This window comes from Sorex araneus, chromosome 1 (genome assembly GCF_027595985.1).
Source record: "Sorex araneus isolate mSorAra2 chromosome 1, mSorAra2.pri, whole genome shotgun sequence".
NCBI classification, from domain to species: domain Eukaryota; kingdom Metazoa; phylum Chordata; class Mammalia; order Eulipotyphla; family Soricidae; genus Sorex; species Sorex araneus.
In genome coordinates, this window is record NC_073302.1 from 81,173,503 (window position 1) to 81,296,678 (window position 123,176).

At 40.2% G+C, this 123,176-nt stretch overlaps 1 protein-coding gene across 3 annotated transcripts; it reads left to right on the forward strand.

The window, feature by feature from the left end:
* Nucleotides 1-15,427: 15,427 nt before the first annotated feature.
* GKAP1 (G kinase anchoring protein 1) lies at nucleotides 15,428-97,468 on the forward strand. Of its 3 annotated transcripts, none has more exons than XM_055122670.1 (12): nucleotides 15,428-15,587; nucleotides 23,307-23,557; nucleotides 36,027-36,170; nucleotides 44,567-44,644; nucleotides 46,222-46,345; nucleotides 52,177-52,199; nucleotides 75,464-75,620; nucleotides 85,002-85,099; nucleotides 89,674-89,737; nucleotides 92,713-92,783; nucleotides 94,028-94,105; nucleotides 97,152-97,468. In XM_055122670.1, the coding sequence occupies exons 2-12, from the start codon at nucleotides 23,348-23,350 to the stop codon at nucleotides 97,197-97,199; spliced, it is 1,095 nt and encodes a 364-aa protein (XP_054978645.1). In that variant the 5' UTR covers nucleotides 15,428-15,587; nucleotides 23,307-23,347; the 3' UTR covers nucleotides 97,200-97,468. The 3 variants fall into 3 exon arrangements, with proteins under 3 accessions (XP_054978645.1, XP_054978656.1, XP_054978649.1); XM_055122674.1 differs by lacking the exon at nucleotides 15,428-15,587 and adding an exon at nucleotides 16,203-16,329; XM_055122681.1 differs by lacking the exon at nucleotides 75,464-75,620 and having other exon boundaries at nucleotides 84,998-85,099.
* Nucleotides 97,469-123,176: the final 25,708 nt, after the last annotated feature.

Sequence of the window (123,176 nt, forward strand, 5' to 3'; positions counted from 1 at the left end):
AGAGTGCTAGTAAAATCTTGAATTTACATAGGAAGATATCCTAGTTTTTCTTTTTCTTTTTGGGTCACATCCAGTGATCAAGGGTTACTCCTGCCTCTGCAATGAGGAATTACTCCTGGCAATGCTCGGGGGCCCATGTGGGATGCTGGGGATCTAACCTCGGTCAGGCACGTGCAAGGCAAATGCCCTATCATGATAGTTTTTCATCCTTGTTCTTTTCCTATGGTTATGGATTCAGAATTATATGGGGAAAAATCAAAAGTCACTTGACAGAATTTAAATGAAAATTGTGAAGCCATTCAATATAGAAAAGATAGATGGTTTCAAACCATTCAGTATAGAATAAAATGTAGTTTTGAATGATTTTTAACATTGAAGAACCAAGAAGATACTTGCCAAAAGCCAAAACAAACTTTTGACGATAGGCAGAATTAACAGGATCTGGGGCTGAGGAAGATAGCTCAGAGGTTTCAAGCTCAGGCTTGCTTGTGAGGGCTGTACTAGAAGTGTCACAGAGCACTACTAGTAGTTCCCCAAGACTGCCAAAGTGTGACCCACCAGAAAAAAATTCACAAGATGTTTATAAAGCAATACTTAACCATTCTCCATGTGTTTTGTTATGCTAAAATTTCCCTAAATTTTTCTACTACAAAATCTAGATTAACACATTTATTCATGGTTATAAATAAGCAGTGAATGAGATGAATGAAAGGAGCAGAGCGAAGGGCACTTGGGTTCATGCCCATCGCTGGGTGGGTGCCAGGCCCAGCCCCTCAGGGCTGTTTGGCGTGGCGCCCCCCCTTCTCCTTTTTCAGGGAGCTGCACTGGGAGGAATCTGGGGGTCGGGGGAGGTCCCCACCTCCTCACAGACACCCTTCTGTGTCCAGCACAGGGTGTCCTGGGGGACCTGACCTGGACGCTGCCTGGGAGAGCTGCATGTTCATGCACCAAGGCACGCGTCAGTGGGAAGTGACATGCTAACGAGCCTCCCTGCAGGCCCACCTCAGGACGCAAGACGGGTGATTCTCCAAGTCCAAAACAGTCTCACTAGTGAAGCAGCGCTAGAGGGAAGTTCTATGAGGGTGGTCACCTGCACACACAGCGGTCTCTCTGGGTTCAGCTCACTGTCCTTAGACTTGTGACACCGTGCCTCTCTTCACGGAGCGACAGACGCTCAGCTCGTCCCCTGCCCAACTCTGGAAGCAGGGCGACCGGCCCACGAGCACAGACGCACTTCCTTGGTTCAACAGCTCCACTCGGAAGTGCCAAGTCTGGTTCAGCAAACGGGTTAACATTTTAGGAAAAGAAAATCACACCAAGAAACAATCAGTTCTGGCCGGCAGAGAAACGGCCCGCGTCACCTCTGCAGAGCATTGGAAATGTTCAATGTCCCTTTTATTTTTTTGCTTTTTGGGGTCACACCTGGCGAAGCACAGGGGTTAGTCCTGGCTCTGCACTCAGGAAACACCCTTGGCGGTGCTCAGGGGACCATATGGGATGCTGGGAATCGAGCCCGGGTCGGTCGTGTGCAAGGCAAACTCCCTACCCGCTGTGCTGTTGCTCCAGCCTCTCAACGTCCCATTTTGAATTTACATTCACTGGAACTACACTTGGTCTTAGCCGGAAGGCCGAGAAGTGATCACTGGGAACTTAAAATCCGCCCCTAGCCTGGAGCTGTGCCCGAGGGCGAGGAGAGCCGGAAGGGAAGGGAACGGCCCGTTCTTGCCCGGACCCGGCGCCCTCCGCAGAGGAGCTGGCGTTTGCTGGGACAGGCTCGCCAAAGCCGAGAGATGAAAACAGTGATCGGGACATCCTGGACTTGAAACTCGAATTACAGCAGTCTCCGTACTGAGAGGTCTGGATTTAGCATCTTTAACAAATCCCGGCGAGCGTGAGCGCCGCGGGCACAGCACCCAGACCGGCCCGAGGCTCAGAGCGTCTCGGCGCGCTTTCCACAACGCCCTGCTGCCTCCTTGCCGTTCTGTAGGCGAGTGATGGCTTCTTGTCACATTGTAACAGCTCGCACAGATAATGTTGATGCTGTTCCAAAAAATCAATATATTGCGGTTTCTAAATGAGGTCTTCTAGGTGGAGTTTACTTGGGTTTTTAATGATCTCTACTAGTCACCTTAAACTTTTGAAAATCAGTGAAGAAAATGCCACCGACGGGGAGCCCCAGGGTGATGCGGAGACTGAGAGGAAGAGGCCACAGAAGCCGAGGCTTCCTCAGCGGCCGGGCGGCCCGCAGTGCTCTGTGCCCGGGGGAGCCGCAGCTACTGTCCCAGATGGGCCCTCGGGTGCCGGGGCCAGCCCTGCCCAGGAGTACCGGGTGGTGACTCGGTGGCGTTTGGCCTGGCCTCTGCCTGTGTTGCCGAAGCTGCGGGGAGCCACGAGCCGGGGCCAGAGGAGGGACACGGTTCCTGCGTGCTGAGCTGGCAGCACCCTTGGGCCGTGCTCGCCCTGTGCCCTCGGGCTGTGCGTCTGTCGTGAGGCCCCCCTGTCAGTGCTCAGCCAGCCACGTCCCCGGCCTCCCCTGAGACCTGCCGGTGGCATCCTGCTTGTGCCCGCTGTGGCCACCAACTCTGTGCCTGGGTGGCAGGCGTCCAGAAGCACGGCTGGCGCACGTGGACCCGCTTGGCTGCGGTTTCCTTCCAGGCCCTCCGGCCCCGACTGCAGGGGGCCTGTTACTTTCCCGTGGGTTGTTGGATATGCCATTGACCTGAGGTTTGTGCATGAGATTACTCTGAGTTGTAATAGCAGGGATAAACATGAAAAGGCCATAAAGTTAGAAATTTTTGTCAAAAGGAGGCAACTGAATTTGTCTTGAGGTATTTAAGGGCTAAAACGATAGCACAGCGGTTGGGCGTTTGCCTTTCACGTGGCCGACCCGAGGTCGATTCCTCCAGTCGATTCCTCCGCCCCTCTCGGAGAGCCCCGCAAGCTACCGAGAGTATAGAGCCCACGCGGCAGAGCCTGGCAAGCTACCCGCGCATATTGGATATGTCAAAAGCAGTAACAATAAGTCTCTCAATGACAGACGTTACTGGTGCCCGCTCGAACAAATCGATGAGCAATGGGATAAATAAACAGCTATTGGTCTGTCTTGAGAGGGTGAATTGTTAGTTTTGTTTGTGACCTGCAGTGGAATTTCACTATCCGCCAAGGAAAAAAAGGAGTGAACAGTCTGAATTCAGTTATTTTATAATTTTGATAATTTGTAAATATTAAAAGTTTCTTATTTCAAGTATCTTTTTGAACTTTTTTTTCTTGATAGATTAGAAACAAGGAATTTTTTTCTAACTTTATTTAACCACCATGGTTTATGAAGTTGTTCTCAATACAGTTGGTTTGCGAATTCACTGTTCTAATACCACCCACCACCATTGTGATCATATGGCCACCATTGTCCCGTTTCCCACCCCCCACCAAAAGCTGTCCCCTTAGCAGGCACAAAATAATTTATTTTGTACTGCTTGTTAGAACAAAATGGTAAGCAGAGTTATTAAAGAATAGTTCAGTAAAAGAAAATTTGTGAAAATTGTTGAATGTCACAATGTTGTTACTGAAATCATGTAGGATTTCCTGGGCTGTTTGCCAGTTGAGCCGTGTGTGTACGTGTTTCTGCTTGTTGAGCTTGGGGGGCTTCTAAGCTACTTTCTCATCTAATTTGCTGTGCTCCGACGTGGGCTGTCAGTATTGTGGATTTGGAGGTGTTGCAGAGCCATATCTGCAGCTGCACACTCCAAGAAGCTCCAGGATCTGTAGAACAGGACTGTTCTTGCCCGCCCCCCCCGCCCCCCACCTTGCATGGAGGTCACAGAGTCTTCAGTCCAAACACTGGCATGCCTGTGAGTTTCACTGACTTGGCATATCTTCTGAAATTAGCTGTGAACCTGGGCTGTTTTTAATGGCAGGGGTTGTGGGCTGTGGGTTTGACTGCTGGGGCTTCTGGTACTATAGGTGGTGGGGGAGGCTGCCCACCCCCACTCCAAGAAGGCCCCAGGTAGCTTGCCAGTTTCAGCCTGAACACTGTTGTGCCTGGAAGTTCGGTTCCAAGATTATGGAGGAGGGAAGCAGGACATTTATGTGGAGGAGACTGGGTTATGGACATGGCTACTGGGACATTAGTAGGATGTGGTCTCAGCCTGAAGAATGAGGTGTTTTTATACTGAAGGACCAGCCTCCTTTGAAATTCTCATCATCTGGGGAATAGGCAGCATCTGAATTCTTCATTTGAACCATTCAACTAATCATTTTCCACTAGACTTTTTCCCCAGCTTGCACCCCATGTCACTGGTGATAAGACATGAATGGACTAGCTCAGGTTATAATCTTTTTTTCAACCATACATGGGGATGCTCTGGAATTATTCCTGGTTCTGCACTCTTGTGCAGAGGAACTATCTGTGATGCTGATGTAGGCCTTGGGAACTGTCTGTGATGCTGATGTGTGGCTCCTAACAAGCCCCAGAGGCACATGTGTGGTACCCTAGCTCATCTTCACTACAGTGAAGGAAAGGCAGGGAGGATATTTTTAAAATCACAGACTGATTTTAAAAAGCAAAATTTTATTATTCAAATGTAACTCAAAATGGTTCATTAAAGTGGGAATGCTGCTATTTTCACCACATGGTAAACAGCCTGTTGCTTTATCAAATACATGAAAATATTTTGGTCTTTTGTTTGGATTTTGGGTTTTGAGCTACACCCATCTGTGCTCAGGACTTAGTCCTGACTCTGTGTTCAGGAATCAGTCCTGGAGGGGTTCAGTGTGTTGGGTCCATCCTGAACCCCAAAAGACCTAAAAGCCCTCTAACTCCTAGTGATAAAACCATGAGGAAAACAAAGCAGGGTAAGGGAATAGAGAACTGAGGATATTTCCTTTGATGGCAATGAGCTGACCACATTTTTTTTTTTAGGAAGTGAACTCTTTTTAAAAATTTTTTAAAATTTTATTGAATCACCGTGAGATGGTTACAAGCTTTCATGTTTGGGTTACAATCTCACAATGATCAAACACCCATCCCTCCACCAGTGCACATTCCCTGCCACCAATATCCTTTCCCACCCTCCCCCTGCCTCTAAGGCAGACAATATTCCCCATACTCTCTCTCTCTACTTTTGGGCATTATAGCTTGCAACACAAACACTGAGAGGGCTGACCACATTTAAAATCAAATTCCCCATGTAACCTCACTGATATAATATATTAACATGTTCATCACATACTGCAATGTGAGCCACTTGTGGTCCACGCTGGCATACCTGTGTTAATGCATTTGGGGCTAGAGAGACAATATAAGGGTTAAGGCTTTTACCTTGCATTCTGCCAATGCCAGTTTGATCCCCGGCACAGCATATTGTCCCACTGGGTGTGGTGTAGCCCAATGTCCAACACCCCCACCGCCCAGTTGCTTTTTTACAAGCTCAAAAGGGAAATATATCAGAAACTGTATCTCAACACTGAAAATCATTTCCAGTTTTTATGAAGGGATGATCACTGATTTTGCTGAGCCATTTTTTATACCATACACTTTTTTATAACTTTATTTTATAAAGTAGTTCACACCATTTCATTACATTTAATATTCAAACACCAATTCCACCACCATGACACCTTCCCACCACCATATTTTGGGTATTTCCATCCTGAACCCCAATCTCTGCCCCAAAGCAGAACCAAATAATATATTTTGTATTGTTTGTAATGAAAAACCGCTGAAAATGCTACAAAAAAGTATTCTTAGAGGAAAGAGGTGAGGATTGTTGTATTCCACCCAGGGGTCATTAAGCCCTTCTATAAGGGATCAGTATCGTTTTCTTACAGGTTGAGCTTTGTGTGCTTTTATATGTATCTGTAAAAAAAGTACTTCCAAGATTGGTTGCTTCCTACTTTGAACCCCATCAAATGTGGTGTGGTACTCTTGGAGTATGGGTGTGTGGTATGAAGTATCCAGGAATAGATTCACTCATGGGTGAAGCTCAGCCCGAGGATGTGGAGAGTAGCCATGAACATGGCAGCAATGGAGTTCTGGAGGTTTTCGGCTGCTCGGGCTCAGTCCCTTGGGGTGGGGAGGTCTCTCACCTGCCCCTGTCTGGGTGCCCCAAGTGAAACAGCCTGACACGGGGTATAGGGGCATGGTTATGGCGAGTGTCATGTTATGCTCCCTTCCAGGACGTGCAATTTGGATGGTGATGATGAGATTATCTGGCACCAGCCAGAGTGGCTTATGGGCGTGACTGCTGAGTCACCAGAGAAGGGAGGATATGGGCAGAGGTTCTCCATTCCAGGTCCCATTTAAGCCAGAGTTCTGTCACAAACTCCTGCATACCTGAGTTTTCCAAGGATTCCTTCGTAGGTGAGGCTCGGCCCAACCATGTGGAGAGTGGCCTTAAGTGTAGTGGTGGTTGAGTTCTGGAGGTTTTTGGCTGCCAGGGCTGGGTCTCTTGGGGTGGGGAGGGCTCTCACCCGCCCCCCCCGGGGTGCCCCAAGTTAAACAGCCTGGCGTGGGGTCCGGGGATATGGTTATAGCGAGTGTCATGTTATACCATACACTTTAAATTGTTCTAGAACTGCTTTGATTTGTAAAATTAAGATTTAGTCTAGTTGGAATTACATTGAAAAGTTATAATTTGAGCTATAATTTACAATCTTCAGTGTACACTTTTGTAGTGTTTAGTGTCTGTTCACTGTTGTGCAACTGCTCTAATTTGAACCTTCTTATCATTTCCAAAAGAAACTCTTAGCAATCAGTCCCAATTTCCCCCTTCTCCTATGCCCTAGTAAACGCTATTCTACCCTGCTTTGATGGAACTGCTTATTAATTAATTTATTATTTGATTTTGGAGCTGTGCTCAGAACTTACTGCTGTTCTGTGCTTAAGGGTCACTCCTGGCAGTGCTTGGGGGTGCCAGAGGTCTACCCGGTGTCAGCTGCATGCAAGGCACTTGCCTTGCAAGCACCCTACCAGTTGTACTCTCTGGCCCCCAAAATTGCTTGTTCTTGACATTTTACCCTTAACACAAGTTACATCCTTGAAAGTGGCTGGCTGATTTTTCTTATAACAATTTTTTAAGGTTCACATTAAACTGTTTTATTTTCTCCATCTGAGTAATAGTCCATTATAACAATATGCCATATTTTGTTTACTCATTCATGGAGTGGGTGGATATTTGGGTTATTTCTGCTTTTTTGGCCTCTGTGAATAACCACACTATGGACTGGTATGAATATCTATGTACAAGTTTTTGTTTGGGTATGTTTTTGGTTCTGTTAGGCACAAGAGTGAAATTTCTGGGGGCTGGAGAGATAGGACAGCAGGTAGGATATTTGCCTTGCACAAAGCCAACCTGGATTTCAACCTCAGCATTCTAAATGGTCCTGAGCCACAGCCAGGAGTAATTCCTGAATGCAGAGCAAGAAGCTACCCCTGAACATCAATGGGTGTGGCCCCTAAACAAAAAGAAAACTTTTTTTTTGGCTTTTTGGGTCATACCCAGCGATGAGCAGGGGTCACTCCTGGCTCATGCACTCAGGAATTACTCCTGGCGTTGCTCAGTGAACCATATAGGATGCTGGTAATCAAACTCAGGTTGGCTGAGTGCAAGGCAAACGCCCTATTTGCTGTACTATCGCTCCAGGCCCTGCAAAAAAATTTTTTAAGTAAAATTTCTGGTTAATAAAGTTATTCAATGTTTAATTCATAGCCTGCCAAACTTTCCCATTGTGGCTGCATCATTTTACATTTCCACCAACCGTCTCTCAGAGTTCTAACTTTCCACAATTAACCAATACCAATTGCTATTGCCTCTCTGTCATTATAGAGAGGCAATACTATATATACTATATTTATATAGTATATATATTTATATATACATATACTATTTCTTAGTAGATGTGGAGTGATATGTCATAGTAGCTCAGAATTAAGAACCCTTACTGAATACCTTACTGCCTTTTAAAGGACTGATCTGATAAGCTTTTGATTCAGATTTTATGTGCTAAATGCTAAAAGAAACTGTTTAATAAATTACTGACATCTACCAAAGTGTAGTCTGTTAAGGACAGATAGATAATAACATTTTTCCAAATTTGAATGCATACAATAAGCCTGGTATTGTGAACAGTGCTAGGTTTCTGGTTTATTTAGTGATTTATTTCATCTGGTTTATGCACAAAATATAGGAGACTATAGTATAGGTTCCGGTAGAAATAAGGAGACCACTGATGTAGGTCAGTATGAGAGTACTTTGCGTGTATCAAATCTGGAGTTTGATCCATGATATCAGAAAAATTAGTAACAATTCTCATCACATTTGCCTTGGTTACCAGGGATGTGGCTCAAATGGCAGAGCTTCGGTTCCAACCCCAGGACCATATTGTCCCCTAGTATTGTTGGGTGTGGCTCTGTGGTCACTTGAGTATGTTGGAGTAGCTCTTATAACTAACAAAAGCATATAACACTATATAGGAGTACGGAGGAAGAACATTTAATTTTAGGAAGTAAGAAATGGCTTCTCCGAGAAAGTTCCCCTTGTGTCATAATGGATGTGGACTTTAGAATGGTATAGGGATGAAACAAACATTTTAGTCCAGGAAACCTCACTGCAAAGGCTAAAAGTGAGAGATAATGTAAAATTCTCGAGGAACTGCAAGCAGTTCAGTAATAGGACTAGGACATTGGAGACTCCAAAGAACTACTTCCTGAATGACTGAATTAGCACTACCAGGTGCTTAAGGGGATTACTGAAGAAGAGGACAGGCAGAAGGCTTAGATCACAGCAGCCATATCAAGAAATCTGAAAGGTCTGGAGAACTTACTGCAGTTATTCTGCACAATTGATACAGCAATTGGGCTGGTTTACCTTTTCTGTCACAAAATCATTTTCTTAGAGATAGTACAAATGATGTGCAAAATACCAGAAGAGTGAAAAAATCTACAAAGTACAACTAATTGCCAGTAACTTATGTGATATCTAAATGTATATGTATTAAGTTTTTCAGTTTTGACTATTCTATAACATCTAGTTTCCTCATATTTTTATATTTTATGTATATATTTATATTTTTGTCTAGTGTGAGATTTGGTGGTGGAAAGTTTGGGCTGTACTCAGTAGTACCTGGACTTACTCCTGGTTCTGTGCTTATTATTGGTTTTGTGTTCAGGAATCACACTTGTTTAGGCTGATGGGACTATATGAGATGTCAGGGATTGAAACTGGGTTGGTGGCATGCAAGGCAAGTGCATGCATCTTTCTCTCTGCTCTCTAATTTGTCTTAACAATTTGGGAGCAGATACTCATCACTGCTTGAGAGATGAGGAAATGGAAAGATAAAGTAGGTTGGGTTCAGTGGTGCTTGGAGACCTTGTGCAGCGCCAGGGATAGAACTTGGGTCAGCTGTGTACAAGGCAAGTGCCTTAAACCAATACTCTCTCTGACCCTCGAGTGAGAATTTTTAAAAATAATTTTGTGGGCCAGAGAGAGTCCTATGGGCTGGACCACATGATTTTCACGCAGGAAGCCTGGGTTTAGGGGTCCTTGAGCACCAAATGGGGTAGTTCCAGAGTGCTGCCAGTGTGGCCCCCCAAAACTAAATAATAAAACAAAAAATTGTGTGTGTTCAAAATGTGTGTGTGGTTGTGCACACCATGAGTTCATTGGTCGGGAACCACTTCCCCACTCTGGCCAGCTGCCGCCGATGTGACACATGAAGGAGAGAACAGGGCGGCCAAGCTGGTGGTCAGTCGCCATTTATTCCAATCTCCATCCCACCATTTACCCCATTCTCCCCATGCGCCTATTCCAGTCTCACTGTGTGCTCCCTTTCAGTCTCACACTGCCCATCATTCCCGTCTCCTACTTTCCCTCAGGCTAGTCTCACTCTGTCTCCCGTTTCCCTCTCTCCTGCACCCCACTCATAGTCTTAGTTACGAGCCCAACCTCCAAGGTTGGGGGTAACAACTACACATAAGTCACACAATGCAATCACATACATAAAGCCCTTCCTTCCAGGGAAGCTCTACTAAGACAAAGATCTCATACTGCTAGGAGATTCACTGAAGGGCAGAATTTCACCTAAGGGTGTATTTGTCCTTTCCTTGGTTTATATCCATATAAATAGTCATCTTAAGTTTACTTCTTAATTAGTTATTTTGTATGGACAAAATAAGATATATATTAATCTTATAGGGTGGCTCTCCTGGGGACAACTCGCTATATATCCCAGACCATAGTCCTTAGGCCAGATTAGTTCTTCCTAACCCCAGGGTCCTTATCCAGTTGCTTCTCTTTGGGTCACAACAAAATTTGTCCATGATCAAGAGAATCTTAACTTATAAGTTTTATGGTGCTTGGCCTGCTCTGTTTCCACTCCAGGTTAGCTTACAGCTTGCCCCGGGTCCATTCAAGTCCCTTGGTCGGGACTCTGCTTTGGGGTACTAGGAACTAAGAGCAACTGAAGCTTAAGACAGATGCTCAGGAGTAAACATTATATGGAGTCAGTCAACTCCCAAGGTACAAAAGCATAGCATTAACTGTCTTCCTGTGTCTATACAAAAAGGGCAGTAAACTATGAAAAGGACATAAGGGGAAAAGAAAAGCAATATTTCACTTACAAATACAAAATCCAGAGTCCTTAGAAGGATCTGATCTTACAAGTCACAGGGTCTGATTTGGGAATATCAGTGATTAACGGGGGAAGCAGAGCACAGAGAAGTTATAATCATAGAGGAATGAGAGTGCCTCGGGAGCACTGTGATGGGTGTAACCCAATAAATCTAAGCTCCCTGCAGCAAGAGAGAAAGGATGGAGGAGAAAGGATGAAACAATGTTATTCTACATAAAAAAAAATTTGAGTGATTTTATATTCTTATCGGTTTGTCACTGTCCTGTGGTGACTGGGTAACTGGGAGCAATGACGGACCATCTGAACCCAGTGTAAAGCTGATGGTTCATAGACACAGAAGGTGCGCCATTGACTGGGAACGAATAGATGCAGCCAATGACTGGTCAACTGACAAGTTTACTCAGGGCAGTGATTAGAGGCAAAAGCAACACATGAGCACGAGGTAAAGGGTAAGGGGAAGCTCAAAGGTTGTATGGCAACACAGTTTCTGGGGGACACACCCAGTGGTATCCAGGGCTAGTACTCCTGGCTCTGTGCTCAGGGATCACTCCTGGCATGAGCCAAGGGATCATATGATTTGCGGATCAAACATGGGTCAACAGCATGCAAGGCATGAAACTATCTGGCCCTGGTCCAATTTAACTTCACATTTTAACATATTTCTATTGTCATGTCTTAGTTTTTCAGTTTTGGCCATACTATAACACCTAGTTTCCATATGTTTTAATACCACTGTTCATATTTATTTTCATATTTTACTGTTTGGGGGCTACAATTAGTGGTGCTCTGGGTCACTCCCAGTGATGCTCAGAGGACCAGATAGTTTAGGGATCTAACATGAGCCTCCTGCATGCAATTATTTGATTTGCCCATAGAACTATCTTTCTGGCCTCAGGCTTCTTCCAGACACTTTTATATTAGACATTTTGTCTTTGTATTGTGTTCTTCACTGCATGTTTTAATGCTGTGTGAGGTATTTGTAAATATTTGCCACAGCATTCCATGTGCTATCAGTTAGAAAAGGTTAATCATACCCCATTAACAAATGACCACAAAAACCTCCGTAAATGCAGAGCGGTCATTCATGCTGCACGTCCAGTGGAGAAAAAATGTTACATTTTATCCTTTTAGAGAATTATATTTCCCTGTTTCATTGATGTCAGAAATTATGGTAGGAGCAAAGACAAGGCCCTTAAAGCTTCTACCTGAAAGTGACATACTGTGCCCATTTCAATGGCCACCATAATTTAGACAGCCAGATTGACATCTGGGATGGAAGTAAAATTCTCCAAGAAGGTAAAATGTAACATTCTTTTCTCCACCTCTTCTGTTGTTGCTGTGATGACTGGGAGTCACTGTGTTTGGTTATTGTGCTTCTCTGGAGCTGCACATCAGCCTGAGGTGATCACTAACAATTGACTGTTGTGGGCTGGAGAATGCAGAGTACTGCAATGCCAGGGGGCCAGACAACAGAGCCTCTGGGCCAATGCTTGACAAATGTGGGTAAAAGTCACATGCATTGTAACACTTTCAAGTATGCATCATTGAAAATCTGTTTGTGTACAGGGTTCAAGAGATGGCTCAGTGGGGCCGAGTGCATTCAAAGTAGTGTTTGCATGCAGCAGGTCTTTGAGATCCCTGGCACCATGTGGTCCTTAGGGCACCATCCAGAGCCAGAGAGTAGCCCTCAAGCTCCACTGGCTCTGGCCCCCAAAGCAAAGCTGATCTTAAGCACAAAAACTACATTAAGTAGTCCCCCAGCCACCAAATAATTTTTTAAAATCTATTTGTTTTACCATGTGCGTAGTGTTGCCGACCTGGCTCCACTTCCATTGCTTACTTCTTACTGTGTGGGGTTACAAGGCCTCATTTGCTTCTACCAGAAACTTTGTTGTACCATCTCCCCCATTACACTTGCCTGTCAAGTCTCAGTTATGGCTAATCCAAAAGTGCCTTAGGCACTGCCCATACAGGAACAACTGAATAGGGCTGGGGTCCCACCAGAAAGGTACGACCACTCAGGTGGGCCTTTGGAATGCCCTGGAGCCCTGTGTTTTCCTACTTAAATTGTTCCCCACCATAGTCTTAGATTATTGTTTCACTCACCCTCTTCTCTCCCAAATCCCCCACTCACAACTTTTGGCAAATGACTATGTTAGGTAAACTACACTGCTGTAATAGACCCCAAAAGTTGTGGCTCCAACTCAACAGAAATTTAAATAAATTAAATTTAATTTAAAATTTATACACAATTTATATAAAATAATACATATTATTACATAATGATAATAAAATTCATAATGGATTTTCCAGGGCCTTGGGTAGCTCTGCTTTATCCAGCCAGTGACTTTATGTGGCTCTAATCAACCCCGGAGACTAATCAGCCCTGGAGGCTCTAATCATAGTCTCCTGTATAATCTTGTTGACAGAAATAAAAGGGACCAAGAGTGCATGTGATATGGCAGTGGCCATTAGCAATAACTGGTAGGCATACCATGACTAGCCAAAAGTGATTGAGACAAACTGTATGTCTATGAAGGTGGTAAAGTGTGATGGCAACTAGCAAGCTGCCAAGGTAATCTTATTTCTCTGAGAAAGTAGAAACAAATAGAAAGGAACTTTGTCCCACTTAGATCGACAAAAATACTTTTATATGCTCCACATAACATGTGGAAAATGAGATGTCCCAATCATGGGCATTTTCCAAGCTTCAATTAGAGCAATGTCCTCATCCCAGTAGCAACTCAAAAAATGCAAACACACCTTCTTTCTATATGTATTTCAATCTCTTGTTTTGCTGACTGATCAGTTCTTCCTATACCTTCCTCTCTGAAATTCCAATTTTCCCTGCTTTGGGGGTTCTGATTCTACTCCCACTTCATTACTATTTTTTGCTGGCTTTTATTACCTTTGTAGTCTTCTCTCATCTAAATTAGAGGTTCTTAATTTTTATTTATTTTGATTTTGGGGCTACATCTGGTAATGCTCAGGAGTTACTCCTGGCTCTTCACTCAGGAACCATTCCTCATGGTGCTCAGGAATCATACAGATGCAGGAAATTGAACATGGGTCAGTCAATTGCAAGGCAAAAGCATCTCACCTGCCATACTCTCCAGACCCAGGATCTCTAATGTGATTAAAAAGCCTGAGGCTCTTATTAAGTTGAAGGCGCTGATTAAGCAGGATGTGTGTGCAGATCTTACATCTTTTTTACAACCTGCCTGATGATGCCAATAGTGATGAAACCCTCTGATGAAGGGTACTAAAGAGGATGTTCTCCCTTCTATTCTATTTCTATTCTAAAAATGATCTCTATTTTTTTTCTCTCACAATGATATATCTAGGCTAGGCTGATGATTTCCTAGCCTATTCTCTGGTTAAGTCATCTCCCCCCTCACCCCTCCGCAAAAATCTTGATGTCTAACTACTTAGTGTCTACCTTCAATTGTTTGTCTTAATTTTCAAACCCTTAAAATGGTCCAAGTATAAACTGGTCTTTCAAAAAGCAGTTCCTACCATTTCTTCTAATGTAATGTTCTCTCTTCTACTGCAATTACCTATAAACTCAACATCCACTATCTTTGATTCTTCTCTTCCTACTTCATAAAAATTTCATTTATGTTTTCATGCTATCCCCTTGTGGTAAAAGCAACTGACCATTTGCAAAATTTTGTAGATTTTGCCATCACATCGTTTTTCAACCATATCGCAGAAATTCTAAATTCCTACATTTTAAATTTAAATTCTTTCCGACCAACCTTGAGTTGATTGTTTCGTTTCACCTGGCCATTTGCAGGTCTATCTGGCAGTTTCCCTGTTTTTCCGTCTCTGCTCACAGAAGAGGTCTGGAAAAGCTGCCCCCTCAAAAACAATGAAAATTTAAATTTAAGTGATACACTCCCAGGCTCTATTCTCCGATTTTGCCATTTACCGACACTGCCAAGAGTTTATGTTGGGGGACCACACCGGGTGGCTCAGAGCTCACTCCCGGCTCGAGCTCTCGGGAATCACTCCCGGTGGCTCTGGATGCCGGGGACGGGCCCCACTGCAGCATCGCTCGGGCCGCATTTCCAAGCGTCTCACCCTTCACTCTTCCCCGGGAAGGGCCTTCGCTGGTTCACCTTCACGCGTGTCCCCGGGCCGCCTTCCTGCTGAAAACCTTCTCCCCTCACTCTGTCCCCAGTGCTTCCTCCGTGCGTCCTCCCCGGGTCCCGGACAGGCAGGCGAGGCGTTTTCCTGGTCTCTGCGGGGCTCTTGCATCCGCGGGAGCCCCTTACCATTACCCGGTCTTCGCCTTGAAACTTTTGTTCCGCCGCCGCCTGGACACAGGCTGACTCCGGCCGCTGTCCCACTCCGGGCATCGCGCGCGGCGGGGGGGATGCCGCGGGGGCTGGGGAGCGCGGGGCGAGGAGCGCCGGGCCGAGACTCACCGCTCGAACCCCGTACCGGCCGGGAGGGAGCCCGCGGGGCAGGTGAAGCTCGGGCCGGGTCCCGCGGCGGCCCCGTCTCCCCGCTGACCGCGAGGCCCGCGGCGCTGCCGCCTCCGGAGCCGTTGGACCCTGCCCGGCCCCCGTAGCTCCCTGCGCGGCCCGGCGGTTCCGCGCGTCTCCCCGAGCCCGGGTGCCCGGCAGCGGCGACGCTCCCCACGGCCAGGCCGCGCCGCCCAGACAAACAGCCCGAGCGCGCGGCGCGGCCCCGCAGGCCCCGCAGGCCCCGCCCCGCGCCCCGCCGCCCGCCGGCCGCCCCGGCCCGCCCGCCCCGCGCTCCCCGCCCGCCCGCCGCCTCCCCCCGGCCGCCCCGCCCGCCGCCCGCAGCCGCCGTCCGCGCCGCTCGGCACGGCCCGGGCCCGTTAGTGCCGGCGCCCGCTGACGAGCCCGCGCGCCCCGCGTGCCCCGTGCCTGACCCGGCGGCTCCCAACGCCCAGCGCGGCCGGCCCGGGAGCCGCGGCGGCGGGAGGCCCGGTGAGTACGGGAGGGCGGCCCGGCGGGGAGGCCGCCCGGCCGCGCACTTGGCGGGGCCCCGGCCTCGGCCTGACGCCGGCGCCCGGCCCGGAGGCCGCTCTCGCAGGCCGCGCCACCCCCGCGGCCGCCCGGCCTCGCCGCGCCGGGGCCCCGGGCCCCCGAGTGACAGGTGCGGTCCCGGCCGGCCCGCGGGCCGTTCCCCGCTGCGGGCTCCGCGGCGCGTCCGTGCCCAGCCCGGCGTCGTCCCCGCCCGGGCCCCGGGTGCGAGTAAGTTTGCAGCCGCGGGGAAAGTTGCCCGTGCCCGCGCGGCGGCCGGAGGGGCGTGGGCGCGGGTCCGGGCCGCGGCGGGACTGGCCGGGCCCTCCGCTCGCCGCGTCGCCCCGGCCGGGCTCGGGTCGAGGGGCCCGGGCAGAGCGAGGGAACCGGCCGCGCCTCGCGCCCCCCGTGCGAGCCGCGCCGCCCGGGAAGGGGCGTCCGGGCCCCCCGGGTGCTGCGGTCTCGGCGGGGTCTGGACTCGCGTCCCCCCGCGAGTTCCCAGTGTCGGAGACTCGTTGCGATGACCAGAGAGGGCTGCGAGTAACGATGCGAAACCGTTGCACAGCCCTGCCCTGGGCGGGCCGGTCCCCGGGGCGCAGAGCCCGAGCCTGAGCGAACGAAGCCGGGGACAGACACTCCGGGCGCCGCGGCCGCCGCGGCCCGGCCTTCTCGGCGCACCTGCTGCCGGTTGCTGCTTAGAGCTGGAGTGAGCGGCCGTACGACTGGGAAGAAAATAAAAAGTTTGTGTGGCGTGCACGATAGGCGCGTTGCGAATAAAGTTCAGGCATGCTCTTGACAACTCGCCGGCAGGGAACCTTAATCTGTAAGAAGCCAGAGTGAACGATGCTGTTGTTTGAGGAACGGACATAAAATAACATTTTTCAAAATGTTAGGGGTCTTAAATCCCTCATATGCAGTGCTGTTTCAGTGTAAGCGCGAGTGGGTTTGTTCTCTTAGATCTAAGTTATGTCTCAGGGAGACCCAGGTGATTGGCATCTACTACTTTATGTGGCTTTTTTTTTTTTAATCAGGCCAACTTGTTGAGAATGTTAACGAAACATGGCTGTCAACCTGAAATTTGTGTACTGTCACGGTGCAGTGTCACTTCAATTATAGAAAGTCTCTTTCTCTCAAAAAAGAAAGAAACATGCCTGTCATTTTTTAAAAAGGGGATAATGATGTGGTTGTTCTTGATTGAGAATTATATATATGTGACAGCTCTGATGTGCCCTGTTTGTCGTTCCCCTTATTGAGATCTGGCTACCACTGTACCACTACCACCTTTCTTTCCTTCCTTCCTTCCTTCTTTCTTTTCTTTCTTTCTTTCTTTCTTTCTTTCTTTCTTTCTTTCTTTCTTTCTTTCTTTCTTTCTTTCTTTCTTTCTTTCTCTCTCTCCCCCTCCCTCCCTTTCTTTCTTTCTTTCTTTCTTTCTTTCTTTCTTTCTTTCTTTCTTTCTTTCTTTCTTTCTTTCTTTCTTTCTTTCTTTCTTTCCCCCTCCCTTTCTTTCTTTCTTTCTTTCTTTCTTTCTTTCTTTCTTTCTTTCTTTCTTTCTTTCTTTCTTTCTTTCTTTCTTTCTTTCTTTCGTTCTTTCTTTCTCCCTTTCTTTCTCTCCCCAACTTTCCTTTCCTCACACTCTACCCTGTTTGTTTAATTTTATTGTAGGAACTATGATTTACAATATTAATAATGGCAGGTTTTATGCAAAACTACATTCTGACACCGCACCCTCTATGAGAGTGTCAGCTTTCCTCCACCATGTCCCAGTGCCCCCTGCCCCATCCAGTCCTCCATCTGGTCTTTAATATCACCATATAGGGTAAGTACCCCCTGTTCAGATCTCGTTCCTGCCCTTCTTTCTCTCTCCCCTATTCCTCCAGAACTACAAGTCTTCCAGCGTCCAGGTGTAGCTCAGACCCTTCCTTCCTTAAGAAGCCTTCCATGGGAGTGATGTTTCTCCCCTGGTGCTTCGTGCCTAAATGTCCCTCCTGAAGCAAATTCCATTTTTATAATATTGTTATTCTCTTGGCTTTTTTAGTTGAAATCATGTCTTATTCACTACTCATGCATTCACATATGCCACTCAAGTGACCTTAAAGAGCTAGAAGAGAAGTTTTCTAATATTGGTTCAATGACTGAATCTTTCTACTCTAGGACATCTGCCTTTCAGAACATTTCCTCTTCATGGTAGCAGCTGCGAGATGTTGAGAAACGTTATGAAAGGGAAGAAAAATAAACGTATAGAACTTTATAGAAGTCAGAATATGCAGATGATGGGATTGGTAATATATTCTCTGAACAGTGTTTCTCAGCCCTGCCTACAGTGAGGGGGTAAGGGGTCGAGTGGGAAGTCTATAAAAAAAAAGACCACAACTCTTCTTGATGACTGCCACCTTTCTTGATCCTGGATGGCTCAAGGGATCAGGGATGAGATCCAGTGGCAGTGGACCCCAGATCTCGAGTAGAGGAGTTCAGTGCACAAATCAGAAATCCTGCTGCTTGCTGTTTTGGGCTGTTCATTTTAGAATTCATTTACTTAAACATGATATATACATGAATTCTTTTAAGCAACACTTTGTGGCTAATTATGTTTCCCATTTAAAATTAGTTGTGGTGAGAAATAAATAAAATAGCATTTGTAGTGAAACAACTTTGAACTTATTCATGATTCTTGTTAATTCATATTTGAATTATCAGAATTGGAGATTCTCTGAAGGACACACTGGATTTTCACTTCCCCTTCCTTTCTCTTCAGTACACCGATAGCTAGTCATGTACTTGGAGAATTAAAAGAAAAACAAATCCAGGAAACTTATCTTTTGTGTTCCAGGTCTTGTGTTAGTTTTTAGGGATAGAAAGAATTCCTGCCTGTATGGGGTGCCAGTCAAGACTGTAGAGGCTAGACACAACAGTAAACCGTTTTCTCCAGATTATTTACTAATTACCATGTTTCTACATGGTGCACCCTAATTGGACTGGAGCCATAGTGTAGGTCGTTTGCCTTGCACGTGGCTGACCTGGGTTTGATTCATCCCGTCCCTCTCGGAGAGCCCGGGAAGCTACCGCGAGTATCCCGCCCACACAGCTGAGCCTGACAAGCTACCCGTGGAGTATTTGATATGCCAGAAAAGTAACAAGTCTCACCATGGAGATGTTACTGGTGCCCCTCAAGCAAATCAATGAGCAATGAGATGACAGTGATACAGTGATACAGTACCCTAATTAAGATCATATTGTTGTGTTTATAAATGGGAGGTTTTAAGTAGAGTGCACGGGAGTGGAGGAAACTAATAGGAGGGAGGTGAACACTATGCATTCTTTCATAACGGCTCTCAGTTATGACTATAGAAGTAAGTGCAGAAAGTTAGGGTACTAATCTGAAGGATTTCTAGCCCTACTTACATGCTTTAAAAAAGTGTCTTTACACAGCCTAATGCTGTCATGGTCTGGTCATTTATCCTGTTTCCAGAGTTTAAAAGGAAAGAGTTACTTATGAATTCCTGGATTTTGTAATTTGCAAATTAAAAAAATTGCCTAATGAAGGTAAATATCTGTTAAAATCATGCAATATATCTAGTCTTTCACAGTCTATCGCTGTCACTCATCTTCTGCCTAGTAACATGAACAAAAGGCGTCTTGTCATTTATGACCTATATTAGCCCTTTCTTGATTTTCTCACAGAAAAATTAATACTGAATTGACCATATTATGCTTAACTTCATGAATTTGGATATAGGTAGTCATTTTCCTTCCTGTTTTATTTTGGTTTGGGGTCCACACCCAGTGTGCTTAGAGCTTACTCTTGCCTCTACTCTCTATTATCTTCTCCTGGTGGGACTTAGGGTACTATATTTAGGCCAGAGATTAAACTTGATTCACTGTATACAAGGCAAGTGTCTTACTTGCTATAACCACCTCTCTAGCCCCACCATTTCCTTTTTAAAAACACCTTTTACCTTTAGAAGAAATATGTGGAGTATATTTATTCTTCATTAATGGAATATTTAAGGAAAATGGTGAAAACTGTAAAAGAGGAAAAGGCATAATAAGTAGCCCCATTCATTTCCTTCTTTTTTGTGCAATGTATAACAATACAGACATTTATAGGTTAGGGCTTATTTTTATATGTAATGATGACATTCACCCCGTTCTACTTATGAGATTCTGATTAATGCATCTTTGACATAGTATATATTTTCTGTAGTTGATGTGTCATTAGTCAGGTGCATGTGGCATAGATAGTTGGGCCTTCTAGCCATTACCTCCTTACCCACTGAAATGCAAATTAGAGCAATTGTTTTACTTTAATATATACAATAAAAGTATAGAGGAAATCACTGCCACTCTCCTGTTCTCCCTTTTTGGTTCTTACCATGACCAAATAGCACAGTGGGTAGTGCATTTGCCTTGCATGCGCTGACCCGGGTTCGATTCCTCTAGTCCTCTCAGAGAACCAGGCAAGCTACCGAGAGTATCCCGCCCGCACGGCAGAGTCTGGCAAGCTCCCTGTGGTGTGTTCGATATGCCAAAAACAGTAACAAGTGTCACAATGGAGACATTACTGGTGCCTACTCGAGCAGATCTATGAACAACAGGAGGACAGTGCTACAGTGCTACCCTTACCAAATAAGGGATCACTGTCCTTGAGCATATTCCTCTTTCAGTTCTACCTTTTCATAAAGTCATAGATCCTGAATCTACTTAAACTTAATGTTCTTATGTTATTCCATCACTTAACTGTGTTGAAACTTAACTGTATAGGCTTTCTTTCCACTTTGTCTTATTATCTTTCATTTTTCATTTATTCCAGAACACTTGTGTACTGTGTATCTACTGTTCAAGATACTCTGTGATTTTGGGAGTTACAGATAGTTTTGCGTCTAAGGATGTTAAATATTTTTTGGTGTCTTCCTGCTCAACTATTCTCAGTGCCTAAAAATTTTTCTGTTCATTTCAAAGAGTAAATCTTACTTTTTTGAAGGGCCAGTTGTTGTTTTAAATTCCAAAGCAATTTTTGCAATGTCAAATATGCTTAGCTATATTTTTAAACTGCTTGTGACAGGGGACTGAGAGAGATAGTACAGTTGGTAAGATGCTTGTTGTGCACATGGCTGACCTGGATGTGATCTCCAGCATACGCTGTGGTCCTCTGAGCACCACCAGGAGTGACTTCTGCATGTAGAGCCATGAGTAACCCCTGGGCATTGCTGGTTGTGGCCCCCAAACAAACAAAAACAAAATAAACAGCTTGTGACAGTTCTGTGCCTCATATGATCAAGACATTTTTTAGATAATCATTAAGAAAACTGATAGACTTTTATATTTGGGTGCTTCTGCTATCATGGCTACTGTTTTATGCTAGTAAATAATATATGAACTTATTTATCTTTTCATTTATTTTTTGCCACACAGCAGTTTTCAGAACTTACTCCCTGCTCCGCACTCAGGGATCACTCCTGGTCTATAACCTCCAACCTTTTGTTTTAATTATTTTCATTATTATTTTGGTTTTTATACCACATCAGGCTTATAACTTATTCTACACTCAAGGATCACTCTTGGCAGTGCTGAGGGAGCCTGTGCGGTGCCAGGGATTGAACCCAGGTTGGCTGCATGCACGGCAAAGTCCTGTCCTGTATTATTGTCACTATGGGCACAAGAGATATATAAATTTGAAAAATATTATGGGTAATCTTGTTCTAATATATTTTAGAATTTGCCTAAATAGGTATATTCTAGAAATATAAGTTTTAGTAAGAATGGAAAATGGAAAATGTAAAGGAGAAAATCTGATTGGGCCTATAAAAGTACTGTTTTATTCTAAGAAAGGAAAGATTGACTTTATATTAGAAAATGTAGTGTTTGCATCAATAAGTAAAAGACTGATATAAAAATCCCTGTGGATGTGAAAAAGCCTAATGGAACATTCAGTATAAATGAAAAATTAATTCATTATTGGAAATCTATAAAATTCTTTAGTGAGCTAGGAGGAAGCATACCTTCCTTAATCTAGTAGTGGACAACCATTAGTGCCTTGAGCGAGTGTCATACTCAGTGCAATATATTTGGAAGTTTGTTCTGTCCTTTAGAGAAGCTCCTGTAATGCTTTTTCTGCAAAACTGGTTTCAAGGCTAGGAATTCCCTAAGCCTGTCCATGAAGCTCTTACATTCCTTCAAATATGAATGATAATTCTTGGTGTGGTGTTCATTTTACTGGTCTTTGTACCATATCTCTCCATTCTCTTCTGCTTAATAGAGTATTGTATGATCTGCTGTGAATCTGATGTGCTTTCTTTGTACGTAAATTCCTCTTTTGATCTTTCTGCTTTCAGTATTTGTCTGTATCTCTTTGGTTTTGTCATTCTGAGCTTGGAGTATGTCTTGGCGTTTTTCTAGTTGAGTCTATTTTTGTTTGGATCCTTCACTGGGCCTTTTGTATTTGGTGATCTTTATTCCTTAACTCTGGGAAGTTCTTAACTATGATTTCTTTATTATTCATCAAATTTGTTTTCCTGGTACTCAAGGACTTGAGCGATTCTTACATTGTTCCTCTGATAGTTTCCTGGTGTACTGTTTACTTATTTTCAGACTATTTTCCATCTTCTGTTGTTTTCTAGATTCATCTTGGAGATTCTTGGTCTTTTCCTCCGTAGTTGTTACTCAGCTGCTCGGAACTTCTAATGAGTTTATTAAGATCACCTACCATAGTCTTTTTTTTTTTAACCATAGCCTTAATTTCTGTCATTTCTACTTGTAGTTTTCTCATTTTGGCTCTCATACTTTCTTGTGCTTTGCTGATTTCCTGTGCCATTGTTTTCTTGAGCTCACTAAACATCCTCACTATTGTGTCACTAAAGTCATTTTTTGAGGTTTTTCAGTGCTATTATGGTATTTGTTGTGTTTTCTGTGTTATTGTTGTTGCTCATGGAACTTGGTGGTCTTTTTGGGTGGAGGGACACATGTTGGGGACCATGTGGAATGATGGGGCTCGAACCCAGGGTCACGTGCAAGACAAGACAAGTACCCTACCAGCTATGTTGTCACTCTGGCCCCTTGATGGGCTTCTGTGTGTCTTTCTCAGTGGTTTTCTAGTGTTCCTGCTGTGCTGAGGGTGTCTTTATAGTTAGACCGGGGAGATTGAAGGAGTAGGCCGAGGGTTGCTCTTTGACTTCTCTGCTTCACCTGTGATAGGAAATATAACCATAAGTACGGTGGAATTTGCAGGAGTAGTAGTTTGGGCCTGTTACTATCATTGAGGTAGAGTTTGGAGGCTGCCGGATCTAGCCTAGAGGGAAAGGGAGTGTCCCCCCTATTCCAAGTAGGACCAGTGACCTCAGCAGGAGATTAATCTCATCTAAAAGGCTGGAGCACCAAGTGGAAGCTAAGTAGCTGTGGTGGTGCAGGCCGTTGGGGTGGTGGAGGCTGCTGGGACCTGGCCAAAAGGGAGGAAAATTGTGTGTCTTAAAAAAGACACTGCCCCCTCTCAAGGTGCTGAAATGACACAGGAGGGCATCGGTAAGCCCTCGGTGTGATTGGGAGCACTTTTTATTTGCTCAGCTATGAAGGTAGATTTCCAGGGGGTTGCTGACTAATTTTTTTCTGTAAAAGTCAAATAGCTTGGGGAACTTCTGATCTGGAAAAATGTTTACTGCATATTTATATGTTTCCCTCCTCTTCCTCTCACAGGAGTGTTTCTTGACAAGAATTGTAAAAGAAAAATCTTGACAATGGCTTCAGCAGTACTTAGTTCTGTTCCCACTACTGCTTCTCGTTTTGCTCTGTTGCAAGTGGATAGTGGTAGTGGTTCTGATTCTGAACCTGGAAAGGGCAAAGGTCGGAATACTGGGAAGTCTCAAACAAGCAAATCAAATACAAATGAGAAAAAGAGAGAAAAAAGAAGAAAAAAGAAAGAACAGCAACAGAGTGAAGCTAATGAGGTAAGAAGCATAATATTTCATGTCTGCCTTCCCAATAGGCTGTAAACATCTCGAATATGGTATTTTTGTGATTAATGGGTACTTGGTAAATATAACTTTCATGAATAGATCCTGTGTGTGGACGTAAAGTAAAATGTGAAGAACTTTCTGTTATTTTTCATTTTTTAATTTTTTGGCCATGGATTGAAGTGATAGCATGGCGGGTAGGGCATTTGCCTTACACATGGCCGACCCAGGTTTGATTCCTCTGTCCTTCTCAGAGAGCCCGAGAGTATCCTGCCCGCAGATAGCAGAGCCTGGCTAGCTCCCCATGGCGTATTTGATATGCCAGAAACAGTAACAAGTCTCACAATGGAGATGTTACTGGTGTCTGCTTAAGCAAATTGATGAACAATGGGACTACAGTGCTACAGTGCTAATTTTTGGCCATACCCAGTGATGGTTGGGGTTACTCCTGGCTCTGCACTCAGGGATCACTCCTGGCACTGCTTTGAGGACCATATGGGATCATATGGGATGTCAGATATTGAACCTAGGTTGGCGATGTGCACAGCAGGTGCCTTACTTGCTATACTATCTATACTATCTCTCTGTTCTTTTCCTTTTTTTTTTTTTTTTTTTTTAGTTGTGGGGGAATTTAACACAGGCAACATGCCGTCTGCTCCTCAGACAGATCTTTGGTCCTGGTTTATTTCGTGCATTCATCTTTGTTGCTTCTTTATTTTTCATCTCTTCTGACTTTTTAAAACATGGTGTGTGTGTGTGTGTGTGTGTGTGTGTGTGTGTGTGTGTGTGTTTACTTAATTATTTGGGGGTCACCTGCACCAGTGCTGCGCCCAGGGGCCACTCCTGGGGCTGTGTAGTTCTAGGAATCAAAACCAGGTCTCATGCACCCGAGCAGGCACTCCATTATGTGCCACATCCCTGACCCTATAATGAATTATTTTTTTCCTTTTTAAATTTAGGCACCATATTTATAGTACTACTGTTAATAGTTTGAGGCTTACTGTGTTCCAACTCCAATCACCGAACTAATGTCAGCATCCCTCCACCAGTGTCTCAAGCTCTCCTTCCATTCCTTACTTCAGCAAAACTCATTAGAAACATTGTGCTTATGTAGTGTCTGAGACCCTTGATCAGTCTGTGTTTCTGGTAGTTCATCTTACCACCTCCCCCCACTCCACTCTGTCTTGGCATTCTCAATTCTGTAACCCCGGGTGAACGTTTTAGCATGATTTGCTTCCTTCCATTCCCTTGTCTTCTTGCTCTGTGTGCCACAGAGGAGTGAAATCATTTGGCCTTTGCCTTTCTTCCTCTGATTTGACTCAACATTCTACCCTCCAGTAGAAGGAGAAGTGACCCTGCACCTCCCAGGCACCATGGGTATGTCTTCTAATATATAATAAAAAGATACTTAATTTTTAAAACAAATTTTTGTTAATTTATTCTCCTTCTCTTTCCCTTTGTTGTAGTTGTTTAAAAGCCAAACATTCCATATACTGGATTAAGGCACTTGTGCACTTATAGTGTTTGCTGGAAATCACACAACTTTAGCTGCATGCTTGCACACATTGGGTTGTTGTGCAATAGAAAGCAAACACTTTGTTTTTTAATAACATTTTTTAAAAAACCAGGGCTGGAGCAATTGTACAGTGGATAGTGTTTGCCTTGCACACGACTGACCTGGGTTCGATTCCCAGCATCCCATATGATCCTCCGGGTACCGCCAGGAGTAATTCCTGAGTGCAGAGCCAGGAGTAGCCCCTGTGCATCGGCAGGTGTGATGCAAGAAGCAAAAAAAAATTAAAATTTATATAAAGTTGTCACAATATTTGATTGCATTTAATATCCAAACACCAGTCCCACCACCATTACACCTTCCCACCACCATATGTCAGATGTTTCCATTCCAACACCCAAATCCTGTCCCCAAAGCAGAACCAAAGAGCTATTCCTGGACTCTAGACATTCTCTTCTCTTTCCCCCTCACCCCGCATTTATTTACTTTTTACTAAATTTTTTTAATTGAATCACTGTGAGATAGATCATTACAAAGCTATTCATAATTTGGTTTCAGTCATACAGTGTTCCAACCCTCATCCCTTCATTTCCCACTACCTGTGCCTGCAGTTTCCCTCCCATCACCCTCTCTTCCTCTTGCCTGTCTCTATAGCAGGCACCTTTCTTTCTTCTTTCTCTGTCTGTGCATTATGATATGCAGTACAGGCACTAAAAGGTCATTGTGTTTGTTCAGGGTGTTCAGTATTTTTTATCAGAAAGGTACAACTGATAAATATATTTTAATATTTTAATTTAATATATTTTAATTTTAATTTTTTTATTTTTTGGTTTTTGGGTCATACCCGGCGATGCACAGGGGTTACTCCTGGCTCTGCACTCAGGAGTCACCCCTGGCGGTGCTCAGGGGACCATATGGAATGCTGGGAATTGAACCCGGGTCGGCCGCATACAAGGCAAACGCCCTACCCGCTGTGCTATTGCTCCAGCACCAACTGGAGTATATATATATATATATATATATATATATATATATATATATATATATATATATTTTGCTTTTGGAGTATATTTTTTTTAACTGGGTGGAGCCTTTTTGGTGTGGACGTGACTGCCAGGACTTCTGGAAGTACAAGAAGGTGGGAGGGAGGTAGCCCATCCTGACTCCGAAAAAGCCTGGAGATTTCAGTCACAATACCCGCACACCTGAATTGTCAGCAGATTATCTTGGTGAAGCCCATCCTGAGATGGTAGAGTCTGACTGGGGGCATGGGGATGATTTTGGACTGTGAGACCAAGCATCTGCCAGGGCATCGGCACTGGGCTAACCCACCCCACCCCACCCCACCTTCGTCCCCAATGTGTCCTGGGTTGTTCAGTCTTATGTGGGTCTAAGATTAATTGCAGCTTTTGATCTTTTATAAGATCTATTTATGAGGCTCTGAAGCAAGACTGATAAATGAGCTTGCATGGTTGAGCTGGGGGAGGTTCATGGGCATGGCTTCCACATTACTTCTTTTTGCCAGTTTAATTTCTTTTTTTTTTATTTTTTGAATTACACCCAGCGATGCACAGGAATACTCCTGGCTCTGCACTCAGGAATTACTCTTGGCAGTGCTTGGGGGACCATATAGGATGCTGGGAATTGAACCCAGGTTGGCTGTGTGCAAGGCAAGAGCTCTACCCACTGTACTATAACTCCACCCTTGGCAGTTTAATTTTTCAGGAAACTTGGTCCCGAGTTGTTGGAGTCTGGCCAGAAGCATAGCAGCAACATCAGGGTGTCAGGAAGCCCGAGGGCACCATCAGGCTGCTGATACTCTCTCCCCGTGGTTCCAGGTTGCCTGTAGATGCACTGCACGCCCTGGACCGCAGCAGTGATGGCAGCAGTGACCCCAACAGGGACAAGGACTGGGGCCAGGGCTGCTGCCTTTTGCTGCCTGGGCAATCTGCAGCTACCATCCATTCTCTCTAGCTCATAGAGTCTCATTTGATAGATTTGCTGTAAATCTTATGGGCTTTCATTGTATGTAAGTTCCATGTTTGATCTTGCTGCTTTCAGTTTTCTGTCTCTGTCTTTGGCTTTCATCATTTTGAGTACAGTGTGTGTTGGAATTTTCTTAGCTGAATCTATTTTTGCTGTGACTCTTCAGGCCTATTGGGTCTCAATGCCTGTATTCTTTAACTGTGGAAAACTCATTGGTGATTTCAATTTTTATTGTTTATTCATCAAATTTGCTTTCTGATATTTTCGCTCATTGAACTTGGTGATTTTCTGCATGAGTGAATTAGATTCAATCCCCAACATCCCATGAGCACCACTAAAGTAATTCCCGAGTGCAGAGCTAGTAGTAAGCCTTGGGCACTACCAGGTGTGGCCCAGAAAACAAAACAAAACAAAATTAAAAGTTGCCTTCATGTTCTTCAGGGATTCTGATGATTCTTAAATTAGTCTTTCTTTCTTTCTTTCTTTCTTTCTTTCTTTCTTTCTTTCTTTCTTTCTTTCTTTCTTTCTTTCTTTCTTTCTTTCTTTCTTTCTTCCTTTCCTTCTTTCCTTCCTTCTTTCTCTCTCTCTTTCTTTCTTTCTTTCTTTCTTCTTTCTTTCTTTCTTTCTTTCTTTCTTTCTTTCTTTCTTTCTTTCTTTCTTTCTTTCTTTCTTTCTTTCTTTCTTTCTTTCTTTCTTTCTTTCTTCCTTTCCTTCTTTCCTTCCTTCTTTCTCTCTCTCTTTCTTTCTTTCTTTCTTTCTTTCTTTCTTTCTTTCTTTCTTTCTTTCTTTCTTTCTTTCTTTCTTTCTTTCTTTCTTTCCTTCCTTCTTTCTTTCTTTCCTTCTTTCTTTCTTTCTCTTTCTCCCTCCCTCCCTCCCTCCCTCCCTCCCTCCCTCCCTCCCTCCCTTCCTTCCTTCCTTCCTTCCTTCCTTCCTTCCTTCCTTCCTTCCTTCCTTCCTTCCTTCCTTCCTTCCTTCCTTCCTTCCTTCAATTTTCGGGTCACACTGGTTATGCTCAGGGTTTACTCTCAGCTCTATACTCAGGAATTACTCTTGGCAGTGCATGGGGGACCATGTGGGATGCTGGGAATCAAACCCAGGTCGACTGCATGCAAGGCAAACACCCTATTGCTCCAGCCCCTTAAATTGTTTTTCTTGAACTCATCCCATAGTTCTCTGGTATTCTGTTCATTTATTTTCAGACTTTTCCCCACCTTTTTGTTGTTCCTAGCAATTTCCTCCTCATCTTGGAACTCCTTGATCTTTTGCTCAGCTGCTGTTATTCTGTGTTCAGGGTTTCTATTGGGGTTTTCTCATTTCAGCTCATATTTTATTGTGCTTTACTGACAACCTATGACATTGTCTGTGTAATTTTTATTTTTTCTTTTGGGCCACACCTGTATGGTCTGGCTCTACACTCAGGAATTATTCCTGGTGGTACTGTGGGGGCGGTGGGGACCACATGGAATGCTGGGAATGGAAGTCAGGTCAGTTGCTTTCCAGGCAAGTACCCTAACCACTGTACTGTCTCTCCAGCCCTCCCTCTTGCCCCCCCATTTCTTTGAGTTTATTAAATATTCTCATCATGGTGTCACTGAATCATTGTCAGAGGATTTATCGAGCTAGTTGCTGGTATTTATATCTCTGGTGATACTGTTTTCTTTTATTGCACTTGGTCTTCTACATAGTTTCCGCATTGTTTTTCTGCTATTCTTACTCTGTTGGGAGTGAGTCTTTGTAGTTAGAACCCCTGGTAGATATTGAGCGATTAGGATGGGAGTTGTTCTCTTCTTCTCTGCCTGTCCACTGAATGACAGGAAGTATAACTGTGAACAGCATGTAATTTGTTGAGTAGATCTGTCACAGAACAGCATATATGGTCATGTCCTTCAGGATCTGTGGCGTGGGCCAGGTAATATAGTACAGGTTGGTGTGGCGGCTGCTATGACAGAACTGGAGAGGATGGACTCTGCCTCCTGTTCTGGAGTATGCAAAGTGCTGTCATCCAGACACTTGCCTGACCGAGAATGGCAGAGCAGCAAGCAGAAGCTCAAGAGCTATGGCATGTGCTGGGTTCATCTAATTGGCATGCATTATTGAGCCATCCTTGCATTCCTGGAATCAAATCCACCTGATATGGTGTTTGGTTCTTCTGATGTATTCATGTCTTTGGTCACTACTACTTTGTTGAGGATCTTTGTGTGTATGTCCATCAGGACTACTAGTGTGTAAATTTCTTTTCAGTGAAGTCTGTGCTATAGTATTAGGGTAATGTTGGTATAATAGAAACTGCTCAAGAAAATTCCTATTTCTGACATTTAGAAGAGCTTGGAAGGTAGGTTGTTTTTGAATATCTAGAACAAAATAGTGAGCTGTTATGAACCTAGGCTTTTTTTTTGAATATTTGTACTGTTTTAATTTCTGTTCCAGTAGTTGGTCTGTTCGGATGTTCGATTTTCTCTTGACTCAGTTATTATTTATTTTTTTTTAATTTTCTGGGACTCTCCCCTACAGTCTTAGAGCCCAGTCTCAGTCCCTACAAACAGGGACAGTCAGTCATCCCACTGGCTCAAGCAGACCTCAGGTTTTCCTTTCTTCTTCTTCTTATTTTTTTTTTGTGGGACAGTGCTTTTGGATCACACCCAGTAAAGCTCAGGGGTTTCTCCCGGATTTGCACTTAGGAATTACTCCTGGTGGTGCTCAGGGCACCATATTGGACGCTAGTGATCAAACCCAGGTCATCTATGTGCAAAGCAAATGCGCTCTCTGCTGTACTCTCAGGCCCCAATCTTGATTCCTTTTTTTTTTTTTTTTGGATCACATATGGCAATGCAAAGGGGTTATTCCTGGTCTTGCACTCAGGAATTACTCCTGGCGGTGCTCAGGGGACCATATGGGATGCTGGGAATTGAACCCTTGTCGGCCGCATGCAAAGCAAATGCCCTACCAGCTGTACTATCGCTATAGCCTTTTGATTCAGTCTTAAGAGGCTTAATGATTATAAAAATTTCTTTCAGATTCTCTATTTTTTTCAGCATAAAATTGTTCGGTTGGGGGCCAGAGCAATAGTACAGTCGGTGGGGTGTTTGCCTTGCATGTAGCCAACCTGGGTTCAATCCTCAGCATCTCATATGGTCCCCCAAGCACCACCAGGAATAATTCCTGAGTGGAGAGCCAGGAGTAGCACCTGAGCATCACCAGGTGTGACACATCCCCCAAAATAAAAGGGGAAAAATTGCTCTTTTATTCTTGTATGTCTTGTATTTCTGTGGTAGTGTAGCTTCTCTTTTCTCTCTCTTTTTTTTTTTTTGGTGTTGATGCATTTATTTTTAGTGTAGGAGTACTGCTATTTATTCAGTCATTGATTAAGCTAGTTGAATTGAGCATGAACTCCACATTACATTTTTAAAATTTTTTTAAATTTTGGTCACTGTTTCTTTTGAGGTGCAGAGGCTTCTTAGTTTGAGATAGTCCCATTTATTTATCTCTGTTTTCACTTGCTTGGCCAGTGGCATGTCATCTTTGAAGATACCGTTGGCTTCAATGTCATGGAGGGTTTTGCCGGCCTTGTATTCAATGTACCTTAGGGATTCTGGTCTGATGTTGAGGTCTTTAATCCATTTTGATCTGATTTTTGTACATGGTGATAGGTGGAGATCTGAGCCCACTTTTTTGCATGTAGCTGTCCAGTTTTGCCATCACAATTTGTTGAACATGCTTTCCTTGCTCTACTTCACATTTCTTGCTCCCTTATCAAAGATTGGATGATCATATATTTGGGGTGTGTGTCAGAGCATTCAACCCTGTTCCATTGGTCTGCAGCTCTGCCTTTGTTCCAGTACCACGCTGTTTTAATTACTACTGCTTTGTAGTAGAGTTTGAAGTTGGGGAGGTTGATTCCTCCCCTTTTCTTTTTCTCAAGAATTGCTTTAGCTATTCGTGGGGGCAGTACCCATCCAATAAAGGGTTGATATCAAGGATATACAATGCACTGGTTGAACTCCACAAGAAGAAAACTGCCGACCTTATAAAAAAAATGGGGTGATGAAATGAAAAGAAACTTTCCCAAAAAAGAAATCCGAATGGCTGAGAGGCACATAAGAAAATGTTCAACATCACTAATCATCAGGGAGATGCAGATCAGAACAGCAATGAGATATCATCTCACACCACAGAGACTGGCCCACATCCCAAAAAACAAAAGCAACCGCTGTTGGCATGGATGTGGGGAGAAAGGGACTCTCCTTCACCGCTGGTGGGAATGCCGACTGGTTCAGCCCTTTTGGAAAACAATATGGACAATTCTCAAAAAGTTAGAAATTGAGCTTCCATTTGACCCAGCAATACCACTCCTGGGAATATATCCCGGAAAGACAAAAAGGTATAGTAGAAATGACATATGCATTTCTATGTTCATTGCAGCACTGTTTACAGTAGCCACAATCTGGAAAAAAACAGAGTGCCCCGAAACAGATGACTGGTTAAAGAAACTCTAGTACATCTACACAATGGAATACTATGCAGTTGTTAGAAAACATGAAGTCATGAAATTTGCATATAAGTGGATCAACATGGAAAGTATCATGTTGAGTGAAATGAGTCAGAAAGAGAGACAGACATAGAAAGATTGCATGTAGCTGTCCAGTTTTGCCAGCACAATTTGTTGAACATGCTTTCCTTGCTCCATTTCACATTTCTTGCTCCCTTATCAAAGATTGGATGATCATATATTTGGGGTGTGTGTCAGAGTATGAATACCCTGTTGATATGTTGATATGTGGAATATAAAGTAGCTGAGAGTTACAAACTTGCAATGATGCAATTTCTGGCAGATATTTCTCTGGACTTAGTTACTAAAATACTTAAATACAGAAATCCAAAACTGTGCAGCCGCTAGTGCAGCCGCTCCACCTCATATCTCTTCATTCTCAGCAATGGAAAACAAATTATCAAATGCTTTCTTTTCAGCAGATCCGACTTTGGGGGAGAAACTCCAAACAATAATAGTGAGTTTTTTGTTGAAATATTGCATGTAATCAAAGTAAAGTGAAACTTATCAGTTACACAGGCAGGGTGAGGAGGTGGGGAGGGTGAGGGGGAGGAATACTGTGATTCTTGGTGGTGGACTACGTGCACTGGTGAAGGGATGGGTGTTCGAGCATTGTATAACTGAGACTTAAACTTGAAAGCTTTGTAACTTTCCACATGGTGATCCAATAAAACAATAAATTTAAAAAAAATTTAATTGAATATCTGTGAGATAGACCATTACAAAGCTAGTCATAATTTGGCTTCAGTCATACAGTGATCCAGAACCCATCCCCCCACCAGTGTACATTTCCTTCCACCAGTGTCCCCTGTTTCCTTTCCACCATCCCCCAATACCCCACTCCCTCACCTCAGCCTCCCTCTGTGGGAGGCACTTTCCTTTTTGCGCTCTCTCTTGTTTTCCTTTTGTGTGTTATGGTTTGCAATACAGGTGCTAAGAGGTCATGGTGCTTGTTCAGGGCATTCAGTATTTTTATCAGGACAGTAAGGCTGGAGTAGCTTTTTAATAGGGTGGCAGCTTTGGGGTGTGAATGTGACTCCCGAAGTTTCTGAAAATACAGGGAGTTGGGGGGGGAGGTAGCCCATCCCAACCCAAGAAAGCCTGGTGATTTCAGTCACACAACCCACATGCTAGAATTTCCAGCAGATTATGTCTTGGTGAGTTCTGTCCTTAGACAGTGTGGTCAGCCCGGAGGTATGGCGGCTATTTTGGACTGTGGGAGCAAGCAGCTGACGGGTCTCTGCTTGGGCGGGAGCCAGGCTGACCCGCCCCCTCCAGTTTACTCAGGTCTGTTCAGCCATGTGCAGGTCTGAGATTAGTTGTGGCTTTTGGTCTCTTTTTAGATTTATTTATGGGTCTCTGAAATAAGGCCAGTAAATGAACTTGTTTAGCTGTGCTGGAGGTAGTTTCTGGGTGTGGCTCCCACATACCTAACTTTTGACTATTTCATTTCTTGCTAAATTTGATCCCAAGTTGTTGGGGTCTGGCCAAAGGCACAGTGGTAATTTTGGGGTATCAGGAAGCCTGAAGGTACCATCAGGCTACTGATGCAATGATGCACTTTTAAAAATGCATTATATTAGGACATTATGATTTACAAAGTTTTTCATGGCATGCACTGTTCCAGCACCAGTCCCACCACGAGTGTGCCCTTCCTCCAGTGTTTCTAGGTTTCCTCCTGACGCTCAACCTGCCCTCTTGACAGGTACATAGCAGCTTTATTTTACCTTGCTTGCTCCAACAAAGCTTAGGGGAATGGCAAATGGAATTACCACAAACTAAATAAATAAAAGTCAATTTCTGATGATTGCTGGACGATTTTGACCTTTATTAATCTTACTAGAAGGCACCATGAGTGAGTACCATACTCAATGCTATGTGCTGTTTATCCTATTCTTTTAAAAGAAGCTCTTTTTGGTGTTTTTCTTTTTTGGGGGTTAGGGGGTCACACCCAGCGATGCTCAGGGTTTTCTCCTGTCTTGCACTCAGGAATTACTCCTGGAAGTGCTTGGGGGACCATATGGGATGCCAGGGATTGAACCTGGGCCAGCCGCATGCAAGGCAAATGCCCTCCCTGCTATACTGTTGCTCTGGCCCCAAGAAACTCTTTTAATGCTTCTTGCAAGACACTTCTCTTTCATTTCTAACCTGGATTATTAGTTTGTTTTGGTGGGTCTCATTTGAGTTTTGTTAAATCATGTGTATTCTTATTTTCATTGATCCTTTGTATTTTTTTTCGGGGTTGGGTGGAGATTCCTGTCTATAATTTCTGTCCTTTCCTGCTTTCTACTTTCTTTGAGCTCCTTTTGTTCTATACACTTTTTGTTACCAAGAAATGGTGAAAAATAACTCTTGCCTTTTAATAGTAAAGTGTATAAGACTTTCCCAGTACAATTTAATGAGAGAAATAGTAAAAATGCATTTTCTTTATGTTTTTATTCCAAAGTCTTAAGATTTAGAAAAAGCATTTTCGGTGTAAGCTTAAGTCTATTAAGCTTTCTAAATATTTCATCAGAATGCTGCCACTTTGGAGATAACTTTAAGAGAGATTGTACCACCAGATAACTATTAGTAGATAGAACCTTTGTCTACTGTTTTGTCTATTTTTTTTGTAATTGATGGTTTTGTGGGAACAGGAAATAAGGTAATAGTGAAGTTTCTGTTAGAATAAGAAAATGTATTATTGAGAAAATGTCCACATTCACCACTATAATTCTATCATTAAAGAATAATGTACTTGTCAGTGCTTGATCTCTGTCAAGTACTCTCTATAACCTTTCCAAGCAGAAGCCACTATTTAAAACCTGTTGTTTGTATCTCATCACTCTCTTTTGCAGAACTAGCCTATTTATTAATGTTTAAAACTGATGATCTCAGAGCCAGAGAGATAGTAAAAGGGTTAAGGCATTTATTGCATGCAGCCAGTCATGGTTCAATCCCTGGCATGGCATATGCTAACACTAGCTCCTGAGTAAGCCCAAAGCACAGACATGTGTGGCCCCAAAATAAAACAGTTGTTTATCCTTGATTTCAAGCCTCTTTGTCAGTTTCCTTGGACTTAACTAGCAAAGGACCACAAAATTGGTGACTTAAAATAATGGAAAATGTATTATTTCACAGTTCCCGGGAATAAAAATTGAAACCAAACTTGTGAAAAATGGCATGTTGTCTCAGACTTGTTTTAGCTTCTTCTATTGGCTCAACCTTTGGCAAATCTTAACTTCAGGCTGCATCAGTCCAAGTTTTGCCTTTATGGTTATGTGGTGTTTCTTTTTGTGTGTATATCTTTGTTTTTATCTCCTACAGGGATTCCAATCTTTGGGAATAGGGTTCACCTCATTTTATTATTTATTTATTTATTTATTTATTTATTAGCTTTTTGAGTCACACCCAGCGGTGCACAGGGGTTACTACTGGCTCTGCACTCAGGAATTACTCCTGGCAGTGCTGGGGGACCATATGGGATGCTGGGACTCGAACCTGGGTCGGCCACGTGCAAGGCAAACACCCTACCCGCTCTGCTATTGCTCCAGCCCCACGTATGACCTCATTTTAATTTGGTTGAATCTCCAGAGACCCTGTTTCCAAATAATGTCACATTTACAGGCATGGCAGTATTAGGAATACAGCATTCTTTGTGTGTGTGGGGGGGGCGTCAGATTGAATCCACAATCTCCCCTCAGTATTTTTCTCTCCTCTTTCTACTGCTCTGTCTCGGGTAATTTTTAAGGTAGTGGAGTGACTTGGTTAGTACAGTTTCAGTTCATTGTGATGCATTATAGACCATACTTTTCAGGACTAGCAAAGTACTTGCTGTTGGTTTAACTATTTGCTTCTATATCAGAACATCAGAATTTCCAAGCAACATCAAAATTTCCACAAAGTTTATATTAAACTTTAAGGGTTTTTTTTTAAACCCAACTATATATTTTTAAAATTTGGGGCAGGGTTTTAGGCCACACCTGGCTCTGTGCTCAGGGATTACTCCAGTCAGAGCTTGGTGGTTGGTTATATGTGGTGCTGGGGCTCAACACCCGAAAGATCAAGTGTCTTACTTGCTGTGCTGTCTTTCCAGAGTCCCTATGCTTTTGTATTTTAAAAACATACTTGTTATCCTCTAGGGACTTTAATATACCTTTTAACTTTCATAAAACCAAATCATTAAAATAGTGTAATATTTTCTAACCATTTTCACTTATTAATCATTTCACGTATGAATCTACTGATACTAACTTAAATGCATGAGTTTGATAGTATTTTACAAAGTATAAAAAAAGATATTTTGTATTTTGTGAGAACACATGGGAGTTTGGGAGAGTACTTAGAAGTATGAAAATATTTTCTTAGTTTCCAAAAGTCATTAGTATCTCAGAATTTGTAAATTTACTATAATATATTTTTTTTTACTTTTCTCATAGCTCAGGAATCTTGCTTTTAAGAAAATTCCCCAGAAATCCTCCCATGCAATTTGTAACACTCAGCATGAACTTATGTTGTCAAATCCAGTACAGAAGGATTCTCGAGAAGAAAATTGGCAAGAGTGGAGACAAAAAGATGAACAGGTACAGTAAAGTACATGGAATTATTTTGCTTTGTTTTTCCCGGTGAAATCATGCATTTTTGAGGTGACAGTGCACAGGAATTTATTGGATCACTCAGAATAACTTCTAAGAAGCATGTTGAATTAATTCACATGTGCATACTGCCCCTAGTAAGTTTAAATTCCTTATTACTGTATTGTTGTTTTTGTTGATTTTGGCAATTCAGAGCAATAGTTTATTAAGTTTTAAATTATCTGCCTTTTTATAACCAAGGGATAGAGAAAGAGAAATAACTTGGCTAAATTATTCCAAGTACAAATATACATAAGGTAGAGATCAGGTGCTAAGCTACAGTTTTGCTCAGGGGGCAGGTCGGGGACAGGCCTGTGGCGTAGAGTCGGCAGGCTGCGGGGGGAGGGCATGGCCAGTGGGCATGACACTTGCCTTGCTTGCAGCCCACTTGGAATCAATCCCTGGCACCCCTATATGTTCCCCTGAGCCCAGAAACAGAGTTAAACCCTGATAATAATTTACACTCACATTTAATGTAAGTTATTTTATAGCTTTCATTTATTTCTTTCACCTTCCTACGTGATTGTGTATTTGAGTAGTTCTGTTAATTAAATAGATCATTAATTTAGATGTGTTCTTTATTCTGTGTGTGCTGTGTGGGATAAACTCTTTGAGATGATACATGTATAGGAATAGTAGCTGTTTGTTAAACTGACATTTGATTTTTTTTCTAGTAAACAGTTGGTTCAGTAGAGTGCCAGTCATTAGACTGTACTAAATTACTTTCTTAATACTGTAACTATTACATTTTTCCATAAGATTTTTTCATGACAGAAACGCATCATGAAGAGTGTCAAATTTTACGATAGGGCTGTGTGAAAATGCTGTTCAAAAAAATATTTCCAGAGGCCAGAGCATTAGAACAGTGGGCAGACACTCGCCTTGCTTGCAGCCTGGAATTGATCCCTGGCACCCCCATATGTTCCCTTGAGCCCAGAAATAGAATTAAACCCTGAGCATCACCAGGTATGGCTCCAAAGCCAAAATAAAAAATAAATAAATAAAACAAGTCCAAGTTCTGATGTACTGGATAAATTATCTTGTGTTATTTTCATAAAAGTTCATTTGATTCCTTTTTTATTTGTAACCCTACTGTAATTTATGTTTTAAAAAATTTCTGGTCTCTAAGTAGCAGTGGCATCTTCAGATAGTAAAATAATTTATTAATATTTTCATAAGAGTTTTTTTATAGGCCTTATGGGCACAGGGAAATTAATAAGGAATAATACTTAAGTTTCTACCAAAATTCTGTATCATATTGAGAAACTTGAGTTCAGGTTTAATTGCCACTTTTCCTAATACCACTTGTTGCTGCCAAAATGACTGAGTGAAAAAAAAATAGTTTGCTTTGCCCTGATCCTGTATAATAATGTTACACAATGCTTAGGAACTTCAAGGATTAGTGTTGATGAGTAATTTAGGAAAATCTGATATCTTATTTGGAAGTTTCAGAGTTGCAGAAAAATTAAGTCATGGGCTGGTTAAAGAAACTCTGGTACATATACACAATGGAATACTATGTAGCTGTCAGAAAACATAAAGTCATGAAATTTGCATATAAGTGGATCAACATGGAAAGTATCATGCTGAGTGAAATGAGTCAGAAAAAAAGAGACAGACATAGAAAGATTGCACTCATATGTGGAATATAAAGTAGCTGAGAGGTACAAGCTTACAATGATGCAATTTCTGGCAGATATTTCTCTGGACTTAGTTACTAAAATACTTAAATACAGAAATCCAAAACTGTGTGGCCGCTAGTGTGGCCACTCGACCTCATATCTCTTGATTCTCAGCAATGGAAAACAAATTATCAAATGCTTCCTTTTCAGCAGGTCCGACTTTAGGGGGGAGAAACTCCAAACAATAATAGTGAGGTTTTTTTTGAAATATTGCATGTAATCAAAGTAAAGTGAAAGTAAAGTGAAATTTACCAGTTACACAGGTGGGGTGGGGGACTGGGGAGGTGGAGGGAGGTGAGGGGGAGGAATACTGTGATTCTTGGTGGTGGACTATGTGCACTGGTGAAGGGATGGGTGTTCAAGCATTGTATAACTGAGACTTAAACCTGAAAACGTAACTTTCCACATGGTGATTCAATAAAAGAATAAATTAAAAAATAAATAAATAAATAAATAAAAAAGAAAAATTTAGTCATAGGAAGAAGAATAAATCCTGATGAAATTATACTGTTGAGTGAAGAAGAGATAAGAACCTAGAACAGATAGTGTACTTCTTAAAATCTATTTCACTGTGCGGGTCACATATTGGCAAATTAAGGACTATAAAGCGACTTTGTTAGGCAGAAAGTATTGAATTATAGTTCTACTTGACTTACCAGGGAATCCGCACTGTGAGCAATTCTAGTTATTTAGAATTGAGGCATGCAAATTGAGGCATGCAAAAGTCTTTCCTACTATATGGCTTCTTATTTCAAGCAAAAGAAACGTTAGGGTAAAACAGAAATTCCTTTATTCTTAAAATGCCAAGTAGGTATTGTTAATTTTCAGCAGTCAACTTTTAGCATCAAATCGGAGTGCTGCCATCAAAGAGCAAGCACGGGGACAGTAACAGACCATCTGCTTATCCCATTGTGAGTTTGTGAGTAACTTATACAGGCAATCACTGGATTCCTAGTGGATCATGATCAACTGAAGAAAAATTTCTGCCACAAGTAAGGAACGGAACATTGTACTTCTTGTCCAAAGTGACAGTTTGCAACAGGGAGATAAGTACATTTCGGGGAGCAGATTTTTCCTTTTAATAATTGACAAGGGACTGCTCCATCTTTCAAATTAAGAGGATAGTAATGTTATGTAATAAGCTGAGATAGTAGGTCAGACTGGAGCGATAGCACAGCGGGCAGGGCATTTGCTTTGCATGTAGCCAACCCAGGTTCGATTCCGCCATCCCTCTCGGAGAGCCCTGCAAGCTACTGAAAGTATTCCACCCACACAGCAGAACCTGGCAAGCTCCCCATGGCGTACTCGATATACCAAAAACAGTCACAACAAGTCTCACAATGGAGATGTTACTGGTGCCCGCTTGAGCAAATCGATGAACAATGGGATGACAGTGCTACAGTAGGTTGTGATGAAAGAGACTTTGAATGGAAAAGGGGCAAAAAGGAAAAATGTATATGCAAAATCATAGTAAAGTAATAGCTTTGGATTCCAAGCTTGAAAGAGTGTTCTGGGAAGCCTGATGATGTGAGTATGAGGCTGCAGGTACCTGCTCAAATCTAGGACTTGACCCAGGACTTCCCAGGAGACCAAGACGGACCTGGAGCTCAGATCTTCTCCCTGGAACACTTCCAAGAGAGGAAGACTGGAGGAAACTTTTATTTTTTTTTTTTTTTTTTTTTTTTTTAATTTAATTTATTTATTTTTAATTAGAGAATCACCGTGAGGGTACAGTTACAGATTTATACACTTCTGTGCTCACACTTCCCTCATACAAAGTTTGGGAACCCATCCCTTCACCAGTGCCCATTCTCCACCACCCGTAAACCCAGTGTCCCTCCCACCCTCCCCAATCCCATCTCCCCCCCACCCCACCCTGCCACTGTGGCAAGGCATTCCCTTCTGCTTTCTCTCTCTAATTAGCTGTTGTGGTTTGCAACAAAGGTGTTGAGTGGCCGCTGTGCTCAGTTGGAGGAAACTTTTAAAAAGCAGTGGTTATAGGAACCTTGTGCCAGAGGCAGCTAGGGCTGAGACTGTTAACCCCAAAGAGGAAATTGCTGGAGGAGCTTAGTTTTGATATGGAAACAGTAGTGTTGATTGCAGCAAATAAGACAGATAGCCCTTTTATATTTCTCCACCATTACAACTATATGTGTATATTTGTGGAAAAGTTTCTTGGGCAAAAAAAGGGGTCATAATAGGAAAGAATTTAGGAAGTTTTGCATCAGAAATCCAGAGATCTTCCCTGAACCTGCAGGCAACAGAAGCCTACGTGCCACCCCATCAGATAGACTGTAGGCAGGTGGGGTCCAGAGAGGTGGTACAGCAGCTAGAGTGCTTGTCTTGCACGTACACAAAACCCGCTTTGATTCCAGGCATCCTATATGGTCCACCAAGCCCTCTAGGAGTGATTCCTGAATGCAGAGCCAGGAGTTACCCCTGAGAATTTCTGAGCATGACCCTCCAAAAAACCAAAAAGGCTGCAGAATGGTAGACTGTATCCTGAGAAGGAGCCGTAGATGAGATAGACAGATGCCCCAGACCTTGAGATGCCAATGGCCTGAATGCCACCATGCTCTGACTGTTGACTTTAGTCCCTGACATGAGGAACAATGAAGAAACAAAGAAATTCTGCCACATAAACAGATGGTGACAGAAGTTCAAAGAGATCCTGCATAAGTTCTATTTAAACTGTCCAAAGTAGTCTTTAGAAGAACAATCCTCTTGGTGTTAAATTATCTGAAAGAATTGCTTGAACAGAGAATCAGTAGGCATTTGAAGAGTGATAGGAGAAATGAACTGAGGAGCCAAAAAGAACAGTATCAAGTGTCAGAAACAGAGTAGATGATACTGAAAATCTCAGTGACCTCAGAGACAAGCTGTATGCGTCCATTTAACAAGAAAAGATAATGGAAAAGATAATGAGGAAAGATGAAGAGAATCTAAGAGATGGCTATTGATAATATCGGGAGAATAATCTCAGTGTCCTAGGAACTGATTTAGGAGGAGAAAGAGGGAAAGGGTAACAATGACTGTTGAAGAAATAATAAATCAGAACTTCCCCACCTGAAGAGGGAAACTGATACACTTAACATGGACAGCTTAGAGTACAAAGCAAAGCAAACCCAGATAGAACAACACAGAGATACTGTCAGAATGACAAGAACAGGGGCTGGAGCAATAGCACAGCGGGTAGGGCGTTTGCCTTGCACGCGGCCGACCCGGGTTCTAATCCCAGCATCCCATATGGTCCCCTGAGCACCGCCAGGGGTAATTCCTGAGTGAAGAGCCAGGAGTAACTCCTGTGCATCGCCAGGTGTGACCCAAAAACCAAAAAAAAAAAAAAAAAGAATGACAAGAACAAAAGATAGAGATAGGTTCCAGGTTCCATAATGTAGTAGGAGATAAGGGGGAGAAGCATCAGTCTTAAATGAAATGCAGTAAGCAAGAATGGAAGGGAATAATAAAGTACTGAATGAAAAGAATCGCCAACCAAGAATCTTTTACCATGAAAGATTACCAAGTAAAATGAAGGAATGAAAAAAAAATTCTTAGACAAGAGTTGAAGTCATTTGTAACATCTAAACCAGTTCTGCTAGACATGCTTCATAAGCTCATATCTTTTAAAAAAATAAAATGAAAAAAAATTTTCAAGAGAAATGGTAAAATAGACCTTTATATTAATTTTTCTAAATGTCATACTGAACTCTCCCACTCAAAAGTGCAGCATGGTTAAATGGTAAGGAAAATAAATCCAACATGCTTATAAGATACACACTTGAATTCCCATAGTAAACACAGGTATAGAATGTATGGTTGCAAAACAATCATATAGGATAATGAAAACAGGAACAACTGCACTGTGTCAGACCACATTGCTTTCAAGCAAAAAAAGTAGTAAGGGATAGGAATGATCATTATATATTGGACAGGGGAAAAATAAAAGAGAGCTTAACTATTTACTCTATGTGCACTAAGCTTATGGGCAGCAAAGTTCATAAAGCAATGAACCTGAGGAGATGTACATGGGTATCAGCACAGTTAGTAATGGGAGGCATCAGCACCACACTATCATAATTGCACTGGTATACTTACTGAACATCGACAAGTAAACAACATCCTTGTATGAGGAACTGGGAGAAGTGGGATTAATAGACATTTATGGTACCCTTACTCCCCAAGTACTGAATACAAATTCAGCACAATTTAAGTGTCCATGAAGTCATAAAAATACAAATCATATCCTATATCTCTTTAGACAAAAATGCCTATAGGTAAAAATAAAGGTAAGAATTAACAATAAAAGAAAATCAGGAAAAACTGTATTTGGAAATTGACCAGTTTACTGTTAAACAATTATTGGGGTCAAGGAGGAGAATCAAAGAAGAAATAAAATAATTTCTTAAAAAGGACAAGAATGAACACTGGACACTGTTAAAGCAGAACTAAGGGTGAAATTGATAGCAATACAGCTCTGCATCAGGAAATGAGAAAAATGTCAAATAATCTAACCTCACACTTCAGATACCAGAGAAAGGACTACAAATGAATCCCAAGGTAAGTAGAAATAAGAAAATTATAAAAAGATTAAAGTAGGAATCAGTGATACGTGGTGGAGAGAGGAAATCACAGCAATGATTCAGAGTCAGTAAAAGTAGGATCAGGTTTTTCAGAAGATTAAACAAGATTACTAATACCCTTACCTATATTCATGAGAAAAAGAGAGAAACTAAATAAATGGACTCATAGAACCTGGAAGAAATGGATGCAAATGTAATTTTAGTATCATACAACCTCTTGTGATTTAATGAGGAGGAAGTAGAAAACCTGAACAGACCAACTAAACGTAGTAGAAAAAGTAATTAAAAATCTCCCAAGAACAAAACCCCAGATTTAGATGGGTTTTATCAGTGAATTCTACAAATTTTAGATAAATTTTGCCAACAAAATGGACATGATTGATTATCAGACTGTAAACCATGACCTCAGATTTTAAAAAATGATATGTTTTTTAAAGGAGGGAGTCAGGGAGATGACACAAAGGGGCAGGGCATTTTTCTTGCATGCACCCAATCTGGATTTGGTCCCTGGCACCCCTGATGATCATGTCCAGCACTGATCCCTGAACACAGAGCCCTGATCTCTGTATAAGCCCTGATCACTGCCAGGTTTGTCCCAGAATTTAAAAAGGGGCAGGGCGGGGCTGGAGTGATAGCACATTGGGTAGGGCATTTGCCTTGCACGTGGCCGACCCGGGTTCGATTCCCAGCATCCCATATGGTCCCCCGAGCATCGCCAGGGGTAATTCCTGAGTGCAGAGCCAGGAGTGACCCCTGAGCATCGCTGGGTGTGACCCAAAAAAAGCAAAAATAAATAAAAAGGGGCTGGGGGAAAGCAAATGATAAAGATCACAAACTAATCATTATATAAAATAATACTAGAAGACTTTAAATATAGAACAACTATAAAAAGTAAAAGAATGTTTTCTGTAACATCAGTCATATATGGGCACATTCAGTTCACCTTAAAGATTCTGTACCTGAGAATTAGTGTATCACTGTATCACTGTCATCCCGTTGCTCATCGATTTGCTCAAGCGGGCACCAGTAACATCTCCAGTGTAAGACTTGTTACTGTTTTTGGCATATTGAATATGCCACGGGTAGCTTGCCAGGCTCTGCCATGCGGGAGAATTAATGTATATTAAGGAAATGTTGCATGTTTTATAATGCTTACTAGGCTATATTTTAGCATTCTTATATTTTTGTTATTTCTATTATTTTGAGGATCACTCCATCCATGATTGAGTCACGTTCAGCAGTGCTGGAGGTGGGGCAGTTGTGGTGCTAGCGATTGGACTTAGGGATTCCAATGTGCAAGGCTTGTGCTCTGTTACTTGAGTGACATCCCAACCCTCTTTTATTCTTATATTTTTGGATATCCAGTTGTAGTTTCTTTCTTAAAATGAATGTTTGATATATTAAAACATACTTTTATTTGCCTATAAATGGATGGACATGGAGAGTATCATGCTGAGTGAAATGAGTCAGAGGGAGAGGAAATATATAGAATGAACTACATTCATTTGTGTTATATAAATATATATATATATATATATAGTAGAAGAATAATATCCATAACCAGGGAAAACAGGGGCTAGGAGGACTGGTTGGAACTAACCATTAGTTTGTGTGGGGGTGAAGGTAGGTATGATAGAGAAGAAACCAGTATGACAATAATAGCTGGGAATGAACCACAATGCTCAGAAGGGGGAGGTGAGAAGGGGGAAATGAGGGAGGGGAAGAAAGAGGAGAAAAAGAAAGAGAGAGAAAGAGAATGAAAGGAAGGAAGGGATGGAGGGAGGGAGTTGAGGGAGGTTTGAACCTGGAGACAGTGAAGCCGGGAAATGTGCTCTGGTGGAGGGATGGGTGTTGTTATACTGTATGACTGAACTCCAATCATGGACAGCTTTGTAAGGGTCAATAAAACATACTTTTTTTTTTTGCAGTGCCAGGTGTTGAGTCTCTGACTTTACACATGCAAAGACTATGCCCCACGACTGATTGCTCAGATACTTTTTAACTGTTTCTTTTCTTGTCATGAATATTTTGCTAATGTGGTATAATGCTATGATCTGTTTATTTTGAAATGTTTCTTTTTTAGCTTACATCTGAAATGTTTGAAGCAGATCTTGAGAAGGCATTATTGCTAAGTAAATTAGAATATGAAGAACACAAAAAGGTATTTACTGATTTATTGATATAGATATTTTGGAAATTTGAATTGATCAAAAGCTAAGACTACCTTTTCATTCATCATTACCTCTTTTTAGAGTAACCTGAAAATCCTGTTTCTGTGTTTTCTGTCATCTTTGTTTCTAAATGGATAAGTAACAATAAAGATAAGTTATTCGGAATTATTCAGGGATTTGGAAAGTAAAAGTAGCAAATTTGGAATCAAGTTCACTTTACTAAGTTTCATCTTTCTCTTCAAGTAGCAAAAACATTTCTTACAAACTCTTTGTTTTGCTTTGGTTTTAGACCATACCAGTGGTGCCCAGGATTACTGCTGGGCTGTGCTCAGGGATCACACGTGGTGGTTTCCCAAGACTGTATGTGGCACATGTGGTTCTGGGGATTGAGTCCAGGTTGGCCGCATGTAAGGCAAGAGCCTGATCTGCCCTACTGTCTCTCCAATAGAGAGTCTTTGAAGGGTGCCCATGCACCCATACTTATGTAAATTTTGAAGTTTATAGTTTGTGTTTATTTAAATTATATAATAAGAGCTTTTTCCTCTCTTCAACTTGGAAAAAAAATTTTTACCCACCATACTATTTTTATTTTTAAAGTTTAAATTTTTTTTTCATTTTGTTAAAAGAGAATAACAGTGAGATACACAGTTACAAAGTTGCTCATGATTGGGTTTCAGTCATAGAATTATCAACACTGTCCCTTCACCAGTGTATATTTCCCACCACCAATGTACCCAATTTTCCTCCCATGCCCCACAACCTCCCAGCTGCCTCTGTGGCAGACACTTTTCTCTGCGCATGTGCTCTCTGAAAAATTTCTTAAAACATCAAATCATCAACTTTTAGTTCACATATTCTACTGTCTCTCAAAACCTGAAGTGTTAATATAAAATATTCATGATAATAGCAAAAACTTCTTTAAAACTAATGTTAATTTTCATTATTAGTGAATTTTAGAAAAGGCAAAAATTCAGAAATACAAAAAGGTAAGTTCTTATTGAAAAAAAAAATTTTTTTCTTTTTGGGTCACACTTAGCGATGCTTCAGGGGTTACTCCTGATTCTGCACTCAGGTATTACTCCTGGCGGTGCTTGGGGGACTATAATGGGATGCATAATAGTTTTAATATTAAAAACTAATATTAAGCATTTTTTTAAAGAAGAGAATTGGGAAAAGAGAAAGCACTGAAGGAGACAAGAGTAATCAGAAGTATATTGAGACATCCAAAAATGTTTGAAAAACTAATGGCTGTTGGATTTGGTTTTTAAGAGGAGTTTGATCTTAATTTTAAAGAACAGATGCAAGGGGAAAGAACTTGGCTATGGACTGTTGTACTAACTTTGGTCTTGAAATTAATGCGGAAGGGGGAGAGACAGACCCAGGTATAGTTATTGTCATTAAATGTTTTGTTTGAGATAAGAAATTGGATATATAAATAAATAGGCATCCTTTAATATAATTTACATAACTTTAGTTTTGAGTTTTATGTCCTTGTCTTTAAAAAATAACTGAGAAGTTTATCAATCAAGCAATTGGTTGTACTCATCTTAATTATTATTCTTTTTAGGAGTATGAAAATCCTGAAACTACTTCAGCTCAGTCAAAAGTTATGAATAAGAAAGATAAAAGAAAGAATCAACAGGGGAAAGACAAACCTCTCACAGTACCTCTAAAAGATTTTCAATCTGAAGGTAATTTTAAAAATCTAATATGCTAGAAAAGTTTTGTTTTGTTTTGTTTTTTGTTTTGTGGCCAGATCCGGCAGTGCTCAGGGCTTCTTCCTCTTCTGTGCTCAGGGATCACTCCAGGCATGGTTCCTAGGGTTGTAACTAGAGTTGTCTGCATGGAAGACAAGCTTAACTCCTACTCTATCTCTCTGACCCTAGGAAAATATTTTAATTCTTTGTATACTTAAATTGTAAGTACCTTTCTAATTTTTAAGTAAATACAAATTAGTTTGTGTGTATGTTACTTAAAGCACTGTAGCACTGTGGTCACCAGTAACGTCTCCATTTTGTGAGACTTGTTACTGTGTCTGGCATATCGAATACGCCACAGGGAGCTTGCCAGGCTCTGCCATGCGGGCAGGATACTCTTGGTAGCTTGCGGGCTCTCTGAGAGGGATGGAGGAAGCAAACCCGGGTCAGCTGCGTGCAAGGCAGACGCCCTACCCGCTGTGCTATTGCTCCAGTCCACATTACTTAAAATATTTAAAAAATTTAGAATTAAGTCTATTTAGAAAAAATTGTTTGTGTTAAAGTAATTTTAAATTAGCCATTAAAATTTCAGTAAGAGGGGCCGGAACAATAGTACAGTGGGTACTATTGCTTGCACATGCCCAACCCAGGTTCAATCCCCAGCATCTCATTATGGTCCCCCCATGCACCTACAGAAGTAGTTCCTGAGTGCAGAACCAGAAGGAACCCCTGAGCATCGGTGGGTATGACCCAAAAAGCAAAAAAAAAAAAAAATTTCCAGTAGAAACTTACCTTTTTGTATTTCTGAATTTGTGCCTTTTCTAAAACGCACTAATAATGAAAATTAACATTAGTTTTTTAATTATTTTTTATTGAATCACTGTGAGATACAGTTACAGACTTTTCATATTTGGTCCATCACCGAAAACCCCCGCATACCCCCCTCCCACTCCCCCTCTCCCTGTGTGGCAGACAATTTTCACTTTACTCTTTCCTTACTTGGATTACATTCAATTTTCAACAGGAGTTCACTATCATTATTTGGAGGCTTTCCTCCAACAGTCAGACATGTTGGATGGCATCAATAGATCATATGCAAAAAATTAACATTAGTTTTAAAACTTTTTATACATATGATTGTCCTCAGCTTATACTAGGTCAGAAATAGTCTTCAGATTTTTATGTATTATTGGTCAACTTTGACATAGTTGATACTAGATAGTACAATATGTATTTTAATAAATCAGAGGATACACATAGAAATTTTACCACCAAACTTTGAAGGCATATCACAAGCACATTATTTTTGATGTGGAAGGTGGTATAAATTATAAATCTGCGCTGCATACTATGACAGCCACTATTCATGTGAAGCAACTTTAAATACTTGAAAATGAGCTAAAATAAAAATTGCTCTGTTATATTAGCCATATTTTAAATGCACAGTGTCCACAGGTGGCTAGGTAGACAGCACAGGTCTAGAATATTACTATACCACAATAGTCCATTGTATTTGTATACCATAATGATGTATTATGTTTAAGTAACATTCTTTTGCCATACTTGTAGGTTGATTCATATAGACAGTTTTATCTAATAGCATCGTTACTGGCAATATATCTGGTTCCTATTTAAGATGCCCTCCAAAAATTAAAAAATTTAGAAAATTTTAGAGAACAGTTTTGTCTCTGAAATTAGGAATATATTTGGAATTAAGTTTCTTCCCATTCAAAATTAGGAGGGACTGGGATGTGAGTCAAATGGTAGAGCAGGTGACTTCCACCTTCTAGGCTCTGAGTTGGATCACTGGTACTACCTGGCTCCCCCTGTGTACTCAACACCAGGTGGGTTGGGGCACCCAAATGCCCCTAGACAGTGATCTTAGGTTCCTGAGCACTGCTGGATATGACTACATAACAATTAGAATATATTTTAGAATAGGAAAGTTTTTCCTTTAAACTGTGTCTCTGATTTGCATGATTTGGGAGTTTAAAAACACTGATGTTTACTAAAACAAAATTTCTGGTGTTAGAAATCTTTATTTCTAACACCAAAATTAAAAATATGCATCAAACTGGGGCTGGAGGTAAGGCACTTGCCTGACCCAGGTTCAAGCCCCAGCATCCCATATGGCACACAATTACTGCCAGGAGTAATTCCTGAGTACAGAGCCAGGAGTGACCCTTGAGCATCACTGAGTGTGACCCAAAAACTTAAAAAATGTGTATGTATAAACACAAGATAATGCTTTAAAAATTCATTTATTTTCCATATTTTTATTAAGTATTGTGCAAAATTATTAGATAAACTGAGAAAGACCTCAGTAGGAAACTGTTAAAGAGAAGCTACACAATCATTACAGACTGTCATTAATATGTTGTGATTCTTTCTTTTTTTTTTTTTTTTTTTTTTTTTTTACTTTTTGGGTCACACCCGGCAATGCTCAGAGGTTACTCCCTGGCTCTGCACTCAGGAATCACCCCTGGCGGTGCTCAGGGGACCATATGGGATGCTGGGAATTGAACCCGGGTTGGCCGCATGCAAGGCAAACGCCCTACCCGCTGTGCTATCGCGCCAGTCCCTGTGATTCTTTCTTGATTTCTGGCATTGATAATGCATTCTCAGTATAAACTTGATAGAAGGATGACTCTAACCTACCAAAATTTTATCTGAAATAATGATTTTAACATTTACTATGTTTATGGGTTCTGTCCTAATCAATGGATATGTTAGATAGTTTTTCAGCTATTAAAAAGTTAGTCTGTTAAATTAATTTTAGTATTTGAAAATGGAAGATTTCTGCTGTGCACAAGGAAATATTCTTAAATGTTAGAGAAGATGTTAGATATTCTGATGATTAGTTTATTGTTGAAATTTTTTTGAAGGTAACAGTTTACAACAGTATTTATGTTTTGATGTTTATGTTTAACTAGAGCATCCCATCGCCATCTAGTTGCTAAAACCCACCATTAGTGCCTTTACATCACTCTAGCCCACCTCATTCTTCCCACACCACCCTCACCACCCTATTTGTTAGCCTCAGTTCTGTTGTCAGTCTAAGGGTTGGTTTTCATTGAACATTTTATATTGCATTGTTTATTTGCACCCCACATATGAGTGGAATCATCTGGCATGTGTCTTCCTCTGACATTTCGCTTAACATGATATCCTCCAGTTCCATTCAGGTTGTAGCAAAACATAAGGTTTGATCTTAAATTGGGTTTTTATACCACAGTTTCGTTATCTGCTCATCTATCATTTGTTTTTTTTTCTGTATTTTAGCTATTGTAATAGCACTCTAATGAATATAGGTATACACATACCTTTTCAGATTCATGTTCTTGTGTTCTTGGAATGGATGTCAAGGACTGGAATTGCTGGATCAAATGGTATTTGTTTTTAAGTTTTTGAGAGATACCCACAGTATTTCCATAGAGGCTGAAGCAGACGACAAAGCCACCAACATTGACTAAGGTGTTCCTTTTTCACTACATCCCCATCAACACTGGTTGTTTCTGGACTCTTTGAAGTGGGCCATTCTTACTGGTGTGAGGTGATGTGTTGCTTTGATTTGCGTTCCCTAACAGTGATGATGAATACTTTTTCATATGTCTTGGCCATCTGTATGTCCTCTATGAGGAAGTATCTATTCAACTTCCTAACCCATTTCTGTGTTGTTACTGAGTTTTGTGAGTACTTTATATGTCTTAAATATTAGCCCTTGTCAGATGTAGGGTGTGTGTGTTTTCTCCCATTTGAGTGTTCCTGTCTTAACCATAGTTTCTTTTCTACTGCAGACTTTTTAGTTTAAAGTAGTTCCATTTGTTTGTGTTTGCTTTTGTTTTCGTTGCCCGTGGAGTCAAATCATTGAAGATCCCTCAAAGTGTCATGGAGAATTCTCCCTGTGGTTTCTTCAGTTTATTTTATGGGTTCGGATTTAATATGGTCTTTAACTATTTTGAATTAACTTTCTGATATTCAAAAATCTAGGCGTCTGGTTCCCACCTTCCTCCCTCCCTCCCTGCACCCTCCCGCCCTTCTTCCCTTCCTTTCTTCTGCAGTTGATCAGTTTCTCTAGCACCACTTGTTGAATAGGCTTTCCTTTATTTAATGCACTTAACTCCTAAATTCTCCATAAATATAAAGGTTTACTTTTAGACTCTTGATTTTATTCCATTGGTTCAAAAGTTTGATTTAATTTTGATTGTTGTAGTTTATAAAAAATCAGAAAAGCACAATGATTGTATTTTTTTTCTCAGAATTTCTTTGACTCTGGAGAGTTTTTTTGTTTGTTTGTTTTATAAAAATTTTGGCCATTTGTTCTATATCTTTGAAGAATGCTTTTGGGATTTTTGTTTGTTTGTTTTGGGAGGCCACACCCATCAATGCTGAGGGCTTACTCCTGGCTCTCTGCTCAAGGAATGACTTTGCTGGGGTTCTGGGGACATAGTGGATACTTGGGATCAAACCCGGATCAGCTTCTTACCCACGTTATCTCTCTGGCCCTGCCATTCGGATTTTGATAGGGATTGCATTACATTGGATTATAAGGCTTTGGGTAAGTTAATTTTCATAGTGCCAGTTCTCCCAATCCTTAAACATGGACTGTTTTTCCATTTCCTTGTGCTTTTTAATACTCATTTCTTTTAATAGTCACATAGTTTTTGATGTATCAGGAGACTTTCACCTCCTTTGTTAAGTTGATTCCTTTGTTCTTGATGTTTTCTTGATGATGGAGGTGAGATTATTTTTTTGGTGTTGGCTTTGGTTTGGGGGCCACATCCAGCTATTTTCAGGGGCTACTCTGGTGTAGTGCTCCACTGTCACTCCAGGAGGTGTTATTTGGGGGGACCAGGCAGTGTTGGATATTAAATCCTGGCCACTGGTTTGCAAAGCATGTACTTAAGCCCTTCAAGCTATTTCTTTCTCTAGTTTGGGATTGCCCTTCTGACTTCTTTCTCTTCTAGTTTGTTGTTTTCACATAGAAATGTAGCATACTTTTATCTATTGATTATGTGGCCTTCAGCTTTACAATATTGGCTTGTTGTTTTTAAAAGTGTTTGCTAGTGTCTTTAGGATTTACTATGTATATTATCATGAAGTCTGGAAAAAGTGATAGGTTAGCTTTTTTTTTAGTTCAAATGCTTTTTCTTGCTTACTTGCTGTAGCTAGTTTGTATTTCAATATTATGTTGAATAATAATAGTGAGATTAGATATTCCTACCTTGTTCCTCTGATAATCAATTTAAATATGAATACAGTCTCTATTTGTACTTTAAACCTAATGTCTCTCTGGATTCCCTTTGTCTTTCTCCCATTCCATAATCCCTTTTCAGAAATGATAATGTTAATTTAATTTATATTTAATTTTTCTTTTTTTTAAGTCACTTTATAAGTCCACAGTAATTTTTAGGGTTTTTATACCTCTTACTTTATTCTACAAAGGCAGTGGGTTGTACATATTTTATAGTACCCTCTCATAATAAAAATTTCATATTTATTTCCTTCCCCACCATATTATATAAAATTAAAAAGATCTCTTGTGCAATCCAAGTGTTTAAAATTTAATAATACTCTTTGGTCTGAGTGAAATTTACTAAACTATAAGATCTAGTTCTCTAAACTGAGAAAATGGATAATTGTATTATAAATTCTAGCATTTTAGCCATAGAAAACTAAATTTTAGGAGTCCTAAAGAACCCACAAATGGTTTTTATAATTCTTATTATAATTTAAAAATATTTTCAATTACTTTGTTCAAATATTTTACATATTTAAATGTTCATTTCCTCCAATGAAGTTCACTTTCTTTTTTTCATTCACAGATCACATTAGTAAAAAGAATGAGGTAAGTGGTTTTGTAACCATTTTATTCTGGAAATGATTTTTAAAATAATATTTTCATGCTTAGCAATAAACAATTTTTGAAACCGTAGCCATTTAAGGGGGATAACCCATGGGCTTACCATGAATGTACTTGATCACGACTCCGACAATAAAAGGGTGGCAGTACAGTGAAATGTTTTGTGCATGAAGTGCACTGTCATTTGGCTTTAACATCCTAATTTGTTTGTGTATGAGTTAGAAGGTTACAGTATATAAATTTAAATCTTTAAGGGAAAGGGATATAACACTCCACGTGCATACTTTATTAAAAATGTCACGAAACCATGACTTAAATATTTAGGAATTTTGATTGAACTACCATGTTACCCAGCAACACCAAACTATGTCCATCACCTTACTCAGTATAGTACCCTAGATATGGAAACAACCCAACTGCCCAAATACAGATGAATGGGTTTAGAAGTTGTGGATATGTACACAATGGAATACTATGCAATTCTAAGAAGGAACAAAATCATGCCCTTTGCAGCAACATGGATGGAATTAGAGTATAATGTGCTGAATGAAGTCAGGCAGAAAGGGATAGATGCAGAATGATCTCATATTTGTGGCTTTAAGATACACAGTGAGGTAGCAAGAAAGGGCTGAAGGGAACACAGTAGGAAAGCTGATCTACACAGTTGAGTTGGGGGTTTGAAAGTGAGGAACACTGGGGTCCTTGGGGGAGGAAGGTAGTACCCTTGTATTGGTTATAGTATTTGAATCATGTGCATGAGAAACCATTATTAACAGCACTGAAAAGACACAGAATCTGAATTTAAACAAATTTTAAAGATACTTAGGAATTTTAGAAATACTATGAAAAAAGCTGTAATATATATCTATGCATATTATTGACCTTATCATTATATTCCTCAAGCCATTAATTAGAAGATAGTGTAACCTACATATAATTTCCTAGAATTATCTGTATCACTGTATCACTGTCATCCCATTGCTCATTGATTTGCTCCAGTGGGCACCAGTAATGTCTCCATTGTAAGACGTTGTTACTGTTTTTGGCATATCGAATATGCCACGGGCAGCTTGCCAGGCTCTGCTGTGTGGGCGAGATACTCCCAGTAGCTTGCCAGGCTCTCCGAGAGGGACAGAGGAATTGAACCTGGGTCGGCCACGTGCAAGGCAAACGCCCTACCCACTGTGCTATCTATTCTTCTTTCTGCCTAGAATTATTTTTTTTTCTTTTTGGGTCACACCCAGTGATGCACAGGGGTTACTCCTGGCTCTGCACTCAGGAATTACTTCTGACGGTGCTCAGGGGACCATATGGGATGCTGGGATTCGAACCCGGGTCAGCCGCGTGCAAGGCAAACACCCTACCCGCTGTGCTATCACTCCAGCCCTGTTTTTTTTTGTTTTAAGACTAGTACAGCCTCTAAAATCTTTAGATGATGATTCTGCTGTGGAATTTCTATAACTATTGAGTATAACACTAATAAAAATGTTGAGTTCCTTTGATTTTTCAGGTAATCTGGAAAATTTATAACTTTCTATTTTGCATATATCATAATCATTCCTTTTATTAATTTAATATTTTTAACAGTAATGTTCCTGATTTCACTTCAGTGCAGGTACAGGGTTGATATTTTCCTTTCTTAGAGGCCACATCCTGCAGTGCTTTGGTAGCCCAGAGCCACTCCAAGAATGATTAGCCCTACTTTGCAGGCCTGACCCTGTGCTCTTTGGCCTGGTGGCTCTTAGGGGTCACCAAGATTGCTCCTGATGGGGTGGTACATGGAGAATTACATGGTTTAAGGTTGAATTAGTGTCTTTCATTTCACCATTTGCCAATTATCACGTTTTTTCTGTTGTCCAACACTATTGTTGTAGGGGTCATACTGAGTAAGTGGTCAGGGATCAAGACAACCAGTATCTGGTAAAGAACGAGACATAATTTTTACAAAATTTTTTTGTTTTTTCCTCATTTCAAATTTCGAAGAAGGACTCAAACCAGATCACATCTGTCTGTTTTACCTGAATTGTATGTAAACAAGCATAGAAATATGATGTCACATGTGTTTTATCTTTCATTTCATTCAAGTTGTGCTCCTTATCTTCTATTAAATAATTTGATGTGTATCAAAATTGGAATAATTCTAATGATTAGTGCATGTTTGCACTTTTTGGTTTTGAGGGCCACACCCGGCTGTGCTCATGGCTTATTCCTGGCTCTGTGCTCAGGAATCCCTTCTGAAAGGCTCAGGGGACAAAATGAGGTGCCATGGATCAAACCCAGGTTTGCCCATGGCATACAAGCAATTGCCTTACCCATTGTACTATCTCTGCAGCCCCAGAAATCTTCGAATTTTATTTATCTATCTATCTATCTATCTATCTATCTATCTATCTATCTATCTATCTATCTATCTATCTATTTATTTATTTTGCCTTTTGGGTCACACCCCAGCAATGTACAGTGGTCACTCCTGGCTCTGCACTCAGGAATTCCCCCGGTGGTGCTCAAGGGACCATATGGGATGCTGGGAATCAAACGTGGGTTGGCCTCGTGCAAGGCAAATGCCCTACCCACTGTGCTATCGCTCCAGCCCCAAATCTTCACATTTTAAACCTAATCTAATTATATTTTCTGCATAACTATTTTAAGAAATTGATCAGAGATGTCAACTGGCTGAGCCTAAGCTTTGCATGCCCAAGATCCAGGCTTGATCTCCAGGTCTGGGTGTTCCTCTGAGCACCACTGGGTGTGCCTGTCCCCCAGCCCCCAAATAATCAGTGAAAAGAGTTTGTAATTAACATTATCCTTTGATACTTGATAGCTGTATATAAAGTTGCATTACTTTGTGGAACTTGAATATTTGCATGCTGCAGTAGTTACGTTGATTCTTGCTTTAGGAATTCAGAAAAAAATTTAGAGAGTTCAGAGCAGTCTGAAAAAAGTAAAGAGCTCAATCACTGATCCAATACTTTTTATCTTCAATATAGTATGTATATTAAAGATCACTTGGATTATGCCAAGTAATTTTCTTCTTGGTTCTCTAAAATTCTGACACCCATTGTGAACAATATGCTTCATAGCCATCCTCTCAAATGTTATCACGTCAGATATTTACAGATAAGAGTTTAAGAAGCTTTTTATTGTTGGGTCATGAAGATTATATGAAAGCTTTTATATTCTGCTAGTTAACTTCATTCTCAGCTTAATTGTATTGTTCTCCTTTTTTTTCTTTCCATATGTCTTGATTATAGGTAGATGATTTCATTATTTCAGTAATCTTAATAATGAAAAATCTCATTTATTTTTTCTAATTTGTTGTAGTTCCTTTCACTTGGAAGCAATTAGAATACAAATTAGAGGATGGAAGCAATGAAATACCTAGTACTACAGTACCAGTTCCCAGTGTTGTCCCTAACCTAATAGCATAGTCAAGGGTATTCCAAGACAAGACAGAATGAATAGTAGAGTTGAGGCTTCAAACATGTCTTTTTCCCTTCTTTTTTTTTTCCTTTTTTTGTGTTTGAGTGTACATGCATTCATGCCAGGATTGGATCTCATACATACAAGATGTGAGGAATGCATTTTTCCTACTGCTCTATATACCTGGCCCACCTAACATAACCTTTGAAAACCTCAGTTCAGGGACTTATGTCCAAAAGTGGAACTGCTGGGTTATATGGCAATTCAAGTCCAAATTTACTGAGAACTCTCCATACTGTTTTCCATGGGGATTGTACCAGACAATATTCCCACCACAGTGGGTGAGAGTTCCTTTTCACCACACTTTTACAGCCAAGTAGTATTCCGTTACATATATGTACTGTAGTTTCTTTATCAACTCAGTTGTTCTTGGACGCTTGGATTGTTTTCAGATTTTGGCTATTGTGAATAGTGCTACAATGAACAGAAATGCAAATGGCTTTTTATGAATCAAGATTTAGGACCTTACTGGGGTATGGTGCCGCCATCAGGTCATCCTGTACCTGCAGGGCGAGTGCATAAGCAGCCTGATGGTGCCTTCAAGCTTCCTGATAGCCCAAAATTGCAGTTGTGCCTTTGGCTGGACCCCAACAACTTGGGGCCAGGTTTACCAAGAAATTAAACGGCCAGGATATGTGGGAGCCATGCCCACAACCAACCTCCAGCTCAGCTATACAAGCTCATTTATTAGCCTTATTTCAGAGACCCATAAGTAAATCTCAAAAGAGATTAAAAGCCACAATTAATCTCAGACCTGTGCATGGCTGAACAGATGGGGGAAAAGCAGAGCAAGCAGAGGCCCCCAGCAGTCACTTGCTCCCACAATCCAAAATAGCTGCCATACCCCCGGCCTGACTCCAGTGTCTAACGACGGATCTCACCGAGACATAATCTGCTGAAAATTCTAGCATGCAGGCTTGTGAGAGATTTTCTCGGGGTTGAGATGGGCTACCGCCCCTCACCCCCCTTCCGGAAACCTCAGGAGTCACATCCACACCCCAAAGCTGCCACCCAATTTAAAAGTTAAAATACTGAATGCCCCGAACAAGCACCATGACCTCTTAGCACCTGTATTGCAAACCATACTGCATAAAAGGAAGAGGAGAGAGAGAGCAAGAAGGAAAGTGCTTCCCTTAGAGGGAGGCTGCGGGTGGGGTGTTGGGGGGATGGTGGGAGGAAAACAGGGGACATTGGTGGTGAGAAATGTACACTGGTGGAGGCATCAGTGGTGCTAGATCATTGTATGACTGAAACCCAATTATGAACAGTTTTGTAATCTATCTCATGGGTATTCAATTAAAAAACTTTTTAAAAAGAGTAGTGTGGAGTTCATGCCCAATTCAATCAGCTTAATTAATAACTGAATAAATAGCAGTACTCCCACATTAAAAAAAAAAGATTTGGGGCTTTGGAGTAGATGACAAAAAGCTGGATTCTTATGGAAGCTTTAATTTCCTGTTTTTTGAGAAGAATTCATATAGTTTTCCCCAATGGCTAGACCAGTCCGGTTGACATTCCCACTAGCAGTGAAAGAGAAGGATTGAGTGTTGGAACATTGTATGACTGAAGCCCAATCACGATCAACCTTTTTTCTCCATACCCATTCAATCATTGGTTATTTTTGTTCTTTATTTGTGTCAGTCTCACTGGTTTGGGGCTTATTTGAAAAATAAGATATTATTTGCAGATATAAACTACAAACCCATTTGTTGGATTTGTTGTTTTTATGTGCATTTCCCTGATGCAAATGTATACAAAACATTTTTTTGTATACTGTTGGCCATCTGTATGTCTTCTTTGAGGAAGTTTCTGTTCATCTCAGCTTTTTCCTGGGGTTGTTTTTTTACTCTTGTAAAGCTTTACCAATCTTGAATATCAATCTTTATCAGAAAAGTAATGGAAAATTATTTTCCATCGTCTTTGTATTATCTTTGTATTCTGTCATCTGTTCTTCAAGCTTTGGAGTGCAGAAGCTTCTTAGTGTGATGTAGTACCTTTTGTTTATCTTCTCTTCAGTTTACTTAGTGCCTTTGAATCATGAAGATATCTCTAGATTCATTGTCATTATGTGTTCTACTTGTTTTCTTCAGAATACTCTAGGGATTCAATCTCATACTGAGATTTTTAACTGATTTTGATTTGACTTTTGAGCATGGTGTTAGGAAGGGGTATGAATTCTTTTTTTTTTCTTTGCATGTGACCACGTAGTTTTCCCCACACCATTTGTTGAAGAGGTTTTTTTCTTGCTCCACTTCACATCTTTTCTTCAGCTTTTATGAAACAAACTTTTGTTCCTTTATCAAAGACAAATTGTCCATGTATATGAGGATTTGTCTCTAGACTTTGAATTCTGTAGACTTTGAATTCTATTTCAGTGATCTCAAGTCTGTTCTTACTCTACTACCACACTGTTTTCATTACCACAGCTTCATAGTGTAGTTTCAAATTAGGGAAAGAGAAGCCTCCCATCTTTTCCCTTAGGATTGCTTTGGCTATATGAGGGGAGGGAGCATTGTATGACCCCATATAAATTTTAACAGTGTTTAATCTGTCTTTTTAAAATGTCATGAGTTTGTTTGTTTGTTTTTTTTTTAAAATAGAGACTGCATTGAATCTGTATAATGCTTTGGGAAAAATTTCCATTTCCATAATATTAAGATTTCCAACCCATGAACAGGGGATGTTTTTCCATTTCCTTATGCTCTCTTTTTTTTCCTTTAGTAGTGATTTATGATTTTCTTTGAATAAGTCTTTTACCACTTTTGTTAGCCAATTCTCAGGTCCTTGATTTTCTGAAGCACAATTGTCAATGAAATTTTTTTTTAAGTTTTTATTTTATTGAATCACCGTGGAAAAAATACAAAGCTTTCAGGTTTAAGTCTCAGTTATATAATGATTAACCCCCCATCCCTTCACCAGTGCACATGTTCCACCACCAAGAACCCCAATATACCCCCTCCCACCCACCCCCACCTAAGTAGCTAATGATCTTCACTTTATTCTCTCTATACTTTGAATACATTCAATATTTCAATAGAGAACTCACTATTATTGTTTGGAATTTTCCCCCAACAATCAGGCCTGCTGAAAAGGCATCAGCTCATTAGAAAAACTGTCGCGGCTGCGCGGTTTTGGATTTCTGATATTTTAGCTCAGTTCACAGTCTAGTGTAAAAAACTAAAGCACACCGAACGGGTGTGTGCACCCGCGGGCTCTTCGGGTGGCTCTGTCTCACCGCCTGCGTTCGGTGCCCTGGAACCACTGTGTGTGCTGTCGGTCAAGGGCAGGTGACGGAAGGAAGAAGTCCAAACTGGTTGCTCCATCAGTTTATTTTGTTCTCTCTCTCTGCTTCTCTCCTGGCTCTGGATCTCTCTCTGGATCTCTGGATCTGGCCCCCAACCCACTCTTACAGCCTAGTTAAATCCCCCCAGCATGAGGGGGTTGGGGCGTACACATAGGTGTGGTCACAATCAATAGGGTAAGGTTCCTTTCCCTCAGGGGATGCTTCTCCTAGGACTTAATTCTCTTTCAGCAGGAGGATCGACCCAAGGGCGGAGTCCCATGAGTGTGTTTCTCCTCTCCTCATCCAGCAAACATATAAGCATTCATAATATTAATCATTTTGTATGGACACAATAAGAGATGCATTAAAGCTTATAGAATTGCTCTCCTGGGGCCATCGCAATCTCAGACTACAGTGCTCAGGCCAGATCAGTCTTTCCTATCCCTAGCAGGGTCCTAGTCTCGTCATTACTTTTGGATCATGACAGCATTTGTCTATGATCAAGCTCTTAACTTAGTTAAGAATTAGAACTTTGGCCAGGCCCATCTTGATGTCAGGGTAGTACATACATAACTCACCGCTTGCCCTGGATCCTTCCCGTCCCACGTTGGGGACCCTACTTTGGGGTGTTAGGAACTGAGGGCAACTGAGGCTTAAGTCAAGAAAGCAGATGCCCGGGAGGGAATAATATTCGAGGCCAATTAAATCTCAAGTTACAAAAGCATAAAATTGTCTTCTTGTGTCTATACAAAAAGGACATAGCTTTGAATAAACTATCCAAAGGACTCAAGGAGAAGAGAAAAACAATATATATATAAGTCAACTGAACATTAAGAAAAAAAGCACAGAGGAATGGGAGCACTGTGGTGGGAGTAACCCAATAAACCTAAACTACCAGAGGCTATATTATCCTACAGTCTAGATGCATTTCTGTAAGAAGCCGCTCTGGGTGCCAAAATGAAGACCTCGCAGATCATTGTCTTTAGGAGCAGAGGGTCCGTTTCACGTGTGGCAGCTCCGGATCTTATCTGGGCGGAGTGTCAATGAAATTTTTAAAAAATTCTTTCTTTACATTTTATCATTTGTATATGAAAACCGTATGTATTTCTACACATTAATTTTGTAGCCTGCCATTTTACAATTCTGTTTCTTCTAGAAGCTTCTTTGTGGGGTCTTTTGGATTGTGTAAGTATAATATCTTGTTACCTGCAAACAGTGAGAATTTGACTATTTCTTTTCCAATCTGGATGCCCTTATTATCTCATTCTTGCCTAATTTCTATGGCAGAGGATTTGATATTATATTTATAGAAATGGTGAGAGTGGGCAATCTTGTCTTGTGCCTCATCCTAGAGGGAGGCTTTCAGTTTTTAACCATTGAATATGATATTTGCTTTGGGCTTGTGATAAATGATTTTAATTCTATTGAATAAAGTTCCTTCAACCCCCATTTTATTGAGCTTTTATTTATTTATTTTTATGAGTCACACCCAGCGATGCACAGAGGTTACTCATGGCTCTGCACTCAGGAATTACCCCTGGCGGTGCTCAGGGGACCATATGGGATGCTGGGAATTGAACCCGGGTCAGCAACGTGCAAGGCAAACGCCCTACCTGCTGTGCTATTGTTCCAGCCCCTGAGCATTTTTTTTATCATGAATCGGTGATGCATCTTGTCGGATGTTTTCTCTAGATGAATAAAATCATATAATTAAATTTTTTCCTTATATTAATGTGGTATGTTATATTTCTTGCATATATTAAATCATTCTTGCATCCCACGGACTAATTTTACTTGGTTATGGTTTATGATCTTTTTAATACATTGTTATATTTGGTTGCCTAATATTTTGTGAAGGATATTCTCATCTATCTTAATCAAGAATATAGGTCTGTAGTTCCTCTTTTTATGCTGTTTCTCTCTGCTATTGATCTCAGGGCAATATTGGCCTTATAAAAGCTGTTTGGGAGGATTCCAATTTCTTCAGTTTTCTAGAAAAGCCTGGAAAGAACTGAGAATAGGTCTTCTTTAAATGGTTTGAAGAACTTTAACCCATCTGGGCCTGGGCTTTTATTTTGGGGAGACTTTTAAGTTCCATTTCTATTTCCTGAGTAGTAATTGACCTGCTCAGTGCAAAATGTGTGTGTGTGTGTGTGTGTGTGTGTTTGTGTGTAATCCATTTCTTTTTGATTCTCCAGTTGTGTGGTATAAAGATTTTTTAAAATAATCCCTGATGATCCTTCAAATTAATGTAGCATTTTTTCTGATGTCTCCTCTTTTGTTTGATTTGATTTACTGGGGTTTTCTTTACTTATTAATTATCCCTGCTAATGGTTTGTCAATCTTTTTTTTTAAGAGAACCAGATCCTTATTTTGTTGGTTTTTGAAAGTTTTTTTAGTTTCTTTCTTTTTTTTCTTTTTGGGTCACACCTGGCGATGCACAGGGGTTACTCCTGGCTCTGCACTCAGGAATTACCCCTGCTGGTGCTCAGAGGACCATATGGGATGCTGGGAATTGAACCCAGGTCGGCCGCGTGCAAGGCAAACGCCCTACCCGCTGTGCTATTGCTCCAGTCCCCAGTTTTTTTAGTTTCTATTTTAGTTAGTTTCAGTTTTATTTTTTTCTTTTTGCTTTGGATTCTTGTCTTTTTGTAGTTTCTTAAGCTGTGTAATTTGGTTATTTTTGTGAATCGTTTCTTCTTTCCTAATGAGCCTTTTCACTGCTGTGAATTTTCCTCTCCACACCACTTATGCTGTGTCCCATGTGTTTTGGTAGCTCATATCTTCACTCCATTTGTTTCCAGTAATATTTTGTTTTCCTCTTTGACCCACTGTTGTTTACTAGTGAGTTATTTAATTTTCAAGTGTTTGCTTTTCCCCCCCTCATTCCTGTTAATGATCAACTTTAATTTTCAATGGATCATTGTGTGAGAGGATAGTTAATATAATTTCTATATTCTTGATTTTATGAAGGTATGTCTTGTGACCCAGCATCTTAATCTGTCTTCTAGACCGTCCCATGTCCACTGGAGTAGAATGTGTATTCGACATTTTGTGGATATAGAGTACTGTATATGTCTGTTTAGCCCACTGCTTCCATTTCTTCAAAAAGTTTTATTGTTTTGGTTCTTTCTTTAAAGTCTAGATAATCTTCCTGATGACTAGGGATGTGGAGCATTTTTTCATGTACCTTTTGGCCATTTGTATTTCTTTTTTGAGGAAACTTCTGTTCATTTCTTCTCCCCATTTTTTGATGGGGTTGGCGGTTTTTTCCTTATACAATTCTACAAGTGTCTTGTATATCCTGGATATTAATCCCTTATCAGATGGGTATTGGGTAAATATTCTTTCCCATTCTATGGGCTCTTTCTATATTTTGGTCACTGATTCTTTTGAAGTGCAGAAGATTCTTAGTTTGATGTAGTCCCATTTGTTTATGTTTGCTTCCACTTGCATGGTCAGTGCTGTTTCATCCTTAAAGATGTTTTTAGCTTCAGTGTCATGGACAGTTCTGCCTACATTTTCTTCTATGTGCCTTATAGATTCATGTCTGATATTGAGGTCTTTAATCCACTTTGATCTGACTTTTGTGCCTGGCATTAGACAGGGGTCAGAGTTCATTTTTTTGCAGGTAGCTATCCAGTTTTCCCAGCACCACTTGTTGAAGAGGCTTTCCTTGTTCCATTTTGCATTTCTTGCTCCTTTGTCAGAGATTAAGTGGCCATATATTTGGACACCACCTCATTTTTTGATGGGATTGGATATTTTCTACTTGTTGAATTCAGCCAGTGCCTTGTATATCCTTGATAACCCCTTATCAGAGGGGTATTTGGTGAATATCCTTTCCCATTATATAGATTGTCTTTGTGTCCTGGTCACTGTTTCCTTTGAGGTTCAGAAGCTTCTTAGTTTAAGATAGTCCCATTTGTTTACCTCTGCTTCCACTCGCTTAGTTACTGGGTATTTCATCTTTGAAAATACCTTTAGCTTCAGCATCCTGGAGAGTTTTGCTAACCTTTTCTTCAATGCACCTTATGGATTCTGGGGTAATATTGAGGTCTTAAATCCATTTTGATCTGACATTTTTTTTCAGTATCTAGTATTTTTTTAAATAAGTTTTATTGGATCACCGTGAGGTACAGTTACAAACTTGCATGATTACATTTCAGTCATACAGTGCTCGAGCAGCCATCCCTTCACCAGTGCACATTTTCCACCACCATTGATCCCAGTGTCTCTCCCGTAACCCCCACCCCATCCCACTCCCTGCCTCCTTCTTACTGTCTCTCTCATTTTGGGTGTTATGATTTGCAATACAGATACTAAGAGACTATCATGTTTGGTCCTTGGCCTATTTTCAGTACATATCTCCCATCACGGGCAATCCCTTCAATCATCATTTACTTAGCGGTTCCTTCTCTATCCCAACTGACTTTTCCCCCAGCACATGGGGTCAGTTTCCAAACTGGCATGGTCCTCGTGACCCTTATCTCTACTGTATTACTGATAAAGAGTTAGTCTCATATTATGCTACTTTATATTCCACAAATGAGTGCAAGCATTCTATATCTGTCCCTCTCTTTCTGACTCATTTCACTTAGCATGATACTCTCTATGTCCATCCACTTACATACAAATTTCATGACAAATCTTTTCTAACAGCTGCATAATATCCATTGTGTAGATATACCAGAGTTTCTCTAACCAGCCATCTGTTCTCAGGCACTCGAGTTTCTTCCAGATTCTGGCTATTGTAAACAGGGCTGCAGTAAACATACAAGTGCAGATGTCATTTCTACTGTGTTTCTTTGTGTCTCTGGGATATATTCCCAGGAGTAGTATTGCTGGATCATATGGAAGCTTTATTTCTAGTTTTTGGAATAATGTCCAGATTGTTTTCCAAAAAGGCTGGACCAGTTTACATTCCCACCAACAGTGAATGAGAGTTCCTTTCTCCTTGCATCTGCGCCAGCACTGGTTGTTCTTGTTCTTATTGATGTGTGCTAGTTTCTGTGGTGTAAGATGATACCTCATGGTTGTTTTGATTTGCATCTCCCTGATGGTTAGCAATGTAGTACATTGCTAACCATCAGGGAGCATTTTTTCATGTGCCTTTTGGCCATTTAAATTTCTTTTTTGAGGGAGTTTCTCTTCATTTATTCTCCCCATTTTTTGATAGGGTTAGAGGTTTTTTTCTTGTGAAGTTCTACCAGTGTCATATATATTCTGGTTGTTAAGCCCCTCTCTGATGGGTATTGGATAAATATTTTTCCCATTTCATGGGCTCTTTCTGTATTGTAGTCACTGTTTCTTTTGAGGTGCAGAAGCTTCTTAATTTAGTTTAATGTAATTCCATTTCTTTATATTTGTTTCTACTTGCTTGATCAGTGGTGTTTCATGCTTGTAGATGCTTTCAGCTACATTGGCATGGAGGGTTCTGCCTACTTTTTCCTCTATGTACCTTATGGATTCAGGTCTGATATTGAGGTCTTTAACCCATTTTGATGTGACTTTTGTGCTTGGCATTAGACAGAGGTCTGAGTTCATTCTTTTGCATGTAGCGGTCTGGTTTTCCCAGCACCACTTGTTGAAGAGGCTTTCCTTGCTCCACTTCACATTACTTCCTCCTGTATCAAAGACTAAGTGATTATATACTTGAGAAGCTGTGTCAGAACATTCAACTCGGTTATATTGGTCTGCAGGTCTGTTACTATTCCAGTATCATGCTGTTTTAGTTACTACTGCTTTGTAGTACAGTTTGAGATTGGAGATGGTGATTCCCACCCATCATCTTTTTCCCAAGGATTTCTTTGACTATTCATGGGGCTTATGACTCCATATGAATTTCAGGAGTATTTTGTCTATTTCTTTGAAAAATGTCATGGGTATCCTTACAGGGACTGTATTGAATTTGTACAAAGCTTTGGGGAGTATTATCAGTTTGATGATGTTACTCCTCCCAGTCCACTAGCAGGGGATGTGTCTTCATTTCCTAGTGTCCTATTTTATTTCTTTAAGTAGCGTTTTGTAGTTTTCTTTGTATAGGTCCTTCACCTCTTTAGTTAAGCTGATTCCAAGGTACTTAATTTTCTGAGGCATTATTGTGAAAGGGATTTTTAAAAACTATCTCTTTCTTCTTTTTCATTATTTGTGTACAGGAGGGCCATGGACTTTTGGGTATTGATTTTGTAACCTGCCACTATGCTATACAAAACTTATTTCTAGGAGCTTTTCTGTAGAGCCTTTAGGGTTCTCTAAGTATGGTAACATGTCATCATGTCATCTGCGAATAGTGATTGCTTGACTTCTTCCTTTGCTATCTGGATGCCTTTGATATCCGTTTCTTGCATAAGTGCTATGGCAAGTACTTCCAATATTATATTGAATAGAAGTAGTGAGCGTGGGAAACCTTGTCTTCTTCCTGATCTTAGAGTGAAGGCTCTCAGCTTTTCCCCATTGAGAATAATGCTTGCTGTGGCTTGTGGTAGTTAGCTTTGACTATATTGAGGAAGGTTCCTTTGACTCCCATTTTGCTGAGAGTTTTTCTCATAAATGGGTGCCGCATCTTATCAAATGTCTTCTCTGCATCTATTGATATGATGATATGGTTATTATCTTTCTTTTTATTTATATGATATATTATATTGATTGATTTGCAAATGCTAAACCAGCCTTGCATCCCTGGGATGACTCCTACTTGGTCATGGTGTATGATCTTTTTGATGAGTCGTTGGATTCTATTTGCTAGTATTTTGTTGAGAATCTTTGCATCTGTATTCATCAGGGGTATTTACCTGTAATTCTCTTTTTTTGTGGTGTCTCTGTCTGCTTTGGGTATGAGGGTGTTATTTGCTTCATAGAAATGGTTTGGAAGTGTTTCTATTCAATTTCTTGTAAAAGCTTGAACAGGATTGGGAGCAGATCCTCTTTGAAGGTTTGGATGAATTCAGTAGTGAATCCATCTGAGCCAGGCTTTTGTTTTTCAGGACACTTTTGATCACTATTTCAATTTCCTTCATAGTGATAGGCCTGTTCAGGGATTCCAAGTCTTCTTGGGTCGGCTTTGAGAAATTATAGGAGTCCAAGACTTTATCCAGGTCTTTGAGGTTGTCTGGTTTCGTAGCATAAAGCTTTTCAATGTAGTCTCTCATTATCCTTTGAATTTCTGTTGCTTCTGTTGTGATGTCTCCCTTTTCGTTTCTCATACTATTTATTAGGGGTCTTTCTCATTACTTGTGAGTCTTGCTGGTGGTTTATCGATCTTGTTTATTTTCTCAAAGAACCAGCTCTTGGTTTCACTGATCTTCTGGATTGTTTTTTGGGTTTCCATGTCATTAATTTCGCTCTAAGTTCTATTATTTCTTCCCTCAAAAAGGTTTGGGCTCCTTTTGTTGACCATTCTCCAAGATTTTAAGCTCTGAGGCTAAGTTACTTATGTGGCTGGCTCTTCCTTACTGAGGAATATTTAAAGAGCTATAAACTTTCCTCTTAACACTGCTTTTGCTCCTTCCCATAAGTTCTGGTGACTCGTGTCTTCATTATCATTCATTTCCAGGTATCTTTTGATTTCCTCTTTGATTTTATTGAGTTTGTTCACTATATCCCACCACTGTCTTCGGGCTCTTAGGGTTTCATCAGATAGGTCTGCTGTGAATCTTAAGGATGCTCCTTTATAAGCATTTTTTTCTTTGATCTTGCTGTTTTCAGAATTTTATCTCTATGGATTTTGTCATTCTGATCAGGATGTGTTTTGGAGTATTTTTATTTGGATTTCTTTTAGCTGGTACCCTTCAGGACTCCTGAATCTAATCACATGTGCTCTTCAGCTCTGGAAATGTCTTAGCAATGATGTCTTTGACATCATTGATGTCTTTTTCGTCAAGTTTTCTTCCTGTCCCTCTGGGACTCCAGTGATTCTTATGTTATTCCTCTTGGCTTCATCCCAATTTTTTCTTGACATCTGTTGGTTTATTTTGAGGCTCTTTTCCATTTTTTGCTGTTGTCTGGAGATTCTCCGCACCTCATCTTGGAGCTCACTGGTTCTGTCCTCAGCAGTTGTTACTCTGTTGCTGAGCCTTCCACTGAGTTTTTCATTTCACCTACCAAGTTTTTTAGGTCTGTCATTTCTGCTTGTATTTTTGTTTGCATTTTCCTCACCTCCGCTTTTGTGTCCTCTTCTATTTTATCAGCATTGTGTTTCATTGTTATTATTTGATTCATCTGAGCTAGTAACTTCAGTGGTCAGGCTTGGTCCTCAGGCTTGGTAAGTTTCTGCATTGTTTTGCCATAGTGACCTTTGCATTTTGGAGTTTTTTCTCGTTTTGTTGTGTTTTGGTCCTGCGATTGGGCTATGTTTGTGTGTTTCTGTGATAGGTATGTGTGATACTTGGGTTAACTAGTACCGCAAATATGTGGTGCAGAGAAAATAAGTTCTTTGCATGGACATGCTAGCATCTGCACGGTTTTGTGATTTTTTTTTTAATTGAATCACCTTGAGAACAGTTACAAAGCTTTCAGGTTTAAGTTTCAGTCATACAATGATCAAACACCCATCCCTTCATGAGTGCCCATGTTCCACCTCCAAGAGCCCCATTATACTCCCCATCCCACCCCCACCCTGCCTGTGTGACAGATGATTTTCATACTCTCTCTTTACTTTGATCACATTCAATTTTTTGACAGAAGACCCACCATTATTATTTGGAATTTCCCCCAACAATCAGACCTACCGAGAAGGCATCATTAGATCATTTGTTTTCTATTGCTGATAATGAAGAGCATATGATGTCGTGGCTGCGCGGTTTTGGATTTCTGGTATTTTAGTAATTAAGTCCAGAGGGATTTCTGCCAGAAGCCGCTGGGTTCCGAGATTGGTTTGTGTGCCTCTGGGATCATGGCCATTCAGGAGCAGAGGAGCTGTTTGTGGGTGGCCGCTCAGGGTCTCGTCTAGGCAGGGAGAAGGACCGGTTCCACCCCCCCATCTCGAGATTTCCCACGTGCCCTGTCACTGCAAGATCGTACCTCTCTGTCTAGTAAGTTCTGAAAGATGGCAGTTGCCATGCTGCCACAGAGGGGAAAGGCTGAGGGATAAAAACCCTTCCCCTCCCGGGGCAGCATGGGGCCATAGCTTAGTTCACAGTCCAGAAGCATTTCTGCTAGAAGCCTCTGGGTTCCAAGATTGGTTTGTGTGCCTCTGGGATCATGGCCGTTCAGGAGCGGAGGATCCGTTCATGGGCGGCCATTCGAGGTCTCATCTGGGTCTGGTTAGGGGTTTAAAAGGTATACTGGATGAGTAGATGGGGGGTGGGGGCGATGCTAGGGGTCCACACACCTGATAGAGGAAGTAGGGTCGGTGCTGGAGTGGCAGCAGCTGGGAGAGGGGTGCAGTTCTGGCGAGATGCTGGGAGGAGCTTGCCTTAGGGCAGGCTCGGGGAAGGATCACCAGCCAGGGCAATTCACACACCTGATGGAGGGAGCAGGGTCCTGATTTGACCTTTGTGCATGGTGTTAGGTAAAGGTCTGAGCCCTTTTTTTTTTTTTTTTTTTTTTTGCATGTAGCTGTCCAGTTTTTTTTATTTTATTTTATTTTATTTATTTATTTTTTTTTACAGTTACAGATTTATAATTTTTGTGCTCATGTTTCTCCCATACAAAGTTTGATAACCCATCCCTTCACCAGTGCCCATTCTCCACCACCAGTAAACCCAACATCCCTCCCCCCCTCCCCAGTCCTGTCTCCCCCCACCCCACACTGCCACTATGGCAGGGTATTCCCTTTTGTTCTCTCTCTCTGATTAGGTGTTGTGGTTTGCAATAAAGGTGTTGAGTGGCCGTTGTGTTCAGTCTCGGCCCGCATCATCTTTCCCCCACATGACCTCCAACCACATTTTACTTGGTGTTCACTTCTCTGAGTTGCCCAGAATGAGAGAGCAGCCTCCAAGCCATGGAGACAGCCTCCTGGTACTTATTTCTACTATTCTTGGGTGTTAGTCTTATAGTCTATTATTCTGTATTCCACAGATGAGTGCAATCTTTCTATGTCTGTCTCTCTCTTTCTGACTCATTTCACTTAGCATAATACTTTCCATGCTGATCCACTTATATGCAAACATCATGACTTCATTCTTTCTAACAGCTGCATAGTATTCCATTGTATAGATGTACCAGAGTTTCTTCAACCAGTCATCTGTTCTAGGGCACTTGGGTTTTTTCCAGATTCTGGCTATTGTAAACAGTGCTGCGATGAACATATAAGTGCAGGTGTCATTTCGACTATACTTTTTGGCTTTTCTGGGATATATTCCCAGGAGTGGTATTGCTGGGTCAAATGGGAGCTCAACCTCTAGTTTTTTGAGAATCGTCCATATTGTTTTCCAAAAGGGCTGAACTAGCCGGCATTCCCACCAATAGCTGTCCATTTTTGCCAGCACCACTTGTTAAAGAGGCTTTCCTTGCTCCACTTCACATTTCTTGCTCCCTTATCAAAGATTAGATGATCATATACTTGAGGGTGTGTTAAAGATATTCAACCCTGTTCCATTGGTCTGCAGATATTTGTTCCAATACCATGCTGTTTTAATTTTACCACTTTGTATTATTACAGTTTGAGGTTGGGGAGGGTGATGCCTTCCATCTTCCCAGCCCCCCCTCAAGAATTGCTTTAGCTGTTCATGGGGGCTTGTTGTTCCATATGAATTTCAGAAGTTTTTGGTCAATTTCTTTGTAGAATATCATGGGTATCCTTATAGGGATCTCATTGAATCTGTATAATGCTTTGGGGAGTATTGCCAGGGGATGTGTGTCTATTTCTTCATACTCTTTTATTTCTTGAAGTAGCATTTTGTAGTTTTCTTTGTACAGATCCTTTACCTCCTTAGTTAAGCTGATTCCGAGCTACTTAATTTTCTGAGGCATGATTGTGAATGAAATTTCTTTTTTCATATCACTTTCTTTTCTTTCATTATTTGCATATAGGAATGCCTGGACTTCTGGGTATTGATTTTATAGCCTGTGACTTTACTATACAAGTCTATTGTTTCTAGGAGCTTCTTGGTAGAGGCTTTAGGGTTCTCTAAATATAGTGTCATGTCATTTGCAAATAGTGAGAGCTTGATTTCTTCCTTCCCTATCTGAATGCCCTTAATATCTTTTCCTTCCCTAACAGCTATGGCAAGTACTTCCAGTACTATCTTGAATTGGCCTGACTGGGCATCCTTATCTTGTCCCTGATCTTAGAGGGAAGACTTTCAGTTTTTCCCCATTGAGGATAATGGGGAAAACTAACTTGCTGTGGACTTGTGGCAGATGGCTCTGACTGTATTGATAAAATTCCTTCAATTCCCATTTTGCTGAGAGTTTTCATCATAAACGGTTACAGGATCTTGTCAAATTCTTTCTCTGCATCTATTGATATGATGATATATAGTTTTCATTTTTTTTTGGTATGGTGGATTATGTTGATTGACTTGTGAGTGTTAAACCATCCTTGCATCCCTGGGATGAATCCCACTAGGTCTATGATCTTTTTGATGAGTTCTTGGATTCTATTTGCTAATATTTTATTGAGGATCTTTGCATCAATGTTATTCAGGGGTGTTAGCCTGTAATTTTCTTTTTTGTGGTGTTTCTGTTTTGGGTATTAGGGTAATATGTGCCTAATGGAAACTATTCGGGAATGTTTTTGTTTCTTCAATTTCCTCAAAAAGTTTGAAAAGAATTGGCAATGGGCCCTCTTTAAGTGTTTGGAAGAATTCACTAGTGAATCTATCTGTGCTTGGTGAGATACTGTCTTACACCACAGAGACTGGCACACATCCGAAAGAACAAAAGCAACTGGTGTTGGCATGGATGTGGGGAGAAAGGGACTCTCCTTCACTGTTGGTGGGAATACCAAATGGTCCAGCCTTTTGGGAAAACAATATGGATGTTTCTCAAAAACTAGAAATCAAGCTCTCATTTGACCTAGCAATATCACTTCTGGGAATATATTCCAAGGGTGCAAAAAATGCACTATAGGTATAACATCTACTCCTGTATGTTAATTTTAGTACTGTTCACAATAGCCAGAATCTGGAAACAACCCGAGTGCCCAAGAACAAGACAACTGGTTAAAGAATTTTTGGTACTTCTACACAGGGGAATACTATGCAGCTGTTAGGAAAGATGAAGTCATGAAATTTGTTTATAAGTGGACGGCCATGGAGAGTATCATGCTAAGTGAAATGAGTCAGAAAGAGAGGGACAGACATAGAATGACTGCACTCATTTGTAGAATAAAAAACACGTAGTATGAGACAAACACCCAAGGTCAATAAAGACAAGGGCCAGGAAGATCACTCCACAGTTGGAAGCCTGCGTTATGAGCTGGGGTAGAAGGCAACTGGAATAGAGAAGAGATCACTAAGTCAGTGATGGTTAGAGGGATATCCCAAGATGGGAGATGCATGCTGAAAATAGATAAACGACCAAATATGATGGCCTTTCAGTGTCTGTATTGCAAACCATAATGCCCAGAAATAGAAAATGAGGGCTGTTGTCTGCCATAGGGTGGGCAGGAAGGAGAGGGAGGGATACTGGGGGAATTGGTGGTAAATATGGAAGGGTGCATATTCAATCATTGTAGGACTGAAACTCAAACATGAAAGGTGTGTAACTAACTCACGGTGATTTGATAAAAATAATAATAAAAAATAAAGTCTAGGTAAAAAATAATGAAGTCTAGATATATTTGTATAAATTTATCATCTTAACCATTTTTAGATATATAGTTTTTTTATTTCTGTTGTTGGCCACACCCAGAAGTGCTCAGGGTTTATTAATGGTTCTGCACTTTGGGATCTGGTCTAGCTCAGAAACTATATGGAGTACGGGGACTTAGGGTGCCTGGGATTGAATCTGTATTGGCTGTGTGCAAGACAAAACACTCCGCCCACTCTACCAGTCACCGTCCTCCACATTTTGAAGGCAAATTTTATTTAAAAAAATTTTAATTGAAATTCTGTGGTTTACAGTAATGATTTGTCTTGTATATAATTTAAACATCACATCCACCAGCAGTGCATCTTTGAAGGTCAGTTTTGCTGTAAGGAATTACTAGCTTAATTTTTTTTCCTTTTAACTCTTGGCTATGATTGATACACTGTTTTCTGGTTTCCAGAGTTTATGAAGAGAAATTTGATATTTTTTTTGAGAATTCCAGTTATGTGAAGATTTTTTTTTGTCTTTTGAAATTTGGTTAAAATGTGCCTTGCTGTATATGGATATTTTTCTTGTTTTGTTTTTAAGTGTGTTAAACTGCTTAAATGTTTGTATTTATATATTAATCGTGGGCTGGAGCAATAGCACAGCGAGTATTGCCTTGCCTTGCACTTGCCTTGCATGAGGCCAACTTGGGATTGATCCCTTCATCCCTCTCGGAGAGCCCAGCAAGCTACTGAGAGTATCTCATCTGCACGGCAGAGCTTGGCAAGCTACCAGTGGCATATTCCATATGCCAAAAACAGTAACAAAAAGTCTCAAAATGGAGATGTTACTGGTGCCCGCTCAAGCAAATCGATGAGCAACGGGATGACGGTGACAGTGGTACAGTGATCTTAATTGTACTTGAGTGGTTCTTAGACATTATTTCCACAGATATTCTCTTCACCTCTTTTTCCTCTTATCTGGGATTCCAGCATTATTTTTATTCATTTATTCTTCATTGATCCATAAATTCTGTAGATTCTCTTTGTATTTTCTCATTCTTGATTTCCATGATCTTATGTTTAGTTTTATGTTTAGGTTCAGTTTTTCTTCTGGTTGCTCAAATCTGCCTTTGACTCCCTCTGTTGAAAATCTCACTTAGATTTTGTTTTACTTTTCTTTGTTTTTTATTTTTAATTTTTCAACTCCAAATTTTCTTTGTGATTTCTTTTTAGTTTTTCTTTTCTTCTTTTTTTTTTGCTTTTTGGGTCACACCCGGTGATGCACAGGGGTTACTCCTGGCTCTTCACTCAGGAATTACTACTGGCGGTGCTCAGGGGACCATATGGGATGCTGGGATTCGAACCCGGGTCGGCCGCGTGCAAGGCAAACACCCTACCCGCTGTGCTATTGCTCCAGCCCCTCTTTTTAGTTTTTCTATATGGATTTCTTTTTTTTTTCTTTTTGGGTCACACACGGTGATGCACAGAGGTTACTCCTGGCTCTGCACTCAGGAATCACTCCTGGCGGTGTTCAGGGGACCATATGGAATACTGGGAATTGAATCCGGGTCATCCATGTGCAAGGCAAATGCCCTACCCACTGTTCTATCGCTCCAGCCCCTATCTGGATTTCTTTTGACACATTTTTTTCCACATCTTTCCCAGAAGGAGGAAATTTTACAAATTAAATATATGATATTTGTGTCCTGAAAATATAAAATATTTACAAACTCAAAAACAGAAATGTCAGGTGGGAAAAAGGATTATCGTATAAATCCTGTCTTCCCCACCAAATGTGTAAATATCCAGCAAGAATATGAAAAGATGCTCAACTGTAGGTGAAGTGCAACTCAAAGCCACAATAGACACCACTTCACACCCTCTAGGATAGCTGCAGTAAAAAATTGTACAAGATATTGGTGAGAGTTTAGAAAAATCAAAGTCTCTATACACTGCAGATAGAATTGTAAAATATGTGAATGCTTTGGAAAACTAGCAGTTTCTCAAAAAGTTAAAGTTTTGCCATAATGTACCAATGAATTTCTGCCTGCATCTCTATAACTAAGATAATGGAAAAAATGACATATAATAACTGTACATACATTTCTACAGCTAAGATCAAGGAAAATATGACGCACAATACTCTACATGCATTTTTGGGGCAGCATTATTCATACTAGTCCCAAATAATACCAAAATGTTAATGAATCTAGAATTAAAATGTGTTGTGTCTATCATGGGGTACTATTTAAGGTATGTAATGTTAGTACAGATATGTATGAATGAATGAATAAACCTTGAAGCCATTTTCCTAGGGAAGATAGTCACAGAAGACTGCATATTCAGACCATATATTTCATTAAGTCCAGAATAGGAAAATCCATACAGACTAAAGGTGGATTAATTAGTATTGCCCTGGGGACAGTCAAGAACTGGGAGATATGAGGCAATGGGGAATGACTTAATGGATCCAGGTTTATTTTGCGGATGATGAAAGTACTATAAAATTGATTGTGGGGACAGAGAAGCGGCAGGCATTCTGGTGAGCAACGCGGCCTGGAAAATGCTCCGGACCCGAGTCGGGGCCAGCAACACCGGGGGGCCGGAAGGAGGAGGTGCCGCCAGCACACCTTCTCCAGATGGAACCCTGGCGCCACTGAGCAGCAACTAACACGGCTCCAGGATTCGGGACTGGGACAGATCCGAGCTGCGGGGGCCACTGGAGTGGGGCAGCGCCAGCCCAAAACTCCAAGTGGTCCCGGCCGCTGGAAGTCACGCCCTCGACCCACCCTCGGCGCCATCTTCATGCCACAATCCACAGAGAAGCGGCAGGCATTCTGGTGAGCAACGCGGCCTGGAAAATGCTCCGGACCCGAGTCGGGGCCAGCAACACCGGGGGGCCGGAAGGAGGAGGTGCCGCCACCACACCTTCTCCAGATGGAACCCTGGCGCCACTGAGCAGCAACTAACACGGCTCCAGGATTCGGGACTGGGACAGATCCGAGCCACGCGGCCGCTAATGCGGCCGCGCGACCTTTTCTAACACCTGAGAACATACAATCTTTGAATGGAAAACTAGTTATCAAATGCCTCCTTATTAGGGTTATCTTTTTTGGGGATATAACTTCCACAACAATAGTGAGTTTTGTGTTGAAATATGGAACTTAATCAAGGTGAAGAGAAAATAAAGTGAGGTTCATCAGCTATACAGTTGGGGTGGAGGGCGGGGGGTATACCGGGGATTTTGGTGGTGGAATTTGGGCACTGGTGAAGGGATGGTGTTTGAATACGGTATAAATGAGACATAAACCTGAAAAAAAAAAATAAAAATAAAAGGGCTGAGTAAATTAAAAAAAAAAAAATTGATTGTGGGGCAGAAAGACAGCTTCAAAGGCTTAGTGCATGTGTTGCATGCAGAAAGCTCACATGTGAATCCCTAACCCTACCTGGTTCCCTGAACTCTGCCAGGAGTGTCCCCTGTGCATCATTCAGTGTGGTCCAAAAACAAAAACTCTAAAATTTTAATTTTAGCACATTTCTGTGAATATATTAAGAGCTGTAAAGTATGCACATTTAATGAGTAAATCCTTTGATGTGTGGATAAAAATTTTAATTAAGTCAACATTAAGAACCAAGAAAAGAGCATTTGTAAGTGTGTCTCTTTTATATTCTGGAGGCAGAGACGAATCAGATGACTGTCTCAGTTTTATTTTTCATTCTTTGTTCTTCTGATAGTTATCTAGATTTTTGAAAAGTTTATACTTTTTATTTCAAATTATATCAAAATAATTTATTTTTAACAGGAATTGATGTCTTCTCAAAGTTTATCGCATGATGGAGGATTTTTCAACAGACTGGAAGATGATGTACATAAAATTCTTATTAGAGAAAAAAGAAAAGAACAACTTACAGAATATAATGGGACAGATAATTGTGCAGCTCATGAAAACAACCAGGCATGTAAAGTACAAAGTTCTCTCTAAATCACAGTTAAAATTAAAGTTCAATAAAATCTGTAAACAGTGGAATTATGATAGTATAGTTACATTTTTGAGTATTATCATTATCAATACCATTATATTTTAAAAGTCAGAGGTACTTAAGTGACTACTATTTTTAAATTTTATTAAGTAGTTTGCAATATTCGATTACATTTAATATTCAAACATCCATCCCACCACCATTACACCTTCCCAACATCATATTTTGGATATTTCCACCCTGAACCCCAACCCTTGTCCCAAGGCAGAACCAAAATAATTTTGTATTGTTTGTTATGAAAAACTGACGGAAATGCTACAAAAATGTTTCCTTAAAGAAAAGAGTATGAAGATTGTTGTATTTCACCCAGGGGTCACTAAGCCCTACTATAAGAGATCACTAACATGTTGTTTAAGATTGAACCATGTATGTGTGGTGTGTGTGTGTGTGTGTGTGTGTGTGTGTGTGTGTATTTCCCTCTAAGATTGATTGCCTTTTACTTTGAACCCCATCAGATCCGGTGCAGTACCCTTGGAGTATGGGTTGTGTGAGGTATGAGTTGTCCAGGAGGTATGAGTTGTTCACTCGTGGGTGAGATTCAGCCTGAGCGTGTGGAGCCGTGAACATGGCAGCGGTTGAGTTCTGGAGGTTTTCGGCTACTGGGGCTGGGTCCCTTGAGGCAGGGAGGGGTCTCACTCGCCCCCTTCTGGGGCACCCTGAATGAAAGAGCCTGGCGCAGGGTTCAGCCGCATGGTTATGGCATGTGTCGTGTTATTCTCCCTTCCGGGAGAGAAGCACATGTGACTCTGGATTGTGGCCAATGACGAGATTATCTGGTATCAGCCAGAGGTAGTTTATGGGCATGACTGCTGAGTTGCTGGATGCAGTGGGATATAGGCGGAGGATCTCTGTTCCCAGTTCCATTGAACCCAGAGTTCTCAGTGTGACTAATATTATCAAGCAGGTGTTGTATGCTGAATATTTTTGGACACTAGTGTAGGGGAGTAGAATAAAACCATTCTTAAATGCTTAGAGTAGTTGGAATAGGGGTTATAACTGTAAAGAGAAGACTTAGAGAGAAAGGGTCTGAAAGCTTGTACAGAAATAAGGTGCTTACTTTGCTTGCAGGCAACCTGGGTTTGATCCCAAGCATCACTGTGGTCCCATGAGCATCAAAAGGAGATTGCTGAGCACAGAGCTAGGGATGTGTATGAGAGAGAGAGAGAGAGAGAGAGAGAGAGAGAGAGAGAGAGAGAGAGAGAGAAATGAAAACTTTAAAAGAAAAGGTAAAAATGAACAGTGAAACTAGTTAGAATTTATCCTGTACACTAAGTTGCTCCAAGTTAAATATAACTCCAAATTTGATCAGTCTGCTTTTGGAAGGTTCACAAGCAAAAAATAATATTCCATGTAAAAAATACTGCTGAGGGACTAGAGCTGTAGTATAGTAGGTAGGATTCTTCCTTGCATGCAGCTGACCTCAGTTTGATCCATGGCATCCCATATGGTCTCCGGAGCACCACAGGAGTAATTCCTAAGTAATTCCTAAATGCAGGAGTAATTCCTGATCATCACCAGGTGTGGTCCCAAAACATACATATACACACATATGTATATACGTATGTAGATGTGTGTACATATATATACATATATATACATATATGTGCACACATACAAATATATTTGAAAAGAAAATTTCTCATCATAGACATGTATTGTTTTCGTAATTACTAGTCTTTTATCTTTGTATTTTCAAACTATAAATCTTATTTGTTATATTGACCTCTAATCCTTTTGTAACTGTTCTCCCCAACGAGGAATTTCAGCAGCCCCTGTGAGCACTTTCTTCTTCCTTATCTTACTCCTATGCAACATTAGCTCCCAAAGCATCATTTACTGTAGCCTTTTGGGGAGGGTCTGTGGGGGCATGCAATAGGGGCACCCCCAACTGTACACAGGGCCTACTCCTGGCTCTGTACTACAGGATCTCTCCTGATGGGCACAGGAGGCCATATGGGATGCTGGGGAATAAACCTGAGTCATCTGCAGGCAAAGCAATTGTTCTACCCATTGTACTACCTTTCTGGTACTTGGAATTAACTTTTTTCTTTGTTTTTGTTTTGGGCCCCACCTGGTGGTGCTCAGGGTCAGTTCTTGCTCTGCATTCAGGAATCATTTCTGGGAGGTTTGGGGGACAATCTTGGAGGCTTACAGGACTATATGGAATGCCTGGAATTGAACAAGGCAAGCATCTTATCTGCTGTACTGTCTCTCCGGCCCTGGCCTTAACTTTTTTTTTTTTTAATTTTTTATTGAGTCACCATGTGGAAAGTTACAAAGTTTTCAGGTTTAAATCTCAGTTATACAATGCTCGAATACCCATCCCTTCACCAGTGCTCATATTCCACCACCAAGAATCCCAGTATAGCTCCACCCCGCCCCCTCACACCCCAAACCCCCCACGCCCCTAGCCCCCCACCCTAAGCCCCCCCGCCTGTGTAACTAATAAATTTCACTTTACTTTCACTTTGATTGCATACAATATTTCAACAAAACTCATTATTATTGTTTGGAGAGTCTCTCCCCTAAAGTCAGACCTGCTGAAAAGGAAGCATTAGATAATTTGTTTTCCATTGCTGAGGATGAAGAGGTATGAGGTCGAGTGACCACACTTAGCGGCCTCTCAGTTTTGGGTTTCTGTAATTTAGTATTTTAGTAACTAAGTCCAGAGAGATATCTGCCAGAAGTTGCATCGTTGCCAACTTGTACTTCTCAGTTACATTATATTCCACATATGAGTGCAATCTTTCTATGTCTGTCTCTTTCTTTCTGACTCATTTCACTCAACATGATACTCAAAAACAATGGACTGAGACTGTATGTTCTAGAAGTTCTGCTCTAGATTATACCGTGGAGAAATGTTTAAAACTCACTTGTTTGTAATAACAACAGCTCTACATAGGAAAGTATAGAAAGCATATCATTTAATTATGAAAAACAAATCACCAAATAATAGTTTGATGCTGTTTACATAAATTTCAAATAATAGGAAATAGTGCATAAATTAGGATGGATACATATGTAGTACTATTAACTGAATAAGAGATAATGAACACAAAACTCATAGTAGTCCATAACCTCAGAAAGCGAGAGAAAGGACCATCATTAAAGAGCCATGTGGAGAATGCCAAAGTATTTTTAATGTTCAGATTATTTTTTTTCTTTCATTTTAGATACCTGAGTTGTAATACTGTTAATGACAGCATCTCATACATAACACAGTCCAGCACCACACTCTCCCAGATCCTGTGTCTTCACCCTCTTCACTGCTGATCCTGTGTCCACTCCAGCCATTCGCCCCTCCCCCTACGGCACCCTCTGTGGCAGGCTGCCTGCTGGACTAGTTCTCATTTTCTGTTATTGAGCTTTTGTTATTCCCTTACTGTGTTTCTTTATATCCTACATATGAGAGAGATCATTCTGTTTCTGTCCCTCTCCCGGTGTACTTCACTCAGCATTATACTCTCGAGATCCATCCGCCTAGTAGCAGATTGTATGGTTTTATCTTTTCTAATAGCCCAGCTGTATTCCATTATGTATATGTGCTGTTCTTTCTTCATCTATTCATTTGTTCATGGATATTCAGGTTGTTTCCAAAAGTTGGCTATTGTGAATAGTGCTGCATTGAACGTAAGAGTACAAATATATGTGTGTGTATGTACACATATATTACATTTTATTTTGGGGGGTGCCCTTGAGGTTAGATGCCAAGAAGTGGAATTGCTGGGTCAAAAAGACGGGGCCAGTTGACATTCCCACCAAAAGTGAATGAGGGTCAGTGTTCAAATTCTTAATCTGCATAGTGAATTGGATTTTTTACCTTTTGTATTTCATAGTGAAACTAAAAGAATAGAATAATGGCAAAATTAATACTGTTCATTTATATATTATTTTATATCATTTATATATTATTAAAATATTAAGTAATTCTTTTTCTTCCATTCCTATATTTTTATTTCATTATCACAGTCAATTAATAGTTGTGGCATATTGTAATTTGCCATCAGAAATGATGTTAGTTTAATGTGAAGAAAACTACATATTTTCTTTTAATTTTTATTAATATATAGTGATTTAAAGAGTTGTTCATAATAGGGTGGTTTCAGGCATGCAATTTTACAACACCAATCCCACAACCAATGCCCCTGCTCCTCCTACCAATGTCCCCAGGTTCCCTCCCCAACCCCCAGCCTGCCCCCTTGGCAGACATATGACAGATGTACTTCATATTACTTGCTTCAACAAAATTTAAAGGAATGGCTAATGGAATTATTAGAAATAAATCAATAAAAGTCAATTTATGGTGATTGATTGCTAAGTGACTTTAATAAGATGTTAATTCATTATTGAAAATGCTTAAAAATTATTATTGAAAATGTGTAAAATCCCTTAGCAAGATAGGAGTACACATATGGTAGAGTGCAACCATATGTGCCATTAGTGAGTGACAAACTCAATTCCATATGTTGGGAAGGTTTTTTCTCCTTACAACAAGCATCAATAATTTATTTATTTTACAGACTTACAAACTTTCGTGCTTAGGTTTCAGTCATACAATGATCGAGTACCCATCCCTCCACTAGTGCCTATTCTCCACCACCAATGATCCCAGTATCCCCCTCACGCCCCTCCCCACCCCGTCTCTGTGGCAGGCGCATTCCCTTTTACTTTCTCTCCCTTTGGGGTTTGCAATACAGGCATTAAGTGGCCACCATGTTTGGTCTGTAGTCTACTCTCAGCACGCATCTCCCATCCCGAGTGGACCCTCCAAACATCCTTTACTTGGTGGTCCCTTCTCTATCTGAGCCACCATTTAAAAATTTTTTTAATTTAATATAATTTTTATTGAATCATCGTGAGATACAGCGTTACAAAGCTGTTCATGTTGGGTTTTAGTCATACAGTGTTCCAACACCTAACCTTTGCCAGTGTAGATTTCCCACCACCAACGTCTTCAGGTTCCTTCCTGCCACCCTTCCCAAGCCCCAGCTTGTCTCTATGGCAGGCATTTCCTTCTTTCTCTCTCTCTCTCTCTCTCTCTCTCTCTCTCTCTCTCTCTCTCTTTTTCACTCTCATCTCACTCTCACTCTTTTTCACTCTCTGAGCTGCCTGCCTTTCCCCCCAGCATGTGAGGCCGGATTCCAAGACATGGAGAAATTCTCATGTTCCTTATCTCTACTATTCTTGGGTGTTAATCTCCCATTCTGTTGCTTTATATTCCACAAATGAGTGCAGCCCTTCTATTTCTGTCCCTCGCTTTCTGACTTTCACTTAGCATGATACTCTCCATGTTGATCCACTTATATGCAAATTTCATGACTTCATCTTTTCTTATTTTTTTAAATTTTAATTAGTAAATCACCGTGGGGTACAGTTACAAACTTATGAACTTTCATGCTTGTATTTGGTTTACATCCCTCCACCAGTGCCCATTCTCCTCCACCAATGTTCCCAGTATCCCTCCCACCACCCCCACCCCAACACTCAGCACCCCACCCTGCCTCTATGGCAAGGCCTTCCCTTTTGTTCCCTCTCTGTTGGATGTTGTAGTTTGCAATAGAGGTATTGAGTGGCCATCACGTTCTGTCTATAGTCCACTTTTGGTATGCGGCTTTCAATCCAGGTGGGTCCTCCCAACATTCTCTACTAGGTGTTCCCTTCTCTGTCTCTGCTTCCATTTCCCCCAGCATGTGAGGCCAGTTTCCAAGCTGTGGGGCAGACCTCCTGGTTCTAATCTCTACTACTCTTGGGTATTAGTGTCTCATTCTGCTCTTTATATTCCACATATGAGTGCTATCTTTTTATGTCTATCTCTTTCTTTCTGACTCATTTCACTCAACGTGACACTCTCCATGTTGATCCACTTATAGGCAAATTTCATTACTTCATCTTTTCTAACAGCTGCATAGTATTCCATTGTGTAGATGTACCAAAGTTTCTTTAACCAGTCATCTGTTTTTGGGCACTCCGGTTTTTTCCAGATTTTGGCTATTGTAAACAATGCTGCAATGAACATACAAACGCAGATGTAATTTCTACTGTACTTTTTTGCCTCTCCGGGGTATATTCCCAGGAGTGGTATTGCTGGGTCAAATTGCTTGTATTGCTGGGTCAAATTTCTGGGTCAATTTCTAATTTTTTGAGAATCGTCCATATTGTTTTCCAAAAGGGCTGAACCATTCGGCATTCCCACCAGCAGTGAAGAAGAGTCCCTTTCTCCCTACATCTGCGCCAACACCGGTTGCTTTTGTTTTTTTTTTAGATGTGGGCCAGTTTCTGTGGTGTGAGATAGTATGTCATTGTTGTTTTGATCTGCATCTCCGTGATGATTAGTGATGTTGAACATTTTCTCATGTGCCTCTTAGCCATTCAGATTTCTTCTTTGGGGAAGTTTCTGTTCATTTAATCACCCCATTTTTGATCGGGTCAGCAGTTTTCTTCTTATGGAGTTCAACCAGTGTCTTGTATATCCTTGATATCAACCCCTTACCAGATGGATATTGGGTGAATATCCTTTCCCATTCTGTAGACTGTCTCTGTACTTTGGTCACTGTATCTTTTGAGGTGCAGAAACTTTTTTTAGTTTAAGGTAGTCCCATTTATTTATCTCTGTTTTCATTTGCTTAGCCAGTGGTGTATGACTTCATCTTTCTACCAGCTGCATAGTATTCCATTGTGTAGATGTACCAAAGTTTCTTTAACCAGTCATCTGTTCTCGGGAACTCGTTTTTTTTCCAGATTCTGGTTATTGTAAACAGTGCTGCAATGAACATACAAATGCAGACATCATTTCTACTATTATTCTTTGCATCTCCGAAATATGTTGCCAGAAGTGGTATTGCTGGGTCAAATGGGAGCTCAGTTTCTAACTTGTTGAGAAACGTCCATATTGTTTCCAAAAGGGCTGAACTAGTCAGCATTCCCACCAGAAGTCAAGAAGAGTCCCTTTCTCCCCACATCTGCTCCAACACCGGTGGATTTGTTCTTTTGGATGAGGGCCAGTCTCTGTGATCTAAGATGATATCTCATTGTTGTTTTGATCTGCATCATTTTTTCATGTTCCTTTTGGCCATTTGGATTTCTTCTTTGAGAAAGTTTCTGTTCTATCCATCACCCTATTTTCTGATGGGGTTGGATGTTTTCTTCTTGCAGAGTTCAACTAGTGCCTTGTTTGTCCTTGATATCAACCCCTTAGGGTGGGTATTGGGTGAATATCCTTTTCCATTCTGTAGATTGTCTGGTCACTGTTTCTTCTGAGGTACAGAAGCTTCTTCGTTTAAGATAGTCCCATTTGTTTATCTCTGTTTCCACTTGCTTGGTCAGTGTCATTTCGTCTTTGAAGATATCTTTAGCTTCAATGTCATAGAGGGTTTTGCCGATCTTTTCTTCAGTGTGCCTTGTAAATTCTAGTCTGATGTGAGGTCTTTAATCCATTTTGATCTGACTTCTCTGCATGGTTTTATTTTTTTTGCTTGTAGCTGACCAGTTTTGCCAGCACCACAGTTAAAGTCATCACTAAATGTAGAGCCAAGAGTAAGCTTTGAGCACTGCTGGGTGTGGCATAAAACCAAACCAAACTAAAATTTCCTTTTTGATTTTTTAAATATTTGACTTCTTTTTAAAAATTGAATATAAATCTATGAGATTTTTCTCTCTGGTTTTCTGTTGACCATGTGTGTTCATCTAGATTTCTCCTCCTCATCTTGTAATTAAGGTGAGTGGGAGCTGCACGCACTGATTATAGTGCTCCTACATTTAATTATGCAGCTTGCATACTTTCTCAAATGCTATTGATTCTGCCTCCAAAATTCTCACACAATACACTTGTCTTTATTTAAACTGCTTCTCCCCTAATCCAAAGTATAATATAATCTCAGCATAAACTTGAAATTGTAATGGGGGGGTTCATCTGTTTTACCTTACTCTAATCCGTTCTACACAGCAGCAAAAGTGATCCTTTAAAAACATTAATCTCTGGGGCTGGAGAGATAGCACAGCGGGTAGGACGTTTGCCTTGCACGCGGCCGACCCAGATTCAAATCCCAGCATCCCATATGGTCCCCTGAGCATGGCCAGGGGTAATTCCTGAGTGCAGAGCCAGGAGTAACCCCTGTGCATCGCCAGGTGTGACCGAAAAAGCCAAAAAAAAATTAATCTCACATGGAACTCTAATAGCCTTGCTCAAAATCCTTCATTTCTATTTACTCAGCCTAACACACTTCTCATTCTTAGGATCTACTGGGTCCTCCAAGATCAGATGTCTACCTATTTTTTTAAGATTGTCTTGTGCTGTCTTCCTCTCTGCTAAACTCTTGTCATGATAGTCTTGGTTCTTTTCAAATTCTCTAGTCATTCTTTCCCGATGTAGTGCTTTCTATATGGAAAGCTGGGAGCTCTCCTTTTGGCTTAGTCAATTTCTGCCTACCACCTAAGTATCAGTATCAGTACCATCTCAGAGAGAGCTTCTTTGTTCCACAAGGGAATACTCACATATTTCTGCTATAGTACTGTTTCCTGTATTCATTGATTAAAACTCAGTTTTTAATTGCTGCATGTACTTACATTACATGTTTCCAGACAAGTTCCACAAGAACAAGAATTTTTTCAGTTCTGTTTGCTATTGTACACCCAGCAGCTAAGACATGTTTGTTTAGTTTATTTTTGCCTTGGTGGGTACATATATTTATTTAATATATATATATTTATTCTCAAGTTCTTAATATTATCTATTATGTTTATAGTTTGGAATTTGTAATTATACATTTTTTTCTTATACTGGACATAATCATGACTAGATTACTGAGTAGAACTGGAAATTCAATCAATAGTTTAAGGTTGATTTGGAAAATAAATTGAAATTGGGATTTTTCTTCTTAAACTTTTCACAAAGGAATATTGCAAGCCAGAATTGACAGAATTATGCTCTTTCTTAAATTTTGTTTTTGTGACACACCTGCAGTGCTCAAGAGTTTTCTCTGGCCCTGCACTCAGGAATCACTCCTGGGCATGCTCCAGGGACCATGCAGGGTGCTGGGATTGGTCACAGACAAAGCAAACACCTGCTCACTATCTCTCAGGTCCCAGAATTGTTCTTCTTTGTTTCTTTTTTGTGCCACATCTGGTGATGCTCATTCCTGGCTCTGCACTCAGGAATCACTCCTGGCGGGTTTAGGGGACCAGATGGGATTCGGGGGTCAAACTCAGGTCAGCCTTGTGCAAGGTGAGTGCCTACCTGCTGTGCTATTGCCCCAGCCTAGAATCATATTAATTCTAAAATATATTTTTTTTCTCTTCAGGAAGTTGTTCTGAAAGATGGAAGAATTGAAAGATTAAAGTTGGAACTTGAAAGGAAAGATGTTGAAATTCAGAAGCTGAAAAATGTGATTACTCAGTGGGAGGTTTGTGTTTGCTTACTGTTATGAACTAAATTATATAATTTTCTGTATTTTCCATTTCCTCATATGGAAATGTGTCTGATATTTAGAAATTAACATGTAGAAGTAATATTCTGTTTAGGTTTTTCAGCTATATAAAATTTGAATGATCGTATTTCTTATGGGATATATTTTTCTGAGTTTTTGTTTCTGGAAGGACCACACTTGATGGAGCTTGGTGGTTCCTTCCGGCTCTCTGCATCATGGTAGCTTCCGATGTGAAATACAGTACTGAGTATTGAACTGGACCCTCCCATATGTGAAGGATCCATTGAATATCTCTCCAAGCCCAGTAATATGTATTTTTTAATGATAAAATATATATAAATTAAGTTTTTCATTTTAACCTTTTTTTATTTGTTTTTTGTTTGGGGGCCGAACCTGGGGATACTCAGGTTACTCCAGGCTCTACACTCAGGAATCACTCCCAGCAGTGCTCAGGGGACCACATGGGAAGCTGGTGATCAAACCCAGGTTGGCCTCTTGCAAGGCAAGCGCCTTACCTATTGTTCTATTTCTCCAGCCCCGGTTTTAAACATTTTTAAGTCTGTATTATTAAATACCTTCACAATGTTGTGTAGTCATCACCGTGGTCCATTTCCAGACCATGGTCTGTTTTTGTTTTTCAGCTCCCCAAATAAAAATTCAGTACCTGTTAAGAACTGCCTGTTTAGGCTTGCCTGCAGCCCCTAGTAATCTTTATAATTTCTGTTAATTTTTTTCTAGTTAATTCGTGTAAGTAGAACTATACAATATTTCCCTTGCTCTCCTTTTATTTCACTTCATAATACATTCTGGGTTCATCCATTCTTCATGTGTGTCATATTTTAACCCTTTCATAGCTCAATAATATTCCACATTTGCTTATCCATGCCCTAGTGGTCGCTGGTGTTCTCCCGCTGCTGGGCTGCTGTGCTGTGAACATTGCCGGGCAGTGTCTTGAGCTACTGCTGTCAGTTCTTAGTTTTCAGGGGGATACAGCGGGCACCAGGGCCACTCCTGGCAACGCTTGACCAAAGAGACCACATGGTTCAATTCTAGGGGACCTCAGGATGTACTTGCCATTCTGGCCTGGATGCCAAGGGTAACCAGGACCGCCCTGGCAGTACCTAGGGGTCTCCAGGACTTACCCAGCAGTGCTCGCTGGCCATGTGGAGGTGAGGGTGGGGTAGGCTTTGAACTGGGATCCTGTGCATCAGAGCACAGACCTCGGGCCCTTGTGCCTCTGTGTTTAATTGATTTAAGAGATAGCACACTTTTTTGTAGCACTACACTACTTTCTGTTCTCATCAGTGACACACAGTGATTCAACATTTTCTCCACATATTGCTAAATGCTATTATTTATGCAACTTCCTTTAACTAGAAACTATTATTTCCTTCTTTCCTCCCTTCCATCCTAGAAATTTTTTAAAAAACATCTTTTTGATGATACCTAATTGCTTATCATATCTTTAGTGCCTGCAATAAACCAGGTTACAGTGTTCTGGATCATGTAAGTAATGGTGAAAAAAGATTAAGTTTCAGCGTCACTTGTTATTATACTTCTCTTCCTCCTCTGCTCAGGCCTGTATGCCTTTAAGAATCATCCTGTGGTACCGTTGTACCCATAAAACATAAATATTTAAACTCTTAAACTATTATTACCTCTTAAAGATAAAAATCATCTCTGCTAAGACCTTTTTGGACTGTACCCACCTGCCTCCTTCCTTTAATTTTTTTCTTTGACACTGTAATTTCCTTTTTTTTTTTTTTAAAAAAAAGTACTTACGGATGTGTGGTAGGCATAATGAATACAAAGAATCTGGTAGTCATGAAGGAAAATCAACATATAAATGTACAAGTCCAACTTAACTTTAACTGTTTCAGAAATACAGAAACAGGAATGAATCAGTTACTGCATTAGAAAACTGGTAGAAATTTCACAGAAAATACATATTTTTTGATACAGAAAACAGAAGAATTGGGAAAGGTAGGATATAACACTGTTGCCTATTGTAGTGAATATTGGAATGGGAAGTGGTAGAAGGTGAGATTGAAGATGTGGTCAGAATTTGAAACCTTTTGCATTTTAGACAAAGAGGAAGCAGTAAAGTGTTTAGAAGGGAAGTTTCATAAGAATTGTTTTGTGGGAAAATAATGCACAAAGTAAGATCTGGATTGAAAACGTCTGATAAAATAATTCACAAGAGTTTAGTATTGTTAAGAGCAGATCTTTAAATTGGTTTGAATTGATTTTGGGATACAAACAAATAGAACTCAGTGTTTTGGACATATCTGAATTTGAAATGTTGAATAAAGCATAGAAATTTAGCATACATGGCATATACCTGGATATAGGGGATTCATGATATAAGCACCTTTAACTGTTACCATTTTTGCAGCACTAGAGCTCAAACCCGGGGTCTCATACACAGGTCATGTTCTACCACTGAGCCATAACTCTAACCCCCATCCTTTTACTGTTAAGTGCTTTCATGAAGTATTTTTCATGAAATGAAAAATGCTTTTTAATTAGAATACTTCTATTTCATCTGTGTTCGTTATAAAATTCATAGTACTAGTATTTTATACATTTATGTTTTTATAAAGACATTTGCTACTCAGGATTCATATTCAAAGCTGTGCGTTATTTTTGTGGCAGTATAAAGAGTTTTCATGGGTACTTTGCAACTTTTATTTTATGAGGTGACTTTGAATTCTGAAGATTGGCATACTAGGTACATTAGTACATTAATATGAACCTTAGACCAAAGCTTTGAGTTAGAAATAAAGTTTAGAAAGAAATTGATGATAACTGAAGCCCGAAAAAGAGAACTTCAGAGTTAACAGAATTTTCACGGTAGATACATTTTTATATCCTAATTGAATATAATTATTGTTGTATGTTTTTCCTCCATATTTTAATATTTCCGTCTGAATTACTTCCATTTACTTTAGGCTTTACAGAAGTCCTACCCCTTTTTTATTTACTAAGGTACTTATCTCCGTTCATTAAATGTCTGCATATTACTCAGTAAACATTATTATCAATAGTCCATAAGGTGATACTTTTAGCAAAAGAATGCTAAATTAATTCTTATTTTTTTAGCTTTTTGGGTCACACCCAGCAATGTTCAGGGATTCCTCCTGGGTCTGCTCTCAGGAATTACTCCTGACAGTGCTTGAGGAAACATATGGGATGCTGTGAATCGAACCCGAGTCGGCCTCATGCAAGGCAAACACCCTATCTATCTGCTGTACTATCTCTCCAGCCCCATGGTTAATTTTTAAATTAACTTTTCTTGTTAAAATTTTTTTACAAGAAATTTTTTAATTTCTCATCATTTGTGTATGTCTCAGTACGTGTTAAGAGAAGAAAATGTTGAGAAACACAAATTTCTTATTCAGTTTTCTTTTTCTGATCTTGTTTGCTCTTTTAGATGATCATTCAATGTGTTCTCTTATTATAAATACTTAAAAATAATTTAATGTATCATATGATGCATAAGGAACAGAGTAGAGGAAAGTATCTGGACTATAGATGTAAATGTGAGAATACAGTTTCTTTTGTCCATAAATATATAATTTTGTCATTTGTGTGCTGAGAAAAATACATTATTTGGAAAAAAATTGAAAAAGATTTCCAAATATTTTGCTAGATTTCATTTTTATTTTTCTTTTTTGCTTTTTGGGTCACACCCAGTGTTGTACAGGGGTTACTCCTGGCTCTGCACTCACGAATTACCCCTGGCAGTGCTCAGGAGACCATACGGGATGCTGGGAATCGAACCCAGGTTGGCCAAGTGCAAGGCAAATGCCCTACCCATTGTGCCATTGCTCCAGCCCCTATTTTGGTAGATTATTTATGCCTACCAAAAAACTAGAATTTAATGAAATGAGATTTTAAAGTGTTGAGGAGATACAGAACTGTTGTAAAATTCAACCCTTATATGTGTACCTAAATTTAAAGTTAATGTTAAAATTTTATTTTTTAGTCATCTTTGCCACACACTGGACAATGATAGATATAGAAGGTTCTAAAATAGTACTAGAACTAGAGCTTCCTGGTGTAGATAAAGAATTATTTTTGTTTTTATTTAATTGAGAGATATAGGAATCTTTATTTGAGGAAAAAATGAAAAAGGCTCCAGGAAAAAAAGAGCACAGTCCTAAAATTCCTGCACTTTTGTCCCTCTCTTATTTTTTTAATTATCTGTAATATTAATTACTGTGTGCCAGGAATTGAAGTAGTAGCAGTTGTGGGTATTTTTTAATCTTGTTTCTCTCAAAAGTAATATATATATTTGAGCTATGAAGAACTCATAGTTCCAGCAATGGAGAGAGTACAGCGGGCAGGACACCTGCTTGCATGTGACTGACCCAGACTCAGTGCCCAGCAGTCCTATGGCTCCCTGGAGCACTGCCAGGAGCAGCCCCTGAGCATTGCTGAGGTGGCCCAAAACACCACCACCACTACACAACAACAGCAACAAAATCTTTAAAAAGAATTCATAGTTCCAAAAGTTGAAAAATTAAATTTTTTTCTTTGATTATTAGGCAAAGTATAAAGAAGTGAAAGCAAGAAATGCCCAATTATTGAAAATGCTTCAGGAAGGTGAAAGTAAGTGATTTGCATGTTTTTAGAATTAAAAGTTAATATAAAAGTATTTGAAGATAACTTTTTAAGGTAAGTGATTTCTCAACTCAATAAAATAAAAAGTTCCTAAAGTGATACTAACTGAATTGTTGATAATTGTACTCGAGTATAACTATTCAGCTAAAAAAAACTTTTAAAACTTCATTTATTGTGAATTATTTGATTATGTTTACTGGGAAATAGTAACATAGTGTTTCTCAACCCATTTTTTATTTTAGAGGTCAGGTGTCAGAGAGATAGTACAGTGGGTAAGGCATTTGCCATGCATACAGATAACCCGGGTTTGATCCCTGGCATCCCATATGGTCCCCTGAGCCTGCCAAGTGATCTCTGAGCACAAAGCCAGGAGTAAGCCTTGAGCACCGCTGGGTGTGGCCCAACCCCCACCCCTTAAAAAATCCCCCCAAATTTTCTTTAAAAGTTTTTCATGATTTTAGATTTACTTTCTCTCTCTTGCCTTCCTCTTGCTTTTGCTACCACTCTAAAATTTTGGCAGGGAGCTAAGGAAGTCAATTAAAAATTGTAAAATCAGTAATGTCAATGTTATGTAACACATCATTTGCATTTATGAATATGTATAAGTGATACTTTGAATGGTCCGTGAAATTTTTCCACTCATAAGATTTATTTTTAATACAAAGATTATACAACGTAAATCATAAATTACAAGCAACACAGAAAAAGGAATAAATAAAAAAATCTTAACATGCAAAATTAAGTATAAAATACAGTTAAATGTTAATGTTCATGAAAATCCCAATTATAGTTTCTGTGAGTGCTTAAAAATTTATGATACTCAGCTTGAAAATTCAAATGTGACATCAAAAGTGAGTTCAAGAGATTAGAGAACTAAAATAGGGATTATTTTGCATACATCTGGCCCCAGGTGTGATCCCCACTACCTCAGTCCCCTAATCACCACCAGAAATGACCCCTGAGTACAGTTCCAGGATAAGTCCTGAGCACTGGTGGGTATGCCCCCCCAAAGAAAAGCAAAAGATTTCATGTAAACATGTTACTGCATATGGACTGTTAAATTAAAATTTCACTTACAGGTATTATAAGAATGTGATTAAAATCCAGAAATCATGTCCAACTGAACAATACAGGCTTGAAGTAGTTCATTTTTTTGGTAACTGTACTTGTTTTGTAATATAACAGTTATTTAACTCATTAACTATGGTGAAATAGAAATTGGAGAATAACCGGAATTTTTTTTGGTTTTTGTGGAAGGGTGCCTCGAAGTGGAGGTGCTTACAGGTTTCAGGGTCCACTCTTGGCAATATTTGGACAACTGGTTAGCTGTAAAGTGCTAGGATCTGAGCATGTGGTGCTATGTTATGAGTATAATATATATGTATGTATGTATGTGTATGTGTGTGTGTATAAAATCAATACCTTGTGGTTCAGGGCTTCTCTTTTCTGCTCTTTTCACAGTCCCAGGGGAAGGTGGTTTCTTGAGAATTACATATCAACATTCTAAGATTAATTTTTATTTGTTCATTTTGGGGCCATACCCAGTGGTGCCCAGAGATCACTCCTGGTGGGACCTGGGGGACCATATGGGGTCCCAGGGTACAAACCCAGGTTGGCAGCGTGCAAGAGTCCTACCCCTGTACTGTCTCTTCAGCCTCTGAGACTAATTTAGATTTGTAGTATTATTAAGCAACATGTGGATCATTTAATAAATAAAATTATGAAAGTGAAATGTTTGTCTACAAGATATGTTGAATTGAAGAAATTTGACTCATTAGTTTTTAAATATGCAAAAGTAATATTCACCAAGGCAACTTGTGAAAAGTGAGAATATTAATTGATAAAAGCTTTTTTTTCTTTAAAAAAAGTGATTGAATGGATACCAGTAAATAACATCAGTGTTCATATACCATACTTTAATAATCCAAGTTAAAGAAGTTTGTATAGAAAATTATAAGAAAATTGCTCATAAACATATGTTTAACTGCCAGTACATGTAAGGTGCCATAAAGGGAAGACACCTTATGGCATAACACAACAAAAATAAAATCGAATTAGACTGAATGATAGCACGCTAGTGGTATTTTACGTGATTGAGTATTTCCTCTTTGCTAATGTTTCACCTCTTCAATTACTCTCAAAGTTGAGGAATATTATTTATTAGCCGTTACTGTAAGTTAAGGAAGTTGTCAGCTGTGTGAAGATTTTTCAAGGTTAGGAAACAAGGACCAAAATATAGATCTCTTGCTTCCCACAAGCAGGGAAAAACGTCTTGATAAATAAATAGTTCTAATAGTTCTCAGAGACTGTACTTAACTGTCTGATCAATTATGATCATATGATGCACATTTATTGGACTCTGCTCTATTAGGATAAATTAGTATAAAAATAACTTGGTGGGTCTTATACTGTACCAGCACACTGGTTTGATTTATTTGTGTGTGGGCGGGGCCTCCCAGCTGGCGCCGGTTGGCCCCTGGAATCGCTCTGTGTGACTTAGACCCTGGCGCTGTGCTGGGGCTTATGGTCAGTGGTGGCCCCCCAGTGCTCGTTAGGAAGCCTTGGTGGTGCCAGGGGCAAGCCTGGCTGCAGGCTCGCTGCTGCTGCCCTCTGTGTTGTTTTTGAAACTGGTCTAGGTATTTAAAGTATTTCCCTTTGAGACTTAAAATTTTTTTTCTTGCGTCCTTGTGTTGTTTAGTGAAAATTGGGAGAAAAAGTCTTTTATCATAGTATGTAGTTATTAGTATATCAATATATAAGATGTAAATTTTTCAAGTAAGCTGCTCTGTTCATATAACGACCAAAATTTAGCAGTGAAAAGGTCAATAAATGCATTTTAAAGGAGGGCAATCAATCATTTTAATCAGAGGGCAATTATTCATTGTCTGAATACCATCTTGATTCACTAAAGTATTGTTAAGGAACTCGAATGAAAAAGGGATGTTTTTCCTTTTTTTTGTCAGTGAAAGATAAAGCAGAAATACTTCTTCAAGTTGATGAATCACAAAGTATCAAGAATGAGCTAACTATACAGGTAAGGAAAACTTGAACATACTGAATTGGTTTCTTAAACTATTCTATAATCCTAAATTATGAAGCTTAGCTGCACAAAACTACATCTCATCACTATTTTAGGAAACTAATATAAATTGATAATGCTTAATGATTATATGATAGCTAGTGAATGAAAATTGTGTTTAATGTCTAAGGAAGGGAAGTATGTCCTAATAAGTGGGAAAAGGTAAAGTTATAATTTATTTGTTATAAAGTTATCACTGTGGCACTGTCATCCCATTGATCCCATTGTTCATTGATTTGCTCGAGTGGGCACCAGTAACATCTCCATTGTGAGACTTGTTGTTACTGTTTTTGGCATATCAAATACACCACCGATAGCTTGCCAGGCTCTGCCATGCGGGTGGGATACTCTCAGTAGCTTGCTGGGCTCTCCGAGAGGGGCGGAGAAATCGAACCCAGGTTGGCTGCATGCGAGGCAAATGCCCTTGAGCTATAAATGTACTAACACATATTACATATATCATTTTTATGATCAGCTTTAAATTTTTTTAGTTTAGTTTTGGTTTGGGGGCCACACCTTGCTGTCTCAGTGCTGACTTCTGGCTCTGTGCTCAGGGATTGGGCAAGTGCCTTACCAAGGTATTATAAAGTTTATTTGAATAAATTTACATAAAGTTTATAGTTATTTATTTGAATATAGAAATAGAAAAGGTATGTAAAACTTACGTTGTACACTTAAGTATTCTTGACCTAATCTTCTCCCTCTCCCATCCTTTTGTTTTTGTCTTCTCTTACGTCAGTGAACTTGTCCCATCTTTATCATACAGCTGAAGATGTTTATTTTATTTGTTTTTATTTATTTATTTATTTATTTATTTTTGCTTTTTGGGTCACACCTGGTGATGCTCAGGGGTTACTCCTGGCTCTGCACTCAGGAATTACTCCTGGCGGTGCTCAGGGGACCATATGAGATGCTGGGAATTGAACCTGGGTTGGCTGTGTGTAAGGCAAACGCCCTACCCACTGTGCTATCGCTCCTGAAGATGTTTATTTTAACTGAAAACACAGGAAATTTTTTGTATGAGGCTGATTCCACTAGTAGTCAAGAATTACAGACTAGGGGTGTTGCTCAGTGATAGATGCTTGCCCTGCATTTGTTAGGCTCTGAATTCAATCCTCAGCACTGAAAAAAAAAAAAAAGAATTCTTTTGTCTAAAAAAAGACAACAAAAAGTCTTTTTCATTGAATCTTTGGTTATAGGTGTCTTCACTTCATGCTGCATTAGAACAAGAAAGATCTAAAGTGAAAGTGTTACAAGCAGAATTAGCAAGATACCAGGTATGCGTTTATAAGTTTGGTTTGTTTTGCGAGGTGAAGGGCCATATCCAGCGGTACTCAGAGTTCCCTCCTGGCTCTGCACACAGACATCACTCCTGCTGGGCTCCGGAACCAGGTGGGATGCCAGAGATTTAACTCAGGTTGGCTGCGTGCAAGGCAAATACCCTGCCTGCTAGACTATTGCTCCAGCCCCTTTCATAATTTTAAAGTGTTTTAATCATAAATAATACACTTGGAGTATGTACTCTATAAGGAGAGTAAATGCACTTATTTTAAGACCAGAATTTAGTGATCATGTATTTTAATAAGCATGTTTGTTGTTACTGGTTATATTATTTACATTTTAGAAAAATATTAAGGTTAGAAATAGTTATTGGCTTAATCAGCTACTGAAGTAATTCAGAAAATTTCATGTGACTGTCATTTATACTATGTACATAGAGATGTATATTTATATTTATGGATGTAAATTTGTTTAAGTCATAGTACATTAAAATACATTAAGTGAAAAGCACTTACAGCTCATCAGTCTTGGGAGAACTCCCCTTGCCTGGGAGGCTTTGAGAAGGACCCTTCAGTGTGCTTGTAAGAATCTTATTAAAAACAAGGGAAGATATTTAAGTTATATAACAGGGGCCTATGTGTAGCGTACTTTGTAGAAAACTTTTCATCAATTTAATTTTCCTGTACTCCAAACTCTTATACTAGATACATGTCATTAAACATCTCAGTTCACTCATGCTTTTTTTAAGTGAATTTTTGCAAATGCGATCTCTGTGATTGGAAATTACAGCTTTCTTATATTTGCTATTGGGGTGGAGAGGTTGGGTCACACGAGGTCAGTCTTGGTGGGGTGAGGGGCACCATATGAGATGCCAGGGATTGAACCTAGGCCAGCCACATTCAAGGTAAGCACTTGTACTTGATCCTTTCTAAAGGTGACTGAAGTAGAAATGTTTTGAAGAGCAAGAGGGAAAAACTGTCATGTTATTGAATAGGCCATCATTAAGCAAGCTCTGGTATAAAAATTGAGTATAAAAAATTGAATAAAAATATTTAAAAAAAGATAAGCAGTTTCAAATTTTTGCTAATCACCAGAATTTTTGTTTTTTAAAATTGATTGTTTGACCCACTTTTGGTAATTATAAAGAGCTTTGGTAGAAATTTTACACTTTTTGGAAAGATTTTTGAAAATATTTTGAAATATTCTTAGGTGATTCAAATATCAAAGTCAACTAAGTCTTAGTGCCATTACCTTGTTTACGAAAACAGAGAAAAATGTTATTGACATTATGTCAATACAGAAAGACATTTTTATGTTTAAAAGGAAGGGTATAGTAATAAGCAGCTATAAATAATATTTTCTATGTACTGTTCTTTATACTTTTAAAAGTATCTCTATACTTTCAATACTAATTCAAAGAAAGTATTTGCTCATGAATCAGAATATGACAAAATGTAATAAATAATCTAAAATATTTATTTTATTTTAACTACCTTTTTCTTTGACTCAAGTACCTTAGTTGGTATATCTGGGATAAATTAAATAAAATAAATATCTCACTGCACTGTCGAATTGTCGTCCCTTTGCTCATCGATTTGCTCAAGCAGGCACCAGTAACGTCTCCATTGTGAAATTTGTTGTTACTGTTTTTGGCATATCGAATACGCCATGGGTAGCTTGCCAGGCTCTGCCGTAGGGTCGAGAGTATCACGGTAGCTTGCCAGGCTCTCTGAGAGGGACAGAGGAATGGAACCCAGGTCGGCCACATGAAAGGCAAATGCCCTGCCTGCTGTGCTAACACTCCAGTCCAAGTATCTCACTAGTAAAATTAAAAGTTTAACCTACTTTCAACTCACTGATGTACAAAACTGTAAAAACTAAGATTTAAAAATATGACTTATTTGATGTAATAACTACACTTTCATTGTACACTTATAATTAGTAATATTTTAAATATGATTTAAATTTATTTTTAAATTATACATTTTTAATTTTTAACTGTAGATTTCTAATGCTTTCTGATATGAATAAGTCTAGACAGAACTTGAATTAGAAATTGAATTATCCCAAAGGACACTGTACTTAATTGCAGATATTGATCCTATTGATGTAATTAAATATTAGTATTGATCAATTTTATTTAAAAAATGTCTTGGGACAATGGTGAAGGGAAGCATGCTTCCTGGTGGAGGATGTTGTTCTATATTTTGTGCATGAAACCCTACCATTAGCAGTTTTGTAAATCAGTGCCTAAATATTTTTTTAGTTTCTAAAGTCTTGTGAGCTTCAGAGATAGTAGAAGGGTAATGTATTTTCTTTGGCACAAGGCTGACCCCAGCTTTATACCCAGAACCCACCAGGAGTGACCCCTGAACACAGAACCAGGAGTAAACCCTGTATACCATCAAATGTAATCCAAAAGTAAAGTAATGTGAGGCTGGATGGGCCAGGGTTTAAGGCCTTACATGTGGATAACCTGGGCTCAGCCACTGAGACCCACCAGGATTGATCCCTGAACACAGAGCCACTGCTAAATGTAGGCCAAAAGCCTCAACAAATCTTGGCGGGGTTGCAGGGAGAGCTCAGTAGGCAAGGTGCTGTTGCCCAAGCACTGCATGATTCTTCAAGGATTCCCAGGAGCAACCTTGGAGCACAGAGCTGGGAATAGCCCCTGAGCACTGCTGTCAGTGGCTCCCCCAAAACATAAGTATATTGATCAGTACAAATGAGCTGTTAAAAAAAAAGATACTGATAATCTTATTAAATCTAGACTAGTTATAATAGAAATTTTTCATCAACCTGCTCTTAGTCATTTCTGAAAATAGATATTTTAAAGCAAATCAGTGATATGCAAATTGTAGCAAACTTTAGTAATATACAGATTTTCAGTGGGCTTAGATATTGCTTCCTTCTCACAAGCAAAATTTTTTGTGCTCATGTATTATTAAAATGAATAATTAAAGTTAAATTAAAATTTCATTATTAAAATAAGAGTACCCAAGATGGTACTTCATGAATAATTTGCCTTATTTTTCTTTACAGGGTGGCAGAAAAGGGAAACGGAACTCTGAATCTGACCAGTGTAGGTGATCACATTAGCCTTTGAGCTCAGTACAAAAATCAAAACTTTCAGGGTTTTTTAAAAAATGTATATATTTAATGCTTTGCAACTGCTAGACTGCAGTCTTTGTTCAAAAAACTTAAAACAATAAGCTCACTAACAGACAATAATTTTATGTCCTTTTGGCGTAAAGTAAAAAGAAAAATAGAATTCCAGCAGAACTCAGTGTTTATTGTTTACTGTTCATACATCTTATCACTATAGTTTTTCATCAGTAAATAAAATTAATTTACTCTTACATTGTTTGAGTTTTTTGTTTCAGAAACAAAATGAAAGTAGTATTTTTCCTGAAAGCACTATCGATTATTAATTGGATTGTTGAAGTTCAGTGAATATATTTACTCAGCACATTCTGTATGCGAAACTCTATGGGACATACAAAAGGAATGAAAATTGGTTGATACCTTAAAGTAACTCAGGGGAATTAAAATACAGGGGTAGGTAAAGACAAAAGCAAAAGTAATTACTGGACATGTTAGAGTATGCTTTGAGAACTGAAAAATCTTACATGAAATCTTTTAGGAGGGTATAGACTTTTTCTGTAAATTGTTGAGAGGCATTCCAGGCAAAATGGATAAAATATGGACCAAAATACTTACTTAGAAACAGTCTGGCTTGAATTCTGCAACTGGAAATAGAAATAATGCTTATATGGGGGATAAATGAGTTACAGATTTTTCATTGGTATAAATTACTAGAATAATTTGTTTTTTTAGTAGAATAATGAAATACAGTAGCATTCATTAAAATATAGGAGTTTACTTGATAACCAAGATGAACCACAAATTATGGTCTTTGCCTTCAAAACCAGCATTATATGAAAAGCCTCACTGCATAACTCTATTTATTTATCTTTATTTATTGAATCACAGTGAAAGCAGTTACAAAGCTTTTGGGTTTAAGAATCAGTCATACAATGATGAAATACCCGTCCCTTCATCAGTGCACATTTTCCACCACCAACAACCCCAGTATACCCCCCAATCCACACCCTCCTCCTACCTGTGTGGCAGATGATATCCACATTACTCTCTCTCTACTTTGATTACATTCAATATTTTGACACTAGTCCCACCATTGTAATTTGAGATTTTCGCCAACACTTAGATCTGCTGAAAAGGCAACATTAGACACCTTGTATTATATTGCTGATTATGAATAAGATATGAATGTATATGAGGCTGTGGCTGCGCGATTTTAGAATTCTGGAGTTTTATTAATTAAATCTAGAGGAATTTCTGCCAAAAGGGTTCCGAGATTTGTTTCTGAGTCTATAGGATCATAGCCATTCAGCAACTCGATCAGGAGCCAGAGAGGCCCTTCGAGGGCAGTGACTTGGGGTCTCGTTTGGGCAGGAGAGGAAAGAGCCGGCCCCACCCCATGCTGTGAGGCTCCGAGTGCCTTCTCACTGCGGACCAAAACCTGTCTGTCCATTGGCCTCTGGAAGATGGTGGCCCCAGAGCCGCCAGGGGGAAAAGGTGGTGGATCGGCATCTTTTCCCACCTGGGGTAGTGCATGACTCACTTTAAAAGAAGTGTATTAATGTCATCATGTGTCTGACTTCTCCAATGAGATTATATAAATGTGGCTAATTGTGACTTGTTCTCTGTGTTTCTAGTGCCCAATATTTTATATAACATAGAAGAGATGCGAAAGAATTTTTAAATTTAGTGGTACAGATTTTTCGATAACTTCCTTAAATTCTGTATTCCTTTGATTAAGAGTTTGTTCCCCTGAAATATAATTTAAATATATGGTAATATTTTGATGATTTGATTTTTATTATGGATGATGCAGTTTCCATCACCTAATGATAAACAAAACCAGATTTGTTATATAAGAAGAGTACAGGGTGGTGGGAGGGATACTGGAATACTGGGATCATTGGTGGTGGAGAATGGGCACTGGTGGAGGGATGGGTACTTGATCATTGTATGACTGAAACATAAGCACAAAAGTTTGTAAGTATGTAACTGTACCTCACAGTGATTCATTTAATAAATCGATTTGTTCAAGTGGGCACCAGTAACGTCTCTCATTGAGAGACTTATTGTTACTGTTTTTGGCATATCCAATACGCACTGGTAGCTTGCCAGGCTCTGCCGTGCGGGCTCAATACTCTCGGTAGCTTGCCTGGCTCTCCGAGAGGAGCGGAGGAATCGAACACGGGTCGGCCGCGTGAAAGGCGAATGCCCAACCACTGCACTATCGCTCCAGCCCTGTTTAATAAATAAATAAATAAATTAGAAAAAAATGAAAAAAAAGAAGAGTACAAAAGCAGCATTCTTATATAACAAGCTATCAGAACTTTAGTCAGAATAGTTCAGGATTGTTGAATTACCCAAGTAGTTAATTAACTGACTTCTCAAGGCACTTCATATTATCAGTTTTTGTTGTACCTCTGTACCTCTCTACACATTATACTTTTAGTAGATTGTGTATCATTAAGCAGACATTGAAAAGTATAATCAATGTACATTTGTTTAAAATCACCTGGGTACAGTCACTTAATTGACCATCCAAGGTAGAACACATTTTTCATACTTCTATTTTCTCCTCTTCAATGCTTTTTCTTTTTGTTGATATATTCTCTTTCTGAATTATCTTATCATTTATAGACCAGTACACTGGATTCCACAGGGAAAGTTAGACATAGTGATCAGTTGGTGATTTCTTCTAATCCATTAAATGAATTTCTTAACATTTTGTTAAATTGATTTCTCAGCTATTGTTTTTATCAAAAGAGAATACCTATTTGGATTCTTTTTAGTTTTATGGATATTTAATAAAATTATTGCTTGCTTATGTGTCAGGCATTGTGTTGTTTGAGAAAGTGAAAATATGTCCACAATGGAAATAAAGAAACAAGAAATAATACAACAAATAAATAATAATGATATGTTCATATTGCTGCTAAATATAACAAGAAAAAGATATTGTATTATTAAAGGAGTATTTTGGATAATTATTTTATTTAAACTGGCTTTAAAAATTATTGCAAAAAATAAAAATAAAAAAAAAATTATTGCAAGGGCTGGAGCGATAGTGCAGCGGGTAGGGCGTTTGCCTTGCACACAGCCGACCTGGGTTCAATTCCCAGCATCCCATATGGTCCTCTGAGCACCTCCAAGAGTAATTCCTGAGTGCAAAGCCAGGAGGAACCCCTGTGCATCGCCGGGTGTGACCCAAAAAAAGCAATAGATAAATAAATAAATAAATAAATAAATACTATTGCAAGTCATCAACTGGCAGTTTAGCCAGTTAAGTAAATTCAGCAAATTTTTTTGACATTTTTTGTAGAGTGTTAATAAATCCAGAGGTACTCAGAGTTGTAGTTAATTTAGTTCCCTATTCTATTACTTAGCTCATGACAAATTTTCAATAAATAAACAATTGAAACTGAGTATCAAATAACAGCTAATGAGAACCCTGGATAAAATCTATTAAAATGAAAACTCTTCAAATTACTTTTAAAGGATTAAAAATAAAATATACTTATTCTACAACAAATGGGAACTTTAGCGAGGGATTGGAGAAATCATACAATGGGTAAGACTTGCTTTGCAAGAGACCAACCTGGATTCATCTTAGTAAAAAGGAGTCAGATTTTCCACAAATTTTTAAGGGAGAAGACATTTAAGGAAAAAGGAAAAACAAGGAATGGGGAAAGAAAATGCAATGAATGGGCAGAGTGTAACAAGGAAATAATGTCTTCATTTTGCCTGGAACTTATGACATATAGTAATGAAACAGCTAGAAAAGTCTGTTGGAGGGGCTGGAGCCATAGTACAGTGGGCTGGGCATTTGCCTTGGACACAGCTGATCTATGTTCGATCCCTGGCATCGCATATGGTCTGGTCACCACGAGGAGCAAATTCCTAAGTGCAGACCCAGGAATAACCCTTGAGCATTGTCGAGTGGGTGGCCCAAAATACAAAAAAAAAACAAACCCAAAAGTTTGTTTGAGAAGTATTATCCACTTTAAGTTTCAATTAAAAAGTTTTTATAGGAGTTTGAGCAATTGTGCAGTGTGTAGGGCACTTGCCTTGCATGTAGCTGACCTGGGTTTGATCCCCATTACCCCATACAGTTCCCCAAGCCCACCAGGAGTGATCTTTGAGTACGGAGCCAGGAATAAGCCCTGAGCACCACTGGGTATGATCCAGAAAAAGAAAGTCTTTGAGTCTTTATATAGTTTGGGAGGTAGGGGAAGCCATTACAACTTCATGGCAAGTGGCAGGGGTGTGGTTCAAGTGGGAAACCACACCCCTTGCATGTATGAGCTACCTCACTATGTTCTCCCCCAACACCCAATAACACTACCAACAGCATCAACAAAAAAAATTGTGATCAAAAGAATAATCAAAGTCCTTTAAAGAGGTTAAAATGGCAAGTAGTAGAAAATTCTAGAAATTGATTTGGATGAGAATTCTAGGAAGCTTTTTAAAATAATAGATACAGAGAGTAAGGAACATATGGACTAAGGACACAGCAGGATCCAGAAAATAGAATAAAAATCTTTGTAGTGGACCCCATCAAACAGGCATAGTGAGAAAAGAAAAGGGCATCAGAGATGAAAACAAGCTCTGAAGACTAAATGAGCAAATGGATACCATTACAAGGTCAGCTGGTGAGGGAACTGAGTGGGGTGGACCGAGTTGACTTTCAGTCAATGTGGATTAAACTGGATTTGCTCAAGAACTTTTAAAAAATCATTACCTAGGGGCTGGAGAGGTAGCACAGCGTGTAGGGCGTTTGCCTTGCACACAGCTGGCCCAGGTTCGATTCCCAGCATCCCATGTGGTCCCCTGTGCACTGCCAGGAGTAATTCCTGAGTGCAGAGCCAAGAGTAACCCCTGTGCATTGCCAGGTATGACCCAAAAACCAAAAAAAAGTTACCTAATTGGAAATACATATTTGATTGTTTTTTAAAAGACCAGAATTACAAATTGGCATCAGTCTACAATTCTATGAAGAGTTGATGAGGAAAAGGGTTTTGAAGATAAATATTACTGAGGAAAGATTTGGAATAATAGTAGAGGAAAATGGGGGAGAGGTGCAACCAAGAGGACAAAAGGAAGCAAATTGAGAATCTCCTGGGGATCCCTCAACAGAATTGTAGGGGGAAAATATTAAGACAAGCATGGATGGGGCTTAGTGAAAGTTCTGCTGAGCCCAGCTGTCTGAAGAATGTCCACAGGGGACAATGAAGAGAAGCAACCAATAGTAAAGCAAAGAAATGGGATCCCAGGTCTAAATTGCAGATGAGACATTGAAACTTAAGGACTCTATGACTCCACCAAAAGAGTTCTTAAAAGCAATAAACCAATACTTTATGGTAGGTTACAAATTTAATATACAAAATCTGATATTTCTGTATGCAAATAATGAATGAGAAAATTTAAAAGATCACTACTACAAGAAATAGAAAAGGGCACTTGGAAATGGAAAGGCATTTCCTGTTCATAGATTGGAAGAGTCAACATTGTCAAAATGACCTTCTTTCTGAAACTTTATACAGATTTCATGCAATGGCCATTAAAAGTTCAATGACACTCTTCAAAGACCTGAAACAAATGACTAAAATCTGGAACTATAAAACACCCCGTAATCAGGGAAACAAATCAAAACCACAATGAGAGATTATCTCATTTTATTAAGAATGACAGATAAGACAATGTGGAAGCCAGTATTGGTGGGTTTGGGATGATAAAGGACCCTCATTTACTCCTGGTGGGAATGCCTTCTGATTCAACCTCTGTGGAAAGCAATATGGAGATCTCTCTAGAAAGGAATAGAACTCCATATGACCAAGCAGTAGCATTTTTGACACCTTCCCCAAAACACAAAACATTTTTTAAAATTAATGGATATATGCACACCTGTGTTTATTGTAACTCTTATGTGATAGTCAAGATACGGAAACAACTCATGGTCAATTGCTGACGGCTAAATCAATAAGTTGTGGTATCTGTATCTGTATGTAATGGCATACTATGCCAACCCTGATTGTATCTCAGACACTACAAATGGTTCCCTGAACACCACTGGAGTGATCCCTGAACACTTCTGGATTTGTCCAGAAATATTAAAATATTTTAATATTAAATTAAGTACATTAATTTTATTATGTACTTTTAATTAAAATTAAGTACATAATTTTAATTTATTGATTAAAATTAATAAATTTTAATATTAAAATTAAGTACATAGGAAATAATAAAAATTTATTAAAGACTTTAAAGCACTATTAAAGAAAAAGAAGACAGGTCTGAGAGATAATAAGTAGAGACTTATGGTTCCAGACTCCTTAGTACTTTGTTTCAGATCTTATTTTTTTTACTTTTTTGTATATATATTATTTTCATAAAAATGGTTTATAAAGGTAGTTCACAATAGTTCATTACAGATAATATTCAAACACCAATCCCACCACCAAGCACCTTCTCAACACAATAACAGGGAAGTGTGTGAAGGTGGTTGTATTTCATTCTGGAGCCATTTAAGCCTGAATATAAGAGAATATAAGCAAGTGTGTTAGAAACCAGTGTGTTGGAAAACTGGGGACCTGCGGGGAGAAGGCCCAGTCCCTATCCAAGGGGGTTTGGAGATCTCAGCCCCAGGTCCCACACACATGGGTTCCTCTGCCAGTTCCTTCATAATATAAAATGTAACTTTATAATATAAAATGTGAAACACTTCATGCTCATGGATTAGAAGAATCATCATTAAAATAACCATTTTACCTAAGTATTATATGGATAAAGTGCAATCTCTATCAAAACTCCCATTCTGGGGAAAGGATATTTACACAATACCCATCAGATAAGGGGTTGATATCAATGGTATATAAAGCACTGGTTGAACTCTACAAAAAGAAAACATCCAACCCCATCAAAAAATGGGGCGAAGAAATGAACAGAAACTTTACCAAGGAAGAAATACGAATGGCCAAAAGGCACATGAAAAAGTGCTCTGCATCACTAATCATCAGAGAGATGCAGATCAAAACAACCATGAGATACCACCTCACACCACAGAGACTGGCACACATCCAAAAGAACAAAAGCAACCGCTGTTGGAGAGGATGTGGGGAGAAAGGGACCCTTCTACACTGCTGGTGGGAATGCCGGCTAGTTCAGCCCTTTTGGAAAACAGTATGGACGATTCTCAGAAAACTAGAGGTTGAGCTCCCATTTGACCCAGCAATACCACTGCTGGGAATATATCCCAGAGAGGCAAAAAAGTACAATCGAAACAACATCTGCACATGTATGTTCATCGCAGCACTGTTTACAATAGCCAGAATCTGGAAAAAACCCGAATGCCCCAAAACGGATGACTGGTTGAGGAAACTTTGGTACATCTATACAATGGAATACTATGCAGCTGTTAGAAAAAAGGAAGTAAAGAATTTTGTAGTTAAGTGGATGGGCATGAAAAGTTTCATGCTGAGTGAAATGAGTCAGAAAGAGAGAGACAGACATAGAAAGACTGCACTCATCTATGGTATATAGAATATCAGAGTGGGAGACTAATACCCAAGAACTGTAGAAATAAGTACCAGGAGGTTGACCCCATGGCTTCGAGGCTGGCCTCACGTTCCGGGGAAAGGGCAACTCAGAGAAGCGATCACCAACTACATTGTAGTTGAAGGCCGTGTGGGGGAAGGGAGTTGCGGGCTGAATGAGGGCTAGAGACTGAGCACAGCGGCCACTCAACACCTTTATTGCAAACCACAAGAGCTAATTAGAGAGAGAGAACAGAAGGGAATGCCTTGCCACAGTGGCAGGGTGGGGTGGGGGGGAGATGGGATTGGGGAGGGTGGGAGGGACGCCGGGTTTACGGGTGGTGGAGAATGGGCACTGGTGAAGGGATGGGTTCCCGAACTTTGTATGAGGGAAGTATAAGCACAAAAGTGTATAAATCTGTAACTGTACCCTCACGGTGATTCTCTAATTAAAAATAAATAAATTATAAAAAAAAATAAAAATAAAAATAAATAAAATAAAATGTATTTTTCAAAAAATAAAAAATTAAAAAAAAAAACTCCCATTCTGAAAGATGGCAGCGGTGGCGCGGAGGCGGCTGGCAGCCTGGGGCGGGAGTGTGCGGCGCGGCCCAGCCCCATGGCGGCAGCGGTGGCCGCAGTGGCGCTGGGAGGCAGCGGATTGGCCTGGTACCATGGCTGCGTGAGCGTCGCGGTCCCGGCGGGGAGCCTCACAGTATTCGCCAAGGAAGAAGAGACATCACAATCCAGATAAACTGTTACAGTTTCTGTTTAAGTAGATAGTCTTGAGAAACATGAGTCATATAAATTTTATTTTAAAAGTTAGAAGTCAAGAGACCCTCTGCTCATAAAGACTATGATCCAAGAGGTCTTCTAACTCATTTTGGCACCCAGAGCGGCTTCTTACAGACATGCATCTAGACTGTGAGCTGTACTATGACTATGTGCCGCCTGGGGAGGGATTTTCCCTCTCCACCCTGTTTTTCTGGCAGAGGTGGCATCATCCATGTGGCGAGAGCCACCCCCTAAGACTTCCACCCAGAGGTAGGATCTTTGCAATGCTGTGGCTCATAGGCGATCATGGGAAGGGGGCGTTAACCAGCACACCCTCGGCCCAGATGAGATCCGGAGCTGCTGCTCTCGAAACAGACCCTCTGCTCGTAAAGACTATGATCCAAGAGCTCTTCTAATCCATTTTGGCACCCAGAGCGGCTTCTTACAGACATGCATCTAGCCTGTGAAGTGAACTAAAATATCAGAAATCCAAAACTGCATGGCCGCTATTGCAGCCGCGCAAGCTCACAGAATCTTCATTCTCAGCAATGAAAAGAAATTATTAAATGATGCCTTTTCAGCAGGCCTGATTGTTGGGGGGAAATTCCAAAAAATAATAGTTTTCTATTGAAATATTGAATGTATTCAAAGTATAGAGAATAAAATGGAGATCATTAGCTACTTAGGTGGGAGCTGGGTGGGAGGGGGGTCTATTTGGGTTCTTGGTTGTGGAACATGTGCACTGGTGAAGGGATGAGGGTTCAATCGTTGTATTACTGAGACTTAAACCTGAAAGCTTTGTATTTTTTTTCTCACGGTGATTCAATATAAAATAATAAGAAAACGCCCATTCTGTAAGGACATGTTGCAAATACTGCTAAAATTTGTTGGAACCATAAAACTTGAAAGGCCAAAGCTTTGCTAACGACAAAGAATTTGGAAAATTATACATTCCCTTTCTTTCTCTTTTCTTTCATTCTTTTTCTTTGTTTTCTTTTAAAACTTTTTGCTTTTTGTTTTGTTTTTATACATTCCCTGAACTTAAATTGTATCATAAAGCTGTATAAAAGTAGTATATAAAGTAGTGTATAAAATAGGTGGTATTAGAATAAAAATAAATGCTTAGACCAATGGAATAGAATTGTTATACCAGAAATAAAACCTCAGATATACGGACAGTTAATGCACATATCTCCTTGGTCATAAATAAAGTGGAAGAAGTTCTATCCTCCAGATCTATGAAAGGTAATTTTGCTGTTTAACCAGTTCATGATATTTGTTATAGCAGCCTAAACGAGCTTAAGAGACTTCAGTAAGTGGTACGGGAAAACTGGTTAGCCACAATGCAAGAAAATGAAAGTGGACGTATATCTCATACCATACACAAAAGTTAATTCAAAGTGGATGAAAGACCTCAATATTAGAACCAAATCTATAGAATACATTGAGAAAGACATAAGCAGAACTCACCATGATACTGGCTTTAAGGGGATATTCAAATGATTCAACTCCATTGGCAAAGAAAACAAAAGCAAAAGTAATGGGATTACATAAGTATTTGTAATTTAAAAATTTTAAATTTAGTATTAGTAAAATACTAATAAACAAGTGGTGTTTTAACAGGACCAAAAGTACAGGAGTTATGTCACTTGCCTAGGACGTGGTCAATGCCAGTTTCATCCCCAGAACTTACGATCCACGAGCACTTCCAGGAGTAGTCTCTGAGCAAGAATCCAGGGGTAAGCCCTGGGCACAGCAGCTGACCCAACATCCCTCCCCAGCCCCCAAAGAAACAGTTACTAAAATTAAAAGTCTTACTGGGAGAAAATACACATCATTCATCTGAAAAGGACTCATATACAAATTACATAAATCACTCACCAAAATCAACAGTAGAAAAACAATGCTGATCACAAAATTGGAAGTTGATCTGAACAAGCACTCTTCAAAGAGAATGGATGGCCAACGGCATATGAAAGCCATCTGTCTGATAGTTAGGAAACTGCAAATCAAAACAACAATGAGATACCACCTCACAGAAATGGAAATGGCATGTCAACAAGTCTAGTGGGTATGTGGTGAAAACAAACCTTCATTCACTTGGTGGATTGGTAATCTGTTCCAGGCTTTATAGAAAACAGTTTTGAGACATCTCAAAAACTTGAAAGTACTATATGATCCAGTGATTCCACTCCTTGACATCTAAACCAACAATACAAATTTACTAATTTTAAAAGCTTCATGTACACCACAGTTCATTCCGGTGCTATTTTCAGTAGCTGAGATCTAGATATTACTCAAGTGCCCAACAACAGATGAGTGGGTCAAAAAATAATTCTGTTTATACACAGTAGAATGCTACTCAACCATGAGAAACAATGAAATCTTGCATTTTGTTATAAATTGGAACTGGAGGGTATGATGTTAAGGAAAGGGAGTAGAACAACAAGTACTGAAACAAGTATCACTCATGGAGCATAAAGAAGCAGTGGAATCAATACTGGTCAATAAAAATAAATCCTGGCCTTCTGCTAACAGAACTGCATATCAGTTCTCAGTTCTGTAGGGTAGAAAATGATGGGGCATGGTAGTGGGAGCCAGACAGGATAGGACCTATGGACAAGAGTAGAGGTGATGCAGTAACTGCCCTGAATTCACACTAATGGCAGTGTAAATAAATATACCTCAATTTAAAGAATCCTATCATGATTGACCTCTTCCTCTTCATCTTCCCATCTCAGAAAATTCTGTCATGTTTTCTTCCAAGTATATCTCAAATTCTTCCTCTTCAGCTTCATTTCCATACTCTCACTACATTTCCATATCGGTCTTGGGTAATAACCTCATAACTAGTGTTTCTGTTCATGTGCCAACACTATTCACAGACAACCAGGTTAATTAAAAATATATATATATATAAATTATAACACATCATTGCTTTGCATAAAATTCCTCATTGAACATAAAATTCCAATCTACCTTTGTTGCACCTTCCCCACATCACCGCCCTGCCCCCTTTACTCTTCACAGACCGCTCTTTCTGTTCCCTAGACACTCTGAGCACTTCCCTACTCCAGTCAGAAATTTGCAATTGGCTGTGAACTAAATGTTTGTGCCCCCAACTCGTAGGTTGAATAGTAGTTTGCAGTGTGTAACCCTCGTGCCCACTGTGATGTTCTTTGAAGGTGGAGCATTTGGGAGACAGCTCATGAGGGTGGAATCATTGTGAATAGAATTAGAGCCTTCTCATAATCAGAGCAGTTTCCCCACTCTGCATGGAAGGACACAGCGCTGCCTTGGACAGGGAGTTCTCACTAAACATTCCATCTACTGCTACCTTGATCACAGAGTGCCTACCCTCCAGAGCTGTGAGAAGTGAATTGTATTTGTTAGAGCAGCCTAGATAAGCAAAAGCCTTTTTTTTTGTTTGAGCTATTCTTTATTTGAATCACTGTATACTGTATCACTGTCATCCCGTTGCTCATCAATTTGCTCGAGCGGGCACAGTAACATCTCCATTGTGAGACTTGTTACTGTGAGGGCGATCTGGCTGTGATATCTGTCACCCCATTGATTGCCAGGGTTGACCTGGCTGATGTGGCTGGCTAGGCGGGTGTCCCCTTCCTCCCTCACCACTCCATGTGCATCCCTCCCGAAGCTGCATGCTCGGTGGAAGAGGACGGCCTTCTCCGAATAGAGATGGACTTCAGTCTTCAGTAGAGAGTGTACAAGTAGCTGCGCTCCCCTGCTAGAACTTCCAAATAAGCTCTCTCTATTTCAATACTGAGTTTAAATTTGAAGTTATTATTCGTTGTATGAAATGTGTCATTTTATCATGTTTTACACCACATGCCAGAATTCATATTTCCTTCTGATGACTAAATGTGAGTCTAAAAATCCAGTTTCCCTTGCAAGAAAATGCCTTAGAATTCTTTTTTCTTATTTTGTTGTGTATGTGGTAAATTACTTTTATTGCTGTAATACATTCATATGATGGGATCGGTGCTGCAATGTAGTATGTCTAAAACTGGATGCCTTCTTTCTACAGCGTTCTTTCATCACCCTTTTATGGCTAGCTCCTTTTCTAACCTCAGTGGGACTTTCTGAATTAAGTAAATCTTCCTAGTCAATCCCTATAATATCTTTTGAGGGGTAGTGGGGAGCTGTTGCTGTAGATTAAAGTCACACCCTGCAATGCTCAGGGGCTCTTCCTGGCTCAGTATTCAGATGTAACATCTAGTGTGCTCTGAGGACTGTATATGGTGCTGGAGATTCGAACCCAGGTTGAACAAATGCAAGGGGAGTGCCTTTCTTCCTGTAGTATCTCTTTGGCCATCAGTGCCTATAATACCATAATACTAAAACGTTTGGCACTTCACATCTAAAATCATCTTTTTTGTGGGGTACAATCCTCCCATAATGTAAGGAATTTGGGGAGTATAGGAGGGGAGTCGTCACACCTGGCAGTACTCAGGGCTTATTCTTGGCCCTGTGGTGCTCGGGACTTACTCAAGCTCTCTGGTTGGGTATCACTCAGGTTTCATATAGACTCAGGAAGGGGACTGGAGCGATAGCACAGCAGGGAGGGTGTTTGCCTTGCATGCGGCCGACCCGGGTTCTATTCCCAGCATCCCATATGGTCCCCTGAGCACTACCAGGGGTAATTCCTGAGTGCAGAGCCAGGAATAACCCCTGTGCATTGCCAGGTGTGACCCAAAAAGCAAAAAAAAAAAAGAAAAAGAAAAACCATATAGACTCAGGAAGCCATATGGGATGCTGGGTATTGAACCCAGGTCAGCCATGTACAAGACAAGTGCCCTTTCCTCTGTACTATCTCCCCAGTCCCAGAATGTTAAGAAAAATAAATATGTAATGTGGCTAAGATCTAATCATGTTAATACTGGTGTAAAAATATGCATTGAAGTACTGTGATTTATATTTTTAAAAGACCTAGTTTATGATGGCTTCATGAATGCATGATTCTAAGACCACAGCCACTACCATTTCTTTCTACCATATTCCCTTACCCCCCCACCCTTGCAGTCACACCCTGCAAACTCAGTTCTTTGGACCAACTCACTAGTTCTTTTGCCATTGGTCATTTGTTACCCGTTTACTGTGTATCTTTATACTCCACATATGAGGGAATTCTGCTTCTATCCCCATCTTACTGCCTAACTTCACTCAGCATGATATTCCATCCATGTCATGGCAAGCAGAATGTTTTTGTCCTTTTTTACAGCTGCATAGTATTTCATTTTGTGTGCACATATGTATGTGTGTGTATGTACACAAACACATCAAAACTCTATTTTTTTCTGTTAAGGCATCGTGATTTACAAAGTTATTCATACTTGAATTTCAGGCTTACAATGTTTCAACACCAACCCCACCATCAGTGTCAATTTTCCTCCAACAATGTCCCCAGCTTCCCTTTCACTCCCCATTCCTGCCACCTTGACAGGCATATTTTTATATTTGGTTCTTGAAGTTTGGATATCATGCTTCTCTGTTGTTGGCTTTGCAGTTTAGGTTTATTCATATACCACACCTCTACACCATTCACATGCGCAAGATCCCGGGCCTCTCTCTCTCTCTCTCTGTTACCTCCCATCTGCCTCTTCATTCCCCTTGATCTCTTTCCTTCCTTGTATTCCTTTATGTAGTCTGGAGTCAAGGGCAACCTAGGTATCCCCCCCCCTCGAGTCATTGCATTCCCTAATCCTATTATTCTCTATACCACAAGTAAGTGTTATTTGTCCTCTCTCATATGATTTCACTGAACATGATATACTCCAGTTCCATAGACGTTGCAGTGAATTGTGTGATTTCATCTTTGTTTGTAACTGCGTAATATTCTGTTATGTATTTATACCACACCAATCCTATCCATTCAACTTTGGACTCCTGGGTTGATTCCATATTCTAGCGACTGTGCTAAATGCTGCCATAAGTGTATATGTTCTTTTGAATGAGTGTTTCTGTGTTCTAGGAGTACATCCCAAGAAGTGGATCTTCTGGATTATATATGTCTATTCTTACTTTTCTCAGTTATCTCCAGACTGTTTTCCATAAGGATAAACCAGAAAACATTCCCACCAGTCAATTAGAGTTTTATTTTTACCAACATAGATTGTTCCCATTATTGCTTTTCAGTATGCCATTCTTATTTGCGTGGGATGGTATCTCAATAAGATAGAGCAAAATATCCAAGCCACAGGCAGCAACACTGAAACTAAGAGGCCCAAACTTTAACAACCAAACTTAGAAAAGTACGTTTCAAGAGGGAAGGTGACAGAATATGGGATGGAACCTGGGAATATTGGTGGAGGGAAGTTGACATAGTGGTGGGATCCGTGCTGCAATATCGTATGTCTAAAACCCAGTAATAAATAACTTTGTAAATCATGATGTTTTAAATTAAAAAAAAATGGGAAAAAATGAAAGGACAGGAAACAACACAAATCAATGGTAGAAAAAAAAGAACAGTTAAATTTTATCAGATCAAATAACAATCTACAGAAAGTATTTAGAGACAGGAACAGAAATTAGTTATTAGATAAGGGAACAGTAGCTGGAAGTACTGGGACTGAAATGATAGTACAATGAGTAGGGCATCTGCCTTGAATGCAGCCTACCTGGATTCAATACCTGGCATCCTATATGTTCTCTTGAGCACTGCCAAAAGTAATTCATGAATGCAGATGGTTCTTGAGCACTGCCAGGTGTGACCCAAAAACAAAACAATAAGTAACACCAATATATATGCACGAGATGAAGAATCAGCAAAGTTGACACAACTGATGGTCACATACCTAAAGAAACACATAAGGTATATAAATATATATATACATATATAGTAGAAAAATAATATCCATGGCAATGGGAAAACAGGGGATAGGAGGACTGGTCAGTGGTTGGAACTAAACACAAGTGTGTGGGGGGCTGAGGGTAGATAAGCTAAGAAGAGACCAATATGACAATAATAGCTGGGAATGACCATGCTGGACAAGAGCTGAGGGTTAAAAGTGGGTAAGGGATATTCTGGATAACCTTTCAGTATAAATATTGCAAACCACAGTGCCCAAACAGAGAGAGAGAGAGAGAGAGAGAGAGAGAGAGAGAGAGAGAGAGAAGAAAAACGTTTGCCATAGAGGCAGGCAGGGGGCAGGGTGGGGTGAGGGGAGGAAATCTGGGGGGACACTGATGCTGGGAAATGTACACTATGGAGGGATGGGTGTTGGAATGTTGTGTGACTGAAATCCAATCATGAGCAGCTTTGTAAAATTAATTAAATAACATTTAAAGAAAAAAGAAACACATTAATGGAAACTTCACTCCATCGGTGGGAGACTTCACTTCACTTTTGCCACAAGACAAATCAACAGATCAATCAGAAAAGACATAAAAGCCCTAAATGAGGAGTTAGAAGAACTGGGATTACCAGACATACAACAGGGCCCTCCATTCCCCCGAAGCCCAAATAAACATTCTTTTCTAGAGCACATGGAACATTCTCCAGAAGAAATAACACATGTTATTTCTATGTTTGAATTACTCAAACATAAATAAATTTACAAATATAGAAATCATGGCTGGAGCGATAACACAGCAGGTAGGCCATTTGCCTTGCATGCGGCTGACCCAGGTTCAATTCCTCCATCTCTCTTGGGCAAGCTACTAAGAGTATCCCACATGCATGGCAGAGCCTGGCAAGCTACCCGTGGCATATTTGATATGCCAAAAACAGTAACAAGTCTCACAATGAAGACATTACTGGTGCCTGCTCAAGCAAATTGATGAACAAGAGGATGTCAGTGATACAGTAATACTAATACATAAATCATAGGAAGCACCCTCTCAAACCACAATGCTATGAAAGTTGAAATGAGCCACAAAGGGAAGACGGGGAAACTCTCCAGCACTTGGAAGCTGAACAGAAACACTACTAAAGAACAAGTAGATTGAGGAAGATAAAAGATTCCTTGAAACTGATGAGGATGAATAAACAGACTCAGAACCTATGGAATACAGCAAAAGCTGACTGTACTAAGGGAAAAATAATAATATGACCTAAATTAGGAAAGGAAAAAGCTCAACAACCCAAACACACATCTCAAAAATTTGGAGAGAATAACCAACAACCAACAAGTAGTAGAAGGAAGGAAATAATAAGCACTAGAGCAGAAATCAATAACACAGAAATCAAGAAAGCAATACAAAGAGTCAATGAAACTAGGACCTGGTTCTTAGAATTAACAAAATAGACAAACCTTTAGCTAGGGTCATGAGAAAAAAATGAAAAATTCCCAAACAAATTGCATCAGAGACAAAAAGGAAGTAACTACAATAAATCTCATACAACAAAATCTCATAAATTCAAGATTTATGAGAGGTTACTGTGAACAACTTTAAGTTGGAGAACCTAGAAGAAATAGATTATTAGAATTAATAATCTAAATATAAACAAGAAGGAAGTAGAAAATGTGAATAAACTAATCACAATGAAGAAATTAAAACTGAAATTAGAATCTCCCCAAGAACAAAAGCCTTTTCCAGTGGAAACACTACTTATATCAAACCTTCAGAGAATGTTCCTGAGCATAGAGCCAGAAATAAGCCCTGAGCACTGCCAATAAAACAATAAAAAAAAAGCAATGGAAAAGTAGACCATGTTTATAAATTAGAAGAATCACTATTGTCAAAATGACCATCCTATCTAAATTGTTACATAGACTCAACCCAGTCCCCCTCCAAACTAGATGGCATTCTTCAAAGACTTAGAACAGTCAATAATAATGTTTATATGGACTCATAAAACACCCCTAGTAGCCAAATCACACTGAAGAATAATAGGGAAATATCTCTTTTGAAACTATACTATAAAACTATAGCATTCAAAACAACATGTTAGGAGTATAAGGATAGGCTCTCCAACCAATAGGTAAAAATCAAGTAATCCAAGATGGATCCCCAGATCTATAGTCATCAAATTTTCATTTAACTATATTAGTAAAATAAATGGGCATTGTGAACAAAATGAATGCAGTCTGAAGAGCCACATGCTAAAATATAAGAAACATTTAGATATATACAAGAAAATATTTCAAAAGTAAGTTACCACTTATATTTGTGGGTTTTTTTAAACAACAGATTGTATCTTGTGAAAAAAGTCAAGTAATGCTAATACAACTTTAAAATGTAATTACCAAAAAACGGAAGCACATTACTAATATCACCATGAGGTATCTGAGAGAACATCTCGTACTAAATCTTCAGCAGTCAGGGCAACTCAAAACAGAACAGTGTGGTTGATTTAGATTTCTTTTATTTTAAAAAAGAGGAAAGAGAGATACAGAGGGTAGGACACTTCCTTGTGGCTGACCTAGATTCAATTACTAGCACCACATACGGTTCTCAGATCATACCAGGAGTGATCCCTGAACGCAGTACCAGGGGTAAGCCCTTCATACCACTAAGTGTAGCCCAAGTCTCCACCCCACAAAAAGAGTAAAATGAAGTTCAAGAGCAGCAGTGGCCAGACTAATTCTCAAGCATTGTCAACATCTTATAGCAAGAAGCCAAGCTAGGTATAGCCTATTATGTCTTTCAGATACCTGATAAATAAATATATTATCCTATTCAGCGACAAATACTTATTGCACCAAGAGATTAAGAAAACTTTTTTCTCACATTTAAGTTATAGTTGGAGTTTAGAACTAATCTGAACAATGAACATTAACAATTTAAACATCCAATAAAAAAATCCCTAGCTAGCAAAGCAGGAAAATACCACCCATAATTAATAGGTAAATCAGTCAACATAAAAAAAAAGAATCAGTCGTCACTCAGCAGTAAAGAAACCTGGTGGGCACCACAACACCGGAGAATTCTCTGGGCCCCATATTGAGCCGATTTCTCCAGGATGCCCCAGGTGGAGCTGGTGCAGCCTCCCCGCCTTCTCCAGATGGAATCCCAGTGACCATGGGCTTCTACAAGCATGGCTCTGGTATGTGGCTATCAGGACTATTCCTCTGAAGCACGCGGCCGTTTATGCGGCTGTGCAACCCTTTCTGGTATACAAAGTGAGCAATGAAAAATAAATGATCTAAGGTCTACCCCTGCCCAAAACTAGAGAGAGGGAGCAGTGACACAAGGGCCTCACAGGATGGGGGGGTGGAACCAGCACCTCTCCCCGCCCCGATGAGGCCCCTACTTGCCACCCTAAACGGCTCCTGGCTCCTGAACGGTCATGATCCCAGAGGCACACAGACCAATCTCGGAAACCAGTGGCTTTTGGCAGAAATGCATCTGGACTGAGCATTAAACTATGGTACCGTGCCACCCCAGGTGGGGAAAGGTGTTTGTCCCTTCTGCCTTTTCTTTCCGGCGGCACGATGGCCACCACCTTTTCAGAGCCTATTGGACAGTCAGGTATGAGACTGCAGTGATGTGACACGCAGGGCCTAACGGTATGGGGAGTGGAACTGGCCCCTCTCCCCACCCTGACGAGGCCTCAAGTTGCCGCCCATGAATGACGGCTCCTGGCTCCTGTATGGCCATGATACCAGAGGCACACAAACCAATCTCAGAACCCGGAGGATTTTGACAGAAATCCCTCCTGACTTATTGCTAAAATATCAGAAATCCAAAATCGCACAGCTGCTTTGCGGCCACGTGACATCATATGCTCCTCATAATCAGCAATAGAAAACAAATTATCTAATGATGCCTTTTTGGCAGGTCTGATTGTTGGGGAAAATTCCAAATAATAATGATGGGTCTTTTGTCGAAATATTGAATGTGATCAAAGTGGAGGGAGAGTAAAGTGGAAACCATCTGTCACATACATGTGGGTGTATGTGTGTGAGGTGGGATGGGGGTATACTGGGGTTCTTGGTGGTGGAAAATGTGCACTGGTGAAGGGATGGGTGTTTGATTATAGTATGACCGAGACTTAAACTGGAAAGCTTTGTAACTGTTCTCACGGTGATTAAAAAAATAAATAGATAGATAGATAGATAGATAGATAGATAGATAGATAGATAGATAGATAGATAAAAAAAATCAGTCATTCAGATGACTGAGTAGTGGAGATGATGGAAACTGGTGCCAGTAATGTAAAAAGTGCTATGAGAAATAGCACTTTTTTTGGGGGAGGGGTCCACACAGTGGTGGTCAGGGCTGTCCCTGGCTCTGTGCTCAGAGAGCACTCCTGGCAGGACGGGAGACCGTATAGTGCTGGAAATTCAGTGGAGTTGGTCACATACAAGGCAAGTACCTTAACCCCTGTACCATCCTATTTGAGAATTAAAGTTATTGAAAGGAAATTATTAACACAAGGGGATGATAATAACAAAAAAAAAGAAAGCATATAGAACTTCTACAAATAAAATAAAAATACCTGAAAACGTTTTGTTTGGAGGCCACACTTGTGGTGCACAGGGGCGACTCTTTTTTTTTTTTCTTTTTGGATCACACCCGGCGATGCACAGGGGTTACTCCTGGCTCTGCACTCAGGAATTACTCCTGGCGGTGCTCAGGGGACCATATGGGATGCTGGGAATCGAACCCAGGTCGGCCGTGTGCAAGGCAAATGTCCTACCCGCTGTGCTATTGCTCCAGTCCCACACAGGGGCGACTCTTGGTAGGATGCTCTGGAGCCATCCCTGGCTTGTTCATGTGGTGATGGGGATGAACTCTGGGGATCCTGTGTGAACGCATGCAGATAAACCCACTGAGCATATCTCTCTGGCCTCTGAAATTTTTATAGATTATCATAGAATTTTTTATAGCAGCTTCCCCCAGTGAGCCTTGAAGGTCCCTGTGGTACGGGAGGGAGGTCTGTGGTATCAGGGATCAAACTCAGGGCCTTGAACATGACAAGCATGTGCTCCAGTACTTTGAGCTTTCTCCATACTATGACTTTACAGAACTAATACAAATTAGACACTAGTCAAGAAAAGATTCCTTAAATTGAAGGAACTATCCAAATTGAGCATATAGGGAAAAAATGAAAGACTGAATAAAATTTACTAATTTATTAATTAGTAAATAAATTTATTAATTTAAATAAACTAGTTTATTTTAAATAAAAATCTTGGGGATCTGTGGAACAATATCAAACAATTGAATATGTCGTCAGAATCCCTGTATGAGGATAAGGCAAGGACATAAAGTAATTGGGAAAAAGTCTGAAAAGATCTTCTAAAGTTGAAGAAAACTGTAAATCCATAGATCCAAGAATACAGAGCACATGCTCTGTATTCAGAAGAGAATACAGAGCATGTCCTTTGCATAGTTTATTTTAGAGCAATATCTTTTTTTGTATAGACACAGGAAGACAGTTAATGCTACTCCAGGGCACCCATCATATTTACTTGACTAAAACCTCATTTGCTCTTACTTCCTAACACCCTCCAAAAGGAGGGTCTAGGAAAGGGACTTGGAAAAAGCACAGGTTAACCACCATAAGAATTACAGTAACTGAATAAGGACCCCTCTGGGGTTGGGAAAGACTAAACTGGCCTGAGGCCTATAATCTGGGATACATAGAGAGATAGCCCCAGGGAAACCCCCTTTAAGCTTAATACATCTCTTACTGTATCATACAGAATGACTAGAAATAAGTGGATTACTAGTTAAGGAAAGGAGAAACCAAAACTCCCTTAGATGGAATCCTGGCCTTGAGTGGATCTCCTAGTAAACTAGAGTGCAGAAACCCCAGATGATATTTTTTGTCCTTGACTTAATCTCCCAGAAGAATTCCTCCTGAAGGAAGGCCTTTGCAACTGTTTATTGTTGTGATAAAGTTCAACCACATCCTTGTGTATACTCACCCATCATGATTTCTATATAATTAACTGTGTGAAACTTGAATAAGGGGTCACTGATTACCAACCAGCCTGTAGCCCATTTCTTCAGCTGGTTAGGGGAGCTGTTCTCAGCCACCCAACAGACCCATGCTTGAACTTGCACAGGATAGTATGCAGGGATTAAGGCACTTTTCCTTGCGTGCAGCCAGGCTTGGTTCAGTGCCCTGTAGCACATGGTTCCCTGAGCAGGAAGGGAGGCCCCAAGAACCGCCAGGGCTGTCTGGGGGATCCTTGGCACTTCAGGACACACGGAACATTGCATTCAGTCCCGGGCTTCCTGGGAGTCTCCTTCAAGGCCCTCTTCCAAAGGAATGTTTCCAGAAAATGATAATACTAGATAGAAACCTGTAGTTAAATGAAAAGCAACAAAATGGAAATATTGAGCAGATACATAACATATCTTGCCCGCAAGCCTGGCTGTCTTTCCCGGGGCCCCTCAGAGGGGATGGGCTCCAGCTTCCCTCCCCACCCCGAGCAGAGCTCCCCACTGCCGAAGACCACTGGAACCTAGCCACAGCCATGCTCAAGGCCCCTTTCCACACGTTCGGACAGGCCTCACGCATGAAGGTACTGGCAGAGGAACCCAGGTGTGTGTAATCCCATTGGTGGCCAACATCCAGAGATTTAAAAGCAAGTTCCCATAAGAGCTTACTTCTGGGAATATCTTATAACCTACTTCTCCCTCTGGGAGAAACTAGCAAGCTACTGAGAGTTTCCTGCCCACATGGGACAGTCTCGCAAGCTTCCCATGGTGTATCCATACGCCAAAGCCAGTAACCAGCTGGACCTCATTCCCCTGACCCTGAAAGAGCCTCTAATGCGGCATCGTTGGGAAGGCCTAGTGGAGAGAGGCTTCTAAAATCTCAGGGATAGGACGAATGGAGAGGTTACTGAGACCACTCGAGAAATTCGACGATCAACGTGATTTCATGATCGTGATTCGTGACATAAAATATTTTTTTAAATTTTTTATTTTTTAATGAATCACCATGAGGTAGTTACAGACTTACAAACTTTCATACTTACATTTCAGTCATACAATGATCAAGTGCCCATCCCTCCACCAATGCCCGTTCTCCACCACCAATGTTCCCAGTATCCCTCCCATCCCCTCGCATACCCCTCACCCCACCCCCTTTGTGGCAGGGCATTCCCTTTTACTCTCTTTCTCTCCTTTAGGGTGTTGTTGTCTGCAATGCAAGTATTAAATGGCCATCATGTTTGGTCTATAGTCTACTTTCGGCATGCATCTCCCATCCCGAGCAGGCCCTCCAAACACCCTTTACTTGGTGTTCTCTTCTCTATCTGAGCTGCCTTTTCTCCCAGCATGTGAGGCCAGCTTCCAAGCCATGGAGCAAACCTCCTGGTACTTATCTCTATTATTCTTGGGTGTTAGTCTCCCATTCTGTTACTTTATATTCCATAGATGAGTGCAATCGTTCTATGTCTGTCCCTCTCTTTCTGACTCATACAGAAAATATTTTTAAAAAATTGTTCACATTTCTTAAAAAGATAATTGACTTAGTGTAATGCTAATAATGTATTATAAGCTTTATTAAACATTTTCTAAGGCACAAGGAATAGGAGGAAGCATGCTTATTGTATCTAAAGATGCATATTATTTTTCTCAGCTATAAATTCAAGAAGGACTTCTTAGTCTTGGCACTGTTGACTTTGGTGTCTGGACCATTCTGTGAGGGATCACCCTGTAATTGGTAGGTTCAGCAGCTTCCTTATTTGCCCACTAGAGGCCATTATCAACACAACCTCCACCCTATTTTGTGACAACCAACATTGTCTTCATATATTGCCAAATGTTTCCTGAGGGGCAAAACAGCTTCTGGCTTGCATCTGAGCCAGAACCAAAGGAAATCTATAATAAATAAATAAATAAATAAATGAAAGCTATGTATATATACCTAATAAGCCAGTGGAACTCAAATGAATACTAGAAAATATTCCAAAAGAACACCAGAAAAGATTGTACAGCAGGCAGAGAGCACTTGCCTTGCATGAGGCCAACTTGGGTTCAAACCTCATCACCCTATATGGTCCTGAGACCTGGTCAGGAGTGATGACTGATAATATGAGACTAACACCCAAGGACAGTAGAGACAAGGGCCAAGAATATTGCTCCATGTTTGGAAGCCAGTTTTATGGGCTAGGGGAGAAGGCAGCTGCGATAGAGAAGGGATTATTAAGTCAATGAGGTTAAAAGGATTACTCGGGATGGGAGATGTGTGCTGAAAGCAGATAAAGGACCGACATGATGGTCTCTTAGTATCTGTGTTGCAAACATAATGCCCAAAAGTAGATAGAGAGTAAGAGGGAAATTGTCTGCCATAGAGGCAGGGGAAGGGATACTGGGGTCATTGGTGATGGAAAATGTACACTGGTGGAGGGATGGATGTTCGATCATTGTATGAGAGAAACTCAAAACATGAAAGCTTTGTACTGTGGCTCAACAGTGATTCAATAAAAAGAATTCAAAAAAAATTTTTTTAACTTTTTCTTTTAAAGAAGCAATGACTTAGCAGAGCCTGGAGTGCCAGAGTGCCTTGGTATGATCCAAAAATAAAACAATACAAATTATTTTTTTCTTGATATAACATTGCAGTATAACATTACATAAGTTATATGACACTTGATCAAAATGTATATTTGCTATATTTGTTTTCCACTAAAGGTTATCCATTTTGATGACCACTAATTGATCTTATTTCAGTTTTATTTAGTTCATAAGTAAAACAAAGTTATTATTGTTATATTTACTTTATCCTTTTGTTTTCTCTATAACATGTGAAATGGTGCAGCATTAACTTTTTTCCATCTGATTTATTCAATAAGCACATCCATTCATATTGCTAAAAAAGGCAGGATTTTATCCTTTTTCAGAACTGAATTGTCTATAATTGTGTACATATATCTATCTTCTTTATCCAGTCATCTGTTTGGGGGCATTTGAGTTGTCTTCAGCTCCTGGCTATTATAAATAATGCTGCAGTAAACATGGAGATACATATATTTCTTTAATGTTTTGTGTCTTGTGAATGAATATCCAAAAGTACACCTGAATAACTGGATCATGTGGAACCTCTGTTTTTAATGCTGTAAAGAATCTCCAAACTGCTTTCCATAACAGTTACTCCAATTAACATTCCCAGTAGCAGAGTTCAAGGATTCCTCTCTGGCTTAAAAAAAAAAATTTACTTCAAACAATTGTTCCTTGTCTTTTCTTTTTTTTGGGGGGGGTCACACCCGGCAATGCACAGGGGTTACTCCTGGCTCTGTGCTCAGGAATTACTACTGGTGGTGCTCGGGGGACAATATGGGATGCTGGAAATTGAACCCGGGTTGGCCGCGTGCAAGGCGAACGCCCTACCTGCTGTGCTATCGCTCCAGTCCCTGGTCCTTGTCTTTTAAATAATAGCCATTCTCACAGGTATGAGGTGGTATGTCATTGTGCTTTTATTTACATTCCCCCAGTACCTTATCATTTTTTTTTTTTTGCTTTTTGGGTCACACCCAGCAATGCACAGGGGTTACTCCTGGCTTTTCACTCAGGAATTACTCCTGGCGGTGCTTGGGGGACCATATGGGATGCCGGGGATCAAACCCAGGTTGGCCGCGTGCAAGGCAAATGCCCTACCCGCTGTGCTATCGCTCCGGCCCCAGTACCTTATCATTTATCTCTTAAGATATGTACAATTTTTCCTGCTCTTGTTGGGCATCTTTATGTCTTATTTATTTATTTTTTAAAATTTTATTTTTATGAAGTTGTTCACAATAGTTCATTACAAAAACACACACACAAAAAAATAGTTCATTACAGATAATATTCAAACAGCAATCCCACCACTGTGCACCTTCCCACCACCATAAGAGGAAAGTGTGTGGAGATTGTTGTATTTCATTCTGGAGCCATTTAAGTAAGCCCTTGTATAAGAGATTACAAGCATGTATGTTAAACCCAAAAAAATGTAGGCTACTTTGGGTACATCAGTGGACTTTGTGGCTGCACACTCCAGGAAATTCTGTGTTGCTCACTTCCAGGAGCTTTATTTCATAGTCTCTGGATCTTGGCCATTGATGGAATTACATGGCACTGGAGGTAGTTTGTAGTGTGGGCTGCCACACTACTGGAAAACTGGGAATCTGGGTTCTCCGAGCAGGCTTGGAAATCTCAGTCCAGGGTCCCGCATACCTGGGTTCCTCTGCCGGTTCCCTCTTGGGTGAGGCTTGTCCGAGTGTGTGGAGGGTGGCCTTGAGCATGGCAGCAGTTGGGTTCTGGAGGTTCTTGGCATCTGGAGTTCTGCTTGGGGTGGGGAGGTAAACTCAACCCATCCCCCTCTGAGCTGCCCTTGTGAAGACAGTCTGGCGCGGGCTCAGGACTATGTCTTCTTTAGAGTGGCATCTGTTTAGATCCATGAAGTGACAAATATTTTCCTGCTCCATGCATGTCTACAAATTGTTAGAAAAGCCACAAGCTTTTCTCGTTGCAGGATTGTGATGTTACAAGTGACTTTTTAATAAATAAGTATAAATTCATAACTGTGAAATGATGACTAATGATTTTTTTCTTAATTATTCATTTCCCCCTGCTTACAACCAATCTTCCACTCCCATCCTGGTGCATGGTGTTTCTCATTAGGAGCCCAGAGTTTCCCCCTGCCCTTGAACTCATCTAAGGACTTTAGAACTGTTTCTGGAACAGAAGGGGGGCAGGGAGAATGGTCTAACTTGGAAGGCTAAGAATGAGTTTCTCAGGCTAGAAAGACAGTATGGTT

What these genes read in the sequence shown, in the direction of transcription:
- GKAP1 (XM_055122670.1), top strand. Translation starts at nt 23,348, where the DNA reads ATGGCTTCAGCAGTACTTAGTTCTGTTCCCACTACTGCTTCTCGTTTT. An exon ending in AATATGAAGAACACAAAAAG is followed by an intron (nt 44,645 to 46,221) that starts GTATTTACTGAT and finishes TATTCTTTTTAG; the next exon opens with GAGTATGAAAATCCTGAAAC. An exon ending in AAAAGATTTTCAATCTGAAG is followed by an intron (nt 46,346 to 52,176) that starts GTAATTTTAAAA and finishes TTTCATTCACAG; the next exon opens with ATCACATTAGTAAAAAGAAT.